At 42.6% G+C, this 116,435-nt stretch overlaps 1 protein-coding gene across 4 annotated transcripts; it reads right to left on the reverse strand.

Moving 5' to 3' along the window:
* Positions 1-16,867: 16,867 nt before the first annotated feature.
* On the reverse strand, positions 16,868-111,176 carry RAB41 (RAB41, member RAS oncogene family). 4 transcript variants are annotated; one of them, XM_030210632.1, is made up of 8 exons: positions 110,903-111,164; positions 88,146-88,204; positions 66,196-66,249; positions 45,197-45,305; positions 44,113-44,224; positions 42,050-42,143; positions 29,231-29,297; positions 16,868-18,479 (listed from the first exon to the last, which is right to left on the reverse strand). In XM_030210632.1, exons 1-8 carry the CDS (start codon positions 110,976-110,978, stop codon positions 18,415-18,417), a joined length of 636 nt encoding a protein of 211 aa, XP_030066492.1. In that variant the 5' UTR covers positions 110,979-111,164; the 3' UTR covers positions 16,868-18,414. The 4 variants fall into 4 exon arrangements, 3 of the variants coding, with proteins under 3 accessions (XP_030066492.1, XP_030066493.1, XP_030066494.1); XM_030210633.1 differs by having other exon boundaries at positions 45,197-45,302; positions 110,903-111,162; XR_003942938.1 differs by lacking the exon at positions 16,868-18,479 and adding an exon at positions 42,725-42,800 and having other exon boundaries at positions 110,903-111,176.
* Between the last annotated feature and the right edge of the window lie 5,259 nt (positions 111,177-116,435).

Below are 116,435 nucleotides of genomic sequence, written 5' to 3' on the forward strand. Positions count from 1 at the left end.
GTTCAAACCTTTCTAGGACTATCTGCTGACTGGAACTAGGGTGCATATTACTCAGTTCTGGAGACAGCCACAGTAAGTGGCTTCCAGTCAAGGATCATTACTTCAATGTTTGGGTTACAGAAGGTGATAAAGATATGGGATAATGCCTGGCTAGTTGTGATTTGAAGGTTCATGGTACCACTTCTGAATAAAGTGGAAATAAGAGCAGAAAAAATCACACTGACTAAAGATAAAATTAGAAATAAACATAGATCCTTATTGTTTCTGGGCAGGGAGTGAAGCTTCTTGAGGGGGCAGGGTAGCCCTGTTTCCTTGACTCTTTTGGCTGAAATCAGCGGCAGATTGCAGGAAAATATGGGCCTAGGGTATTTTTCTTTATACCAGCCCATGGGTTACAAACACCACTGCTGATTCTCTCTTTCTCTCGCTCTCTCCCCTTTGCAGCAGTGGTTTTCTCCGTTTGATAATATGTACTCACCCTTGACGATTCAGGCTTGTTTTCACTGCAACATAACCGGGTTTTCAAGTGCATAGCAGTAAGGAGAAATTAGATCTTACCTGCTAATTTGCTTTCCTTTAGTCCCTCCGGACCGGACCAGGATTGGACTGATGGGTTGTGCTCGCCTACCAGCAGGTGGAGACTGAGAAAAAACTCTGACTCTAGAGAGCCAATAGGAGCCCTGGCCATGTGACCTTAGTCTCAGTATTTGAATAACAAAGCAGGAAAGAAAGAAAGAAAGACCATCTGTGCCGTATGGAATCCTAGCAGCCACAAAGCACTCGGCAATGCCAAGTATCAGAGCTCACCAACAACTCTTACCAGAGAAGTGGTATGGCCCGATTTGTACTACAGCTCACCAGCAACTCTCACCAGAGAAGTGGTATGGCTCCCTTGTATTATAGCTCACCAGCAACTCTCACCAGAGAAGTGGTATGGCTCACTTGTCTTATAGCTCACCAGCAACTCTCACCAGAGAAGTGGTATGGCTCACTTGTCTTATAGCTCACCAGCAACTCTCACCAGAGAAGTGGTATGGCTTACTTAAAGTTTCACATATATATACTAGCATGGCTTACTTAAAAGTTCACATATATATATACCAGCAATTGGGTACCCCAGCAACTCTCACCAGAGAAGTGGTATGTCCCTTTTGTAGGAAAGCTCACCAGCAACTCCTACCAGAGAAGTGGTATGGCTCACTTGAATTAGAACTCACCAGCAACTCTCAGCACAGAAGTGCTAAGGACCTCAAAGTTCTATACATATATAGATATATAAATATATACATACATATATAGATAGATATATAAATACATACATACACATATATTCCAGCAACTGAACCCACCAGCAACTCCGACCAGAGACGTGGCATGGTCCACTTAAAGTCCTATATATGTACAAGCGTCTTTTTTTTTTTTTTTTTTTAATACCCCGTTGAAAAAGTGACAAAATATGGGAGGGGCCTGGTCCGGTCCGGAGGGACTAAAGGAAAGCAAATTAGCAGGTAAGATCTAATTTCTCCTTCCTTAGCGTCCCTCCGGACCGGACCAGGATTGGACTGATGGGAAGTACCAAAGCAGTAACCTTAAGGGAGGGACCCTTTCAAACCCCTAAGCATCTCCGAGTTGCATAGATCACCTCCTGGCAACAATGAACATGTAGAGTGTATATCAATCAAAAGAGAATGAAGATAAGCTCAAAATGGCACCGTACAAAATGTGCACCTAGTGCACCAAAAATCGCTGTGCGAAGGAACGAACCCCGCTTCTCAAGATGGAGCATATGTTATAACACTCTCAGGAAATGGTCCCCCAGTGAGTAGACAAATAGAAGGCATGAATTCCTTAATACGTCGAGATATAGTGAGGCCGAAACAATGGCAACCTTACCTTGACTAGAAGTACCAAAAGGAAGGACCAAATAGCTTGTAACAGTTCTCTAAATATATAAGATCTGTTTTAATATGTAAAGCATATAATTTCCTGTGATCTTGAACGCCAGTAGAAGAGTCCAGACCAGTAAGAAAAAAGTGATTGGAAAAGATGAAAAATGGGAAACTAAGGTAGAGTGAAAAAGAAATACCCAGGTGAAGAAGTACCTCTTACCTAGACGTACTAGCTGATTGGGAAAAAAAGAAAACCTGTAAGAGAGAAACTTGCAGTCCTGACCCTGCTAGCTGAAGCCATGGCTACTAACAACAGTGTCTGAAAGGAGAAAGAAACCTTAAAGGAAACAAGATGATTTTGAATCATCGTGCGAAGAAGAATAACACCCTGTCCCTCTGACAATGTCACTAAGGCACAGAGGCTAAAAGCTGAGAAGAGAATACTGCAACTACAAAAGATGCCATCCTGCTTAGCAAGGCTGAATGCCTGTCCCAGACTGAGAGCATGCACCAGCCTGAGCAAGAGAGAAACAAAGAGGCCGGACTGGGGCAGAGAGAAGGTCCTCTAGAGAAAACAGAAAACCCCCTCGGCTCCATAAAAAGTCAAGATGACAACCTAAAAGGCAGCCTGGTATATCTGCAAGGAAAAACAAAAAACATAAGGGTTACACCCCTGAGATCCAAATATCTAAGCGAAATGCCCGACCTGAAGAGAAGGCCACCATGCCAGAAGGGGATGGCATGCTACAGGGCTGGTCAGATGGTAGATCCATACAAATGACTCCCCTTGAATAAAACAGACATCAGCCATGAAATAAACCAAACGTCAGTGCGGATGTGAACCCACCTAGGAGGCAGGACGATTAGAGTCAGAGTGAGAACCGAAGCTGGGCCTCCCGATGACATCTCACTGCACTGTTCGCTAGATTACCCCTTAGGCAGCTTACAGAGAAAAGTGAAAAAATGCAAAAATAAAATGACATACATGTCAATCGTGTAAAGGAGGGCACATGCAAGCCCTGTAAAGAAACAGAATGACCAGATAGTAGAACTGTCCGAGGAAAGGATGTACCTTCAATACACAAGAAGACCAGAGACCTACCAGGGGCCTCAATACGTAGCCTAAGAAGGCAACAGACCTACCAGGAGACCGAAGACCATTCTGAAAGAACATAAGCTAGAAACAGTCCTGCCAGAGAGCAGGATTGAGTCTTTGAAGTAACCTAAGATGATAACAGTCCTATGAGAGTACAGAAAGAGCATTCCGGACTAACATAAACATGGCAACAATGCTGACCAAAGACAGAGTGCTCAGAATAAAACGCTAGCCCTCAGGGATACCTCCTTGCTCCGAGAGCGACTGACAGTCCCCTAGTTGCAATGTAAAGAGACCACATGGTAATCCTGAAAGCAAACCGAATGCCAAGAGCCAAGAAGGAAAAAATTAAGTTGCAAAGTAAAGAGACCACATGGTAGTCCTGGAAGTAAAACCAAATGCCAGGAGGAAAGTCCTACTCAACTAATGCCGAAAAGAAGAGCAGCAGTCTCGGGGAAAAAAACAAAAGGGAAGCTGCAAATGCTTCAGAACACTCAAAAAGATAAAGAGCACGGGAGTGCAGCTCATGAGACTGCAAAAGGCAATTCAGGGAAAAAACCTTGCAACTATGTCGCATGTAACCCCAAAATATTGTGGAGACTGCGAAATATTTAGACGACTCTTGACCACCAGTACTAGGCATCTTGAGAACCATAAAAATTGCACTTCTCGGTCTGCGACTTGCTGACTTGTCGACAAGAGGTTTTTTTTTTTGTTTTGTTTGTTTTTTTTTTTTGTTTTGTTTTTTAAATAGCTAGCTGACTCGCCATGAGTGAAGAAGAATCTCCCCTTTTCTGAGGGGTAGCATAACTATGATGAACTTTTAGAGACTGGAAAACAGTGTTGTGAAGGGACATTATTGCGCATTGTGAGCTGGTCACCCTTCCAGGACCCAGCCCGGGCGGACCCTGCTTAGCTTCCTTCACACCGGGCTCTATCCTTCTCAGAAACTCTCCTAAGAGAAATATGCAGAAAAGTTTGTATCAAAAAATGTGCTGCACGAAGCTTCACTATGGATCGAAGGCTTTCATGAAAAAGACTTGAGACTTTGAGAGCGCTCTTGACAGCATTTAGAATTGAAATAGGAGGAAGGAAAATTCCTTCTTAGGAACTAGGTTCTTGTGATAAAGATTTGAGACATTGAGAGTGCGCATGATGGCAGTGAGATTCCAAATAGGAGGAAGGGAGATCCATTCTTAGGAACTAGAAATTAAAATTGCATTCGGAAGAATCAAGAGAGAAAATGGTCTAAGATCCAAGAGTCTATGTAGGGAGACCCCTACTTCACATGCCTTGCCGTGAGAGCGATAGAGAAAGGAGGCGAAATGAAAAGCATAACCATCTAAAAATAAAACCGCAAGAACTCCTGGACAGAGGAAATAAGAAAATGACTGTCATGTAAGAGTAGCCTGCAACTATGATTTCATGACCCAAAGTTAAACAGGTGAGAGTGGCATGTACCTATGACAACATCCTTACTGCCCCCATGCCTGTGGAAGAACAAACGTACAGCTAACATATAGGAAATATCCTGGTATGGAAAGCAACCTAAGTGCAAAGGCATAAAGTATAAAGTACTACATGCATCAACCTTCTCCTACAAGAGAACGCAACTCTGGAACGCACTGCCACGCGGCAGTGGGATACAAATGCAATTAAATAAATAAATAAATAAACCTTTTCGAAAAATGCTATAACAAAAAAAACACAACTGTGAACTACCTTCCCACAGTCACATTGGAGCCGACTCTGTGGGTGCTGTGGGTGCTTGAGCACCCCCGATATTGAGAAAAACTCATGTATATGTCCAGGGAGGGGTCATTTTCATTGGACTTAGCACCCCCAATAATTTTGAAAAGTTGGCTCCTAGCCCACAGACAAACGCCACCCGAGATTATAAAGAAACAAACATCAAACAGGCTGGCCAAGTAATGTATATATAGTGGGACACAGACATACAGGAGTCCCAGAAAGAGAAATAAATTACTAAAACTGGACCTGCACCCAGTTCTGTAGCCCACCTTTTGATGCTGCTTTTAACTCCTAACCCTTATTCACTCTGTTCAGGACCCTTATTTTAAACCTGCTCACTTTAAATCTCCTTATCTCTTGTTTGTTCTGTCTGTCCTAATGAGATTGTAAGATCTGAGGAGCAGGGACTGTCTCTTCATATTCAAGTGTACAGCGCTGCGTTTTTCTAGTAGCGCTTTAGAAATGATAAACAGTAGTAGTAGCAGCTTCAGAGACTGTAGTGCTGACTATTAGGCTACAGCAACCAGCTACTCAACATTAAAAACATAAAAAAGCAAAGAAATGACCCCCCTAAAGAACATAGGCGACTCCTGAGAAAGATCAGCCCCAAACGGCCCGAAGACGGCGAAAAAGAAAGTCCCGACGCACCCCCCAGCGGCGCACAATATTTACAGGAGCCGGAAGAGGAGATCCCCGACGCTGGCATACAGCGCGTCTCAGCTTCTCGGACATGACGGTAACGCGCGTGCACGCGCGTACCCGATTCGCGCCAAAATCTCTTTTTTTTTTTTTTTTTTTTAAGCCCTGCTCCGCCGAACAAACCGCTAAGGGAAGAACACAAACGGCAGTGCTAAATAAAATACAGCTCAACTCAAAGAGGGCTGAAAACAAAATGCTGCCGCTTACTCTTTTTTTTTTTTTTACACAGCTGACTCACAGCATTCCCATGCAATCAAACAGAGCTGTCTGCTCATTCAGTCAGTGGGGACAAGTTGTCTTCCATTTTTTTTTTTTTTACACCTAAACTCCTCCAAATTACTGCTGCCTCTTTTTTTTTTTTTTTTTTTTTTTAACCAGCTAGATAATATAGACACCTAAAACAGCCACCAGAGCTGCCTGCTCGTTAAAGTAATGGGGAAAACTCCGCTGAATAGTAATAGAACAACACATAGCTGTCTGCTCGTTAGAAGCCGGGGGATGTAGCTTATCAGATTTAATTTTCTATAGTGGCTGCCTCTCCCAAAGACATACACCTTTCTAAACAAAGGGTAGTCCTTCCCAGCTATGTATGGGAGATGGGGAGGAAGGGGGGAGGGACCCGGAGACATCCGAGTTTGACACCCCCAGAGGCTGTAAAAGAAAGGAAAAGAAGTCCCTACCTGACCAGCGTCTAACAGAGAATTCCTAGGCACAGAAGAAGAGGTAGCAATGCTGTTCTTATTGTAAACCTCTAAAAGAGAAAGAGAGAGACTAATGGGCTCGCTTCCTACCTGCTGGGAGACTGAGAAAATACTGAGGCTAAGGTCACATGGCCAGGGCTCCTATTGGCTCTCTAGAGTCAGAGTTTTTTCTCAGTCTCCACCTGCTGGTAGGCGAGCACAACCCATCAGTCCAATCCTGGTCCGGTCCGGAGGGACGCTAAGGAAAACACTTTATTGTGCTTAGTAGTATATCAGTGTTTTTCCTTCCATGGAACTTTGCATTACGTAGCTATAATTCGAGTTCCTCTTTTCCACATGCATCACTTTGCACTTGCCCACATTAAACATCATCTGCCATTTAGACATCCATAAATACATAAGCATCGCCATGCTGGGACAGACCAAGGGTCCATCGAGCCCAGCCCAGTCTCCCACTCTCGTAAGGTCCTCTTGTAATTTTTCACAATCCTCCTGCGATTTAACAACTTTGAATAACTTTGTGTCATCAGCAAATTTAATTACCTCACTAGTTACTCCCATCTCTAGGTCATTTATAAATATATTAAAAAGCAGCAGTCCCAGCACAGACCCCTGGGGAACCCCACTAACTACCCTTCTCCATTAAGAATACTGACCATTTAACCCTACTCTCTGTTTTCTATCCTTTAACCATAGTAACATAGTAGATGACAGCAGAAAACAGACATGCACGGTCCATCCAGTCTGCCCAACAAGACAACTCATATTTGCTACTTTTTGTGTATACCCTACTTTGATTTATACCTGTGCTCTTCAGGGCACAGACCGTATAAGTCTGCCCAGCACTATCCCTGCCTCCCACCACCGGCTCTGGCATAGACCGTATAAGTCTGCCCAGCACTATCCCCGCCTCCCACCACCGGCTCTGGCACAGACCGTATAAGTCTGCCCAGCACTATCCCTGCCTCCCACCACCGGCTCTGGCACAGACCGTATAAGTCTGCCCAGCACTATCCCCGCCTCCCAACCTCCAGCCACGCCTCCCACTACCGGCTCTGCCACCCGATCTCAACTAAGCTCCTGAGGATCCATTCCTTCTGAACAGGATTCCTTTATGTTTATCCCACGCATGTTTGAATTCCGTTACAGTTTTCATCTCCACCACCTCCCGGGGGAGGGCATTCCAAGCATCCACCAGTTTTTAATCCACAATAGAACACTACCTCCTATCCCATGACTCTTCAATTTCCTCTGGAGTCTTTCATTAGGTACTTTGTCAAACGCCTTTTGAAAATTCAGATACACAATATCAACCGGCTCACCCTTATCCATACGTTTGTTCGCCCCTTCAAAGACATGTAATAGATTGGTGAGGCAAGATTTCCCTTCACTAAATCCATGTTGGCTTTGAGACATATTTTCAAAGCACTTAGCCTTCCAAAGTTCCATAGAAACCTATCCAACTTTGGAAGGCTAAGTGCTTTGAAAATATGCCTCTTTGTCTCATTAATCCATGCTTTTGAATATGCTCTGTAGTTTTGTTCTTAATAATAGTCTCTACCATTTTGCCCAACACCGACATCTGGCTCACGGATCTCCTCTGGAACCTTTTTTAAAAACTGGCATTACATTGGCCACCCTCCAATCTTCTGGTACCGTGCTTGATTTTAAAGATAAATTACATATTACTAACAATACCTCTGGCAATTCACACTGCTCTGCAATTTAAGAATCGGTCTAGATCTGTTAGTTCAGTGCTAAGTGAACTAGAAAAGTGGCAGCTGTGGACATTTGGTTCACTGCACAGCACTGGTGAGGGATGTCTGCTTAATTTGGATTCTGAATACTTGCCTTTCTTTGCGGGTTTCTATGCACTTTCCTGGGTCTCATTACTGTGCTGGTATACAAAGGCACTGAGCAGCTGATTCTGCCAGGAGCCTGGACTGCCTAAGGACTAGATATTCTCTTCCTATGCCTGATGTCACCCAAGGCTCAGCAGATGCCATTTCACTGCGTTTACAGCAGAGGCTGAACATCTCTTCATAGTGAAATAAACGGAACACAGATGCACTTTAAAGCTGTCAACATAAACATAACTCTGACCCACCACTCCTTCCCCAGTATGGAACTTTATTACATGAATACATAAGAATGCAGGCACACACCTAAGAAATACATTAGCTACCTCCTTTTAATTCTTAACAGTCAATCTAGTACAACTGAAAGTCCACAGACTAAAATCTAAGAAAATCAAATTTTTTTTAATGAGGTAATATGTCTTTATTTAACCTTTTAGTTCTGTGAGCCCAAGTCAATTAATATAGCACAGCATAACCTAGTCTCCTGATACCATCACATATCTTCCTGCTGTACTCTGGGACCCTCTTCCATCCCCCACTTGCCACCTACCTTAACCTTATGCACGGCCAGGGCTTTGCTGCTTTGAGATGGAGGCGGCTGTACCCAGATTCCAATGCCATCTTTACTATACTTGCTGAGCCAGCCTTGCTCAGACTCACACTGAGTTTTGAAGGAGAAGAAGGCTGCATCATCAGGCACCTGCAAGGGCTCCACAGCCATTGAGAAGGCAAAGGATACAGGCCTAAGGAAGAGGAGGCCAAAAAGAAAGCAATAAAGTCTGGTGATGCAAAACAAGAGCCTCAGAGAGCAGCAGAAAGGAGCTTGCCAGGTGATACTTGGTAAAGAATGCTGACAGGTGAGTCCAGGCAGCCAAACAGACAAGTTTCTGTAAAAGACCTAACAACAAGCTAGGAGTGAGCACAGAGTCTGCTCTACTCTCACAGGTGACTCAGTTTTTGAACAATGTCCCCATCTTCTCCAAGATCTCTCTTCCACTTCCTCCCCCCCCCCCCCCCCCCCCCCCCCCCCCCAGCCAATCACAACTCACTCTTTCTGTTGTCCTCTCTGGAAAATCTCTCTTCCTTTTCCCCTCTCTGCCACAGCAGATGATATCCATCCACACCACAAAGGTTCTGGATGCCATAAAATCTGTCCCACTTATCTCTCTCCTCCTTGATAGATAACCTCTTCCTCAACGTCTCCTCTCCAGGAAGATGTTCCTTTCTCCACTATCCATGTGGTGCTTCTCTTTCATAGGCAACAGCAATGGGATGGGCGATGGCTCTATCACATTTCTGTCTTACAATAGCAACTAGGGAGTGGGTGAAGGGGGGACAGGGCCAGAGGATGGTTTGCCAACTGGATCCAGATTTGCCCAAAGGCTTGATCTAGTCCTGGGTTTCCTCCATTGCAGTCTATACGGCTGCATGCACAGGAGTAAATGCAGGAGTGGATCAACCTCAGGCTAATTTGTATACAGTTGGCAACCTTACTTCCCCCCACCCAGCTTTGTTTTTGTTTGTTTTGGCAAGGTCCCTCATCTGCCTCCCCCCCCCCCCTTTTTCCTTTCAGGAATTTTTCTCCTTTTCGTCCCTTATGTCCTTGATTCTCCTGTATAGGGATTGTTTGTTTTTGCTGCCCCTTTCTTCCCCAACCTTCCTTTTTTTCCCTCAGTTGTAGCTCAAAGGTGTTACATTCACCTACAGTAGGCATTTCTCTGCTTCCAGAGGGCTCACAACCTAAGGAATCTAAATTTAAAGCTCATTAGTTGGGTAACGGCACTTGCTGAATATCACCGTCTGGGCCCAGTATTGCAGGATTAGCCAAATAATGCCACTGATAATGGGTGTCTACCCAGCACGGCAGTATTCAAATACAGCCTAGGCAATCTGGGGGCAGAATGGAGATGGTGCTACTACTGGTGATATTAAGCTCTGATACCTAAATAGCTATCCAGGTACCAGCGCTGAGTATCAGGAGTACCTAATAGCTGGTGACTGCTGCATATGGCCTAGCGTGTGGTACAGAAAAATCCACAGTGGCCAGTGTTTAATAAATAGAAAAACTAAAAAAAAAAAAGCTGACTACAGTGGGTTTAATGTTCCCCCAGAACTTTGTACCTGATGCAGCAGAGAGTTAAATGACTTGCCAAGATCACAAGGAGCAGCAGTGGGATTTGAACCCTGGATTCCCTGGTTCTCAGCCTGTGGCTTTGGGTCCTTCCCATCTTACTGTCCCTCCCCCTCCTCCAAGTTCTTGTTCATTCACTGCCCTCCCCCCCCCTCCCTCCTTACTAGCCACCTCCCACTTTTTCTGCCCACTCTTCACCTCCTCCCTCTTTCACCGGCACCGGTTTACTCCACTGCAGGCGACCGGCACCTTCCCAGCATAAGGCGGAAGTGGAACCGAGAAGAACAGGTGAGTGAGACCGACGTCCACGTAGCCTCGCTCCACCCCACGCACAGGGCGTAACCCTACGCCAGCCGCGCGCCTACCTGCCCCGACACGTTCAACTGCGCCCGTCAGGCTGATTGGACCATGATGAGGTGTCAGTTACTGTAGCGTCGCGCAGCACAGGTGCGCGTGTACAACAGCAGGCTCTCCTGATTGGCTGACGACTGGCTAGTGTGGTGTGCAATGTGTTCTGAGCGCTTGTTTACTTGCTGAGAAGCACGCGGTGGTGCTCGTGCTGCTCCCGCCAAACCTTCCAAGCGCGCGCGCGCTCAGCATGAGGTGTGAGAGCTCTCGACGCTTCCTCCGTTCTCTTACTGAAGGTTATTTTTTGCGCCGATTTAGATTCATATTACTTACGAGTTGCAACAGACAGGGTTATCAATAGAAATCAAGCAAAATAAAACATGGAAAAGAAAATAAGATGATACAGCGTTTGTGCAGCGCTATAGAAATGCTAAATAGTTGTAGTAATTTCTTGATTAGCTTTCGAAGGTTGCCCTTCTTCGTCAGATCGGAGTAAAAAGTCATGAATTTGCAATACCACCTGTCTCTAGTGGGTTCGAATCACCGGAAGATTGGAGGGTGACCAGCACCATGGACTGATACAGAGTACTGATAGAACTGAAAAATGAGCTTGGGGTTGCTATTGTTAGACATATGTAATTTATCCTTAAAATCAAGCATGGTACCAAAAGGGTGGCCAATGTAACGCCAATTTTTTAAAAAGTTTCCAGAGGAGATCCAGGAAATTATAGACCGGTGAATATGACATCGGTGCCGGGCAAATGGAAGAGACTATTATAAAGAACAAAATTACAGAGCATATTCAAAAGCATGGATTAATGAGACAAAGTCAACATGGATGTAGTGAAGGGAAATCTTCTCTCACCACTCTACTACATTTCTTTGAAGAGGTGAACAAACATGTGGATAAAGGTGAGCCAATCGATATTGTGTATCTGGATTTTCAGAAGGCGTTTGACAAAGTACCTCATGAAAGACTCCAGAGGAAATTGGAGAGTCATGGAGCTAAATCCTGGGTAGCTAATGACTTACACAAAGTGGCTAGATTTAGCTCTGGAAAAAAAAGGGGGGGCATTTCTGAGAGGGGGCAGGAAAGGGGCAATACATGGAGATTTCAGTTTTCAATGTACAGATGGACAATCTACAGGTCCCTCTGTACTTGCACAGACCCAAGGTTCTAAAAATTGCCCCTAAAGGTTAATTTGAGAAACAGAGAAAATGTAGGCAGATAAATTTATTTATTACATTTGTACCCCGCAGATGATATCCAATCTGCCCATCAATGTCATCCACGCTCCCATATATCACCTGAATTCAGATACTGTTTTTGTCTCCACCACTGCCACCAGGAGGCCGTGCCACAAATTCATCACCCTCTGTCTATCCTCTTTTACCTTCATCCTATGCCCTCTCGTTCCACAACTTCCTTTCAGTTGACAGACTCGCCTCCTGTGTGTTTATGCCGCATTTATCTCCCCTCTCCCACCTTTCTTCCAAAGTATACATATGCTTTATGACAAAGACCACTGACCATTTCAGTTGCCATCCTCTGAACTGACTCCATCCAGTTTATATCTTTTTGAAGTGCGGTCTCCAACCCTGTACACAATACTCTAAATGACGTCTCATCAGAGTCTTACACAGGGCATCATCACCTCCTTTTTCCTACTGGTCATTTCTTTTCCTGTGCACACAAGCATCCTTCTAGCTTTTGCCGTCACCTTTTCTACCTGTTTGACCACCTTAAGATCATCAGATATGATCACACTCAAGTCCCACTCCTCTTTCATGCACAAAGGTTCTTCAACCCCTAAACTGTACCAGTCCCTCGGGTTTTTGCAGCCCGAATGCATGACCCTGTATTTTTTAGCATTAAATTCTTAGCTGCCAAATTCCAGACCATTCCTCTTGCTTCGCTAAATCCTTCCTCATATCCACACGGGGTGTCTACCCTACTGCAGCTTTATTGCTTACAAAAAAATGTTAATAGGCCCAAGAACCAAACCTTGTGGCACACCACTGGTAACATCCCTTTCCTCAGAATGAGCTCCATTTTCCACTACCCTCTGTCACCTGCTACTCAAACAGTTCCTAACACCATCAGTCACTTTAGGGCCCATATCGAGGGCACTCAGTTTATTAGTCATCTATGCAGAACCATGTCAAAGGCTTTGCTAAAATCTAAACCAACCACATCTAGTGCTCTCGATCCAACTTTCTGGTCACCTAGTCAAAGAAATTAATCAGATTTGTCTGACAAAACCTGCCTCTAGTGAAACCATGTTGCCTCAGGGGTCCTGTAAACCACTGGATTTCAAAAACTTTACTTTTAAAAGCGTTTCCATTAACTTACCACATAAGTCAAGACTTAACCAGCCTGTAGTTCCCAACCTCTTCCTTACTTCCACTTTTATGGAGAAGGACCACATCTGTAGTCCTCCAGGACCACTCCCGACACTAGAGAAGCATTGAAAAAGTCAGCCAGCAAAGCTGCTACAACTGCCCTAAGTTCCTCCAGTAACTCAGATGTATACCATCTGGCCCCATCGCTTTGCCACCTTAAGTTCACCCAGCTCCTCAAAAACCAGTCCTCTGAAAATATGAAGCAGCTGCCACAAATTCAAGCTCGTGCCATTGTATACTGGAACCTGTAGATATCCAAGACCAATTCATCACTGTTCACATAGCCACTGTGAATATGCTGGACTGGGGAGCTAGGGCTGACTGAGAGCAAAGTGTTAAGTATCTGCATATATTTCCAGAATACTGCAAATACTATTCTGTTTAATATGTTGTATTGTTTTGCTGTACAGTGTTTTGATTTTTTTTTTTCTACACAATTCCCAGGAGTGTATACAGTGTGCATAATGCCAACAGAGATACTGTAGGAGGCAGCTGGTAGTGAAGGGGTCCTTCCCTGCTGTGTTCAAAAGTGCCCCTGTCCATACCTGAGTAAAATTCAGAGTAGCTATAAACATAGTTAAACTACAGGGGAACAAATAGGGAAAGGATGCAGAGAATGCATCCTCCATTTCCAACCTCCATGCAAATGTTTATATATGTGTGTTCTGAAGATCCTACACACCATTGTTAAGACTTAATCATTGGATAATACTTGTTTGAGAGGATGTTATGTTGTTCTAACTGTCCTTCATCCAATGTTTGGACATTTGTATTATCTGTGATCTCTAATTCATGCACAAGGAGCATCGAGGGCTTTCTTCAACAGTTGGCATTTGTCTTTCAGCTAAAAGTGGTCTCACTTCAAGCTCCTGTGTTGGTAGCTCAAAAGGAAGAATGAATTCTTTGCTTCAGTCTTTACAGAAGATGATGTTTGAGATCTACCTGTACCGGAAATGGTTTCAAGGGTGACAATGTAGAGGAACTGAAAGAAATCTCAGTGAAGCTGGAAGACATACTGAGCCAAACTGGCACAAGTGATAAATCATCTGGACCGGATGACATACACCCCAGGATACTGAAAAATTGCTGATGTGTTGTTAGTGATCTTTAGCTTGCTGTTAAAATCATCCATAATACCTGAAGATTGGAGGGTGGCCAATGTAACACCGATTTTTTTAAACGGTTCAGGGGTGATCCAGAAAATTACAGACTGGTAAGTGACTTCAGTACCAGAGAAAATAGTGAAAACTATTGTAAAGAATAAAATTAGGGAACACAGACAAACATTGTTTTAATAGAACAGAATCAGTATGGGTTCAGCCAAGGGAAGTCTCCCCAATCTGCTTCATTTCTTTGACATGTGGATAAAGGTGAGCTGGTTGATGTAGTGTATCTGGATTTTCAGAAACCTTTCAACAAAGTTCCTCATGAGAGACTCCTGAGAAAATTAAAAAGTTATGGGATAGGAGGCAGTGCCCTTCTGTGGCTTAGGAATTGGTTATTGGACAAAAAAACAGAGTAGGGTTAAATGGTAATTTTTATCAATGGAGGAGGGTGAATAGTGGATCTGATGTGGATCTTGATGCAGCAGGGATCTGTACTGGGACTGGTGCTATTTAACATAGTTATAAATGATCTGGAAATCGGAATAAGTGAGGTGATTAAATTTGCAGATGAGACAAAACTATTCAAAAGCTGTCAAAACACATGCGGAGTGTGAAAAATTGCAGGAAGACCTTAGGAAACTGGAAGACTGGTCATCCAAATGGCAGATGAAATTTAGTGTGGACAAATGCAAAATGATGTACATTGGGAAGAACAATCTGAATCAGTTTTCTGATGCTAGGGTTCACCTTAGGAGTCAATTTTGGTCGCCATATCTCAAAGAAGATTGAGGAATTAGAAAAGGTTCAAAGAAAAGCAACCAAAATGATAAATGGGATGGAACTCCTCCCATATGAGGAAAGGCTAAAGAGGTTAGGGCTCTTCAACTTGGAAAAGAGCCAGCTGAGGGAAATACGGTTAAGGTCTATAAAATCCTGAGTGGTGTAAACGGGTAGAAGTGAATCGATTTTTCACTTTTTCAAAAATTACAAAGACTAGGGGACATTCAATGAAATTACATGGAAATACTTCTAAAACAAATAGGAGGAAATATTTTTTCCACTCAAAGAATAGTTAAGCTCTGGAACTTGCTGCCGGAGGATGTGGTAATAGCGGTTAGTGTATCTGGGTTTAAAAAGGGTTTTGGACACGTTCCTGGAGGAAAAGTCCAGTGTGTTATTGAGATAGACATGGGGGAGCCCACTGCTTGCCCCGGGATTGGTAGCATGGGATGTTGCTACTAATTGGGTTTCTGCCAGGTACTTGTGACCCTGATTGACCACTGTTGGAAGCAGGATACTAAGCTAGATGGACCATTGGTCTGACCTAGTATGGTTATTCTTATGTTCCTACGTATCCCTGCTGTGAAGACTGAAGTGTCAAATGGCTGGGAACTGCTTTGAAGGCATCCAGCAGTGGTCAGCTTCAAGGTCAGCATCACACTGGATTTTCTGTTACAAACCAGCTAGACTCCAGCCTCTTCTGCTGGGCTTGTATTGCTCACAGGTGACATCTTTGTAAATCCATTTGTACCACTATTTGCAAGAATCCACGTGGGCATCACTTGACACCATGCTTCTTGAGCCCATTTGAAAATAACCAATGTTAAACTGAAAGATGAAAATTTTCACCAAATTAAATAGTTGCTAAGAGGAAAAAAGTGATCAGGCTAAAAGCACAGAATGCAGCTTAGGAAAACTGAAGATCAATGGCAAAAAGAAATAAATAAAAAAAAGAACACCATAAAATCAAAACTTAAAAAGGAAAGGAACCAAAATCCTAACTATAAAAAAAATGTTTGGGCTACCAATAATAAAAAGCTAATAAAATTAACAAAAGTCAATGGGTGATGGCATAGCTCAGTAGAACCTCCAATGGAAGAGAAAATTAAGCAAGAATTCTATATGTGCTCAGCAGCTTTGGAAAGAGTCCTTTCTGCTAGCACAAAACAATGTTCTGACGTATCTCTGTGGCTCACTGCATTTGTCATTTCCATTTCCTGAATATGCAGCTCTTGTAAAGGGAGCAGAGAGCTCTATCAGCTGTAGAAAAGTGGATTTGATTCTTTGCAGGCCAATACCTTTTACTGGATCAACATGCAAGAGCTTTCAGATGACAAGGTCCTTTTTAGACAAGCTCTAAACCTGTCTGTAATCTTGCACTAACAGTCCCACATTCTTCCATTTCACTATGGTAGTTTCTTTGTAGATATGGTCTCCCGAACGGAACACAATACTCAGGATGAGGTCCCACCAGAGAACTAGAGGGGGGTAATATTGCATCCCTCTTCCTGCTAAAGACACTTCTCTATGTACTCAAGTGTATTATTAGATTTTGCAATTTTGTCGCACCGACTCACTACCTTGAGATCATCAGAGATGGCAACCACCAGGTCCTTTGGGTGACAGTTCATCTCCATGAAAGGAATTTGGCCTTTAGAATTCAGCATCCCAAACACATTATTTTGCATAGTTTTGAATTAAAGTGTAGTTGCATACCTCTGACTAGGTTTTCCAAGTTTTTAAGTAATCTTGGTTTTAAAAATGTATATTCTACTATATCTGTATAATCAAAACACAAAGAGGACAAGAGGGTATCAAAATATCAGACAAAGCATTGTTTTAGACTGCTTTGTCTGATATTCTACTGTATCTTACATTGAGTGGATCACAAGGCAACATCAGAAACAACAATCAAAATGCACTAAAAGTACATATTACATAAAAATATAATGATGGGTATAACCTGTGTAAATAAGTGTGTTCACGTTCTAAATGTAAAGAAATCATTCTCATTTTATCTACCCTTCCTAATTGCTATTCTGGATGTGGATCGAATGACACACAAATGGAAATGAAACCATTGCAAAAATAACGATGTTTGGTGAAATCTGTTTATTGTTTTAGACTGCTGTGTTCATACAGTAGATATTCACAGTACTATATTCACACTTATTTCTCTATTACCTAAGGGGACAGTAGAGCCAGAGACAGACACATCCAAAGAGTAGTCAGTGGACTGGGAAGCTTCCTTTCATTATTTTAAGATAAAGCAACTTGAATGATACAATAGACAGTCCCAGAGTACAGAGAGTGGAGCCTGTTCTACTGTATTCAGAGTATGCACAAACATGTGGGACAGGAAGGAAAGACTCTTCCAGCAGAGGAAAATAGTTACAGCAAACAGGTACACAGGTTATTAAAGCAACAATCCGGTGAGCAAATTTATAAATACAAAAAAGGCATTCAGCAGCCCCATCCCCAGATAAGGATGGTAGTGTCAGACAGAATCTAAGAGTTTCTCTTTGTGGACATGAGCTTCAGCAGACGCTTTTACGGCATAACCCCTGTCACAAGGATGTGAAGAAACGAGAAAAAAGGCAGCATTGTGGTCACAGCAGTCAAACAGAATGGTGCAAAGAAAGTAGTGAATAGAGGAGGAGATATAGGAGTGTGCAACAGGGGTCATCATCCCTCCCAAACCAGATATATGACAGAAAAGAAGGATAGAGAACAAATATTTGTCTAACCAGGGCAACTTTATTACTCCTCCCTCAATATTACTAGATTTATCTGAGCATACAACAGGCCAAAGGAGACCTATTTCAGTAACTCTGGGAAAGACACAGCAATGGATCACACTTAGAACACCTCCCTCACTTTTTTACAGAAAGAAATTAGCCTTACCTGGTCCTATGTAATAAAAGGGCAAATGGAGCCAGAGCAAGCAGTGGGAAGGGCAGACCAGGTTCTAGATATCACTAACATTCACATAATGGTTTAAAGCTATGAAAAGTGAGGTCAGTGTTATTCTTTGCAGGGAATTCTTGCATGTGGAGTAATCAACGCTGACAGCAGAACATAAAAATTAATGGAACTCAAGTTGAGAGAAAGTCCATGTTCAAGTTATAAACAGCAAATCAGAAGAGCAGTGGAATGGTGAGCGGGGTTGGAAGGAGTCAGTAGGCAGGCAGACACCAACTTAGCACTGCAGAGGAATGTCACGCTCTTGTCATTAATAGAAAAACCCTACCCCTACCTCATCATGTTTCCTGACATGTGGGAGGTGAGGGTATTTTACCTTTTCTTCTGTACCTACAGGGAAGCCAAAATAAATTGCACATTTCAGCACATTATTTCCAAAGTTTGTAACAATGACAGAACAGGCAGAGTCTGTGCTCAAAGTGCAATAAATAAAAGACAAATCTCATTCGGATCGTAGACTATACCATGCAGTCTGAAGACATGAAACCAGACATGTGATCGCATTTTTCTCCCCCACAAGGAAAACCCGAGTAAACTGTATCCACACACTCTAAAGATTTTTATAATGATTTTTGATTGATTATTCAGCCTACAGAAAGTAGGTTTTTGCCTAGCCAATGAGAGTAATGTTTAGAAGAAACTGGCCAATCAGAATAGTGCTGGGCACGTTAACAGGAGCAGCCACTCTCAGTTACTGGTTGTTCTGGTGGCTTCTCTAGTTTGATGTCAATCACTGGCAAGATTTAGTTAAGGAAATGCATAGTCAACCACAGCAGTCACACCATAAGATGCATAAACTGAGCTAGAAAACTGGGTGGGCCAGATGCTCCTTATTCATTGACTTAATTTTATTGAACTTAATTGTGGCGTTTGATACCCTAAATGATCAGCTACTGCAGCAACACCTACAGACAGTGGGAATGGTGACATCACATATCAATGGTTCCCATATTTTCTTACAGGGAGGGAATTTCTTCCAGCGCCTCGCTTTTTTTCAACTATTTCTTAGGCCTTTTTATTTGGGGGGGGGGGGAGGGGAGATCCTGGCTAGAGCTCCATAAACTGAAAATCAATCCAGGAAAAACACAATTATGGTTTTTCCAAAGAGGAAGCTCAAATTCTGATCTGTCTTTTGTTCTTCTGGTCTTGACACCTACAGCAACTCAGCCAGATTTAGCAATGTATTTCTAGGTAAGATTTATGCACAAATCATTCACACCCTAGAACTTTCTCAAATGGTAGTGCACCACTTTCAAGTGCTCTAAAATACAACAATTACACTTTTAGAAGTGGTTAGACCAAGTAAACATGTTTCAATATGTGGGAAAAAACTGAGCTGGCTACCATTGCCTAACAAACCAGATCCTGTATTTTGATTTTCAGAGCATCAACAAAATGTTTGACCATTTGTCACTTCCTGTTCATTCTCATTCATTACACTCCTCTTAATAAGGTTTATTCCAAGTCCGTCACCCTTCCAAGGCCAGTACCAGGTGTCAAGCACCTTAGGCAAACCTTCAGCTCCTCCCCCCAATTAACCTTCAGGCATCTAGTCCCCCCTCTCAGATTTTGCTAACAATTAAAGAGCACTTTCCCAACACTCACTGTGTCCATCAACAGCAATTTTCAGAAAAAAATTAAGTTTCATTTACAGTATTTGGTGAATTTAAACATTTCAGAATTATCAACAGGATTAATTTTGTTTAAATCATCTTTATTAACATGCAGTTTACAGAAAAAAAAAATACTAGACCAATAAACATTCTACAACACTGCAATCATGACAAAATAGTAAATGCCAAGCATCAGATTTTCAATGCAAAACCACCCCTCCCCCCACCCAGAACTGCAAAGGGCAAACTAAACCAGTTAAATCATAGCCCTCTCCAGTATATTAAGGATCCAGCTGCTAGCTGTACGTTGAAACTTTTCACCTTTAATAGAGGAAAACTCGTGGATATCAAGAAGCTCCATAGACAGCAAACAAATCATTTGCAGTCTCCATGTCTCAAAAGTAGGTGGCCTCAGCTCACGTCAACGCAGTAAGATTGATTTTTTTCCACCCCATCAACACTGCTCTCCAAAGAAATCTTGACAATCCTGCTGGGACAGGTCGAAAAAAAACATACATATCAAATAATAACATGATACTAAAGGCACTCGTTGAGACCAATGGAGTGATGTGTGGTGAAGAATTTGTGCCCAGAATGCTTGAATGCGAAGGCACAGCCAGAACATATTTATGTGTTGCATTTGTATCCTACATTTTCCCACCCATTTGCAGGCTCAATGCGGCTTACATTGTTCCGTCATGGCTGTCGCCATTCCAGAGTAAAAGATACAATTGGTAATTACATAACGAACATGGGAGACATAGTGGAAATTAGGCAATCAGGTATAAAGAGATTACATTCGGAATAACAGATAAAGCGGTAATGCATTAAAGTTCATATTATGGATCGTTGTGGTATGCTCTGTTGAAAAGGTAGGTCTTCAGTGATTTCCGAAAGTTGATTAGGTTGCGCACTTTTTTCACGTCAAGTGGTAATGCATTCCAAAACTGCGTGCTTATGTAGGAAAAGCTGGATGCGTGTGTTAATTTGTATTTTAGTCCTTTGCAGCTGGGGAAATGGAGAGTCAGGAATGTGCGTGCTGATCTTAGTGTTCCTAGGTGGTAGGTCTATGAGGTCTAACATGTAGACCGGGGCATCTCCGTAAATGATTTTATGAACCAGGGTGCAAACCTTGAACGTAATACGTTCTTTGAGTGGGAGCCAGTGTAGTTTTTCTCTTAGGGGTTTTGCACTTTCATATTTTGTTTTACCAAATATGAGTCTGGCTGCAGTGTTTTGGGCTGTTTGAAGTTTCTTGATGATTTGTTCTTTACAACCAGCGTAGAGTGCATTGCAGTAGTCTAGGTGACTTAGCACCATTGATTGTACCAGGCTGAGAAATATATCCCTTGGGAAGAAAGGTTTTACTCTTTTGAGTTTCCACATTGAGTGGAACATTTTCTTTGTTGTATTCTTCACATGGCTTTCCAGTGTGAGATTTCGGTCAATGGTAACTCCAAGAATTTTCACGCTGTCTGAGACGGGAAGGGTAAAGTTTGGTGTGATTATAGTAGTGGATTTACTCGTGTTGTGATGTGAGGATGAGACATTGAGTTTTTTCTGCATTAAGTTTTAATTGAAATGCATCCGCCCATGCGTTCATGATTTGGAAGCTGTGGTTGATGTCATTAGTGGTTTCGTTTAGATCATGTTTGAACGGGATGTAGATCATGACATCATCTGCGTATATGTAAGGATTGAGGCCTTGGTTAGATAGCGATTTGGCCAGTGGTGTCATCATTAGGTTAAAGAGAGTTGGTGAAAGTGGTGATCCTTGGGGAACTCCGCATTCAGGTTTCCATGGAGCTGATGTATTCGAATTAGATTTCACTTGGTATGATCTTGTGGTTAGGAAGCCTCTAAACCAACTAAGAACGTTTCCTCCAACTCCGAAGTATTCTAAGATGTTTAATAATGTTTTATGGCTTACCATGTCGAATGCGCTGGACATATCAAATTGTAGGAGAAGTATACTGTTTCCAGTTGCAATTGCTTGTTTAAATTTAGTTAGAAGAGTAGTTAGTACTGTTTCAGTGCTGTGGTTGGACCGGAATCCTGATTGAGAATCATGAAGAATAGAGAATTTGTTTAAGTAGTCAGTAAGTTGTTTGGTTACCATATCTTCCATTAGTTTGGTTACCAAAGGGATAGATGCTACTGGGCTTGGACACCAGTCTCGAAGGTATGCAGCCATAATGCACATTAATAAGAGGATATAATGCGATGTGTTTACTGTATTGTTAAATTGTGATATTTGTGGGTTTGGGTATGTTTTGATTAACATTGCAGGTTTCGAGAAAAAGTTCCTCCTGATGAAGGCATACCGAAATGCGGTCTCGCATTGAGGAACGCAAACAATTAAACTCATGCTGAACAGCTGAGGTTTGACGGCTTTCACAGAGTCTTCTCTCCGGTCAGACTGAACTGCCAAGCACGTTTATAAGGTGGAGTTACAACTGGTTAAGCAGCACTTGGTTCGTATAACAGTCAACAAAAGCCTTTTTTTGAACTTGGAAAACCGTGAATGCTTGAAAGTTTATCTATTCATCTTCCTACCAACATTGAAGGAACTTAGCGGCATTGGCTTCCGCTGTTGATTTCTGACTGTTATGATCTTTATATCCTGATCAAACTTGAGCAAGACAGTTCAATTTAGTTTGATAATTATGTAAACATAGTGATTAACGGCAGTTGGGGATGAATGTCTGATTAAGGAGTATGTGTTGTGTGCTTGAGGGTAAGTAAGATGGGAAGAAGAGAACTCTGGAAATCCTGTGTCTTTGTTGATGATACATGTACATGTATGAGCAATTAAAAGTTTTGTATAATGAACATCGGAGTACATTTGTTATATATTGATTAAATTTTAACTGCCAGACCCTGGACCATTCTTCTAAGGTTCGGAGATCCCTTCTCATCGTTTCTACTCCCTCCAGGGTATCCACTCTATTGGCTATTTTCGTGTCATCCGCAAAAAAGCACACCTTTCCTTCCAACCCTTCAGCAATATCTCCCACAAATATAGGCCCCAGCACTGACACCTGAGGAACTCCATTGCTCACCTTCCTTTCCTCCGAGCAGATTCCATTTACCACCACCCTCTGCCACCTGTCGGTCAACCAGTTTCTTATCCAGTTCACCACTTTTGGTCCTAAGTTCAACCCTTTCAGCTTATTCACGAGCCTTCTGTAGTGGACCGTATCAAAGGCTTTGCTGAAGTCCAAGTAGATTACATCTAGCGCACGTCCTTCATCCAGTCCTTTGGTCACCCAGTCAAAGAAGTCAATAAGATTAGTGTGGCAGGATTTTCCTTTGGTAAAGCCATGTTGCCTCGGGTCCTGTAACCAGTCGGCTTCTAGAAAGTTAACTATCCTTTCTTTCAGCAGCGACTCCATTATTTTTCCTACCACCGACATGAGACTTACCGGTCTGTAGTTTCCCACTTCTTCCCTGTCTTCACTTTTCTGAAGAGGGACCACATCTGCTCGTCTCCAATCCCACGGAACCTCTCCCGTCTCTAAAGATCTATTAAATAAATCTTTAAGAGGTCCTGCCAGGACCTCCCTGAGCTCCCTCAGTATCCTGGGATGTATCCCATCCGGCCCCATAGCTTTGTCCACCTTCAGATTCTCAAGCTGTTTATAAACTCTTTCTTCCGTAGATAGCGCAGTATCCACTCCATTCCCAGACGTTCCCCTCGGCAGCCAACCGCGGTCCATCTGCAGGATTTTCCTCAGTGAACACCAAAGAGAAATAATTGTTTAGCACATTCGCTTTATCTTCATCACTCTCCACATAGCCATTCTCATTATCTTTCAGTCTCGCAATTCCATTCCTATCTCTTCTCCTTTCTCCAGTACATCTGAAAAACATTGTCACTTCTCTTTACATCTTTAGCCATTTTTTTCTTTTGCTCACGCTTTCGCTAGCCATACTTCCCGCTTCGCTTCTTTGAGTTTAATCCGATAATCTTTTCCGTGATCCTCTCGTTGCATTCTTTTGTATTTCTTGAACAAAGTCTCTTTTGCTCTTATTTTTTCAGCTGTTTGGAGAACCATATACAGTGGGGGAAATAAGTATTTGATCCCTTGCTGATTTTGTAAGTTTGCCCACTGACAAAGACATGAGCAGCCCATAATTGAAGGGTAGGTTATTGGTAACAGTGAGAGATAGCACATCACAAATTAAATCCGGAAAATCACATTGTGGAAAGTATATGAATTTATTTGCATTCTGCAGAGGGAAATAAGTATTTAATCCCTCTGGCAAACAAGACCTAATACTTGGTGGCAAAACCCTTGTTGGCAAGCACAGCGGTCAGACGTCTTCTGTAGTTGATGATGAGGTTTGCACACATGTCAGGAGGAATTTTGGTCCACTCCTCTTTGCAGATCATCTCTAAATCATTAAGAGTTCTGGGCTGTCGCTTGGCAACTCGCATCTTCAGCTCCCTCCATAAGTTTTCAATGGGATTAAGGTCTGGTGACTGGCTAGGCCACTCCATGACCCTAATGTGCTTCTTCCTGAGCCACTCCTTTGTTGCCTTGGCTGTATGTTTTGGGTCATTGTCGTGCTGGAAGACCCAGCCACGACCCATTTTAAGGCCCTGGCGGAGGGAAGGAGGTTGTCACTCAGAATTGTACGGTACATGGCCCCATCCATTCTCCCATTGATGCGGTGAAGTAGTCCTGTGCCCTTAGCAGAGAAACACCCCCAAAACATAACATTTCCACCTCCATGCTTGACAGTGGGGACGGTGTTCTTTGGGTCATAGGCAGCATTTCTCTTCCTCCAAACACGGCGAGTTGAGTTCATGCCAAAGAGCTCAATTTTTGTCTCATCTGACCACAGCACCTTCTCCCAATCACTCTCGGCATCATCCAGGTGTTCACTGGCAAACTTCAGACGGGCCGTCACATGTGCCTTCCGGAGCAGGGGGACCTTGCGGGCACTGCAGGATTGCAATCCGTTATGTCGTAATGTGTTACCAATGGTTTTCGTGGTGACAGTGGTCCCAGCTGCCTTGAGATCATTGACAAGTTCCCCCCTTGTAGTTGTAGGCTGATTTCTAACCTTCCTCATGATCAAGGATACCCCACGAGGTGAGATTTTGCATGGAGCCCCAGATCTTTGTCGATTGACAGTCATTTTGTACTTCTTCCATTTTCTTACTATGGCACCAACAGTTGTCTCCTTCTCGCCCAGCGTCTTACTGATGGTTTTGTAGCCCATTCCAGCCTTGTGCAGGTGTATGATCTTGTCCCTGACATCCTTAGACAGCTCCTTGCTCTTGGCCATTTTGTAGAGGTTAGAGTCTGACTGATTCACTGAGTCTGTGGACAGGTGTCTTTCATACAGGTGACCATTGCCGACAGCTGTCTGTCATGCAGGTAACGAGTTGATTTGGAGCATCTACCTGGTCTGTAGGGGCCAGATCTCTTACTGGTTGGTGGGGGATCAAATACTTATTTCCCTCTGCAGAATGCAAATAAATTCATATACTTTCCACAATGTGATTTTCCGGATTTAATTTGTGATGTGCTATCTCTCACTGTTACCAATAACCTACCCTTCAATTATGGGCTGCTCATGTCTTTGTCAGTGGGCAAACTTACAAAATCAGCAAGGGATCAAATACTTATTTCCCCCACTGTAGGCTTCCTGCTTTTCTTGTTTTTGTTTATTTTCCTCACAAAAAGATCAGTCACCATATTTAGAGCAACCTTTCGCTTGGACCACTGTTTTTCCACATCTTCTGCACCTTCCCACGCCAACAGCTCCTTCTTCAGGTATTCCCCCATTTTATCAAAATCAGTACGTCTGAAATCCAGTACTTTAGTTTTGTGCATCCGCACTCCGCCTTCGCTCTTATTTCAAACCATATGGTGTGATGATCACTATTACATAGGTGGGCACCCACCCGGATACTGAAAACACTACCCCTATTTGCGAGCACTAGATCCAGCATCGACCCTTCCCTTGTGGGTTCCGTCACCATTTGTCTGAGCAAGGCACTTTGACAGGCATCCACAATCTCCCTACTTCTTTCCAATTCCGCAGACAGAATGTTCCAATCCACATCAGACAAATTGAAATCTCCCAACAGTAGCACCTCCCCTTTCCTACCAATCTTTTGAATATCTTATATCAGATCCTTGTCTAACTTCTCCATTTGTGCAGGTCTGTAGATAACCCCCATGTGGATACAGGTTCCGTCTTCTCTTTCCAGGATGATCCATAAAGCTTCTTCCTCTCCCCAGGTTCCCCGCATTTCAGCCGCTCTGATATAGTTTCTCACATACAGAGCCACTCCTCCACCTCTTCGGCCCTTTCTATCCTTCCTAAAAAGATTATAGCCCGGTACGGTCACATCCCATTCATGAGAATCATTGAACCACGCCTCCATAATAGCAACAATATCCAAGTTTTCTTCAAACATCAGGGCTTGCAAGTCTTGAATCTTTTTACTTAGACTACGAGCATTTGTGCACATACAGTGGGGGAAATAAGTATTTGATCCCTTGCTGATTTTGTAAGTTTGCCCACTGACAAAGACATGAGCAGCCCATAATTGAAGGGTAGGTTATTGGTAACAGTGAGAGATAGCACATCACAAATTAAATCCGGGAAATCACATTGTGGAAAGTATATGAATTTATTTGCATTCTGCAGAGGGAAATAAGTATTTGATCCCCCACCAACCAGTAAGAGATCTGGCCCCTACAGACCAGGTAGATGCTCCAAATCAACTCGTTACCTGCATGACAGACAGCTGTCGGCAATGGTCACCTATATGAAAGACACCTGTCCACAGACTCAGTGAATCAGTCAGACTCTAACCTCTACAAAATGGCCAAGAGCAAGGAGCTGTCTAAGGATGTCAGGGACAAGATCATACACCTGCACAAGGCTGGAATGGGCTACAAAACCATCAGTAAGACGCTGGGCGAGAAGGAGACAACTGTTGGTGCCATAGTAAGAAAATGGAAGAAGTACAAAATGACTGTCAATCGACAAAGATCTGGGGCTCCACGCAAAATCTCACCTCGTGGGGTATCCTTGATCATGAGGAAGGTTAGAAATCAGCCTACAACTACAAGGGGGGAACTTGTCAATGATCTCAAGGCAGCTGGGACCACTGTCACCACGAAAACCATTGGTAACACATTACGACATAACGGATTGCAATCCTGCAGTGCCCGCAAGGTCCCCCTGCTCCGGAAGGCACATGTGACGGCCCGTCTGAAGTTTGCCAGTGAACACCTGGATGATGCCGAGAGTGATTGGGAGAAGGTGCTGTGGTCAGATGAGACAAAAATTGAGCTCTTTGGCATGAACTCAACTCGCCGTGTTTGGAGGAAGAGAAATGCTGCCTATGACCCAAAGAACACCGTCCCCACTGTCAAGCATGGAGGTGGAAATGTTATGTTTTGGGGGTGTTTCTCTGCTAAGGGCACAGGACTACTTCACTGCATCAATGGGAGAATGGATGGGGCCATGTACCGTACAATTCTGAGTGACAACCTCCTTCCCTCCGCCAGGGCCTTAAAAATGGGTCGTGGCTGGGTCTTCCAGCACGACAATGACCCAAAACATACAGCCAAGGCAACAAAGGAGTGGCTCAGGAAGAAGCACATTAGGGTCATGGAGTGGCCTAGCCAGTCACCAGACCTTAATCCCATTGAAAACTTATGGAGGGAGCTGAAGCTGCGAGTTGCCAAGCGACAGCCCAGAACTCTTAATGATTTAGAGATGATCTGCAAAGAGGAGTGGACCAAAATTCCTCCTGACATGTGTGCAAACCTCATCATCAACTACAGAAGATGTCTGACCGCTGTGCTTGCCAACAAGGGTTTTGCCACCAAGTATTAGGTCTTGTTTGCCAGAGGGATTAAATACTTATTTCCCTCTGCAGAATGCAAATAAATTCATATACTTTCCACAATGTGATTTTCCGGATTTAATTTGTGATGTGCTATCTCTCACTGTTACCAATAACCTACCCTTCAATTATGGGCTGCTCATGTCTTTGTCAGTGGGCAAACTTACAAAATCAGCAAGGGATCAAATACTTATTTCCCCCACTGTAGCTTTCCATGTGCTTAGTGAGTTTAGGTGGTTTACTATATTTACATGCCCTTTCCCTCTGCCATCATGTTTATTCTGGGAGTGACTTTCCGAAATCCCTTGTATCCTTGTGTCACCCCCACCCTCTAGTTTAAATGTCTAGAAATATATTGTCTGAATTTCTCCCCAAGGATCCTTTTTCCCATCACAGAAATATGTAGCCCATCATTACAGTACAGCCTGTTAATTTCCACGTATTACCCCATGCTCCTATATATCTAAAACCTTCTTCTTTACACCAAGACTCAAGCCACTTATTGAATTCCTCTGTTTTGCGTAGTCTTTCCTCTCCCCTCCCCCACATAGGAATTACTTCAGAAAAAGCCACAGTCCGAACCAAAGATTTCAGTCCCTCCCTAAGCTTCTGGAATGCTCTCTGTGCTGTAAACTTGTTATTGTTGGCCAGGTCATTTGTCCCCAGGTGAATTACAACATCAGCATTTGAAGCCTCGCTCTCTTCTCGGATCACTTTCAGTATTTGGTCTGTACATCTTGTAGCTGAAGATCCTGGAAGACATTAGGTTGGAACCCCTGAACTGTGTTCCCAAGTTAATGCCTCTGATAATGGAGTCTTCGAGCAGTAAGAATTTTCTGCTTTTCACCATTCTGTCATTATTTGGGGGTTGTTTCTTGGGTTGTGCTACTTTCATTGCCTCTGGTTCCTCCACAGTATTTCTTTTTCACCATCGTAATGATGCAACACTGCAAAAGAATTTGACAGGGGCAAAGCTTGGGAGGGCAAGTGTTTCTGTGCCACAGACCTTAGTCTACCAGAGCCTACTGTGACCCATCTATTCCTCTGATGTTTCATTCTCTGAGGCACTGGTGGTGGTAAATTAGCTGGGAAATGAGTAATCCTGGATGCTTCTTTAATTGTAGCTAATTCCTTCTTGAGTTTGTTGATCTCTTCTTTCAAGGCTGACATTTGGAGACAGATAGGACAAGCTCCAAGGTTCCAGATAGTTTGCCTTAGGATTAAAGCAGAACATGTATTGCACTGAATGAAGGTCATAATGATATGGATTCACAAGTGAGAAAAGGTGAAATATAACAGGGAGTAACAAGAATTAGGATGGACCAACTAAGTGTAATGAAGATACTTGTCCCTTGATTGCTCTATATAAAGGGAGTTTACTGAGGGGTGGGTGGAGAGGGGTGGGGGGGGGGGTGGAACTAGGACACAGGTAACCTCAGTTACCAATCAAACCAAGTCTGAAAATGCCCAGCATAGCTCACAAGGTAAACTTAAGCTCTATGTTTTTTTTCTTTTACCAAAACAGATCTATACAAACTGCCCCTCCTCCAGAGCTATGAGTCACCAGATGCTATGTAACCAAGTTGATTAAATTAAGTCTCTGGCAATGTAGATTCAACACACAATTCTAAAGAATGCACTTTTAAAACAGACACCAGAGCCACCAGATTCTACAGGTTTATTTTTTGTAATTCAACTTATGCCTTATCTTAGGACTCTGGTTCCTAAACCTGTCCTGTAGGAACCCCAGCCAGTCAGGTTTTCAGGATACCCACAATAAATATTCATGAGTTAGATATGCATGTAAATCTAGCTCATGAATATTAATTGCGGATATCCTGGAAACCTGACTGGCACGGGTTCCCCAGGAAATGTTTGGAAACCACTACCTTAGGAAAAAGGCAAAAAAAAATCAAATTAATAAAAATACACAAAAATCAGGGAGCGATCTAGAAAAGCATAAAAACTGTCACCATTTACAAAGGATACTGTCATCTTTACTCTTTTCTGGTGTGCTGTCCATCCCAGGTAAGGCAGCAGCTACACGTCTGAACAGCTGAAATAGCAAGAAAAAAAGCAGTGAGAAATTAAAAAAAAAAAAACAAAACAAAAAACAGTAAAGCAGTCGCTTACCTGTAATGGGTTCTCCACAGGCAACACACTACACAGGCACACAGATGGCGACACCAGTCAGAACATAAGACTAAAGTGCTCTCCACAGCCAAAAAAAAGTCTAGCTGGTTTTCCTGGGCACACACAGGTATTCCTCACTAGTACAGCTTCCTCCACCCCCACAGCCAAGCCTTTGATCTGTTCTCCAACAAAAATATCTTTCTGGAGCAACCCCTGACCAGCAATTGACTAAGCCAACTCAAACCATCAGGCTACCTGGCCCAACAGATTCCTCCATAACACCCAAGAGCTCAGTTGTAAGAAGAAAATTATTTACAGCAGTAATCCCACCAAATTCTGCTAAAGCACCTATGGGCTCTGCTAGGGATCAGTCTCCACCAATGATCAGGCCCTCTCCATCAAGAATGCTCACCCCCACAGCCCCCCAGAGCACCAATTGTTTATAGTTTATTTTCTTGATATATCACTTTTTTCGAACACAAGGAGAAGTGGTTTGCAAAGTACCAAGTATTTAAAAAAAGCAAATACTAGGAAAACACCATAAAACTGATAGGAAAAAACAAAGTCCATTATCAAATAGTAATAAAATCATTCACACTAAAATCATCTGGTAATCTTCAGACCAATAATCCCCAATTGCAGGGTCCAACCGTGCTAGTGGTTATCAAAAGCAATCTGAAAAAAATGGGTTTTCAAAGCAGCCCATCTAAGATGCTGTGGCAAGGAATTCCACATAAAATAAAAAGCACTTGCTCCAGTCAACCCCATCTTGCTTTAGATGGATGGGGCAATACAAGGAGTGGAGGAGTGGCCTAGTGGTTAGAGCACCGGTCTTGCAAACCAGAGGTGGCCGGTTCAAATCCCACTGCTGCTCCTTGTGATCTTGGGCAAGTCATTTAACCCTCCATTGTCTCAGGTACAAACTTAGATTGTGAGCCCTCCTGGGACAGAGAAATATCCAGAGTACCTGAATGTAACTCACCTTGAGCTACTACTGAAGAAGGTGTGAGCAAAATATAAACAAATAAGAGAACAGAGGGTACAAAAGATGGAGTATAAGGAATAATCAATGATGACAAATAATCAGGCTTATTACTATAAAATGTTTTGTATGTAATACTTAGAATTTTAAACTTAATTCTGGAATCTATTGGGAAACAATGTAACTGTTTGAGAAGAGGTGTAATGTGATTGTTATCACTTTGCCCTACAAAAGCCTAGCTGCAGTATTTTGAAGAATCTGCAAACATTTCAAATTAGTGTTGGTGATGCCTGAATAAGCAACATTACAATAATCGTAACGTGAGTTGTTGTAAGCATAAAGACTGAAGAGAATTAGCCCGTTAACTCGCGACAGGATTGTGAAAAATTACAGAAGGACCTTACGAGACTGGAAGACTGGGCGGCTAGATGGCAGATGACGTTTAATGTGAACAAGTGCAAGGTGATGCATGTGGGAAAAAAGAACCTGAATTATAGCTACGTCATGCAAGGTTCCACATTAGGAGTTACAGACCAAGAAAGGGATCTGGGTGTCGTCGTCCATAATACACTGAAACCTTCTGCTCAGTGTGCTGCTGCGGCTCGGAAAGCGAATAGAATGTTGGGTATTATTAGGAAAGGTATGGAAAACAGCTGTGAGGATGTTATAATGCCATTATATCGCTCCATGGTGCGACCGCACCTTGAGTATTGTGTTCAATTCTGGTCACCGTATCTCAAGAAAGGTATAGTGGAATTGGAAAAGGTGCAGCGAAGGGCGACTAAAATGTTAGCGGGGATGGGACGACTTCCCTATGAAGAAAGACTGAGGCGGCTAGGGCTTTTCAGCTTGGAGAAGAGACGGCTGACGGGAGACATGATAGAGGTATATAAAATAATGAGTGGAGTGGAACAGGTGGATGTGAAGCATCTGTTCACGCTTTCCAAAAATACTAGGACTAGGGGGCATGCGATGAAACTACAGTGTAGTAAATTTAAAACAAATCTGAGAGAGTTTTTCTTCACCCAACGCGTAATTAAATTCTGGAATTCGTTGCCAGAGAACGTGGTGAAGGCGGTTAGCTTAGCAGAGTTTAAAAAGGGGCACTCTAGAAATGTTAAGTAGTAGTAGTAGACGGTTTCCTAAAGGACAAGTCCATAAACTGCTACTAAATGGACTTGGGAAAAATCCACAATTCCAGGAATAACATGTATAGAATGTTTGTACGTTTGGGAAGCTTGCCAGGTGCCCTTGGCCTGGATTGGCCGCTGTCGTGGATAGGATGCGGGGCTCGATGGACCCTTGGTCTTTTCCCAGTGCGGCATTACTTATGTACTTTTGTACTATTATCCACTTAATTGCAGACTGCACTTAGTTACACAGAGGAAAAAAACCCTCTTCTAAGGACAGAAGACATTTGTGGGGGGAAAAAGTGCTGAATCCAGAATTCCCAAATATCTAATTGAGGGAACAGGAAAAATCAGCCAGGTAAAGTGAACAGGGGATGATCCAAGAGGCCACTGCTTTCTTTGGGTTAAGTACCATTCGATATTCATGTAGCCATACTGCAACATCCTGGAGATATTTTTTTTTAACTGGCTCTAGATCAATATTTAAACTGTTAGTGTAGTGTATGGGAAGGAAATCATCTGCACAGGAGTAACCACCATAAGATGGACCATGAGGTTGAATTAGCAGTGCCAGTGGGCTAACAAAAAGATTAAACAGGAGTAGGGAGAGGACAGAACCCTGAGGCACTCCACATGAAAGAGTGTGAGAAGAGGATTCAGAAGAAGTCTGCATAACCCGGAAAGTGTGCTGTTCCAAACAAACCAATTTAAAACTGCTCCTGAGATTCCAATGGAAACTAGGCACTGAAGGAGGAGATGATGATTACCTAATCAGGTCAAATGCAGCTGATAGGTCTAAGGAAACTACCAGCAGATTATGACCAACTTCGAGGGAAGTTCACTTAACAACCCTGAAATAACTGTTTCAGTAATAAAACTTGTCCTAAACCCCAACTGTAATGGGTGTAGAACGTTGACTGATTCTGCATGAGAATCTAATTGGGAAAAGCAACATATTCAAGAACCTTGGAGAGAAATGGAAGATTTGAGACTGGTCAGTAATTCTTACCTTGGAAAGGATTCAAAGTAGATTTTTTAACAATAAGTTTGACATGACTGTTTTAAAATCAAAAGGAATCATTCCTAGCAGTAAGCTCTTGGAGATTATAGAATACAGAAAGGAATGCAACTCAAGAGATGGATATTTCAGCCAGTTTGATGGATTTGGGTCATGTGAGCAAAAAGGTGGCGTGAAGCTGATTAAACATTTTAACCAATAAGCCCACAGAAGGAATATTAAAAGATGACCACAAGAACGGAGCCTGAGCCAGAGAGGCTGCGGTAGTACCTATAAGGGGTGGGTATTTAAGACTAAGGGCAAGATGCACTAAACTCAACGAACAAGTTAATGATCCTTTAACGAACAGTTTTCCTACCCTGGCATGCATTAAAGCCCAATTTCCGACGACGGTAGCAGCAAACGAAAACGGAATGCAGATGAGCAAATTGTGTAGAAACCCTATTGAAATGAGATGCACTAAAGTTTTCCGCTTGCCCTAACGCTGGAAAACTACCGGAAAGTTAACGAGAGGTCTGTACCTCTCGTTGTGGCTGCCCGGCTAAAACTTTAATGTAAAAACCAGGTCGCTGCTGCTCCCTGCTCCCCCTGCATTAATCAAAATGTAAAGAAAAAAAAAGGATCGGGAGGAGCCAAAGGCGCATGTCAGGAGCGTCTTTTATGGATGGCCTTGCCCCGCCCGAGGTCGCCGCTGCTCCCCGCTTCCCAAAAATCAAAACTTTAAGCTGCCCCGGCCCCCCCTCCCTTCCTCTCTTCTCCTCAGCTTCGCCTCCCGCCATCCTCTGCCCCCGCCACCCCCCCTGAGGTCGTCGCCGCCCCTCCCCCCTCCACCGGGAGGCGGAGCTGGGGAGAAAAGAGGAAGGGGGGGCCGGGGCAGCTTAAAGTTTTGATTTTTGGGAAGCGGGGAGCAGCGGCGACCTCGGGCGGGCGGGGGCAAGGACGTCCATAAAGGACGTGTTTGGTTTTTTTTTATTCTTACGCACATTAGTCACGCCGATAATGTGTGCTTTCTGTGCGCATGCGTTTCCTACTCCGCTATGGGGGATTGCACAAGATTAGCGAAACTTTCGTGCATCCGACTTTTGAATACCGTACCGACATTTTCTGAGATGTGTTTTTAGTGCATTCTTCGTTTTTTCAAATTCGGTAAGCACTTTACGTTTTAGATTCTTTTACGTTTGGTTGATGCATCTTGCCCTAAGTAGCCTGCTGCTATATGCAAGTATCTTTGCTTTCTCTGAGGCATGTGGAACTTCCTGGCTAAAGGCTGCCTTTAACAAAAATAGGGGATAATGCAGTTGTCACAAGGCACTTTTAAATACTCTTGGTGCTGATGCAGGGCCAAACGGCAGTACAGGATACTGGAACTAGTATATCCCTAGTATGAATTTCAGATACTTCCCTGAATTGAATTTATCTGAATGTGAGTATATGCACTCTACCAATTTCCTCTTTGTATCATGAGTATAAGGGTGCCCAAGTAAACTATCCTGAACTTTTGTTTGGCTACATATTTGTTCAGGGCCCTTAGGTCTAGAAAGAGACAAAATCCCCACCTCACCATCTTATTTTATGATAAGGAAATATTTGGAATAAAATCCATTCCCTATTTCCCATAGTACAACACAAGTCCATCTCTGGAATAGATGGCTTCAGAACATACTGTGACACCATCCACCACTGAAGAGAGTGGCGGAGCCTTGGAGTTCCTTGGATACAGGCCAAAAGGAGCTAGTGTCCATTGCAAGGAGCTAGTGTCCATTGAGGAAATTGAAAATGGAGGTCAGCCAATGGTGTCACATGAACTATTAAGGCTATGTGACATGCAAATATATAAATCGCCTGGACTACCTGAGTGGTCAGATGTATTATATTGCTCTGTTGAGGAAGGTACGCTCAACCTTGAGTTATGTCAAGTACAGCCCCTATGAATTCCAAAGTCTGCACTGGTTGAAGTTGTGATTTGGGATAGTTGAATACAATCCAAGGAGTTCTAGGAGTTGTATTGTCAACTTCATGGATATGGCAGTGGATTTCCGAGTGGCTACCTTAATTAACTAATTGTCCAGGTAAGGGAAGACATGGATGCCCCATCTCTGAAGTGCTGCTGCAGCTACTACCACCAGAACTTCATGAATACTCAAGGTCCCAAGGCCAAGCCGAATGGTAAGACCTTGTATTAATAATGTAGAGACCCACAAAGGAAACAAAGATACCTATTCTACTCACTCACAGAAAGTATGTAGATATATGCCTCCTTGAGGTCTAGCGAGCAAAGCCAATTGTTGAGCTGTATCATGGGAAGTTGTGACCCAAAAGATACCATGTGAAACTTTTCTTTGTGGATAAATTTGTTTAAGTCTCATAGATCGAGAATTGGTTGGATTCCACCTGCCTTTTTGGCAATCACAAAATATCTGGAGTAGAATCCTCAACCCCTGTCCAGCGGAGGAATTGGTTCTATTGCATTCTGCCGGAGGAGGGCCAAGAGCTGCTCTCGTAATAATTGGAGTTGGAAGGAGTTGAAATAGACTGCTCATGGAGTCTTGTTTGCCAACAAGAGTATAGCCATGTTGGACTGTGTGTAAGACCCAGCGATCAGAGGTGATGAGAGTCCATCTTTAATGGAACAAAATAAGCCTCCCTCCAACAGGAAGGTTTGTTGGTATCGACAACTGGATGGTGGCAATGCTCTCTAGTAAGGAGAGAAAAAAAGCTATGCTGTTGCTTTGAATGAGAAGGCGTTTGGAAATTTTGTCCACACTGTTTTCTAGGAAGGGATCATTGAGGTGTTGAACGCTCAGGTGGAGGAGGCATAGGGGTATAACAATGCTTTAGAAGGATAATAATTAGAACATTTATAACCAACTTGAAACCTTCTAGTAGAAGAGGAAGGTGTAGTAGTCTGTGGCCTAGATAACATTTTTATGGTATCTGTATGTTTTTTTGATTGTCAGCCACTTCCTCAACTTTGTCACCAAACAAGTTGGCTCCATGACAAGAAACATCTGGAAGGTGCTCCATAATTCAAGGCTAGAGACTCTTAGTCAAGACAACTGGCACGTTGCTATCACTAGAGCAGAGATCTGGGAAGAAATATCAAAAGCATGAAAGGCCCATCTAGAAAGATATTTACGACAGGCAAGGAGCTTTCTGTGAAGTTTTTGGTACTCTTGTTTATCAGAAGGAAGATATTCAGCAAATGATAAAGAACTCTGTAGGAAAACATTTTTAATAAATGGTGTTATAAAGCTGGTAGCCTAAAATGCGACTGGTTATCATTGTGGCTTGGAAAGTTTTTCTGCCAAACGAGTCCAAAGTTCTTGATTCTTTCTGGCACTGCGAGTGAATTTTAATGTAGCCTCGACCATTAAAAGAATGATGTGGTAGTTGTGTTCTATCAAATCTGGCATATTTTTGTATTCTATACATCAGTTTTCTTTGGGGCAATTTGGACTGACAGAGGGCTCTCCAACTTTTTGAGCAAAGTAGTTTTCATAACTGAATGGAAAGGAACTGTAATACCCTCTTCTTTGTGGGGAATCAGTCAGGAACCTCAAAAGGTTCTACCCAAGGTTCCTCCTCTGTCTCCAGTTTGAAAGCTGTAGTGCGAGCCATTTCACGAACAAAACCTGGAAAGGATACACTTTCTAGGGGAGATTTTCTCCTCTGAGGTGACAGACAAGGATCTGTCTCCCAAGAGAGGTCCGAGTTGGATTCTGCAAAAGTACTGCTCATAAGGAGTACATGGGAGAGTGTGCTGACCTGTATGTCAACTATACATTAAACTGCATCAAGGCATATGAACTTCTGACAGGAGAAAGCTCCAACAACAATACATACATCAGTCAGGTACGAGCTGCTCCCAATGGTCGACATCGAGCCGGTGTACGGGACTTCTCCCATGACCTTCTCTCTGATGTATCCATGGCTGGGCTGAGGCAGGCACAAGCATCTTATATGCCTGTAGAGATTGCGATTGAAGTAGCCCTGACAGCTCTTCCTTGTGCATAGCCCAGATTTCCTCATACAGGCTTGGCATTGGTATGGGCTAAGAAGACGGTGTGGACACAGCCCGAGATGTAGCCTGTGCAGGCGTAGGAGATCTAGAAGACATTGAAGGCTCTCGATGCACAATTAGCTGTAGAGATGGAGAGCAGTCACTACGGCATGGAAGCTTCCTGTGCATCAATGACATTGATGCAGGGGAAGTACGGAACGAGTGCCTAGAGGGTGAGCGATGGCGATGCTTCTTATGCTTTTTGCGCTGCAGGTTCCTCGATGCTCAAAGTACCAACAAGGATGTAGAGTCCTATCGTGAGCATGGCATTGGCTCCAATGGAGTACCATCTTGATGCTGCATGGGTGCACTCAATGTCAATGCCAATGTAGGTTCTGCGTCTTTGACCGAATCTCCTGCCATGCAGAACCAAAACATTTTTGACAGTGGATTCTGCGTGCTTTAATGGACCTCGTCTGCAACTATATCTGCTAAGATACAAATTTAAGAAAATGTATGTTCAATCAACATAGGTATCATCAATATTATATGCTGGTTATAAAGAGCAGGGGGTTTTAAACATGGTGAGAGTGTTAAAGGCAAAGAGCATGACCCAGTATTCAAACTATCCAGAGTGGGTCCAGAAGGCCATCTTTAACTCATCTCCTTATAACTCAGATACATTGGAGACATGCTGCAGAAAAATGTCATGAAAATGTAAGCTATTTGGACCCAACTAAAGAGTTCTGATATCAGAGAGAGACAAGTACTGAACTTGCTGAGATTCAGTCCCTGAACTAGTTAATTTTACAAGTTGCAGGGATCTGTCTTTCTTTTATAAATGGGTGGGGGTTGGGGGGGTCCATCTGAAGCCCTGAAGGTATTTTCAGAGTGGTAAATTCAACCTCCAACATTGCTTACATCTGTCCATATGGTATCTTTTTATCAGGTAAGAACTTAGTGATAAACTGAGTTCCCAAGAGATGGTAGGAAATTGGCATTTTCTTTTAGGGGGAAAAAAAAAACAGGTTCCCACAATATTTGAGGCACCAGTGATTGCAATTCTGAACACAGAATGGGCTATACCCTTCCCAATGAGCACTGGATGAGACTATTAGATTACCATTCCGCTGAACTATCTGATATTGGAATTGTGCCATGACAGCCAACTGATAGCTAGGGTAACCAGCAGGTGAGAGGATGAGTCCAAATATAATGAGCTCTTGGTGGGCCTCAATGTGTATCTACAGAGGTATAGTTGTGGGTCCCAATTTGAGTAAAATTGAAATCAATGGTTTCCACACAGTCAGGGGCAGACTTGGTCTAACAAGAAAACCACTATTACATCCAGGAAGTTGGCAATTGTGCCTAAATCAACTATAGATTTATTGCAAGAGAGATATTCACCTTTACTGTCAAGTGCATGTCCGCTTTAAAGAACATGGGGTTATTTACTCCTCAAGGACTTGGGTTGGTGTCTGCTAGTTATTTCTAGAGCATATTAAAGTGTGGTGTCTGCACTCTCCATAGTATAGACAAATGCTCAGAGATCAACACACTATCATTTTCTGGGATAAACATGCCTGACTCAGAGCAACTTGCATGGGCTCCATGACTGGGGTTTTTCACACTACCTGCTGGACTAGATTTCATTAGGTTTGCTGTTCACTGTTGCTCATTCAGGTAAATACTGAGCTTGATAGCTTCAGAGGTTCAATTCATCCTTGCTGTTTTTGCCCAGTCCCCTATGAAACAAATGCCACTGAGCAGGCTCATTTTAAGCTGTAATGGCAAACAGCCAGTAGAAGCAGGAAGCATAAATTATAACTGAGTTGAATCCATGCATGAAAGGCTGGAGACCCATCTTGGCTATACAAGCATTGGCTTGACAGAAAGAACAGAAGGCATCTTCTAACTCCCCAATAGGCTGCCCTCCTTCTGTAAAACTGGTGAGGTTCACTTTGATATTAAACCTAATTATGGCTCATCTTAACACTTAGGAATTCCTATCATGGAGATGTGGTAAAAGGAGAACCATAACTGGGATGTAGTTACACTGGGTCATTATCAATCCAGAAAGGACAGCACAGAATAAAGGAAGGCGTGGTGCTACGTAAAGATATTAGTGCTGCCGCCTAACCTTCTATGACCTGCAGTTCTGTTGCTCTGAGTTAACCTTGTGACTCTGGGCAAGTCACTTAACCCTCTATTGCCCCATGTAAGCCGCATTGAGCCTGCCATGAGTGGGAAAGCGCGGGGTACAAATGTAACAAAAAAAATCTGGAAAGAGGGAATGGAACACCTGCTTATAGACAGATCTCCATCAGAGGAAGTATGAATGCACAGACAGTAAACTGAAGACATTTACACAATTGGAATGAAAGGGTAGGTACTCTGCTAGATTATTTCAATTTGTCAGATGTTGATTGGGACAGCGTCACCTAAAAGCAGAGAAATCCTGGACTCCTGACAGCATGGAGTGAAGTGTTAGTTGACCTGGTACTTACAAATGGGAGACCATATGTCTTATCTAGGTGATCACCTGGCATAGTTCATTTTTAACACCAGGGCCACCGAGAGGGGGGGACAGGGGGGACAAAATTCCCCGGGCCCGGCGGCAATCGCTGTAATGCTTTTTTCCTCCAGCTCCCTCCCTCCATGCTCGCGCAGACAGTGACTGAAAGGGGGGCCCGGCGGCGATCGCTATAATGCTTTTTTTCTCCAGCTCGCTCACTCCCTGCTTATGCAGACAGTGCCAGTCCTCCGCAGTCGCAGGCAGCCTCGCAATTCGCTCTGCTCCTGCGTACCTGCGAGTCGTGCGTGCCGCGTGGGTGGTGTGCGGCCAGCGGCGCCAGCCTATGCTGTGCTACGGCTACGGGGCAGGCGGGGCTAGTGCCTGCTGCTCCTCTCTTCTGGCCGGGTCGCGTCGTGCGGGACTTCACTGCGGGTCATCATCACCAGGACAGGTGGCGCCTCCCAGCTGCTTGGTGAGCAGCAGTAGCACAGGCCAAGGCCTCGGTACTGATGTACCACTTTAACAAACACTGCAACTCTTGTTTTCTACCGTCTCTGCCTGGAACTTTTTATTGTTCCTTTGAAACAAAATATGCCCCATCATCAGGGCCAACTTCAGCATCAGTTAAGGTCAGCTGGTGAAAACTGCCTCTTGATCAAGGCTCTCACAGATTACTGGAACACGGCAAGCCTGGCGGGCTAAATTTGGAGTGCACTACTAGTGCTGGTGGCCTGCCCTGGTCGTTCAGTGGACGGGACGGGAATGCTGCAGTTGTGGGACTGGAGCAATAATTAGTGGGAGAGCAGCACTGGACCCCTAAGCAAGCAGTTTTGGAGGCTGCAGGTCAGGGGATTTCAGTGTGCACAGACTTATGCACTGGACTGGACTGAGGAAAGAGCAGCACCACCAGCCAGCCGAGCTGTGTTGTCTTGTCACACCTCACGTGCCGGTGCCAGAACCAGGTAATAAAATTATTGTTTATAATTCTTTATAAATGCAAGCCTGCCTGCCCTGCCTATCCTGCCCTTTCTATAAGTTTCTATATTTTGGTATGCTCATTCCTGTCTTATTTAAAGCCTCAGTGGTGCTTAATTGTCCAATACTTAGTTTTTGGCAATTGATCTGCGCAGCAAATTCCTCATTGGCTTCTACATAATTATTTGAAGAATATTTTAAAGCACTTATGTATATTTGGACAGGGGGCTCAAAACTGTCCGACATGCATGTTTCGCCTGCTAGGCTGTGTCAAGGACTCCCCCCTTATGCCATTCTAGCACTAGCTCAACTAAGTTATTCTTCAAATATTTATGTAGAAGCCGATGAGGAATTTGGTGCGTAGATCAATTGCCAAAAACTAAGTATTGGACAATTAAGCACCACTGAGGCTAAATTTGAGAAACCTATAATAGACGTATAATGGTATTGTGGCAACTTTGAAAAGTTGTAAAGTGTAGGAGAAAAAATATCGATTAATAGGTCGGGGACCATCAAATGTGAAGTTATATAAATATTATCAAAATGTTGACTTTTGCCTTATGTGTGGTGCACGAGGGGAGGGGGGGGGGGCTTAAGAAGGTTTGTCCCGGGCCCAGCATTGTCTCTTGGCGGCCCTGATTAACACACAAATGATGGTTCATTCAAAGGTGATGATCGAAGGCTTCAGGAAAACTAAGAATCAAGGAGGTGAATGGGAAAGTTTAGGGTAAGTAGTAGGGCAATAGACAAAAGTGAAAGGAGATAGAAAGAAACCTTTTTATTAAGAAAGTAAATTATGGTAGAGAGGAACATGCACAGACGACCTCTAAAGGAGAGAAAAACATTGTAGTGCTTAGTAACTGGTATGAATGGGCAGATTTGATAGGTCATACGTTTTTTTTGTTTTGTCATTATTTTTTGTTACTATGGTTTTCTAAAGTAAATGCTGAAAACATAAAAAAAAAGGTTAGCATTCATATACTAAAAGATACAGAAAGAGGAATATGTAGAGACTAATAAGGAAAAAGCTGTACTAAGTTCACTGAAGAAGGGCCAGGATTAGGACCAAAAGAAACAGGAACAAATAGAAGCGAGGTCTATTTCAAAGGATTTTCATCAAGCTGTATTTGTGAGGTGCTAGCTAAACTAAAAAGTAAATAATGCCCTTTGAACCTAGGAAAGTTCAGGCAGGTTCATGATTGCAAGAGACTGGGGACCACTACCAGTATCTTGTATGAGGGGCTCTTGGGATTCAGGGATTTAAATAGCAGATTAAACAAAAAGGACACAGGAATCGAATCGGTCTCAGTGGGTAATGTCACTAGTTATGGAGGTTTTTTTTAAACCAAAACTTCCTTCTGAGCATGTGCAGCAGTTGCCGCATCTTCACAGCTAATGAGGTCAATTCCAGAAGAGGGGCAGGTGTATGTTCATGTGCCACTGGTGATTCCCTGGTCTTCAGGGAACACCTGTTATAGGTAAGCAACTTTATTTACAGAAAAATGTACAGCCCACCCTATTTACGATTCTAGATAGAGTACATAAAAAAAAACACACATAGTAAAATAGGCAATAAAAACAAAGACCAATCAAAAATCAACTTAAAAACAGGCTGTCTTCCATCAATTGTTCTTATCCTCTACCAGCATCAAGGAAATTAAACAGATGCAAAGACACGCCGAAAATGTTTGAAAACATTTTTTAAAGCCAACAAAGCTTTTAATACTCACTTTAATTAGAGGAGGGTTCTGAACCCAGTCCTCGAGACACGGCCAGCCAGTCAGGTTTTCAGAATACCCCTAATGAATATTTATGAGAGAAATTTGCATGTCTATTACCTCCATTATATGCAAATCTTTCATGCATATTCAGTAGGGGTATCCTGGAAACCTGACTGGCTGGGTGTGTCCCAAGGACTGGGCTAAGAATCCCTTCTCTAGAGATAATGTTGATCACCAATCAGTGACAGGACTTGCTGTTGCATCGAAGGCAGAAACCCAACCAAAGGAGAAACAACCTATAAACATGTCCCAGTGACAAGAGAAGAGGTTCTACCTGTTTGACATTATATCCAGTCTTCGCACTAGTCTCAATGAACATCACACTCAGCTCTTTGGCTCTCTGCTCACCTTCTTCTGTAGTAATTTGCCTAGATGGAGCAGGTTGGAGTAGGGAGAAAAGAGACAATGCAGAAGTTATAAATCCAGGACCACTGCTCCTGACAAGAGCAGGGGATATGAGAAAAGAGTCACATTTTCTTCTGAGTTTTTCTTGGTTTTGCAGATAGGAGAGGGAATTGATTTATCACAATATATATGCTGTTAGAATAGGTACAAGCAAATAAAAATATCTTTCTGGCCCGTATTGTATTAATATGCTCTGCTTGTGAAACCGTGTGTCTTCTGCAACAACCTGTTGCATCAGAGGAGGGTTAGGGCTTTCAGTGATGATCACCACTCATCTTAAGAGATATTCTACTCTTGACAATAAGGGTTGAAAAACAGAAGAAATTAGAAGAATAAGAAGGGAGTACTTTTAAGGTTTTGTTTTTAAATGAAGACTCCCTGAGATAGAAGACCACTTTCTAAAGCACCTCCTATCTGCTAGCACACCAATTACCTATGTACAAGAGCATGGTTCTGGCATCAGTGTAAAAGAACTCCTGCCTGTACAGAATCTGGCTCATGGGGTCCACAGGAGCGCTTGGTCCAGTCTCTGCCATATACGTACCTGCTTCATATTATATCCTGCTTTATCACATTCAGCTCCTGGGGCCTCTCTCTCACCCTCCTCTATAGAAACTTGTCTACAGCAATGAGAACAAATCAAAAAGAAAAATACAAAAACGTAAAAGAAACCCAAAAAGCCAAATGAAAAACAAATTTCAATAAAAGATGACCTCAGAACTGCAACTTAACATCAGAAGTAAAATAAAAATTGATGGAAAAAATACAAAAGGTATCAAATTAAAAAAATAATTGTGTCAGAGCTAACCCACCACAGTGTGAACTCAAATGATTGAGCTGATTAAAGTAAAAGCTTCATTAGCAGGTTTGTTTTGGGGAATTGCGCTTCCAACTTGTTCTCCTTCTTCACCCCACATAGTGCACACTGTAGCACAGGGACCTTCTTGTAAACACTGTACCCCTGTTCGCCTTGTAGTTCAGAACATGCATAACCAGTGCTGTATAGAAAGTAGTCAATTTCACACACCCCTCCCCCTCCCCCCAGAACGTCAGCAATGTTTTCTTCTCTCTGAGGAAATGTCCCGAGACACAGCCAGCAGATATGTGCAAGACTTTGCAATGAGCGGCCATGGAGGTTAGGGCTGGCCAGCACAAAATAAGCTATCCAATGTCAATCTGGAGAAACCTCACAGAGGCAACCCAGTTCCAACAATGAAAGAACTTTGGTTTCTTCCCCCCCAGTGGCCCAGAACCAACTTCAGGCTCTGACCATCTCAGATGTTTTGAAAGGAGACAGAAAATCTGCAGTCTCCTTATGTACTCTACAGTTACACTGAGAACAGAGAGATCCCTGCAACCCTTACTAATATAGCCCAGTGTCACTTAAGGGTTTGTAAGGAGATTTAAGAAACCCTTTCTCCAATGTGATCCCAATTTGAGCAGTTGGAAATTCACAAAACCCCCTAAACGGTGATGAAATCAATTAGTCATTATTAGAAGGCGATGGAGGACAGCAGGCCTGGGCCAGCAGAGGTAATTGCCTGCAAGGGGAAGAGAAGGCTTGGGCTGATAGCATTGAAGGAAGGGAAAGGAGACCAAGTCTGACAGTAGCAATCAGTGATGAGGGGGAAGGAGATCAGACCTGAACTGGCAGTGATGGAGATCACCAAAGGGGGAAACTAGGTTTCAGCTCATCGCAGTGACTGCCAAGAAGTTGTTCAGACATGGTGAATGAAAGTACCTACTTCCTGCTCTTCAATTCCTCTGAACTGCAAGCAACAGACACACTGAGTGTGGGAGGAGGGAACTGAAATCAGCAACTGCTTTCCTGATGTGCATTTACACACATGGCTGATGTGTCCATCAACTAATAACCACATAGCACTGGATTTTTATTTATAACAGCAACACCATTAGCAACCCCTTCATTACCTCTTATCTGCAAGGTCAGTTTTATTGCCCACCAGCATGATGATGACATCACTTCCTCTCTCTGTTCTTACATCATCAATCCACTTGGATGTTTGCTGGAATGAATTCAAGTCTGTTCAAGAGGAAAAACTGATTAAAACAAACTAATGGCCAGAAGACCTATGTGAGATATGACCTTTGCCCTGAAAGAATGACACACTAAGTTTTGACGACTGAAAGATGGCATATTAAAGCTGTTAAATAAACAAAGACCAAAATAATTGCCTTATGAAGCCTGTTTCCAGACCTGCATGCACACAAAGTAATATTACAGGGTCAGCTGTTACACTAAAAGACAAAGTGACAGCATCGATCACTGGTTTAAAAACATTTTAAACTGCGTTAAAAGCCTACTTTTTTGAACAGGCCTTTTTATTGTTTTGGGCTATGCAGCCTCCAGCATTTGTCTTGCCCAGTCCTATAATTGTCAATTATACGTCACCTGCCTTCCTTTTCTGTTTTATTTTTACTGTTATTATACCTAATAGTCTTATTGTAATGTTCTGCAAACATTTATTGTAACCTAGGGCTCTCTCCCTCTGTTTCCACTTTCTTTGCCCCTTTCCCTATATTTTAATTGTAAAGCACTTCAATATATTCCTGGTTTAGCAGGACATGAAAACTGGAATGTGAATGAACCCGGCCAATTTTCAGACTTTCACAGCTCGCTTCCTGGACACCTAAAGCTTCCCAAACATCTCTTACTCTAAAGAATGCATATCTGTTAAACTAGCAAGTTGTTTTTGGTATTTATTTGAGCAGCGTCCCTGCGAACAGAGAGGTCAAAATGTCTTTAATGATATCAAAAAGCAGTGTGGCTCCTCAGCAACCATCCGAATGCTTTTGGGTACTCATTCACATATTTCACGTAAGTTGGCCAGATGCTTAAAGAACTTTCAAAAATACAAACTGTAGTATGAACCACTGAAACTTCACTGTCTTTCTGGAACTCCTGACTTGTGTGTAAGTAATGACAGCAAAACATTGGTAAAATAAGTGTGCTGCTTCATACAATAGTAGTTATTGCTAAAGAAATGCCACTCACTTGTAATATCATAAACTACCACGGCAATGGTGGAGTCACGGATGTAGCTGGGAATGAGGCTGCGGAATCGTTCCTGGCCTGCTGTGTCCCAAAGTTGCAGTCGAACCTGCTAGTACCAGGCCCAAAGAAAAGCAGAAAGTGTGGGGAATAGGGAGGAAGAAGAGGAAACTTAATTAGCAAAAACTCTAATGTTTGCTAGAATAAATTAAAACCTAACATTTCTGACTTCAGAATAGCAGTGTTATGGGACAAGTCTGACAGTTATGTGCCCTGTCAAGCTCTGTTCTTAGCTCCTTCCCTCAAGCTTGGAAAGTCGGTATAATGAAATCTTTAGCAGGTGTCCTCTAAGGACAGCAGGATACAAATCCTTACTCTGATGGAACTCCATGCAGGTTATTTTACTCTACAGAACTTTTGAAGTAGCTCAAACACGCGCATGCACGCCATCTCCCACATATTGCTGCTAGTCCATAATAAGCTTAAGAGAATGCAACTTCTTGTGGAAGAGGGAGTTTGTGAGCATTTCTAAACAAGTGCCCAATAAATCAAAGTTCAATAACTTATCCGAACTGTGAACTTGCCAGCATCTGCACATTCACTTGAAAGATTAATTCAAATCGCAGTAAAATGAGTCCCTGCCCCTTGGGTTTCGTCTACCAACTGCTCCCAGGGACTCTAGTGGAGACTTGGGCACTACAATAGCTGTCTGACAGAACTAAGCACTGGTGCTATTTGATTAATTTGGCCTCACAAATAAAAGGGCCCGATGAATGATAAATTTGTCATATCACACTGTTAAAAAGACCCTTGCACAGAGGGTCACTTTCTGGGTGAAAAGCATATCCGAGGGTTCCTTTTTTCACATATATTTTATCACAGAGTTGGCTTTTTGATACTGGATTCTGTGTCTTAAGTTTTGATCAAGTCCCAATATTTGGGTTATAAATTTGTTTAACAGAAAAAAGGCAAATAACCCAACAAGGTGATGCTGCAACAGGCAGACACCCAATCGGATTTTGGTGGCTACAAGCCTTACATCTGTCTTTTTTCTTAAATGCAGCCCGGCACTGAAAAAAGTGGGCCAAATAAATTCTGGGGGGACCATCTGGCTAAATCTACTGTTGCATCACAGAGTCCTTTCTAAGCAGTAGTGCGAACAGAAATCCATGCTGCAGCACTGCAACCCCCAGTACGCTGATGGCATTGCCACAGCTCTGACATTGTGAGCATGACATGACCCTCCAGGGTTAGGGCTGTCTGGACATAAAAGTAAAGGAAATGCAACCTGCTATTCAACTGGAAAGTGGGCATTTTGTCAGGGTCAAATAAAGCTAGATGGACATCCTATAGGCTTTAAGTCCACTCCAGATAGAAGACCTTCAGTGCACTTTCACTTTTGTGGGCATCAGGTCTTGGAAAAAATATAGGCAGCGCTACTAAGACAGGACTCAGACACTAAATTGGGGAAAGAACTTTGAATGGGGGCACAGAATCGCTCTACTGTTGAAAACCTTAGTGTAAGGTGGATCAGTCACAGCCTGGAGCTCACCTACGCTGTCAACTGAAGTAACTACCACCAAAAAGATCAAATATAGCCAAAAGGGCAGAACCCTGCAGAATACCAAGGACACCGGTGAAAGGTCATTCTCACATTTCAACTGAAACTGCTGACTGGTTAGAAAAGAATCAAACCAGGATACTGCTCATTCAGCTATTCCCAAAGATCCCCAATGTTCAATTAAATAACACGATTGATGGTATCAAAGGCAGATGCTACATCAATAGAACCATGATATATTGTTTACCTTGACCAAATACAGTACAGATACACTCAATTTTTTTTTGTGGAGCTTGCTTCTGTTGAAAATGCCTGTTAAGCCACCCTCAGTGTCATGGGACCTCACCTCCATTCGAGCCACTTAATACCTGTCATCTGAAATAACTAACATGAAAAGTATATATATATATATATTACCAATCTGTAAACTTTTGGCCTTTTTAGGTATTCAGTACAGATTATGCATAGATGACCAATAGTAACATAACATAGTAGATGACGGCAGAAAAAGACCTGCATGGTCCATCCAGTCTGCCCAACAAGATAAACTCACATGTGCCATTTTTTGTGTATACCTTACCTTGATTTGTACCTGTCTTTTTCAGGGCACAGACCGTATAAGTCTGCCCAGCACTATCTCCACCTCCCAACCACCAGCCCCGCCTCCCACCACCAGCTCTGGCACAGACTGTATCAGGGCACAGACCGTATAAGTCTGCCCAGCACTATCCCCGCCTCCCAACCACCCGCCCCGCCTCCCACCACCGGCTCTGGCACAGACCGTATAAGTCTGCCCAGTGCTAGCCTCTCAACATCCAAACTGTGAGGGCTAAGGACTTGATGCTGGGATGCAGCAACGTTCCACGATTCTGCAAGATCAGTGTTAGGAATCATACGTCTCATGGGACTCCTGAAGGAGAGTTCCAATAGAAGCAGGCACCAACTTACTTAAGCCAATAAGAGGCTATGAGAATCCTTGTTCTCTGGTCATTTGACATCTGCTATGAGAGGAATCAGAGGATACACACAATAAAAGTGGAAGGCATCCGAGGATAGTTTGCCAAGTGTCCCTATCTTGGACTAGAACCAAAGAACATTCTAGCTGAAAGGAGTGTCAAAAAGATCCATTGAGGGGGTACCTCACTCTAGAAAAATCTTATAGGTGACTTTCTTGTCCAAAGACTACTCATGGGGAAGCAAGACGACTCAGTTTGTCCACACCTCCAGATACGTGACCCTAAGGGACATGGAGAAATTGCCTAGTGCCACATTCTTTATTTTCCTCTTTAAATTTACTTTTATCAGCTTCTGACAGGCTGTCAACACAGGGGGCATAATCCTGTTTCTCTCTGCTTGTTCATGTAGTAGCTGCATATAGTATAAGTAAACTGCTTTGGTTGTACCCACAAAACAAAATGCAGTATATCAAATCCATGACCTCCTTTACCCCTATATGGCTACTTGATTGTGTGCCTGAATTAAGATGACTATTAACTGATCTCTGAAATCCTTTAGAACATTCCAGATTACCTTATTTATTTATTACATTTGTATCCCACCTTTTCCCACTTATTAGTAGGCTCAAAGTGGCTTACATAGTTCCGGAGAGGTGGATACAGACTCCGGTGTGAACAAATACAGAGTTAGGGTACTGTTACAGTGACAAATACAGTAAAGAAATATCAGTAAATAGGTTGAGGTGGTTCATCTCAATCAAAATGCTAGGGAGTGATCATGTGTTGGGGTTCAGTACTGTCCATTTCCTGATTTAATTGCCATATTATTCAGTATTTATGCCACCTTGAGCTCTAGGGTGGTTTATCTGATGAAGCTTTTGCTGACTGGAACATAATCCCTGAGTAATAAATGAGTTTTATAAATAAGACCTCCCCAACCCAGTCTGGATTCATCTGGCATGAATGGCACCTGGGTTTGTGGAATTTGGAAGGGGATTCCTTTGGCCAGATTAGAATGAATTGCAAGGAGGATGTCAGAGATAGTGTTTCCTTCCTGACGCAGCAGTGAGAGCAGCGAAATGAGACGTTCTTGTTGAAGGGACAGAAGGAATTAGAGAACATCATAATGGGAAAGAGGAAATAAGCAGTGATACGTGCAGCTTGTAGCTGGCAGCTCACGGACAACCCTGACCTGAAGCTAAGTACAGACTATTTTTGTTTGGGGTGGATAGAGATCCACAAACGAAATGCCAAGAGAAAAGCTGGGTTGGATAATGTGAAGATTGAGCACTGCATTGTTGAAGACCTACTTCTTTGCCAAGACCTACTCCTCACTTTATACCGCTGCTTGATGCACCCTCCCTGGCTCCTACCCTGCTAGTTCGCCCTGTTAGATGCTTCTCCCCCTGCATACTCCTTGTATATTCTTCTAAGTTTTCCTATTCTGTATTTTATTTAATGTTTGTAAGCCACATTGTGCCTGCATGAGTGGGAAAATGTGGGATATAAGTGAACAATAAATAAACCCTATTCAAATGTAAACGAATAACAGAATCAGTTGCAGAAAATATTCTGCTTGGTACAAGGGGAAGCTGTTTTTCAGAGGGCAGAAGTCACTGGTTTTTCTCTGATTGGGAGTTTTTTTCAGTGACGTAAGAAACCTGACCTCTGAAAGATTTTGATAGCAAATACAGGACCAGTGATAATAAATACTTTCAGAAAACAGCTTGAGCGCATGTAAGAAAATATCATGCAAATGAGTTCTGAATAGAACAGCCAAGCTGGGAAGATTTGAGGTCCTCTTAATAAAAGTAAGAATAAATAAGTGTGATTTACAACCAGCTGCAGTTGTTTGAAGCAGAATATTTTGAACACCACCTGGTAATACAACATTAGAATTAGAATAGTTCACCAGTGGTCCCTATTTAGGTATTTAAGTAGTATACCATGCCATACTTTGTATTGTTCGAATATTTTTACTGCTCTAATTGCCTATTGCTCATGTTTGATCTATTCTTACTGTACACTGCCTTGAGTAAATTCCTTCAAAAAGGCAGTAAATAAATCCTAATAAATTAATAAAATAAATAAACATTGTTTTGTCTAAGCAGTGCTGTAGCTTGTCAATTATTGAAAACTGTGCTCATCACTTAATATATAAAAGTTTAAAGAGGACAATGTAGGCGAGTAATTCATGAATATTTATAGAGCTTAGATCTGGAACAGCTTTGCACTATAGGAGATCTAATAGCTCCTGTTATTCCCATCTGATGCCTCCTTGCCCAAAACAATAGCAGTATACTGTTTTGTATGGTTCAGGATATTGCCACTTATGCTATTATCTATTTTGGAATTGTTTTCTCCTCTTTATTTTTGTATAGAAACCCAAACAGTTGCAACATTCCATGCTACCAAACTATCTCAAGAGCAGACTATGGAGTTTTCCTCCAGGAACTTGTCCAAACCTTTTTTTAAACTCAGATACGCTTATATCTCTTGTGAACTAGGGAGGGCCTGAAGGTAGACCAGGGGATCTCTTCCAAGAAGCTCTCTAATTCTTTCTCAGACTCCCAAAAGTGCTCTGATTCAGACTCAAATACTGCAATGGAGAAGTTTCTGCTGTCTCAACCTACTGAACTCAGGGTCAGACCTTGGCCAAGGATATCAAGACACTAAGGATTCTTAATGTGTTGGTAAAGTTCCTGCCACAATGAACTGATGTCAACATCACTGTGGTCAACACACTGCAAGCCCCTTTGAGGTCTCCGTGTCTAAGTATCTCCTGCAAGAATTTCATGGATCTGAAGGATCTGTTAAATTAACAGCATTACACTGAGCAAAGACGTCTTCATCCTTCCCTGAAACCTTCTTTTTGCGTTGCTCCTCAAAAGCTGCCACTGATAAAGAAATGGCTTAACAGTCAGTGGCCATGTCCTCCTTGGTTAATTGAGAGGAATCGGAAATTGGGTCTCAGGCCCGTGGAAGCTTATACACCCTCTCCAATGCCACAGCACTACTCATGTTGCGGGTGCTTTGAGGACGAAAGTGACCTCAATATCTCACTTTGAAAAGACATGTTGAGGAGTCCCATCCTCCACCTAACAGCCAGCATTACAATCTCTAGGATGAATCGTTCCTCTTCTTTGGGCAGGAATTGGATGATGACCTCTAGCGACACTCAATATCGATATGTCCCCTGCAGATTTGGAACCCATGCTGATGGACTCTTACGTGTGTCAAAAAAATACATATATATTTTTGTACCCTCTCACAGCCATGCATCTCTGGGTGCTCAAGACCTAGAGAGACATAAACCAAGCCAATGTCAAAAATAAAAGAAAACTGAAATGACTAGGAAACCTAACTGGGGATGCTACTGCCACACAACAGCAACTTATATACTTTTAGCAAAATTTAAAAATGAAATTCTCTGAACAGACATCTGCTCAGTTCCATGGAAAATGTAAAACTTGCAAGGTTCCACATGACAGCTGTAGGCGGCAGATGGCACATGAGCAATTTTATATCACATGACATTTGCATCCCACACATACCACTAAAGTTCAGTGTGGCTTACAAAAGAATAAACTGGGCCAATTCCAGAAACAAGTACAGATCATTAAAAACAAACAACCAATAAAAGCTAATTAAAACAAATATTTTCTAAATAAAGTTTTCAACAACTTTCAAAACACTGCATAGTTAGATTGCATTCAAATTTCTATAGATAGATCATTCCAATTACTGGCCGCCAAATATGCAAATGAACCAGCAAAAACCTGGCCATGATGAAATGTTATCAGAAATTAGGAAGGCTAACAACCTGGGGAACACAATAATAATGGATGATCTCAATTAACCCCAATATTGACTGGGTAAATATAAGATCAGGGAATGGGGAGGTAAAATTCCTTGACGAAATCAAGGACTGCTTTATGAAGCAGCTAGTCCTTAGTGGAGCATATGATCTGGTGAAAGAGGTAATGGTGCTGGGGCCGCTTGATAACAGTGATCATAATATGATCAGATTTGATATCAGCTCTGGAGTAAATATACACAGGAAATTCAATATGCTAGCATTTAACTTTCAAAAAGGAGACTATAATAAAATGAGAAGAACGATGAAAAAAGAAAACTTAGAGGAGCAGTTGCAAAGGTCAAAAATTTACAGCAGGTGTGGATGCTGTTCAAAAAATACCATCCTGGAAGCACAGGCCAAATATATTCTGTGTATTAAAACAGGAGGAAGGAAGACCAAACAACAGCCGTGCGGCACGGTTAAAAAATGAGGTGAAAGAAGCTATTTGAGCTAAAAGAAAATCCTTCAGAAAATGGAAGAAGGATCCAACTGAAAATTATAAGAAACAGTATAAGGAATGACGAGTCAAATGCAAAGTGCCAATAGGGAAAGCAAAGAGGGACCTTGAAAAAAAAATTTGCATTGGAGGCAAAAACACATAGTAAAAACTTTTTTAGGCATATTAAAAGTAAGAAGCTGGCAAAAGAATCAGTTGGACCACTAGATGACCAAGGGGTAAAAGGGGTACTCAGGGAAGACAAAGCCATAGCGGAGAGATTAAATGAATTCTTTGCTTCGGTCTTCACCTAGGAAGATTTGGGAGAGATAACGGTGCCAGAAAACGTATTCAAAACTGACGAGTCGGAGAAACTGAATGAAATCTCTATAAACCTGGAAGATGTAATGGTGCAATTTGACAAACTGAGGAGTATAAAATCACCTGGACTGGATGGTATTCTTCCCAGAGTACTGATAGAATTGAAAAATGAATTTACAGAACCATTGTTAGTAATAAGTACTCTATCTTTAAAATCAAGCATGGTACCAGAAGACTGGAAGGTTGCCAATGTAACACCAATTTTTTTAAAAAGGTTCCAGAGGTGATCCAGGAAATTACAGACCGGTGAGCCCGATGTCGATGCCGGGCAAAGTGGAAGAGACTATTATAAAGAACAAAATTACAGAGCATATTCAAAAGAATGGATTAATGAGGCAAAGCCAACATGGATTTAGTGAAGGGAAATCTTGCCTCACCAATCTACTACATTTCTTTGAAGGGGTGAACAAACATGTGGATAAAGGTGAGCCAGTCGATATTGTGTATCTGGATTTTCAAAAGGCATTTGACAAAGTACCAGAGGAAACTGGAAAGTCATGGGATAGGAGGTAGTGTTCTATTGTGGATTACAAACTGGTTAAAAGGTAGAAAACAGAGAACAGGGTTAAATGGTCAGTATTCTCAATGGAGAAGGGTAGACAGTAGGGTTCTCCAGGGGTCTGTGCTGAGACTGCTGCTTTTTAACATACTTATAAATGATCTAAAGTTAAATTGCTGACGACACAAAGTTATTCAAAGTTGTTAAATCGCAAGAGGATTGTGAAAAATTACAAGAGGACATTACGAGACTGGGAGACTGGGCATCTAAATGGCAGATGACGTTTAACGTGAGCAAGTGCATTCTAGCACAATGCTATATATATATATACTTGTACGGCAGTTCGATGCACTTTCAATAAGAGGCTATATAGCACTGAGCAGCATGTCTTCCAGTGATAAATATCCTATGCCTGGTCTTCTATATTTCCTTTGTTAAACGTTTCTTGTCCGTAGCGGTTATAGCCACAGTATTCAGTTTCAAGCTTTTTGGCTGGATTCGTTCACTCGTCTTTTCAGTGATGTCAACATCACGTAACCTTGACATTGGTGGTTTGCTTTCATATGCACGTTTTTATCTTCCAGATGCATGCTATGTCTCTTTTTACTCATATAAACTTTTATACGGTTGGTTATTTATTCTAGCGATGTTTTAGATCTATTTTTTTATGCATATGTTATCAAAAGTAAACGATATGCCTCTTGACTGTCCCCAGCTTTTCCCTTTTAAAATTTTTATTTTTCATCTCTTCTTAGATACATTTTTACCCATAAACTAAGGTTCGAAACGGGCTAAAGTGTTTACCAGCAAAGTATTGCTTTTCATATGTTATGTATTTCTTTGCCTTTTTAGATTTTATATTTTGCGGAGTTTTCTATATGTCTCACAGAGTGCACCCTAGGTAACCATCTCATTTAGTCAGTGCACTCTGCGGTTAAGTCTTCATGCTTTTTAAATTTTATGACATCTCCTTTTATATTAGTCCACTGGCACTTTTTTTTTTGTGCTCTTATGTATACTAATTCAGTATCACTTTTTTTGCAAATATGTCTGCTTTTAAACACAACACACACATTTTATCTAGAAGATTTTTAAATTTATTTTAAATTTAAGTACTTATGGTTTGCCTTAATTTTAAGTAAAGGTGTATACCCGTTTATTATTTTGCACACTTTTATTCTTTAATTGTTTAAACATGTTTTTATACTCATGTTTATATATACATTATACATTTATATGTTTTTTAAAATATCATTTGTGACCACTGAGGCAGGCGCTTGTGGCACCAAAACACGGGCCGTGTCGGGTCCTTTACCCAACCAATAAAATACTCTTCAGCATCATCTCCCGAGTTCGTTTGGTCTGTGGTCAGCCTTTATTCCTCTTGTGCTGTGTGGATGCGTGGTAGAGGCTTTTCCTGCTTACGGTGTTCTTGTTGCATGTGGGAAAGAAGAACCCGAATTATAGTTATGTAATGCAAGGGTTACACATTTTTTTTTATGTTACATTTGTACCCCGCGCTTTCCCACTCATGGCAGGCTCAATGCGGCTTACATAGGGCAATGGAGGGTTAAGTGACTTGCCCAGAGTCACAAGGAGCTGTGCCTGAAGTGGGAATTGAACTCAGTTCCTCAGTTCCCCAGGACCAAAGTCCACCACCCTAACCACTAGGCCACTCCTCCACTCCAGGAAAGGGATCTAGGCATCATCGTTGATGATACACTGAAACCCTCCCATCTGAAGCGGTGGCTAAGAAAGCAAATATAATGTTAGGTATTAGGAAAGGAATGGAAAACAAAAATGACCACATTATAATGCCTTTGTATCACTCCATGGTGCGACCACACTTTGAATATTGTGTTCAGTTCTGCTCACCATATCTCAAAAAAGATATAGTGGAATTAGAAAAGGTACAGAGAAGGGTGGCAAAAATGATAAAGGGGATGGGACGACTTCCCTATGAGGTAAGGCTGAAGCGGCTAGGGCTCTTCAGCATGGAGAAAAGATGGCTGAGGGGAGATATGATAGAGATCTATTAATGAGTGGAGTAGAATGGGTAGATGTGAATCGCTTGTTTACTCTTTCAAAAATACTAGGACTACGGGGCATGCAATGAAGTTACAAAGTAATAAATTTAAAATGAATCTGAGAATTTTTTTTTTCACCCAACGTGTAATTAAACTCTGGAATTTGTTGACAGAGAATGTAGTAAAAGCAGTTAGCTTAGCAGGAGTTCTTAAAAAGTTTGGATAGCTTCCTAAAAGAAAAGTCCATGTTATTAAAATAGACATGGGGAAAATCCACTGCTTATTTCTAGGTTAAGAACATAAAATGTACTGTTTTGGGATCTTGCCAGGTACTTGTGACTTGGATTGGCCACTGTTGGAAACAGGATGGTGGGCTTGATGGACCTTCGGTCTGTCCCAGTATGTACCTAAAAAATCTCTTATAACCACCTTTTTTGGATCTGGGTTCTCAAGAATTTAAAAAAAAAAAAAAAAAAATCCATCATCTGGATCCAGGACTAACATTTCTAACTGATAACCAAATTAGACTTGACATATCAGCAGGTGTTTCACCGTACATATTTAGAAAAACCAAGCAACAAAGCTTAAAAATGATTTGTGTCTGTACTGGTAACCAGTACAATTGCAACAACAATGGTGTGACTATCATACTTGTCTACCTTAAATATTAATCAGGCAGTTCTTTAGTTCAGTGCTGGATATAAGTTATCACATGGAGTTCCATCACATGACATCATCCATGTGTGAGGATTTCTGCATCCTGCTTGTCCTCTGAGAAAAGAACTACCCATCAAAAAAAGAAGGAAGAAGTTTGCATACAACACATAAAACTGATCCCCAAGCTACTTTTCCTGAAATAAAAGCAAACAGCAAAGTGCATTTAGGTCTGCATTGTAAAACACTTAAGCATTTTTTCTTTAAAACATTTAACTTGCTCAAGTAGTAATCTAAGATTAAGTGACGTGGAGGAGCATAATCGAACAGGGCGCCCAAGTTTTCCAGGGGTCGACTTCGCAGGACGGCTCCGTAAAGGGGCAGGGAAAGCCGTATTATCGAAACAAGATGGGTGTCCATCTTTCGTTTCGATAATACGGTCAGGGACGGCCAAATCTCAACATTTAGATCGACCTTAGAGATGGTCGTCCCCGGTTTTCGGCAATAATGGAAACCGAGGACGCCCATCTCAAAAACGACCAAAAACGACTCATTTGGTCGTGGGAGGAGCCAGCATTCGTAGTGCACTGGTCCCCCTGACATGCCAGGACACCAACCGGGCACCCTATGGGGCACTGCAGTGGACTAACTGAACAGAAAAAGCCCTTCCCTTACCGATCCCTTAGCGATTCAGAAAGGAACGGGCATGCATGAAGGAAATCACATGCAAATGAGCAGCTCGCTGTTAGCTCATTTGCACACGATTTCCTTCCTAAAGAGGGGAAGCCAGTGCACAGCAGCCATGCATTATGCGTGGCTGCTCTGCGCATGCCAAAGACGACACGCAAACAAGCTGTGTATATACTAGCCATCTACAACCTTAAATAAATTTCCATCTACAACCTTAAAAAAACACAAGTCCAGGTGAAAACTTCCAAGTGCTCGTCAGGGATGTTTTGGGTTTTTTTTTTTTGAGTATGGGTGAAGGACATCCAAGCGTTAGGCGCCTTCACTATGCATCTGTCCCTGCAACGGGCAGTTGAGGACATCCAAAATGTGGATGTTTCTGTGAGAAGGACGTCCATGCCTTTGTTATGCCTCCGACACCCCCTTTATTTATTTGGATTTTGGATCACAAGTAGCATCAGTGGGATTTGAACCGGCCACCTCTGGATTACAAGACCAGTGCTCTAACCACTAGGTCACTCCTCCACTCTACTCCCTTGAAATTTGGCCGTCCCTGTGGGGGGGGGGGGGGGGGGGCAGTTCAGGACATCCAAAATGTTTGAAAGAAGAACGTCCACGCCTTCGCTATGCCTCCGCTGACACTCACACACCTCTCCCCCCCCCCCCCCCCGCATACTGCTGCGATGGACCCAAGCATGATATTTGAGGATGGCAAAAAAAAGTTTTTAAAGTTGCTTTTTTCAGGGTGGGTGGGGGTTAGTCACCACTAGGGAAGTCAGGGGAGGTCATCCCCGATTCCCTCCGGTGGTCATCTGGTCAGTTCAGGCACCTTTTTGAGGCTTGGTTGTAAGAAAAAATGGACCAAGTAAAGTCGGCCAAGTGCTCGTCAGGGACGCCCTTCTTTTTTCCATTATTGCTCAAGGAAGCCCATCTGTTAGGTATGCCCCAGTCCCGCCTCCGCTACGCCTCCGACACGCCCCCTGGGAACTTTAGTCGTCCCCACGACGGGAAGCAGTTGGGGCGCCCAAAATCGGCTTTCGATTACACCGATTTAGGCGACCCTGAGAGAAGGACGCCCATCTCCCAATTTGTGTCGACAGATGGGCGCCCTTCTCTTTCGAAAATAAGCCCGATACTGTACTATACATCAAATACAGAGGGTACACGCATTTCAAAATGTTCCCATTTTACCAAACCGAAAATATTCAGAATATCTATATTTCTATACAAGTCTGAACACCAGGTTACATTAATGATGAGAAGGCAAGAGACTTGAAGGACCTGATCCAGTGAGCCACTCACATATTAACCATTACTAAATAACTTACTCTTATGATTGGTATTCCCCAAGCTATTTTGTTTAATCTTCACTGTGTCCAGAAAAAATAGGACCCCCAACATTTTTCCAAATAACCCAATAATGTCCTACTGCAGCAGAACCTTCTGTCTGAAACTCAAGGCAATTCTCAGTACTTTATTTTTCTATCGGATGGAGCTCCAGCACATCGAGCTCTCAAAACAACAGAGCTCTTAATTAATACAACCTCAGAATTCATTGAGCCAGCAGTTCAGTCACAAAGACTTTGTGAATGTGTCAAGGTTGAAGGAGGACACACTGAGCACAAATTATTATGAATAAACGTAGGAAAAAACCCATGTATTTTCAAAGGTCATACTAAGTGTTTAAACAATTGCAAAGTATTTTAAAACTATGTAAGGGGTGCCACTTTTTCCCCCAACACTGTGTACATCTTCCCCTATCTTAAGTTACTAAGTGAATAGGCAGTGCATTATCATATTTATACCCATGATCTCAATTTTTTGCAGCTGCAGAATCCTCATTTTCTGACACTTTGTTCAAATGTTTAGTAGCTATTAAGGAGTGGATGGACTCCAACTGACAGATTTATGTAGAGCAAGTAATATGCAAAACACAACCCAAGTAAAACTGATTCACAAAAAAAAAAAAAAAATGTTGAACTATGGTGGAGGAAAAGACCTCAGAAGTCAGTGGCTAAGCAGTCTAAAATAACCTAAAATGAACACAGACTAACCAGCAGAACCGGTGGTGGGAGGCGGGGCTAGTGCTAGGCAGACTTCTACGGTCTGTGCCCTAAAAATGGCAGATACAAATCAAGGTGAGGTATACATACAAAAAGTAGCACACAGGAGTTTATATTGTTGGGCAGACTGGATGGACCGTGCAGGTCTTTCTCTGCCGTCATCTACTATGGTGGCTGCCACCTGGACAAAAATCAATCACTGGCCAAAAACCCACACAATTCATTTAATGTGACTATCATAAAATCATCTTCATCATCATTTCTTATGTGAATAGTACATTGTGAGTAACGGGGGGCAATTATCTTTCAGAAAACAATCCCAATGGTGCAAGATAATCAAAGTCCCAACCTTGAAACAGCAGTGTGAAACACTGACCAACTTCGGACTGAGGACCACTTTATTCTGCTGGAGAAGGCTAGATAAGTGCATTTCACTTTGTTAAAAAAGTATCATAAGAAACGAAAGGGTGGTACTTTTGCACTTATGTTAACTGTGCTGTGTTGGTTTTTTTTTTGCCAATGATGAAGAGTTATTAGCTCCGAAGGTGTCTACCTGGAGCTGTTTGAGGTTTTTTCCACCCACTTTTCACTTTGTTCAGATCTACAGATTTCACAGATTTGAATATTTATTGAGGATTGTACTGAATATTTGCAGTTGGTTGGATCAGTTCATTTGTAATATAAAAGATATTATGTAAACATATCACGTGATATATGATTGATCTCTAATGTGTTTGTCGCCTATCCTAAATTTTTTTTTGGCGTTCCTTTCCCTATTTTTGTTTTACCTATTGGATTTTATTGTAAATCACTTTGACTGCATTAAATTTGTCCCATATAAAATGCATTAAGCCCAGATTTCACTACGCTTTAGTAAAAGGGTCCCTAAATTAAGTCTCCGTACACTCAGCATCAGCTATCCAGGTTTGGCTCTTGGAGATTCAGAAGTGTATTTCATTTTCTTTGGTCAAATTATAAAATCCTGTTTTTCAAATTTATTGATGGTGATATCTAATGGTTTTATTTTATAACTCCCCACACCCCCCAAGAGAATGTTTGAGAACTGCTCTGTTCAAACATTCATTCCCCTCAAGATCAGAGACACATCAATATGTGCACCGAGACGGGTTGAAAACAATTTCATGAACTATGCTCTGCATGCTTTTTCCACTACACTGGCTCCCACTCAAAGAACGCATCACGTTCAAAGTATGTACCCTAGTTCATAAAATCATCCATGGCGATGCCCCAACCTACATGTCAGACCTGATAGACCTACCATTCAGGAATGCTAAAAAATCTTCTCGCACATTCCTTAATCTTCATTTCCCCAACTGTAAAGGTCTAACGTACAAATTAACGCATGCATCAACTTTTTCCTACATGAGCACGCAATTTTGGAATGCACTGCCACGTAACCTAAAAGCGACCTATGAACTGACTAACTTCCGTAAACTACTAAAGACTCATCTCTTCGACAAGATATACCACAAAGACCAAAACATGTGAAACTCCCACATATATCTAGAAATGTTATTATGCCTTCTGTCTTAGCATTCTCATCTATTCCTCTACCAGTTAACCCTAAATCTCTCTGTTATACTAAATGTTCACCCTCTTCTCATTTCCACTATCCTTGACATATTGTAAGCCACATTGAACCTGTAAAGAGGTGGGATAATGTGGGATACAAATGCAATAAATAAATAAATAAATTATTACTCAATGCATAAAAGCATTTCTAGCTCTTATTTTCCTCACTGATTTCTTAAGAAAATAAAACTTACAATCCCCTGCAAGCAATAGAGCAAAACCAGGGTTAGCTGGCAACCCTAAATACAGGTCACAAATCTTCACTTACTGGTTTTAAAAGCAAATGTATGCAGTAGAAGTAAAACAGGCTACTCTTGCATTTTTGTGTTTCTAAAGCCATATTTTGAAAATAAGTACATAAGTAATGCCACACTGGGAAGAGACCAAGGGTCCATCGAGCCCAGCATCCTATCCATGACAGCGGCCAATCCAGGCCAAGGGCACCTGGCAAGCTTCCCAAACGCACAAACATTCTATACATGTTATTCCTGGAATTGTGGATTTCTCCCAAGTCCATTTAGTAGCAGTTTATGGACTTGTCCTTTAGAAAACCGTCTAACCCCTTTTTAAACTCTACCAAGCTAACCGCCTTCACCACGTTCTCTGGCAACGAATTCCAGAGTTTAATTACGCATTGGGTGAAGAAAAATTTTCTCAGATTTGTTTTAAATTTACTACACTGTAGTTTCATCACATGCCCCCTAGTCCTAGTATTTTTGGAAAGCGTGAACAGACGCTTCACATCCACCTGTTCCACTCCACTCATTATTTTATATACCTCTATCATGTCTCCCCTCAGCCGTCTCTTCTCCAAGCTGAAAAGCCCTAGCCTCCTTAGTCTTTCTTCATAGGGAAGTCGTCCCATCCCCGCTATCATTTTAGTCGCCCTTCGCTGCACCTTTTCCAATTCCACTATATCTTTCTTGAGATGCGGTGATGATATAGTGGTACCTTTTTATTGGACTAAATACATTTGACCAGCTTTCAGAAGCTAGAATTCCCTTCCAAGGGAATGCTACCTCTGAAAAGCTAGTCAAAATATGTACAAAGTTAGCCCACAGAAAAAGGTACTAACTTATCAAATCAGGTCTTATATACCACTAATATCTCCTTTCTAAGGTTCAGTGTGGTTTACATCAATTAGCTACACGAAGATATACAGCGTGGGATGAAGTGAGTACTTAGGTGATAAGAAGTAGGTTAACATAGGAAGGTAGGGCTTTGGGGATTATAGGCCAGTAAGTCTGACTTCTCTGGTAAGTAAATTACTGGAAATGCTTTTAAAAGACAATAATAAAGTTTTTGGAATCCAACAGATTACAGGACCCAATGGTTTCACTAGCGGCAGATCTCGTCAGACAAATCCGATTAATTTCTTTGACTGGGTGATCAGAGAGTTGGATTGAGGGAGAGCACTAGATGTGGTGTATTTAAATTGTAGCAAAGCGTTTAACACGGTTCCCCTCAGTATTGGCCCTAAAGCGACTGACTGGGTTAGAAACTGGTTAAGTTGAAAATGAGAGGGTAGTGGTAAATGGAGCTCATTATGAGGAAAAGGATACTACCAGTGGTGTGCTGCAAAGTTCGCTACTTGAACCTGTTCTTTTTAACATTTTTTGTAAGCGATATTGCTGAAGGTTTGCCACTTTGTGGACAATACCAAAATCTGATCATATGGATAATATGAGGAACGACTTAGTAAGAGGAATGGTCTGAAATTTGGAAGCTTAGATTTAATGCTAAAAAAATGCAGGTCACGTATTTGGGTTGCAAAAACCAGAAGGAATGTTAGTTTAGGCAGTAAAGAACTTTTATGCACAAAAGAGGAGTGGGACTTGGGTGTAATCATATGTGATTAACTTAAAGTGGCAAAACAGAAAAGTAAAGTGTGAAAGCTAGAAGGATGCTTGGGTAGATAAGAGAGAGGAATGGCCAGTAGGAGAAAGGAAGCGATGATGCCCCCGTATAAGCCTCTGGTAAGACCTTATTTAGAATATTGTGTACAATTCTGGGGACTGTACCTTCAAAAGGATATAAAGAGGATGGAGATGAACCAGAAGGTAGCTACTGAAATGGTCCGTGGTCCTTGTCATAGAGCATAGGGGGACAAAAATCTCAATATGTATACTTGAAAGAAAGATGGGAGATATGAGAGGGACAATTAAATACCTATGCGGCATAAATGCACAGGAGGAGAGTCTCTTTCGATTAAAAGGAATCACTGGAACGGGGGGCATAGGATGACGGTGAAAGGGGATAGACTCAGAAGTAACCCGAGGAAAAGCGAATACCTATAGCAGTTATTCTGAGGACAGCAAGACTTATATTCTCACAAATGGTTAACGCCAAAATGCTTGCCCAGTCTGGGACTTATGATTAGCATAAGTAGAGCTTTGTGGAACATGAGACATGCTCTCTCTCACACACGCGAGTGCATTCCCACCTGCCGCGACAGCACCGTCTCCTCAGTTTTATACTACAGCAAAAAAGTAAAAATAAGAAAGGAGACAACTCCAAGGGGAGGGTGGGAGGGATTGTGAGAATATAAGCCCTGCTGACCTTGGAGAATACCTTATCTGGAGCAAGCAGGGCATTAATTCTCACAAGTGGGGAATCCCTAGCATCCAGGATCACCAAAAACAACAAACACTGGTCAACTGGGCCTCACAGCAGCCAGGACATAACACAGATTAACCTGAAACTATATACAATCTGAATGAGAGTGCAGCCTGGAACAGAAGAAAACAACAGAAGAAAACAGGCTTAGGAGGGTGGAGTTGGATTCTAGACCTCAAACAGATTCTGCAACGACTGCCCAAACCGACTGTCGAGTCGAGTATCCTGTTCAAGGCAGTAGCGTGATGTGAATGTGTGCACTGAAGACCACGTCGCAGCCTTGCAAATATCTTCAATGGAGGCTACCGACGCAGCCATGGATCTGACATTGTGAGCCGTGACATGACCCTCTAGGACTGGCCCAGTCTGGGCAGAAGTGAAGGAATTGCAATTAGAAATGGTGCATTTACAGATGGTGACACACCCTATTGGGATCAAAAGAAATAAAAAGTTGGGCGGACTGTCTGTGGGGCCTGGTCTGCTCCATGTAGTAGGCCAATGCTCTCTTGCAATCCAAGGTGTGCAAGGTCTTTTCACCAGGATGCGATAAGGTCGGAGAAAGAATGATTGCAAGACAATCAACTGCTTCAGATGGAACTCTGACACCACTTTCGGCAGGAATTTTGGGTGCGTGTGGAGGACTACTCTGTTGTGATGAAACTTAGTATAAGGTGCATCCACCACTAAGGACTGAAACTCACTGATCCTACAGACTGAAGTAACAGCCACCAAAAAAATGACCTTCCAGATCAAGTACTTCAGATGACAGGAATTCACCTGGGTGAGAACAACGTTCAGATGGAGATTCGACAAGGGGCTTTGACAAAAGCAAACCTCTCATGAAGAGAACAACTAGAGGCTGTCCAGAGCTTGGTTTACCCTCTACACGTTGATAAGCACTAATTGCAATAAGGTGAACCCTTACGGAGTTGGTCTCAAGACCAGACTGATAGGTGTAGAAGATATTCAAGCAGAGTCTGTGTAGGGCAAGCAAAGGTATCTAGGGCCTTGCTCTCACACCAGACGGGAAACCTCCTCCATTTGAAAGAACAGCACCTCTTAGTGGAGTCTTTCCTGGAAGACAGCAAGACCCGGGAGACACCCTCCGAACGACCCAAGGAAGCGAACTCTAGGCTCTCAACATCCAAGCTGAGAGAGGCAGAGACTGGAAGTTGGGATGTAGAAGAGACCCCTTGTTCCATGTGATGAGGGTCGGAAAACACTCCAATCTCCACAGTTCTTAGGAGGATAACTCCAGAAGTAGAGGGAACCATATCTGTTGCGGCCAGTATGGCACGATCAGAATCATGGTTGCGCAGTCTTGCTTGAGTTTCAACAAAGTTTTCCCTACTAGATGTATGGGAGGATAAGCATACAGAAGACCTGTCCTCCAATTGAGAAGGAAGGCATCTGACTGTCATGTACAGTGCCGGCATGGGTGGCAGTCGACACCGGAGCAGCATGCAGCATTGGTGTCCAAGGCCAAACCACAGGCTGAGGGCCAAGTGGGACCATAACAGTAGGCAAGACAGGCACAAACATCCCCCGATGCAACCTGTTGCATGATGCCATCCAGGAGCAAGGCCTGGATGCACTCATCAAGGGCCGATACTGGGAAAGGCTGGAGTGTCGGTTCAGGTGCAGGTTGCAGAACCACTGGTGAAGATGCCGGAGCTAGGTCTTGACTGCTAGGAGACCAGTTAATCGACACCTCCTGTATGGAAGGGGAGCAGTCCTTCCGGAGCAGGCGCTTCTTGGGTGCCAAATCCTTTGATGCATCGAAGACAACCGATGACTATGCTCCTTAGCCTTCGCCCAAAGCATGTCACTGAGGTTCTCAGTGCCAATGAGGACAACATCAAATCCACACGTTGCCTCGGGGTTGGGTCCAATAATGGGCAGTTCCAGGGGCCCTGCACAGCAGGAGGCCTCGAGGCTGGCAATCAGATAATGTCCAGCAAAGACCATGAAGATCTAGGGTGCTAGATGTTCCTTACTGCCTCTCTATTTGTAAAGTAGTTCAGACAACAAAGCTTGGCGCTAAAATTTGAGGGGCGGAGGGGGAGTCTGGATGGCAGTTGTATACCCATCTATATAGGATGGAAGAATACCAAATCAGGGTGACAATAAAAGTCACCTAGGATAGGATAGAGCATGATGATATGCAGGATATCAGCTGGAAAACCTTTATCTGTTGCCATCTACAACATTACTAGTATAGGGAACTTTTTTTCTGGAAGAATGAAAAGATAAAAATAAGAAAAAAAAAATCAAAGAAACAAAACACACACATAAAAACAAGAACTAGAAGCTTCTACATATCTGATGCTTTAAGCTTTTGGCCCGGAATTAAGAAAGCATCTGAAAACCAGACCCAGACATATTCAGATGATGTGCCAGAAAGTCAAGCACTTCTCTAACTTGGAAGCTATGGACAAAAGTATAACTTTCTCATAAAGAGAGAAATGAGATCAAATGATTTTTTTATTAGGGCTGCAGACAGATTAAAAATTGTAATCGTGATCAATCCCATGATCAAATTTTTTAATTGCAATTAATCGCACGACTAGCGTTTATTTCCCATTGCAGCTCCTTGTGACTCTGGGCAAATCACTTAAATCTTCATTGCCCCAGATACAAAATAATTTCAAACTAAAACTTTATACGGATAAAACTAAGTTTCTAATTATAACTAACCCTCACCATCCTATGAATCTTGGTAACATTACTATTAAGAACAAAATCTATTCCTTTGAGACTTCAATGAAATTTTTGGGAGTCACAAAAGATCGTTTCCTCAGCCAAGTTGACCTCGAGTGTCTTTCACTCACTTTGGAAGCTAAAAGAGATTGAGGCCATTTTTCTCTAAATCTGTCTTTCATACTTTGGGTTCAATCCCTTGTCCTCACCAAATCTGACTACTGCAATTCCATCTATGCTGGACTTAAAGGTGGTCTTCTCAAAAAATTACAAACAGCTCAAAATACTGTTGCTCTTCTTATATGTGGATCACCTCACTTCGTCAAAGACACTCCGCTTTTATATGAGCTACATTGGTTACCAATAAGAGATAGAGTATCTTTCAAATTACGCGTTTTCATTCACCAAATTCTGTTTGGTCAAGCCCCATCATATATGAATATCTTGTCTTCCATTTCCCTATCTGTAAGAAAGTGATATATAAAACAATTCACTCCGCTAATTTCTCCTATCAAGGCACCAAAATTTGGAATTCTCTTCCTACATCAAGTTTACAGATCATTACCTAACTTTTAGAAGTCTTCTAAAAACACATTTCTTCAGTCTGACCTTTCTGAATACAAAGAATTCTATTTGAATTTTACCCACACTTTTTTTGTTTTTAATCTTGAATCCTGGTTGGAGGGAAAGATGCTGGATCATGCTGAGGACAGGGGTCAGGAGTAGAAGAGACGTTTGTAAGAGACAGGAGATGCAGATGTGCGATTAATTTCTTTAATCACAATTTGCTTGCCTTTTTTTTTTTTCCCCCTTTACCTCCATCGCCCCTACTGATTAATGTGTTAATCGCACAGTTAACTGTCACTAACTTGCAACCTTAACTGTTATTATCCCCAGAGTAGAAAAATTCCAAACAAGCTTTAAGATCCGGGATGCTTTCTGCTGCTAAACATGCACAATCCTCACTCACCGTGCGATCTTCTAGATACATTGTTTTTGAGAGAAAATCAATTCCAATGGTTGCCTAAAAGCACAAAGAACAAAAGTGTTAGTGTTAATGTGTGAATTGAAAGCATAACACCACCAGTAATTAAACCAATTTCAAAATCACATTTCATTCCTTTAACAAAAGAAGGTAAACTTCACTGTCAGTATTCAACAACTTACAGGTCCAAGAACTATATGAATAAGATGACCATTTACCATTTTAAAATCAAACCAGATGCCTGGAGTGTGGAAAACGTAGCAAAAAAAAGTTGCATCTAGCAATCAGACTCCTGCTATGCAGCCACACACTAAAACCCCAGAGTCTACACTTTAAGATATTATGAGAGCAATATTGACTAAATTTGCATCTGCCACTGTAAGGAGAAATTAGTTCTTCCCTGCTAATGTTCTTTCCTTTAGTCTCAAAGGATCAGCCCATACTTGTGGGTAGAACTTTGCCTTATAGGGCTGTTGTGCATTAGGTTCCCTTTAGTATTTGACTAGCCAAGCACTAAGAACTTGACAGAAAGAAGTAGAACTCATGCAAACTTCGTAAAACAAATGTCACAAACCTTGTGCCTAAGAAACAAAATCCTAAACAAAGCAGAGTATAATAGAGAAGGGTGGGACCTGGACTGATCCTTTGGGACTAAAGGAAAGAAAATTAGCTTTTACCTGCTACTTTATCCTTTCTTATCTTTAGAGATCAGTCCATACTTTTGGGCATAGGCGCCCGGTATAAGAGGCTTGGGGAGGAGCCGCAAGCCCCAAGTGTCTCTCTCTCTCTCTTATCCCTCCCCCCCCCCCCCACCCACCCCCGATGCAGCATCTATCCCTCTCACTCCCTCCCTGCAGTCCCTCTAATTTAATCAGATCGCCGCTACTGACAGGCTCTCCCTCATCCCCCCCCCCCCCCCCCGATGCAGTGTCTATCCCCCTGGCCGTGGTCCCTCTAATTTGATTTAGATCGCCCATCGCTGCTGGTAGCAGCATGCCAACATCATACTACAGCTTGCTTCAGGGCTTTGGCCTGACGTGTCCCACATCCTCTGACCAAACTTCCTGCTTCCGCGAGGGCTGGACGCATCATAAGGAAGGCTGGTCAGAGGAGGCGGGGCACATCATGCTGTCAGGCCGAAGCCCCGAAGCAAGCTGTAGTACGATGTTGGCGTGCTAGCAGCATTTTCATACGCCTCAAATAAAAAAAGGTCTCTTAGACATTTCTTGAAGGTAAGCATGCAAGTTTCATGTTTGAGCCGTGATGGCAATCTATTTCATTCAATGGGTCCATAGATTGAAAAAGTACCAGTTGCATGACTTCCAAGCGCATGTGCTGAAGTGCAGGAATCACAAACTCATTTTTATGTTGAGATCTCAAAGCACAAGTTAGCAGGTATTGTTTCACGGGATTTCTTAAATAATAAGCACAATCATCCTATATAATAATTCTCACCTCCAACGTTCTGTGCTTGGGACAGTGGCTCCCTGGAGGTGGTGGTCTGCTAGGCAGACACGCACTGACGTCAGGACAGCTGATTCCAAGGCAAGGGGAGTAGTAGGGAAACACTCGCAGCGTGTTTCCCTACTCCTCCCCCTGCCTCGGAATCATCTGTCAACCCCCGCGCTACGGCCCCCTCGACCCCCCCTGGCCCGCCGCCGTTGTGGACTACCTGTGCTGACGGGGGACCCAAACCCCCGACAGCCAAAGTGCTGTTGTGCCCTTCGCGTTGTTCATCTTCTCTGCAAGTTTCTCTGCGTGTGTCTGACGTCAGACGCACGCAGAGGAACTTGCAGAGAAGATGAACAACACGAAGGGCACAACAGCACTTTGGCTGTCGGGGGTTTGGGTCCCCCGTCAGCACAGGTAGTCCACAACGGCGGCGCCGCGGGGGGGGGGGGGGAATTGCCTGCCTAGGGCCCGTTTCCTTGCCTTCAGAAACGGGCCTTTTTTTTACTAGTGATACATAAGGCTGATGGACTATCACCATCAATATAATATCCTCCAGCGCACTGGCAACCATTTCAATTGCTTCATATGGGAGGGGGTGCATTTCAGTAGGCACAGAGGAGCTTTTAAGAGTGATCCCCATGTCTCATAATACTACTGCTCTTGTTGATTTCCCCCTACTTAACTGGATAAAAGCAATTAAAACAGATGCCATAGATAGCATGCTTCAGATAATTACAGTAGGCTCCTATTGTCAACGGAGATGGTGACATCTAACTTAAAGAAGCCAAGCTTAGATGCCCTGTGGCTAAGTATTTATTGCATTTGTATCCCACATTTTCCCAACTCTTTGCAGGCTCAATGTGGCTTACAATGCATCATGAATAGTGGAATTACATTAGAAAATAGACATTAAGTGTTACAGAAATATCATTGGGCAACATGATGATGAAGAAACATAATAGTAGTATAACAATCAGGTATTATAAGACAATGCTAAATATATGTGGAGGAGTTGTGTATGTTCACATTGGTTGATCTTTGTGGCTATGTTAATCAACTGCAGAATTTTGTTGATGTAAATCATCCTTTAGACATACAACATTATAGGCTTAGAAAAAAAATAATGTTCTCAAGGCACTAATGGCATCCATGGGTTTTTTTTTAATGGTTTATCTTTTTTATTAAAGACAAAATATCCTGTACAAGAAATACTAAATGATATTGTACACACACATTTTTAAATCTGTATCTCAACAGGAGTAAAGAACATCAACCATGTCTACAACATAATACATTTTTTAAAATAAATTCCCCTACCTCCCCAAACAACCCCCTGCTACCTCTCCCTTCCCCCCTCCCCCCCCCCCCCCCCCCCCCCCCCCGTTTTACCCAAAGTCCCTCCCCCTCTCCCCAACCCTTCTTTGTACATTGCCTGGGAAACTGTTAAAAGTTCAGCAACCTACTCCTGGCAGCCGGGGTCATTGTATCTAACAATGGGTGCCAAGTATCTAGAAACCGCAGACCAGGTCCAGAGTTAAGGTCATGCACCCCCATCCTTTCGACTCACAACAGCAGGATCATACGAGTCCGCCACTGGGAATAGGATGGATAACTATAGGATACCCACTCAGACAGGATCACTTGCATGGCAACTACTATGGTCTTGTGCACAAAAGCTGTAAAACCTTTCGGTATTCGTCGGACAAGTACAGGGTGACCCAGCAACAAACCTGGGTCATATTTCCACCTGGTCTGCCAAATGCGAGATACATAGTGTATTAACTGCTTCCAATAGCTGACAATGCCTCTGCACCTCCAGAGCATATGCCCCAGAGAAGCTCCAGGTTCCTTACATTTGGGGCACTCCCCCCACGGAGAGATCCCCATATGGAAAGCTCTCATAGGAGGAATGTAAAGTCTAAGTGCCACTTTGTACTGGGTTTCCCAGTGCGAAACCATAGAAGTATGTTTCCTTAAAGTCAAAACATGGGTTTTCAACTGAGATATTGTAAAATCCATCGGGATGTCCTGCTTCCACTGGGATAACAACTTGACATAATCAGGTTCTTGCACTATGTCTCTAATGTGCCTGTGGTAAAACTTAAGCGGCACTTGCTGTTGCACTGCTAAGGAAAATGCTGAGGCCAGTTCTTCCTAAATATCTTCCGCTAAATCTATTAGATTGTAAGCTCTTTGAGCAGGGACTGTCTTTCTTCTATGTTTGTGCAGCGCTGCGTACACCTTGTAGCGCTATAGAAATGCTAAATAGTAGTAGTAGTAAATCCTCCCAGGGAAGGACTGTAGTGAAATTCATCCGAAGGAGGCAGGCCAAATTCCGCCTGGAGCTCCTGGAATGATTTAACCCGTCCTTCCAGGGAGACTACATGCAATAAGTATATCATCCCTTTCCGCTTCCATCTTTGGAAAGCTGGATATAAAATGCCTGGTGGAAAGGCAGGGTTTTCACAAATCGATAGAAACGGGGTAGTTTTTGCAGAGAATTGATGCAACTTACAGACCCATTGCCATACAGCTTTCGCCGGCCTCAAAATTCCTGTCTTTTGCAGTATATATGGCAAGGGAGGCCCTGCTGTATGCAGGTAGTTACTAAAATGCGTTTCGGGATACAAATGCATTTCTATGGACGTGACTGTATAATCCTGGGTTCCACGGAACCAGTCATTGATATGCCGCATTCCGCTTGCCACTGTCATATACTTGATATTTAATAGTCCCAGGCCTCCATACTCGACTGGGACACTTAATGCGGAATATGACAGACGTGGCCTTTCTTCTTCCATAAAAAATTTTGCACCATTTTTATCAGCTTCCGCTCATCAGATTTTTTTTAGAAACAATGGGAGTGACTGAAATGTGTAGAGCCACCTGGGGGCCACAACTATGTTGAACAGCGCAATCCTTCCCATCAGAGAAAGTGGCAAGGGCCCCCAGGCCTCCAACTGTCTATTAGTGTCTCGCAATAGTCGCTGTACATTTGCACATATAATTGTGATAAATCCCTAGTGATGGTGATTCCCAAGTATTTCAATGAGGTCTGTGTCCATTGGATGGGGAAGCTCCCCAGCCAGATTGCTGGTTCTCCTGACAACACTGGTAGGGCTATAGATTTATGTAAATGTAAACAAAACCCAGAGTATCTCCCTTACTGCTCAATTAACTGCAGCAAATTTGTTAAAGTCTTAGAGGGCTCTCTCAGAATTACTAATAAATCATCTGCATAAGCTAGAATCCGAATATCCTGTCCTGCCAGATTAACCCCCTGGAGGTCTGGGGCTAAGGAGACTTTCCGCAGCAACAGTTCCAAGGACAATATAAATAATAAGGGGGACAAGGGACAACCCTGCCGTGTACCCCGGTATATCTGGAACTCTGGCTCTCTGACTCCATTTACAAACACTCCAGCTTTAGGCTGACAATAAAGTGCTTGAACTGCATGTGTGAACCACCCCTCTATACCCATGGCAGCCAGAGTCTGGTACATGAACTCCCACCCCACCTGGTCGAAAGCCTTTTCGGCATCTAGACTCAAGAGCAGGGTGGAGGCCCCAAGCTGCTGGCTGGCCGCCATAACCATCAGGATCTTCCTGATATTGTGAACCGACTGGCGGCCCCTAACAAACCCAACTTGCTCTTGACTTATCAGAAATGGTAGGTATTCTGCCAAACGCTCAGCCATCAGCTTTGCCAATATTTTAGTGTCAACGTTTAGCAATGAAATTGGTCGGTAAGATTCAACATTATCCAAAGGCTTCCCTGGCTTAGGTATTAAGGTTATGAGCGCTGAGTTGGAATACCTCGGAAACTCTTTTTTCCCCACCACCTCCTGATAATATTCCAGCAAAGATGCTAGGGCCTCCCCTGGCAGTATTTTATAGTACTCCCCTGAAAATCCATCTGGGCCCGGGGCAGACCAGAGCTTTAACTTTTTAATCACACCCTGCAGTTCTAACATTATCATCGGTTTGTTCAGGTTCTCCAATTGCTCCCCTGTTAGTCTTGGGAGCCCAATCTGGGTCAGATGTTCCTGCATCTCTTGTGCCGAGGGAGACACTCTGGATTTATATAATGTTTTAAAGTACTCTGTAAAGGCCTGCCCGATCTTTCAACTATCTGTTATTAAGTTCCCTTTTTCATCTCTCAATGCGGTCACTGTTCTTGGGGCTCCCGAATTTCTAATCAGCCTACCTAACATTCTGCCTGCCCGGTTACCAAACCTCTGCAACTTATATTTGTAAAACAGGGCGGACTTCATTTCCTTTTCATGTAATAGGCTATTTAACACCGCCTGAGTGGTTTTTAAATTCTCTAAGGTAACTGGTGTGGGGTGGTGAAGATGTATTCTCTTTGCCTTTTGCAACTGGCGCTCCAAATTCAGGATGCCTGCCGCCTTCTTCTTATTTTTCATGCTACAGTAGGCTATAATGGCACCCCGAAGGACTGCCTTCGAGGCCATCCAGAACAACTCAGGCTGATGAACAGCATGCCAGTGATTATGTTCTATATAGTGTTCCCAACTTTGTTGTACGTGCGCCCGCAGTTGTAAATCTTGATGAAGGCCCGCTGGGTATCTCCACCCCCTACCTCCCCCAGCCTCCGCAGAGTTAACAAGGTCTAACCACACCATAGCATGATCTGCTACTTCCTCTGGGCCTATAGACGCTGCAGCTACTAGGTGAAATAGGGAGCGAGCAATCAGAATATAGTCAATCCGGGCAAATGTGCCATGGGCCCTTGAGCTGTGTGTGTAATCTTTCTCTCCAGGGTGGAGTATCCTCCACGGGTCTACCAGGTCAAGGGTCCTATTAAATGTCTGAAATTCTTTGGCCCGCGTTCCTCTGTACTGAGAATCTTTTGCACTGGAGCAATCCTGCCTCGGGTCCAAGACCGCATTAAAGTCTCCCACTACAATCAAATCCCCACTATTACTCTGTAAGCATTTCCCAGCTAAGTTGGTAAGGAAGGCCGGATTATGGTTGTTAGGCCCATAGAGGACCAATAGCAAAATGACTCTACCAGACAGCCATATTTTTAGCAATATGTGATCCCCCTGGGCCCCTTTATCAATTACAGCTGCTTTATATGGGAGCCCCTTTCGAAACAGCACCGCTACCCCTCCTTTACGACTCTGGGATGACGCCGCAAATACCTCCCCCACCCAATATTTTGTAACTTAGAGTGTTCTAAATCTGTGAGGCGTGTTTCCTGCAAACATGCAATATCAGCTCTGTGTCTCTTAAGTGCTGAAAGAATCTTAGATCGTTTGATTGGAGAGCTGATACCACCTACGTTCCAAGATACAATTCTAGTGGTCATCCCTGGAACCTCCTGCTCCCAATGGCCATACACTCCCGGGATGCTGCGAGTCCCCCCAGCCCCCGATCCACCCTCTGCAGACAAGACTCCAGCAGATCAATTTTTAAGCCTACGAGATACTGCCCCCTACACTGCCGAAACATAACCCTAATCCCATAGCAACCCAATGTTCCCACATAAACCATAAACCCTTTACTCCAATCCCCCTTATTCCCCCCCCCCTCAAAACTAACCCATTTGCCATATTCCCAGACCTAAACCGGGAATTAGCAAAAGAGCACCTAACGTGTCAAGAGCCCTCTACTCCTGCATGCTGAAAACATTTTTATAGCTATTACTGCTACCGAAAGAAAATGAAAACATTTTGAAACCTGTTCTCCAATAGGGTTTACCATTGTTCTCATTCTCCTTCCAGGATACCTTGTTCCTGGAGCTTAGTTTTTGCATCATCCAGTGACTTAAACACTTTCCATTGCCCATGCATCTGCACTTTCAGTGCCGCTGGGTATTGTAGAACAAAACAAATTTGTTTTTGGACCAATGCATAGCACAATGGATGAAATTTACGTTGCCGCTCCTGGACACCTGATGAGTAGTCCTGAAAAATCAGGACTTGGCGGCCTTCATGTTTCAAATCTCCTCTGCGGATCTTAAACCCCTGCAGCACTTCCAACTTATGCCGGTAGTTGAGGAGCCGCGCCACCACCACTCTAGGTCTTTCCTAGTTTTCCCTGTTACGGCCCACGCGGTACGCTCGTTCAATTACCAGGGGCCCGAAGCTATCCGACAAGGCCAGCTCCTTTGATAACCACTCCGTGAGCCAATCAACCAAGTTTTTTTCAGGTACTTTTTCTGAAAGGCCCACGGATACGCACGTTGTTCCTGCGGGAGCGATTTTCAAGATCTTCTAATTTGTCCATGTGTTCCTGGAGTTGCCTTTTAATCTCCCGCAGGTCTGTACTATAGCCCTGGGAATCATCTTCCAGGGCGGATACCCTGGTCTCCAAATCCTCCGTTCGGGTCCCTATACCTTTCAGCTTCGTTTGATAAGAGTCCAGCTTTTGGTCCAGAGCGTCCCACTTGGGCTGCCAAGCATTTGCAACCGCAAGCGTTAGCTGCTCGAGCTGTGCCGCTGTGAATATTTGGTTCGCCAAAAGCAGGTCGTCCGCCATCTTGGATTCCATTGCGGGAGTTTTACTCTTTCCTTTTCTTTTTTCCCGGTACGCAACGCCATTCCGGTTGGGGATTGTTTAAGGTATTTGTCCATCAAACATATAAATTGCGAGTGACCGTACTCACCGCAAATGCGCAGTAGAGACCGAACATTCAAGGAGCAACACTCCAAACCCCGCCTCCACCAGCAGCTCCTGTACCGAACGTAATGCAGCCAATAGGGAGGGAAGGAGGGGGCGTGGAAATTGGAGGAGGACGTAATGCAGCCAATAGGGAGGGGAGGGGCGTGGAAAACGGAAGAGGACGTAATGCAGCCAATAGGGAGGGAAGGAGGGGGCGTGGAAATCGGAGGAGGACATAATGCAGCCAATAGGGAGGGGAGGGGGCGTGGAAAATGGAGGATGTAATGCAGCCAATAGGGAGGGAAGGAGGGGGCGTGGAAATCGGAGGAGGACATAATGCAGCCAATAGGGAGGGGAGGGGGCGTGGAAAACGAAGGAGGACGTAATGCAGCCAATAAGGAGGGAAGGAGGGGGCGTGGAAATTGGAGGAGGACGTAATGCAGCCAATAGGGAGGGGAGGGGGCGTGGAAAACGGAGGAAGATGTAATGCAGCCAATAGGGAGGGGGCGTGGAAATCGGAGGAGGATGTAATGCAGCCAATAGGGAGGGGAGGGGGCGTGGAAATCGGAGGAGGACGTAATGCAGCCAATAGGGAGGGGAGGGGGCGTGGAAATTGAAGGAGGACGTAATGCAGCCAATAGGGAGGGAAGGAGGGGGCGTGGACATCAATGGGGGAGGGAGGGAGGATGGAGAAGAGAACCACCATGTACAAGGGCACAGCAGGAACGACGAAATGGCCAAGGCAACTAAAAAAACCCACAGCAGAAACCAAGCAGGGATCAAAAAACGTTCTGGGGCCAACAGAAAAAGGTAAACAGGTGTATTCACTCACAGCGCACACACACACAAAGTCCTGCTTTGCAGCATGAAGCAAAGACATAGCTGTCCCGCCCCTTTGGCTCACTGAACAGCAGGAGTCAGCAGAAGGGGCGGAACAACAACATGTATGCGGGGAGGGGGGAAGGGGGGAGGGAGACCGGCACACGACTGAAAAATGAGCCTGCGTTTCAAACTGCTCTAACAACTGCCTAAAAGGAGACACTGAACCTCCACTGCCACACAGCTCCAACAACTGAGTACAAGGAGACACTGAACCTCCACTGCCACACAGCTCCAACAACTGAGTACAAGGAGACACTGAACCTCCACTGCCACACAGCTCCAACAACTGAGTACAAGGAGACACTGAACCTCCACTGCCACACAGCTCCAACAACTGAGTACAAGGAGACACTGAACCTCCACTGCCACACAGCTCCAACAACTGAGTACAAGGAGACACTGAACCTCCACTGCCACACAGCTCCAACAACTGAGTACAAGGAGACACTGAACCTCCACTGCCACACAGCTCCAACAACTGAGTACAAGGAGACACTGAACCTCCACTGCCACACAGCTCCAACAACTGACTACAAGGAGACGCTGAACCTCCACTGCCACAAAGCTCCAACAACTGACTACAAGGAGACGCTGAACCTCCACTGCCACAAAGCTCCAACAACTGACTACAAGGAGACGCTGAACCTCCACTGCCACACAGCTCCAACAACTGACCACAAGGAGACGCTGAACCTCCACTGCCACACAGCTCCAACAACTGACCACAAGGAGACGCTGAACCTCCACTGCCACACAGCTCCAACAACTGACCACAAGGAGACGCTGAACCTCCACTGCCACACAGCTCCAACAACTGACCACAAGGAGACGCTGAACCTCCACTGCCACACAGCTCCAACAACTGACTACAAGGAGACACTGAACCTCCACTGCCACAAAGCTCCAACAACTGACTACAAGGAGATACTGAACCTCCACTGCCACACAGCTCCAACAACTGAGTACAAGGAGACACTGAACCTCCACTGCCACACAGGTCCAACAACTGACTACAAGGAGACACTGAACCTCCACTGCCACACAGCTCCAACAACTGACTACAAGGAGACACTGAACCTCCACTGCCACAAAGCTCCAACAACTGACTACAAGGAGACACTGAACCTCCACTGCCACACAGTTCCAACAACTGACTACAAGGAGACACTGAACCTCCACTGCCACACAGCTCTAACAACTGACTACAAGGAGACACTGAACCTCCACTGCCACACAGCTCTAACAACTGACTACAAGGAGACACTGAACCTCCACTGCCACACAGTTCCAACAACTGACTACAAGGAGACACTGAACCTCCACTGCCACACAGCTCTAACAACTGACTACAAGGAGACACTGAACCTCCACTGCCACACAGCTCCAACAACTGACTACAAGGAGACACTGAACCTCCACTGCCACACAGCTCCAACAACTGACTACAAGGAGACACTGAACCTCCACTGCCACACAGCTCCAACAACTGACTACAAGGAGACACTGAACCTCCACTGCCACACAGCTCCAACAACTGACTACAAGGAGACACTGAACCTCCACTGCCACACAGCTCCAACAACTGCCTACAAGGAGACACTGAACCTCCACTTTCACACAGCTGCAACAACTGACTACAAGGAGACACTGAACCTCCACTGACACACAGCTCCAACAACTGACTACAGGGAGACACTGAACCTCCACTGACACACAGCTCCAACAACTGACTACAGGGAGACACTGAACCTCCACTGCCACACAGCTCCAACAACTGACTACAAGGAGACACTGAACCTCCACTGCCACACAGCTCCAACAACTGACTACAAGGAGACACTGAACCTCCACTGCCACACAGCTCCAACAGCTGACTACAAGGAGACACTGAACCTCCACTGAGACAGGGAGTACTAACAGCTCACAAGCACTCTCTCTCACTCACACACTCTCTCTCATTCACTCACTCACACACACACACACACAGAGACACCCAAGCACACACACACTAGCTGCTCACTCTCACACTCACTGTCTCTTTGGGAGGGCAGGGAACAGAGGACTGTGGCTTGACATGGGGTGAGGGAAGAGGACAGAGGAGGGTTGCTGGACATGGGGGGAGGACAGGGGACAGAGCAGACTTGCTACACATGGAGGTGAAATTAAAAAAACTCGCCCGTTTTAACGGGCTTAACGGCTAGTAAGATGTATAGAACTCAGGTTTCCTCTTTCTACTCGCGATTTGCAGTATTTTGAAGGTTTATGGAGTGAGGGCTCAGGAGCTGAGGCAAAGCACGTCTGCTCTGCTCAGCTCATCACGTCACGTGCTCTCTCGGGTTTTTTTGTTTTAACTTTATTTCTTTTTGAATATAATCAAATTACAAGCATAAAGTGAAACTCCATAACAACTGAAAATACGTGTAGATTCCACCCCCCCCCCCCAAACAAAACTATAACTTAAGAAAATTCCCAAACAACCAATATTCGTAGCCATACAAAATCAAAGCATTATCAAGAACAAAGTTACCATCAGACGATACATAGCAGGCCTTCATATCTGTTGTGTCCTATGTTTTTCATGTGTGATCAAGATGCAATATTCTGCTAGCATGTAGTATTTGCAGCCCTAACCACTACTACTAAACATTTCTAAAGCGCTACTAGGGTTACGCAGCGCTGTACAATTTCACAAAGAGAGACAGTCCCTGCAATCTAATAGACACGTGAACGGTGGGACCCAAACAGTTGGGCCACCGACCGCCTATGCTTTTGGATGTATAAAAGAAGCCTTGATGGTATTGAAAACAACCTAAACATAAATGGTCCCCCCCCCCCCCCCCAATGAGGAGGGGAATATTAGAAGTTAAATGTTAGTATGGCAAATAAGATGAAAATAAGTAAATGCTTGTCTGTTGAAATGTTGAATTCACAGCTTCAGGCCTGCTTAGTAATTACCAGATGCTGCAAATTATCACTAGACATAGATGTTCTGCCCACATATTCATGGGAGGCAGGATGTATTGTTATGTACATTTAATATGAGTATTAGCTATATTCAATTGCATTGCCTGTGTAATAGAAAGCACTGCATATTAGGACTGCTTTTCCTATAGTTTGCAGTATCCTGTGATTGACTCTACTACTACTACTTATCACTTCTATAGCGCTACAAGGCATACGCAGCGCTGTACACCATACATGAAAAGACAGTCCCTGCTCAAAGAGCTCACAATCTAAATAGGACAGACAAAGTTATTCAAAGTTGTTAAATTGCAAGGATTGTGAAAAATTACAAGAGGACCTTATGAGACTGGGCATCCAAATGGCAGATGTTTAATGTGAGCAAGTGCAAAGTGATGCATGTGGGAAAGAGGAACCCAAACTATAGTGTCATCATTGACAATACTTTGAAACCCTTTGCTCAGTATACTGCGGTGGCAAATAAAGCAAATAGAATGTCAGGTATTATTAGGAAAGGAATGGAAAACAAAAATGAGGCTGTTATAATGCCTTTGTATCGCTCCATGGTGCGAAAGACCTCAAATATTGTGTTCAATTCTGGTCACCGCATCTCAAAGAAGATATATTGGAATTAGAAAAGGTACAGAGAAGGGCAAAGAAAATGATAAAATGGATGGGATGACTTCCCTATGAAGAAAGGCTAAATCGGCTGGGGCTTTTCAGCTTGGAGAAAAGAATGCTGAGGGGAGATATGATAGAGGTCTATATTAAGTAGAATGGAACGGGTAGACGTGAATTGTTTACTCTTTCCAAAAATACTAAGACTAGGGAGCACGCAATGAAGCTACAAAGTAGTAATTTAAAATGAATCAGAGAAACTATTTTTTCACTCAACATGTAATTAAACTCTGGAATTTGTTGCCAGAGAATGTAGTAAAAGCAGTTGGCTTAGCGGGGTTTAAAAAAAAGATTTGGATATCTTCCTAAAAGAAAAGTCCATAAGCCATTATTTAAGTTGGCTTACAGAAAATGCACTGCTTATTTCTAGGATAAGCAGCGTAAAATTGTATTGTACTGTTTTGGGACTTTGCCAGGTACTTGTAACCTGGATTGGCAACTGTTGGAAACAGGATGGTGGGCTTGATGGACCTTGGGTTGCACCATGGAGTATAGCAATACTTATGTAGATGGGCTGAGGTTCTGACCATCTCCTTGCCTCTGGGGAGGCTCGATAGAGACTATGTGCAGAAGGCAACAATTCTCTTCTAAGCAACTGAACTGCAAGTTGTATTTTCTTTGTGTATTCTGAGTACTACAATTAAGATAATGTGCTTAAGAATTGAGAGTCTACTGGTAATGTTTGTACTTGGGGATTGTTTAAGCTGGCTGCTTAAACTACTCTGTACTAGAACAGTACAATAGACATGTCTGAAAGAGTGAAAGTGATGTATGCCCTTAGCCTGCATGTCTGAGCACACGGGTGCAGTATGAAATAATGTACGTTAGTTGCAAAAGAGTTCTTTCTTATTATAGTCAGATTCTTTTTTTTTTTAATTGAACTTTCAAAAAACTAATCAAGAACATTCTTGATAATGAAAAGATACAGAGAGAATTAGTAATATTAAACATCATATTACTCAAATATACTACAGGCAATATATAATCTATCCAATCTATAGTCCACAATAATGAGAGCAAGGTACAATTCTAGGAAATATAGATTTTTTAAGTAAGTTAAGCAAATAGAAGAAAAACTCGGACTATTAAATTATGAAGTGGACGAAGATATTACAATAGGATGCATAGTTGGAGTTACAACAGTCTTGGAATCTAAGAAGGAAATTAAACGTGTAGGATGATAAAAAACATATTTAACCAAATTTACTTTCAATACACATTTACAAGGAAAATTCACCAAAACAGACCACCCATTTGCGTGACCCGAGGGCAAAGTTTAAGAAAAAGTTGTCGTCGCTTTTGAGTTACTCTAGCAATGTCTGGAAACATTTTTTTTATTTTATTTTTATTAATTTACAATATGCTAATAATTACAAGTGTTATACTTGGTAGGAAAAACAGACAAATTAATATTATCAAAAGGCAAAAATTAAATAATAGGAATTATAGATTCATGTCCTCTTTAGACCACAATATGGTGGGGAGGATTTACAAATTGTTCAGGAGATAACATTAAAGCATATTTTAAATGAAGACTATTGCTTTGCACGTCTTAATTCAGACCTATTTCAATTCTATAACTCAATCTTAGATACCAAGCTGATACTAATTTTTTTAATTTAACAAAATCTCTTAATTGTTCCGGCGAGAAGAAGATATATTTGAGCCCTAAATATTTTATTACACACTTACAGGGATAGTTAAGATAAAAAGAGGCACCAACTGCTAGGGCCTCTTTTCCAATGGCCAAAAAAGCTCTTCTTCTTTCCTGAGTTTGTTTGGTAACGTCTAAGTACATCCAAACCTTTTGTCCATAAAATAATGAATGTGAGTTCTTAAAGAATAAGCGCTTTACACCTTCTAAATCCTGCTCAAATATAAAAGAAACAGTGTCATCCTTTCAGAGTCCTCAGTAATAGAAGCTTCTAGAATCTCTGTCAAATTCAAATTTTCTTCATCACATTTTTGTAGTTGTTTGCTTTGTTCCAAATACAAATCTTTTTTCTTATTTGGAATATAAAATATGCGGTTAGTTGGAGGAATAAGATCTGGAGAGTATTTCAATACATCAACAAGATATGTTTTAAAGGCTTCTAAAGGAGTAATCCCAAGAGCTTTTGGAAAGTTCAAGAATCGTAAATTCAGTCTCCGATTATAATTTTCAATTTCCCTATGTATCACAATATTGTCTTTTATAATCGCAGTTCAAGTATCTTGCAATTTATTCATCTCTAGTTTTAACTCAGAAATTTGAGTTTCGGAATCGTTCTTAATAGTATCTAAAGATTTGGTTAAAATTTCAACAGTACTCACTAATGTAATGATTTCTTCTGATGAATTAATTAGCTTGATATCGAGTTGTTGGAGAGCTATCCATATGCTCTCTAGTGTAACTGTCTCCGGTTTCTGAAGAGAAGTTCTACTTCGAGTTTGCTGGTCCGAAGGCCGCAAGCCTCTGTCGGCTTCTCTGTGCACAGAGCCTCATTCCTGGGAGTGTCCGCTATCGACTTCCGATTCAGATAACCCCTTCTTAGACGGAGAGCTTTCAGGTGGAGGCGGCAGATTGAGTTCCAGGGGCGACAAGGTAACATCTAACCCCAAGTCTCTTAGTTCTCCTTCCAAAGAGACAGCAGGGTGCGCCCCGGTTATTGGGTCCAGTGTTTTCACGGTGAACCTCTCGATGGTTTGCTGGGAAGGGGAGGAGGTTCGGGCCGATGAGGCTCCAGCCTTTACCATTCCTTTTCTTTTTGTATGCGGCATTCTTTTTAAAAGGAAAAGGCAAAAATTCTCTGCACTCCGAGAGGTCTCACCGGTACCCGCAGCATGCCGCCATCTTGAGACTCCTTCCTTTTGCTAGTGTTGTCCGTCTGGAAACATTCTGATCTTATAATTCATAAAAAGTTCTTCTCTATGCCGGAAAAATTGTTTTAATATCCAGTCTCGATCTGACAAATAGTATATCTTGGAGACTGGAGGAAAAGCTTGTTCTGGGACCTTCAATATAGTTATTTTTTAAAGGTAATAAGAGGAGCAATAGAAAACACTCTAGGAAAGTTTATCAAACGCAAAGTTTTAGCTCTTTGCTGATTTTCCAGGTTTTCCACCTTATATTGTAACTGCAAATTTTCTTTAATCAAGTTCACTTGAACTTGTTGAAATTTACCTATATTACTAGTATTAATTTCAATCTCTTTTCCATCTGTATTGTTTTTGTTTCCAGCCTAGAGATTTTTTCTAAGGGAATCTTTGTTTGTTGAGTCACAGACATTAATTTTTGAGAAAATAAGGTTTCAAACCCCACAAGTGCATCCCAAATAGAGTCTAAAGTAATGGTTGATGGTTTTAAAGGCAAAAGTGACTTACTAAGAAAGACAGATTCAGTCAGTATTTCATCCGACGGTTGTTTCTCCACTGCAGCCTTAGAGTCTTGCAGAACGCTGACTCTATCCTGTCGCTCTGCTTCCTGATTGTAGTTAGCCGGCGAACCTGTACCATGACCTGACCCCTCCACAGAAAGCACTTCCTGGTCAATGAGAGGGGCCTGAGCACTTCTTAGTTCCGTCGCTGGCATGAGTGGAGGTGTCCATTCATCAGGGCTCAGAGAGATTTCAGCCTCCCAGCGCTCCCCCTAGCAGCGAGGAATCCGAGCCCAAAGAGCGTCCGAGTGCAGCAAAGCAGTCCATGGGTCCCACCACAGGTATCACTAGTGTTGCAGGGCCAACAAGCTGCCAACCCCTCCTCTTAGGCATGGAAACAGGGAATGAAAGCAAGAAAACGAGCGAAGGTGGGAAAAAGAGCCGCTTAGCTGTTTTTCTTCAGGGCGCCATCTTGCTTACTCCCTTCATCTATTATAGTCAGATTCTTTTTACTGGAATGGTTTATGGCTGTTGAACTTTGTCCTGAACCATCTTTAACTTGCTGATGGTATGCAGAATACAATACAATGTAAGCAGAATATAATCTTGCCAATGATTTTACATAGTTTGTATCCTGTGATTTACTATGTAAACCCGTTGAACTGTAATCTACGACTTAATACTTTTTGCCAATAAAACAGAGCAGAGGCCTCGCTACTTGGGAGCCATATATACAGTCTCTGTCCCCTAGAGCTCAAAGTTTTGTTTTGAATTCTCTTCCAGATCATTGAACTACTTTTTTTTTTTTTTTTGGAGGGGGGGAGGTTTAAGGAATACTCTTCTACACCACTCATGGGGGTGGTCTGTTTGTAGGTTGTATGTCTTATATGGGGCATATTCAGATAATCCTTCACAGGAATGTTGGTATATAGCTCACTTGGAGGGGTTTTATTAGTATATTTAATGTTCCAGCTATAATAGGATGCAGGGCATACATAGTTACACTGCACATTGACCTTCGTGGTTGTTGTGACCATGTTGTAAACAGGGTTCATATGTTTATGCACTTCCATGAAGAACTGAGATAATAATAACAAAGTGCGAGGGAGGGATGGGGTTTGAGGCTGAGTTGGGGAGGGAGGAAATGTTAAAAAACATTTTTTTTTATGAAGCCACCATTATCTCTTTTGCATGCAGAAGGGTATGTCAAAAATTGTTTTTGTTACATTTGTACCCCGCGCTTTCCCACTCATGGCAGGCTCAATGCGGCTTACATGGGCCAATGGAGAGTTAAGTGACTTGCCCAGAGTCACAAGGAGCTGCCTGTGCCTGAAGTGGGAATCGAACTCAGTTCCTCAGGACCAAAGTCCATCACCCTAACCACTAGGCCACTCTGCCACTTCTTTTTTTGGTTGTATATTGAACGTGTTGATTGTTTACACTGATGAATCATCAATAAAAATTGTTGAAACTAAAAAACAGAGCAGAGGACCAAAAGGATCTGAGACAGTCCCTTGTGAATTCACTGACTAAATGAGACACAGGGCTCTCTCCACAAAGGTGCCTCTCCTACAGATGGGTGTAAAGAGCTGAGTATAAAACCTACCTAGGTGGGGGTCTCAAGCTGGGAGGAACACATTATTCTTCTGTAATAATAGAAGCTCCAAAGGAAGCCTCTGCTCTAGTTGCCACATTCAGATGATAATGATGTGAAAATGAATGAGATGGCACTACAAGTGGTCCCGTTAGATCAAGAAGGAGGAAAAGGAGCACTCAGGAAGAACAAGGCCATAGTGGAGAGACTGAGTTCTTTGCTTTATGGAAGATGCAAGAGATCTACCTGTACTGGAAATGGTTTTCAAGGGTGACAATGCAAAGGAACTGGAAGAAATCTTGGTGAACCTGGAAGATGTACTGAGCCAAACTGACAAGGTAAATGTGATAAATCACCTGGACTGGATGGCATACACACCAGGGTATTGAAAGAACTCAAACATGAAATTGGTGATCTGTTGTTAGTGATCTGTAACCTGTCATTAAAATCATCTGTACTGCCTGAAGACTGGCCAATGTAATACCGATTTTTAAAAAGGGTTCCAGGGTGATCTGGGAAATTACAGACCGGTAAGCCTGACTTCAGTGGCGGGCAAAACAGTGGAAACCATTATAAAGAATATGGAACAGACAAACATGGTTTAATGGGACAGAGTCAGCATGAGTTCAGCTAAGGAAAGGAAGGTCTTGCCTCATCAAACTGCATCATTTCTTTAAAGGCATAAATAAACATATCAATAAAGGTGTGCCAGTTTGACAAAAGTTCCTCATGAGAGACTCCTGAGAAAATTAAAAGTCATAGGACAGAGGGCAATGCCCTTCTGTGGATTAGGAACTAGTTATTAAACAGAGGGTAAGGTTAAATGGAAATTTTTCTCAATGGAGGAGGGTCAATAGTGGAGTGCTACAGAGATCTGTACTAGGACTGGTGATATTTAACATATTTATAAACTCTTTCCATAGTGGCTATATGTATTACAGTCGCTTCCGATTCGTTTACTATGGAGAGATATGACAACACTTCAAAGGATAGTAGTAAAGTTTTGTTGGGCAGGTAGAAAGCCCAAGGTAAAATGGCAACATATGATTGGAGCTCAGACTCAAGAGGGCTTGGGACTGCCTGATATGCGTATATATAATCAGGCTTGTTTATTGCGAAACTTACGGGACTGGATCTTGGGCACTACTACTTACACGGACTTGGTCATGGCACGGGCCTATTTCAGCCCTTGGCATCTGAATTATTTACTGCATGCTCCCTTGAAACGTCTTCCTGAGAGAGTGTGGGGTAGTGTTCTGCTTCGACCTCTATGGTACTTGTGGCGGGAATTGGTTCAGTTGTGGGGACAGATCCCGATTAGCTATGTACTTTTACCCCCCAGGGAAATACAGATTTCACGCCAGGCAGAGAGAATTCAATTTTTCGTAGTCTGAAGGACCGGGGTTGATACTATTGGAAAGTTTTATTCAAGCTGAGGGGTCTGTTGTCTCAGCACAAGATTTTATGTGCCAGTGTGCACAGGGTCCAGCAGCAATTTTCACTTATCGTCAGCTATCGCATTATTTGACTACCCTCCCGAAGGATAGTTTATCATTGGGTTTTGGACAAAAATTGCGGGAGTTTTTAGAAGGGGATGCTATAGAGCAAGTTTCGGTGTCCTGGTTCTACAAGGAGCTGGGGAAGCACAAGCTGACTAGAAATGTGCAGGACGTGTCGGTTCGTTGGAGTCAGGATGTACGGAGACCGATTCCCGAGCATATTATCGTGGCAACACTTGGGGGAAGCTCCCGGTTTGTACATAGTGCAGAGCTTCAGAAATGTCATTTCAGAACAGTACACAGAGCCTATTTTTCCCAGAAACAAGCATACCACGCGGGAGTAATGGACACAGATAAGTGTCAAAAATGTGCACTGGCGGGCGCCTCTTTCTTGTATGGTATGTGGCATTGTAGACATATCAAGGTATTCTGTTCAGCTCTCTCCCATTTTTTTCAATTGGTGCTAGGGTGCCAAGTTGTCCTTTCTTTTGAAAGAGTGATGCTCAGCTCCATTAGTTTGTGGAGATCTGGCACACAGGGAGAAAACGTTTTCCTAAGTCATGTATTTTGGGGAAGAACTGCATTCTTAATCACTGGGTATTGGATAGACCTCCCTCCTTCTGGTACTGGAGGAATAATTTACAGGAGCTCATGTTATGGGAATCCTGTGGGGCACATCAATCTCCTAAGAGGCAACAGAAGTTACTTGCGATATGGGGGGCATATTTCAAAAGGATTTCTCCATTGGCAGTAAGCTAAGTTCTGAACAGTTTTCGTTGGGGCGTTAAACATGGTAAAGATGGATGGTGATTGGATGGTACACACAGGAACCAGGGGGAGAGGGTAGGGGAGAGGGGAGTTTCAGAATGCAGGTAGGGAAGAAGGTAGGTGGTGGGGAAGGGGGTGGGCGGTTTGGGTGGAGGGAGGAGTAGTATGAGGAGCTATAACCTTGATGATGAGAATATGACTTTGCTGATAATAGGTTGTTTTTGCTTTCAAATTACTGACTATTGAACATGTTAATGATCAGTTCTGTTGATTCATCAATGCTGTAACAAAATAAATAAAATAAATACGGGTAAGAAAGCGCTTCAGAATTACAGCTTATTCAGTAAGTTAAATGCAGTTGGTCTGTTGTTATTGGTAAAATGTTTAAATGTTTCATATGAACAGAAGGGGGGGATAGAGATATAATATTTAAAACTTGAAAACACCTATTGCATCTGATCTTTAATGAGTACAGGCTTATAATTGCCTTTTGTGTGTCTGGAAAACGGAACCATAAGTGTGGTAATTAATTGCAGATGACAAAACTATTCAAGTTGTGAAAACACATGCGGATTATGAAAAATAACAGGAAGACCTTAGGAAACTGGAAGACTGAGCATCCAAATGGCAGATGAAATTGCTCCATGGTGCGATCTCACCTTGAGTACTGTGTTCTACTCTGGTCACTGTATCTCAGAAAAAATTTAGCAGAATTAGAAAAGGTTCAATAAAAAGCCACCAAAATAATAAAGGAGATGGAACGCCTCTCATATAAGGAAAGGCTAAAAAGAGGTTAGGGCTCTTCAGCTTGGAAAAGAGACAGCTGAGGGGGGATATGATTGAGTTCTATAAAATCCTGAGTGGTGTAGAACGGGTAAAAGTGAATCGATTTTTTCACTCATTCGAAGACTAGGTGACAGTCAATGAAACTGCATGCAAATATTTTTAAATAGGAGGAAATATTTTTTCACTCAAAGGATGGTTAAGCTCTGGAACTTGTTGAAGGAGGATGTGGTAACAGCAGTTAGCATATCTGGGTTTAAAGAAAGGTTTGGACAAGTTCTTGGAGGAAAAGTCTATAATCTGTTATTAAGATGGACATGGGGAAGCCACTGCTTGCCCTGAAATTGGTAGCATAGAATGTTGCTACTGTTTGGGTTTCTGCCAGGTACTTGTGACCTGGATTGGCCACTGTTGGAAGCAGGATACTGGGCTAGATGGACCATTGGTCTGACCCAGTATGGCTATTCTTACATTCTTAACTTGTCCAAACCTTTTTTAAACCTAAATACGCTAACATAGTCCATGCAGCTGTCAGCAGCCATTTAAATTATTATAATTTGCTGCATCAACTAGTCTCAAAAGGTTACAACTTATCCAAAATACAGAACTTACCTTAAATATAGGAAAAAATAAATTTTGACCATTACACCTATAAAGTATTTTACATCACATTCATTGTTGATTTAATCATGAACTGATAATGAGTGTGACAGTTGGTTCATGTCTTTACCTGCAGTCACTTACTATGTTACCTCTGATCCCTGCACAAATTTGTTTAAATATTTTGGCACGGTATGCAGGTACTCAATATGCCCATTCTAGGCAGCTCTGTTGTTCTCAGTGACATATGCTCCAGGTTCATCGTTACCAGATAGAAGCAGGGTGTTTTGTTATATGGGTCCATCTTTATGGAATGCTTTGCCCTATGACTTGCTTAGTAATTATTTTTCATTTAAGACAGAACTAAAAACTTGGCCCTTTTTCAATAATTGATACAGTGCATTTTCAAAGCACTTAGACTTACAAAGTAACCTATGCAACTTTGTAAGTCTAAGTGCTTTGAAAATGAGCCCCACAGTGAATCAGATAAACTTAGTTCAATGCTGAATTTTGGGTCAGGATTGTATTATTTGATAATATGGCTTTTTAATAAGGTGAGATTGTCTCATTAATTATTTGTTTTGTATAATGATGTATTATAAATTGATTTAATGCACTAGCTGTGGAAAGCAGTATATAAAGTCAATATATCAAATCATACTTATGAATTATTTTGATTTTTATCTTAACTGCCTAGACAATATTTGGTATATCAAATAAAACTGAAACTTACCTGGTAAGTGTTGTCAAAACTGTCATACATAAACCTGGTGATTAGGGAAGTCTTGCCAACTGTAAAACAAGAGAAAGAAAAATTACTATCCTTTTCAAAGTTTTGCACTAGAAAACAATACGATTCCTAAATATTCTTATGGCAGCTGATATCCAGAGGTATTGTCTCAGAATCATCCCTTATTATCTTGTGCTGTGAATGAACTCTTGCCACCCATGTCAGTGAGAGCCCCACAAATGCTATCAATATTACAGTCACAACCTCGCCAGACATTCTAAATGCAATTTCATACCCTTGCTCTCCAAAAAGAATCTGAAAAAAAAAAATCCCATAGGTTCCTTATTTCCCAAGAAACCCAGTAATTTTGACTAATGAAGATCCAACCCCATGTAATATGGTTAAGTTGATGTTAAATAAACAGAATTTAAAAAATTCCCAGGACTTAACGGGGCCAAAGTGAGTGTGCCATGTATTCTGCCATTGCACCCTTCTCTCCCCCTCCCCAATCCACCCCCTGGACGCTTTCTCCCCCCCCCCCTGCTCTGACATTCCCCCCACCACCACCACATATACACCTGCTACAGCCCTATTTCCTCTCTCTGTGCCCTGATCAACACTGAAAACTCTGCCTTCTGCCAGGGCCTCTACCAGGAATGGAGAAGCAACCTCCTTTTGTCAGGGTTTCAAGTGGGTTGACCACCTCCTTACCACTGAAAATTCCACTTATCCTGGGCAAGCAAATAAGTGGATTATTTTTTTCAAACCCTGGTTATTTCCTTAAAAGCCCAAGGAATTCCATTTATAAATATTCTGCAACATCTACCCACTGGTAAATCCAGATATATGCAGTCAATGTACATTACGGAGGCTCAAGTCATGTTTTCAAGAGAAAGGAAAGCTGCTAAAATTGTTGGAATCTATGACTGACTGGGCTCTTGAATCCAAAATTAACAAAATTTCCTCATGTTACCTATCTTCCATTCAAAGCTCCCACAGACAAAGATTAAACTGACAATGCACATATGAAAATCAAGAAAAATAATGAACATAAATAAGAGGGAAAAAAACCTAATTCACCAGACCTATGATTTGAAAGAAAAAAAAAATCTCCCTCCACATTGCAAGGAGGTAGAGGGTTTATTGTGAAGGAGTTCGGCTACTACACGTTACACCAAACCTGTGTTTACCAAGTAATGTATAAAAGCTGATCTGAGCAAAGAACATGGCATACCCACTATCTTTTTGGTAGCCACCTGCATCACAGTGTGGTAAAACATCTACTCCAGGAGACCAACATATTACTATTTATTAGGATTTATTTACTACTACTACTAAACATTTCTAAAGCGCTACTAGGGTTACGCAGCGCTGTACAATTTAACATAGGACAGTCCCTGCTCAAAGAGCTTACAATCTAAAGGACACGTGAGCAGTCAGTCTGATAGGGGCAGTCAAATTGGGGCAGTCTGGATTTCCTGAAAGAGTTAGGTGCCGAACGCAGCATTGAAGAGGTGGGCTTTAAGCAGAGACTTGAAGATGGGCAGGGAGGGGGCTTGGCGTAAGGGCTCGGGAAGGTTGTTCCAAGCATAGGGTGAGGCGAGGCAGAATGAGCGGAGCCTGGAGTTGGCGGTGGTGGAAAAGGGTAATGAGAGGAGGGATTTGTCCTGTGAACGGAGGTTTCCAGCGGGAACGTAAGGGGAGATGAGGGTAGAAAGGTAGTGAGGGGCAGCAGACTGAGTGCATTTGTAGGTAAGAAGGAGAAGCTTGAACTGAATGCGGTATCTGATTGGAAGCCAGTGAAGTGACCTGAGGAGAGGGGTGATATGAGTATATCAGTTCTGGCGGAATATAAGACGTGCAGCAGAGTTCTGAACAGATTGAAGGGGGGATAGGTGGCTAAGTGGGAGGCCAGTGAGGAGTTGCCACCTTTTTGAAGGTGTACAGCAACAATAAATCAAACATAAGCAATAGACAATTATAGCACTAAAAAATATTCAAACAATACAAAATACACCACATTATACTACTTACAATGTCAACACAATACGTAATAAAACATTTTAACAGACAGTATAGGGTACAGAGAATGCACTTGTATCCCACATTTTCCCACCTATTTGCAGGCTCAACAGAGACCTGTTAACTATACCAGGTTAAAGAAAACAATTGGTATTACATAGAGGTAGTGGCAGGAGCATTCCTAGGGGCGCTGACACCCGGGGCGGATCGCTGATGCGCCCCGCCCCCCAGGTGCAGCGCACCCCCCCCCCAGAACATGCGACCCCCCCCCCCCCAGGGTTCTGTCTCCGTCCCCACCCCATCCCCCTCAGGTTCTGGTCCTCATCCCATTGGCAGGAAGTAACCTGTTCCAGGGCAGAGAGAGCATGAAAGCAAAGAGCCGACAGGCGCGCGGCACCCCCCCAGTGGCGTGCACCCGGGACGGACTGCCCCCACCACCCCCCCCCCTTTGGTACGTCACTGGGTAGTGGAATACAGGTAGGTTTGAAGTCATTATTGGAAAATACATTCTGTGCCATTTTGGTTAGGTATTGTGTTGTCGTTAGTTAAGGGGTTTCCTGGTAGGCTTTGCTAAGAGGTATGTCTTTCAGGGATTTGCGGAAATCGGTCAGTTTCTTTGAATGTTCTGTAGTTTATTGGAAGAGAGTTCCACACCTGCGTGCTTATATAAGAGAAGCAAATCTAGACTGCCATTCTTTAGATTGTAAGCTCCTTTGAGCAGGGACCGTCCTTCTTGGTTTATTTGTACAGCGCTGCGTAACCCTAGTAGCGCTCTAGAAATGTTAAGTAGTAGTAGAAGCTAGACGCTTGTGTTAGTTTGTATTTTATTCCTTTGCAGTTGGGGAAGTGTAGGTTAAGAAAGGTGCGGGTGGATCTCTTAGCATTTCTGGGTGGCAGGTCTACGAGGCCTAGCATATAGGTTGGGGCATCTCCGTAAATGATTTTATGAACTGTGCAGATTTTGAATGTGGTTCGTTCTTTCAATGGTAGCCAGTGTAGTTTCTTTCTTAGGGGTTTAGCGCTTTCATATTTTGTTTTCCCAGTCTGGCTGCGGTGTTTTGGGCTGTTTGAAGTTTTTTTTGATGGTCTGTTCTTTGCAGCCAGCGAAGAGTGCATTGCAATAATCTAGGTGACTTAGCACCAATGACTGCACCAGTTTCATGAAAACGGCCCTTGGGAAGAAAGGTTTTACTCGTTTGAGTTTCCACATGGCATGGAACACTTTCTTAGTTGTATTCTTCACATGGTTTTCAAGTGTGAGATTTCGATCAATGATGACTCCCAGGATTTTCAAGTTGTCTGATACTGGGAGGGTAACGTTTGGGGTGGTTATGGTGTCGAATTTGCGTGTATTGTGTTGTGAGGTGATGTTTTTTCTGCATTGAGTTTCAGTTGAAATGCATCCACCCAGGAGTGCATGATTTGGAAGCTTTTGTTGATTTCGTTAGTAATTTCTTTTAGGTCTTGCTTAAATGGGATGTAGATCGTGACATCGTCTGCATATATATATGGGTTGAGCTGTTGGTTATCTAATAGCTTGGCTAGGGGTGTCATCACTAGGTTGAAGAGGGTTGGTGAAAGGGGGGATCCTTGTGGTATACCGCATTCAGGTATCCATGGGGATGATGTCTCTGCGTTAGATGTTACTTGGTATGATCATGATGTCAGGAATCCTTTAAACCAATTGAGAACGTTTCCTCCAATTCCGAAGTATTCCAGGATGTGTAGTAAAATTCCATGGTTGACCATATCGAAGGCACTGGACATATCAAATTGCAAGAGAAGTATATTATTGCCTTTAGCGATTGTTTGTTTAAACTTATTCATTAGAGTCACTAGTACTGTTTCTGTGCTGTAGTTGGATCGAAATCCTGATTGAGATTCGTGTAAAATTGAGTGTTTGTTTAGGTGGTTAGTGAGCTGTTCCATCACTACTCCTTCCATAAGTTTGGTTATTAGTGGGATGGATGCTACTGGGTGGTATTATGTCACTTGTGCTTTTCTTTGCGTCTTTAGGTAACGGTGTGAGTAGTATATTTCCTCTGTCTTTTGGGAAGAGACCCTTTTGTAGCATGTAATTTAGGTATTCTGTGAGATCTGTTAAGAATTGTTGAGGAGCGGATCTTATGAGGTTGCTAGGACATGTGTCTAGTTTACAATGTGATTTGGCGTATTTTTTGAGTGATTGGGAGATCTTTTCTGTCGATAGTAAATTAAATTCGGTCCATGATCTATCTGCCGGATATTCCCCATGTCTTGGGTCTAGACACTCAAGGAGGGTTGCATAGTCAGTTGTGTTGTTATGTTTGAGTGATGCAGATGATGATATTTTGATTTTTTGGAAAAACAAGAAAACATGCTGGCCAAAGCTAACAAAATTTGCATGGCGGATCCTGTACAACCTACTACCAGCACATCTTCTAAAAAGACATCTTCTATTGCAGGAAGGACTGTGGAAGACAGGAGAGCTAGACAGAATCCTGAGATTGTTGACAACTTATTCATCCACAGATTTAAAAAAAATCATAACAGTGCTTTATAGGGCATATTTCTCCTCCGCTAGGGCATACAGAGCGGGTTATATTTTGTATCCCTGGACATTTTAACAGGGTGAATAAAGATTCATTGGAGTAGTAGAATGGACATTTTAACAGGGTGAATGACGATTCATTGGGGTAGTAGAAGTCAGCTATTGTTGGGGTTGGAAGAGTACAGGGTGGTAGTGGGAGGGTTATTACAGATGCTTGTTGTTATTACTGTTTTCTATTTGTGATTTATAAACCACAGTTGCACAACATATTGTTCCTTTTTATACTTTAATGAAAAGATTTAAATATAAAATGATAAGTACTCGAGGCTTCTGCAGATGAGAACAGAGCCAATGGGGATGAGGACAGAACCTGCGGGGATGGGGTGGGGACGGAGACAGAACCCACAGGGAAGGGGTGGGGATAAACTTTGTCCCCGAGTCATTCTCTAATAGGGTATAAGCCAAGATGGAACATATAGATAGGTAAGAGTTGGAAAATAAGGAGACTAATTTAAAGAAAGTTGCACATTAAGTCATAGAGGTGTTTAAATATCTCAGCTAAGCCTGTGCAGCCGGACGAGCTAGTTAAAGGCCTGGTTGAACAGCCAAGCTTTCATCTGCTTCCTGAAGTAGAGATAGTCTTGTATTCAGCAAAGCCTTTGATACAGTCTCCCACAGAAGACTCGTGAATAAGCTGAAAGGGTTGAACTTAGGACCGAAAGTGGTGAACTGGATAAGAATCTGGTTGACCGACACGTGGCAAAAAGTCGTGGCAAATGGAATCCACTTGGAGGAAAGGAAGGTGAGCAGTGAAGTGCCTCAGGGGTCGGTGCTGGGGCTTATTCTGTTTAATATATTTGTGGGAGATATTGCTGAAGGGTTGGAAGAAAAGGTGTGCCTTTTTGCGGATGACACGAAAATAGCCAATAGAGTGGATACCCTGGAGGGTGTAGAAACGATGAGCAGGGATCTCCGAACGTTAGAAGAATGGTCGAGGATCTGGCAGTTAAAATTTAATATTGTTAGTCACAAAGTACTCCACTGAAAAATTCAAACATGAATACATTTATTGTTACCCATATATATGCATACATTGTTTACAATAACCCTCGGTTCCCATGTAACTCACTTCCACATGCCTTTCGCAGCATCATCCACACAGTCAAACCAATCTCATATATTGTTCACCACATGCTACAATCCACTGAAATTGCATTACAATACTTGCACTTAGAGTTCAACTCTGATGTATTCCCTTGGCTTTTGAAGATATTAAAAAATGTTCCCTGCATTCATTTAAATCCAAAGTTCCAAAATGGCTGACACAGGCTGCTCTTGCTTCTTAGCCCTCGTTTTTGTAAGCCCAAATTCAAAGTCAAAGTGATGGTTGTTTCTTAGCGCTCAGATTCCAAATGCATAGCATGATGATGAGTCTTAATGTGTACTCAAACCACAATTATACCACCCACAACTGGGTATCACGTTTGGCTATCTTGGTGGCTCCACTGCGCGGCATCTAGAAGGCTTCCATGAAGAACCACTGATAAGATCACCTAAATGACCAAGCTTCAATTCTTCTTTAGTTTCTCAATGCAAGACTGCATTTCGTGGTTTACTTCATCAGGAGGAACCACTCCCCGTAACCATCTAGGCTACTCTACAAGCGGGGGATCCAAAGGTCCGCCCCCAAAGTTTAGGGACGCACCTTTGGATCCCCCGCTTGTAGAGAAGGAAAACCGGTACATCATGGAAATTTGATTCTGGCCTTAGATCAATTGGTGCGGAACCATGACATGGCCATCTATTGGAAGAAGGTCAAGGGTCATGCAAAAGTTGATAGTCCTGACAAGATAGAGAACGACCTGGCAGATCAACTCGCCAAGGAAGATGCACTCACAGGAGAATTATGGCAGTTCTCAGAGTCAGAGACATTGGCAGTTCATGCTGTCACTCGACAACAAACGAAAACAGCCTAGTGAGACACCAGTGTTCCAGTGACATCCCATCATTTGATCTTGTTATGGTTCAGAAAGCAGATCCAGTTGTTGGACGATTTTATGAGTACATCCAGAATCTGCAAGAACATCCATTGTCAGAAGAGGAGTGTCAAGCTGAAGAACTGAGGATACTATGCCTCCTGAGAGAAGTTTAAGCTCTATCAGGACCTGCTTATTCGGACAAGTAAGCATGGCATTGAGCAATGGGTTGTGCCTCAGGCATATCGGGGCATTATGTTGCAACATGCTCACGATAAACCATGTGAAGGCATCAAGGTGAAGACATCACCTATGAGACTTTGAAGCAAGTGGCCTATTGGCCCCATATGTGTCAGGATGTGCAGCTGTATACTCAAGGTTGTTTGACCTGTTGTCATGTCCAGCCATCTTCACCATCCCATCGAGCACCACTCAGGAAGAGGGGTATTGCTATGCCCTGGTCAGATATCCAGATTGATTGGATTGGCCCTGTGGTTCGACCCACCCGTGGCAATAAGTATATGCTTACGGTCACCTGCCTGCTCACCAAGTGGTTGGAGTGCATACCTGCACCCAATTGCACCGCAGAAACCACGGCTACCTTACTACTGAATCATGTGTTCAGCAGGTGGGGTCTACCCATGCAAGTGGATTCAGACCAAGGATCCCAGTTTACTGCAGAATTAATCCAATTCATGTGGAAAATGCTCGGAGTGAAGATTAAATTGCACATTGCCTACCAGCCTCAGTCCTCTGGACAAGTGGAAAGAGCTAATCACACCATCATCACCATTCTGAAGAAATATGTCATCTTCAGGTAAGGACTGGGACATGAAATTGCCACTGGTCCTCATGGCTATTCGTGCCACACCCCACCTTTCTACAGGAGTGTCACCTTTTGAGATGATGACAGGTAGGGAAATGATGTTACCAATTCATTTGCTGTACAGGACTAATGATGTGTCCAGTGCTACCACCTCTCATGAGTATGTCACCCATCTGCGCCATGCCTTTACCCAAAAGAACTTGGAAAGTAGCGCTAGAGGTAGAAAAGCCTATTATTATCAAGGGACTACCTCCAAAGAATACCAAATTGGCAACAAGGTATTCTATTTCAATTTTGCCAGAAACAAGGTTAAAGAAAAGAAATTTCTGCCCAGTTGGCATGGTCTATTCTCTATAGTGGAAAAAGTTTCACCTGTGGCTTATCAAATTCACCTAAAGAAAAATTCTCAAGGTGAAGATGTCCTTAAATGGGTCCACATCAATCAGTTGAGACCATGTCATCCCAGTCATTTTGCCCCAGATGCGTGCATTGTTGATATGAACCAAACTAACCATGAAGCAGAATAGCTTCTTCTTTTGTTTTTCAGCTACAGAAACTTTGAAGATTCGGAGCTGTTGCCAACCTGATTGATCCTGTTCCCATTCGTGATGTTGTTCTTCAAGATGTTCCTGACTCCCTGCTCCCTAATCCATTTGTGGTTTTGAACATTCCTTCCCTTTGTTCCTCAAGCTGAAAACTGCTATAAATATGGCAACTGATCTTTATGCAAGGAAAGTAAACAAAAACAAGAGAAACAAGAAGCCTATATGGTTCTCCAAACAAGTGGCTGAAAAAATAAGGGCAAAAGAGGCTCTCTCAAGAAATACAGAAGAACTCAATGAAAGGATCATGGAAAAGATTACCGGATTAAGCTCAAAGAAGCGAAGAGGGAAATACGGCTAGCAAAAGCACGGGCAGAAGAAAAAAATGGCTAAAGATGTAAAGAGAGGTGACAAGACCTTTTTTAGATATATTGGGGGAAGGAGAAAAAATAGGAATGGAATTGCAAGATGGAAAGATATTTAGAATAGCTATGTGGAAAGTAATGAGGATAAAACGAAAGTGCTAAACAAATACTTCTCTTCAGTGTTCACAGAAGAATATCCTGGAGAAGGACCGCAGTCGGTTGCCTAGGGAATATCTGGGAATGGAGTGGGTATTGCGCCGTTCATGGAAGAAAGCATTTAAAAATAGCTTGAAAATCTGAAAGTGGACAAAGCTATGGGGCAGGATGGGATACATCCCAGGATACTGAGGGAGCTCAGAGAAGTCCTGGCAGGACCTCTTAAGGATTTAATAGTTCTTTAGAGACAGGAGAGGTTCCAAGGGATTGGAGACAATCTGATGTGGTCCCTCTTCACAAAAGCGGAGAAAGGAAGAAGTGGGCAGTTACAAGCAGGTAAGCCTCACATCAGTGGTAGGAAAAATAATGGAATCATTGCTGAAAATGGTTGACCGACAGGCAGCAGAGGGTGGTGGTAAATGGAAGCAGCTCCGAGGAAAGGAAGGCAAGTAGTTGAGTGCCTCAGGGGTCAGTGCTGGGGCTGATTCTGTTTAATATATTTGTGTAAGACATTGCTGAAGGGTTAGAAGAAAAAGTTTGCCTTTTTGCGAATGACATGAAGATAGCCAATAGAATGGATACTCTAGAGGAAGTAGAAACCATGGGAAGGGATCTCAAGTTCCTGGAGGAAAGTCCAAACTTTTAAACCCAGCTATTGCTTTCACCTCATTCTCTTGCAACAAACTGCACGTTAGTTATGCATTGAGTGAAATTATTTCTTTGAGACCTGATGGCATGTCCTCTAGTCTTCATACATAAATTGTCCACAGACCAGAAACTGATAACAACAGACATTAAATGGACAGAAGCACCTTGGACTGATCACTACAAACTAAACCTATCCCTAAACTGGCGGAAGAAGGGCTCATACCGCACACAAGAACATACAACCTACAGCACAAGAGGCCAAATAGATCTGAAAACATTCTACCAGCATGTATACAATAACGAATGGACAGCACATATGGACTCCGTACACTACCTCTCCGAATGGGACAAAAGATGCAGAAGCATACTAGACGAAATAGCACCCTTACAAACAAGATCATCATGAAGACATAACTCAATACCATGGTTCAACTAAAAACACAAACCAGGAAGCTTAAACGAGCATGGACAAAAAACAAAAATGATCACACACTCAACGCTTGGAAACAAATACAATGAAAATACAAATACGCAATAAGACAGTCCAAAAGGTCATACTATAAAACTAAAATAAGACCAGATTACAAAGACACAAAGAAACTATACCAACTCGTACACAAACTCCTAGACACTACCTTGGTCACCACAACCAACACAGACACCCCAACGGCAGACCAACTTGCCAAATACTTCAATGACAAAATTGTAAAACTACGTAGCACACTTCCTCAGAACACTACCAATATTTATTTATTTTATTTATTGTGAACATTTATATCCCACATAATCCCACCAAGGCAGGCTCTATGTGGCTTACAACATTTGATGAAAAGAACTACATAATAACTAGCACAAAACAGAGAATAAGGCAGATGAGGGGGAGGGAGGGAAACAGCAGGAGAAGGAATGCGGGATTGCAAGAGATCAAACAGCAGAGGAGTATGAACGATCACAGAGGTAGGTCTTTAGGGACTTCTTGAACAGACTGTGATCGGCTGTCTCTCTTAATGTTGATGGTACAGCATTCCAGTTAACGGGGACATATAAAGCAAAAGGAGGAGGCAAAGAGTAGCTTGTATCTTAAGTTCCTGTAGTTAGGAAAGTGGAGATAGAGGTAGGTACGGGACAACTTCTCGGAATTTCTGGGAGGGAGGTCAACCAGGCTGTACATATAAGCTTCCCCGTATACAATCTTGTGGGTAAGGGCACAGATTTTGAATTCGATATGTTCTTTAATCGGGAGCCAGTGGAGCTTCTCACGAAGGTGTTTTGCTGCCTCAAACCGAGATTTGACAAATAGTAGCCTCGCCGCCGTGTTCTGCGCTGTCTAGAGTTTCTTAAGGGTATGTTCTTTGCAGCCGGTGTAAATTCCAAAAGTTTCATCAATTGTATGGACCCAACCTCAGGAGAATACCCAGCAGACCGAACCTGGTCAAACTTCGCTCTCCTCTCAACCAAAACAATTAACCATGCGATCCATAGGTTCTCCAACACTCACTGCAAATTGGACACCAACCCCAGCTACCTGATAAAATCCGCCCCCGACCGCTTCATAACAGACCTTGCATCCCACCTAAACTTCATGCTCCAACAAGGTCTCTTCCCGAAGGAAAACGGTAACATCCTACTCACCCCTATTCCAAAAGATACCAAGAAAAATACAAATGAACTTACCAACTACCGTCCAGTAGCATCCATCCCACTAGCCGTTGAACTGATGGAAAGTAACCAAACAACTTACTAATTACATAAACAAATTCTCAATACTACATGAATTGCCCCCTCCACAGTACCGAAACAGTACTAACTACCCTCCTGGCCAAATTCAAGCAGGAAATAGCAATAGGCAAAAGCATACTTCTCCTCCAATTCGACATGTCTAGTGCATTCGACATGGTAAACCATAATATACTACTAAGACTCCTAAACTACTTCGGGATTAGCGGAAACATGCTCAGTTGGATGAAGGGTTTCCTATCCACCAGAACATACCAAGTGAAATCTAACTCAAACATATCACCACCGTGGAAAGCAGATTGCGGAGTACCTCAACGATCAACACTATCACCAATCCTCTTCAACTTAATGATGACCCCACTAGCAAAGTCCCTATCCACCCAAGGTTTCAACCCATTCATCTATGCAGACGATGTTACAATATACATTCCTTTCAAACATGGCCTGACAGGAATCACCAACGAAATCAATCTCAGCATGAATACCAAGACCTCATGGGCAAATGCTTTCCAACTAAAACTCAACACAGAAAAAACACACTGTCTCATCCTCTCATCCCAACACAACACACACAAACACACTAATTTAAATACCCCAGATCACACCCACCCTATCTCAGATAGCCTGAAAATCCTCGGGGTCACAATCGACGGTAACCTTACACTCAAGAGCCAATTGAACTCTACAACCAAGAAAATGTTCCACTCAATGTGGAAACTCAAACGCATGAAACCATTCTTCCCGAGGGAAACATTCTGCAACCTGATACAATCAATGGTACTAAGCCATACTGACTACTGCAATGGAATCTATGCGGGATGCAAAAAGCAGCTCATAAAAAAACTTCAGACCGCTCAAAACACAGCAGCCACTCATATTTGGAAAAACGCGATTCGAAAGCACCAAACCCCTCTGAGAAAAATTGCACTGGCTCCCAATCAAAGAACGTATTGCTTTCAAAATCTGTACCCTGGTCCATAAAATTATTTATGGCGAAGCCCCAGGACACATGACTGGCCTCATAGACCTACCAACCAGAAACACAGTCGTATCAACACGTACATACTTAAATCTCCACTACCCAAGCTGTAAAGGACTCAAATACAAATCAACTTATGCATCTAGCTTCTCCGACATTTGAACACAACTGTGGAATGCATTACCAAAATGAAAACAACGTATGACCACTTGAACTTCCAGAAATCACTAAAGACCAACCTGTTCAATAAGGCATACCCTTCCGGACCCAACTTAAGTGTCTGAACCCTGCAACACAATGCAACTAAAGCTTGTAATGAACACTATATAACTCTCCTTCTCTATGATTCCCAATGTATCTAACATATGAACCTTATTTGACTATAACTTCACTTTGTATTTGTTTCTCTACTGGAGTTGGCAAAGGCCTTCACGGTACAATGTAAGCCACATTGAGCCTGCAAATAGGTGGGAAAATGTGGGATACAAATGTAACAAATAAATAAGAGTAAAGCAACCAATTTCCCACAGGACAATTCAGGTCAAAGAAGATGAGGATCTAAATTGACTTTCCTGAAGATTCTATTCTTTTGGATTGTAAGCAAGAGACCATATGCAGTTCACAATGTAGAGGGACTCTTCAGTGGCAACAGCCAGGTTTCAATTTACTAAACTATATATTGGAAAGTGTGGTGCTAATGAATCTAAGTTTATTCTACCTGATTTATATTTTGAGAAGGCTTTTGTTGTATTCAAAGATACAGTTTATGACTAAGGATTTGAAGGACAATATAGAGAAATGTTTTTCCTTTGCATACATTTTAATTTTCCTCTAAAACTACAGTAATTGTCTTGTCCTTTTGCTGTATCAAGAATTTTTATCTTGGGATAAAATTAAAATAAAGTATACAGTTTATGTTCTAATACCAATACACACATTCTGTAATAACCTTTAAGTTACATGATGAAAACTTTGTAAGTATGCATATATGTAAATATTCAGCTATTTATGAACTGGGATTACCCTATTCCAGTACCAAGACACTTCATACTGTACTGTGATCACTGGATCCTTACGGCCTCTTATCAAGTCACGCTAGTGGTTTCCAGAGCGGTAATGCCGCCCGTTCACTTTGAATGCGCTCAGTTTGCATTGCTGACCGGTTTGATAAGAGGCCCTTAATTTTCTCCTACCCTGAAATCTTCTATATTGTAATACAACCCATATGTGACATTTTAAGACCTGTTCTGTTTCCTACCTTCTCTGTTTATTTATGGTTCATTTGTATCCCACATTTTCCCACTCATGCAGGCACAATGTGGCTTACAGTAAATTAAGAAAATTTACAATAAAGGAAATATTGCAAAGAGGACAGAGAATAGCCAGAAGGAGCAGCAGCTAACAATGGGAAACCAAGCAGGGTGGGGTTCAAGAAGGGTGCATCGATCAGAAGAGAAACTAGGGGAGTAAGCTTTGACAAAGAAGTGAGACTTCAGCAACTTTTTGAAGAGGATGTGGTCCACTTGCGTTTTGAGGTGCTGCGGGAGAGCATTCCAGTATTTAGGGCACCATTAGCGGAAAGAAGAAGTGAAAATCTTCTTACACTTGACACCCTTACAGTTTGGGAAGTGTAGATGGAGATATGACCATGCTGCAGGTGTGGCATTCCTGGGTGGAAGGTCAATCAAGGGGAGCATATATACCGGAGCAAGCCCATAGATGATTTTCTGGGTTAAGGAGCAGAGCTTAAAAATAATATGCTCCTTTACAGGTAGCCAATGGAGTCTGAAGCGCAGAAGCTCGGCATGTGCAAAATGATGTTCTCCCAGAATCAGTCTCGCGGCAGTGTTCAGGACTGTTTGGAACTTTTTCAGTAAAGTGGCCTTGCAGCCCGCATAAATTCCGCTACAATAATCTAGGTGGGAGAGGACTAGCCAATGCACAAGTGTACGGAACAGATCTTTGGTAAGGAAATATCAAATGCGCCGGAGCCTCCACATAGCATTAAACATTCTTTTGGAGACCAAATGCACATGATTATCCGACTGGAGGTGCATGTCTAGGTGAACTCCTAAAAGTCGCAGACTGTTGGCAACTGGAAGAACGTAGCCCTTTACTGGAAGTGTTGTGTCAGTTATTTGGGTATGGGTGGACGAGAGTACGAGACATTGAGTTTTATCCTTGTTTAGTTTAAAGCGAAACATCTGAGCCCAGTGCTCAATAGTGGAGAAGCAAGATTCGATGAGATTAGCGATTTCTGATACGGTGGTATGAAAGAGGATGTAGGTGGTAATATCGTCAGCATAGATGAAAGGATTTAGGTCTAATTTTGCTAGAGCTGAGGCTAAAGGCATCAACATAATATTGAATAAGGCTGGTGAAAGGGGAGAGCCCTGTGGTACCCCGCAAGAGGCATTCCACGGAGCAGAAGTAGCAGAATTCACTGTGACCTGGTAAGTTCCAGTGGTCAAGAAGCCCTCAAACCAGTGTAAAACAGACCCGCCTATGCCGAATGAGTCTAACAGATGTAATAACAGGTCATGGTCCACCATATCAAAGGCGCTTGACATGTCAAATTGGAGCAATAGTACCTTCCATCCGATGGATAGCTCTCATTTAAAGTTTGATAAGAGGGTGACTAGAACAGTCTCTGTACTATATTGAGCACGGAAACCTGACTGCAAGTGGTGAAGGATATCATAGTCAGCCAGGAATTCACTGAGCTGGGCGTTAACCATACTCTCCATTAACTTGGTAACCAATGGTATCGAAGCCACTGGGCGGTAATTAGAGATAACATCTGGTTTTATCTTAAGGTTCTTCGGAATAGGGGTGAGAAGAATGTTACCATGGTCTGGCGGGAAAGAACCAGAGCTTAACATGAAGTTTAGGTAGCAAGTCAGATCTTCAACAAAACACCTTGGGGCGACTTTTAGAAGATGGGTAGGACAGACATCCAATCTACAATACTTGTTGGAGAACTTTAGTAAGGCAGTGGATATGTTATCAAGCAATAGACGATTGAAGTTGGTCCAAATGCGATCGGCCGGACAGAAATCCATAGGTATAGCCAACGATTCCAAGAAATCATCCACGTCAGAAAAACAACTAACAGTAGAAGACCGCAAGGTTAAGAGTTTCTCTTTAAAGTAAGTGGCAACACTGGAGACTTCAAGCTTTCGGGTGTCAAGGAAGGAGTTTAGTAGCTGATACAGTCTGCTGGCCGGGACATAAAAAGGGTGTAACTTAGATGAAAAGTAAGAACGCTTTGCTTGCCGGATGGCATACTTATATTTACGGTGACAGTGTTTCCAAGCCCCAGGGCAAGATCAGTTTTCCATTTACGCCAAGCTCTTTCAAGTCTTCTTGTCTCTGTTTTTAAGGCTCTAAGATCAGCGGAGAACCAGGGTGCTGAGCTGCGGATATAGGAAGTTTTAAGATGTAGAGGCGCAATAGAATCTAGCACAGCCTTGCATTTATTTTCCCAGGCAGAGAGGTAGTTAGGCAAGTTTGGTTGCAACTCCCTGCCATTGCTATAGAAATACTTCCAGAATAGACAGGGGTCAGTGACGCCTCAAGTGTAGTACTGATCAATCTTGTGAATCTGGGGGAGACCTGAGGTTTGCCAACGCAAGGTGAACTGTATTTTGCATAAGACATGTAATAAGTTCTTATACAAATTATTAGGATTTCAGAATTGTACTTGGTTGTGTAGTCACTCCTTTAGTTAGTCCGTTAGGGTAATCATATTATATTATCTATTCTGGTGATAATCTATTTTTATAGCAAGTTATTTTTGTATTTTGCTTGGCATTTTGCTTCAGTACTGTTTATATACATATTTTTTCTTTACATAATAAACAATAATATATTCCATCTGTGCCATGGTTTCTTTTACAACAGCTAGCTTGTCATTCGGGCTATAGAGGTACACCTCCCTAGACAATGCAGACAATGTTATGGTTTGTGTTCCATTTAAACAAACAAAAAAAAAAGTATCCTTATTAAACTTTTTTCAATTCCAATAGATCAATGCACGATAAAGCCAATTACCCTAATGCAATGGTTCCCAAACCTGGTCCTGGAGGCACCCCAGCCAGTCAGGTTTTCAGGATATCCATAATGAATATTAATGAGAGAGATCTGCATACCAAAGAGGCAGTACAGACTCAGAAGTAACCCAGGGAAATACTTCTTCATGGAAAGGGTTGTGAATTTGTGGAACGGCCTTCCGGTAGAAGTGATGGAGACGAGAACAGTCTCTAAATTCAAGAGAACTTGGGACAAGTACATAAGGAGAGTAAATGGCATGGATGGGCAGACTGAATAGACCATATGGTCTTTATCTGCCTATATGTTTCTCTGTTTCTGTGAAAATATTTAACAAATATGTAACTTCAGTAAAGTTACTCCAGAATTAGTTCTACCTTTGGTAAGTGCCTTCTACCTGCCTCATGATGCGGAGAGAAGAAAAGGACCCTTCTCAGGGTGGTGGTCAGCTTATCCGTGGACAGTTTGGAACTTACTGATGTCCTGGAAGCTTCCAATTCCACTCAGGTGGACTCTGCCACTTTGCTGGTTACATGTGCCTTCAATCACAATCAGGACTGGCTTCTAGAATTATTTTTGTTTTAAGAACTTCCAGTTTATAGGTCACTATGTTTGACTTTTCTCTGATGTTGCTGAAGTACACAGAAGTGAAGGAAGCAATTTCTGATGCTGAAATCAGATGTTAGGTTGTTTTTTTGTGTGTGGGGTTTTTTTTTTTTAAAGATTTCCTTGTAAACAGTGCTGTAGGGGTATTTACCTGAGATCTCACCTTTGCTGGTCTTGGCCTATACAAGCCTGAACCATTCTTATAACAATATGGATTCTAGAGCCTGTGGCCTGAATACATCTGTAACTATCAGAAACCAGCTTGGTTACAGAAAGGAATTACTGCTGAGCCTTGCAAGATTACTTCATCCAAGGACATATTCTTTGTTGCAAACTAGCCCCGTTATCTCCTGGGAACATTGGAGGAGACAGAGACACGGCTCCAGGAGTATGCGATCAGAGAGGGAGTTTGCATGCCATCTATAACAAAGGCTCTCTTCATGACCATGAAACTGGCTGGACATTGTGTCATCGTATGTGATTGGTCCACAGGTTTCATCTGACCCTTGGATACCAAAAGGGTGGACTGAAGAGAGTTGAGGAACACGAGAAGAAGAGAGAAACACCGGAGGATTTGCAGGTGGATAGAACGCTCGGAAGTGCCAGAGACTGATTTTCCTAACATAAGTGAACTGCGTGCCTTGTAACCAACTGACGAGGCCTGCTCAGCTACAACATCAGGCCTTATCTAAGACTGTACCATTTGCATCCAGAATTCAACTCTCGGACCTTATTCGTGGACTGGGAGGCTCGCTGAGGTTTTCATTTCGAGACTCTGAGGAACTCCTCTTCTCTACCATTGGGAATCTGTGACAGACAGCAAGGTAAGATAACAGGATATATTTACCTACAGTCACGGGGATAATTAGTCCTCAGTTTGTCTGAGACAGATAGGTTTACGTCAGGACTTCTGGTTTGTGTATTCAGCAGATCACTGTATTTTGCATAAGACGTGTAATAAGTTCTTATACAAATTATTAGGATTTCAGAATTGTACTTGGTTGTGTAGTCACTCCTTTAGTTAGTCCGTTAGGGTAATCATATTATATTATCTATTCTGGTGATAATCTATTTTTATAGCAAGTTATTTTTGTATTTTGCTTGGCATTTTGCTTCAGTACTGTTTATATACATATTTTTTCTTTACATAATTAACAATAATATATTCCATCTGTGCCATGGTTTCTTTTACAACAGCTAGCTTGTCATTCGGGCTATAGAGGTACACCTCCCTAGACACGAGTCCATAGTATTGCTATCTGGTAATGTTCTCTGATATATAAGTACCTCTAGCATGCCTACAGTGCCCAATCTAATGCCCACAGGTTTGATTAAACAATTGTTAACCTGTCTTAAAGACAAATTAGCTGAACCTGTAGAGATATGGTGCAAGTTTAAAAACCTAGAGCCTAGATTTGAGGCCTAAGGGTTTGCTTGCTGGATGACTTAGGTCAAGGAAAATGGCCGGTTGCTTAAAAGAAGTTTCTAATACAGAACAGTTGGCACCACCTGCTGTCGTGGCTCCCATGGTAGAAGCTAGTTCTCCATTACCATCACAGAAGATGCAAAACAATGCTAAATGATATCACTGTTTCTGCCATATTGCTTTCAGAATTTTCTTGTTGATTGTGTACAGATTCTCCTCCCTCCATTTGAGGATTAGTGAAGATCTTAGAGGGTTTTTGTGTTACTGCTTCTCTCATTTCTTTTAACCTTTTCTATAAGATTTATGACTTGTGATATTATATTGTAAAATTTAAAAACATACAAAAATAATAATGATCAAAGGAAGGTCCAAAGTACTGAGCATTTACTGAGGCAGTTTGATTATTTTAAGTGTATTTAAAGATGTAATTTTATATATGTGGCCATATCCACAGTTTTGTCTAATTGTTTTGTGATGTCTGGTGTTTCCTATACTCCACATATAAATTCCCCCATCTTACATTCTGCTTTTTTTAAATACAATGGGCGCAGTGCATGCAAATTATATGTATATTCATTGTGAATATCCTGCTGTGTCCCCAGGCTAGGATAACACTTCCCAATCCCAGTTTCCTAACACCAACATTGCTGGTTACAACTATTTTCAAAGATGCCTTTGTCATAAAGGTCTGAGGGTCTGTAATTCTGTTAAGACATCTTTAAGCACATACATGACTCTTCGAAGTGAAGAGCCACATCCCTCATATCCTTCTCGTCCAATTTTTTTTCCATTAACTACATAAGTGGCTATGACCCCTCTGCATTAGCTGTCTCCTGTATAGTCTCAACAGAAAGGAGGCTTAGTACATAAGAACAGTCATACTGGGTCAGACCGATGGTCCATGAAGACCAGTTTCCTGCTTCCAGAATCTCAAATAGTAGCAAGATTCCATGCTACCGATCCCAGGTCAACCAGTGGCTTTGGAACAATGGATCACTAGAGGCCTGTAATGGATAGACTTAACAGTAATCTGTGGAAATACTTCTTTATAGAATATGATGGATGTATGGAACAGCCTTTCAGAGGCAGAGTGGAGGCGAGGATTGTACAGTCCAATGCCGATTATCCGGATGTCCATTAACCAGAGTGGGAACATGTCCACACAGATCACCTCCATCTCATTTCCCTCGCCTGTGGCCCATTGTTCCCCCCCTTTTAAATCAACCAGGTAGAACAGTAACTTCCCAGCAAATCACCCTCATGGTCCGCAGAGTCTGTTGCAGGAAATGACGTAAACGGAAGCGGAGATGCGGTAGAGAAAAACCCTGCCCTTTCCTTTACTGCCTGACTGACACGCAGCAGAGAAAAGCCTTGCCAGCAATGACTTCCTTGTTCAATTTAATGACCTTATGAAGAACTATGACCCCTATTGTGTTTATAATGCAGACAAAACAGGTCTGACTTTGAAATTGCTCCCCAGTAAATCATTGGTTAGTCGCAAGGCGCAATCTGCTCCTGGATTCAAGTCATCTAAAGAACGTGTCACACTGTTGGTTGGGGGAAATGCAACCGGTAATCATAAGTTAGAGCTATTGCTGATTGGTAAATCTAAAACTCCCTAATGCATTCAAAAACATACATAACCTTCCACTATTGTACAGAAGCCAAAAAAATGCCTGGATGAGCTGCAAGGTTTTCCTTGACTGGAACGACACTTGAGGTGAAAAGATTTCAGCTTTGTACAGGAAAAGATGGAAACATCATTTTACTGTTGGACAATTTACCTTCACATTCTACAGCAGAAAATCTACAGCGAGAGGAAGGTAAATTCAAAGTGCTTTTTTACCACCACATGTAACATCTGCAATGCAGCCATGGCATGATCCAATTCATAAGAGAACTGAACATAAAAGATTGTTCCTACATAGTTGCTGATGCTTGGAATCAGGTTAAAAACCAAACCCTGAAAAATGCGTGGAATATAATTCTAAACAAATCAGAAAGACATGGAGAAGATGATGATGATGTCCTTAAAAACATTGCCAAAGATCTTCTTACAGGTTCCTGGTTGCTCTGATTGTGATGTTAAGAATGTCAGTGAATGAATATATGCAGCAATGCAATGATCCAGGGAATCAGATCATAACAGATGGAATCGGTACAGGACAAGGAACATGAAGAATCAGAAACCAATGATCACCAGGTTAATGCTGATGTGGGACCGACACCACGCAGAAAATACAGCAATGGCTTAACTGGAAAAGCAGGAAGAAAGCAGTGGGACCCAGCTCCTCTGTCTGAAAAGACTATATGATCTTGCAGGAGAGAAATGAAAACCGGCCTTGAAGAAATTAAGAATTATTTCCTTTTTAAAACAGAAATACAGTAGTGTATGTACAACTGTACTTTACTTTTAAATACTGTATTACAATACATTTCCCTTTTTAAATAGAAATACAGTAATGTATGAACTACAAATACAGTACTTTGTAATCTTTTCACACTTATTGTTGAAAATAAAACTAATGTTCAACATACAATGCACTGATTGTATGCTCATTTTAAGAAGTAGGTATGTCTAATCATCCAGAATTATGATTATCAGGACCACCCCCTGCAGAGGATAGTCTAGATAATTGAAGTCATACTATATTTGAATTCAAGGAAGCAAGGGACAAGCACATACTATCTCGGAGGGAGAGGAAGGGATTATGGAGTTCAGTTTAGTAGCTGATACAGATGGGCAAACAGGACAGGCCACAGGTCTTTATCTACTATCAATCTTTTTTAAACTGGATTCTTGATATACTACCTTTCTGTGGTATAACAAAAGCGGTTTACATATTACATACATTGGAGTGGAGGAGTGGCCTAGTGGTTAGAGCACCGGTCTTGCAATCCAGAGGTGCCCGGTTCAAATCCCACTGATGTTCCTTGTGATCTTGGGCACGTCACTTAACCCTCCATTGCCTCAGATATAAACTTAAGATTATGAGCCCTCCTGAGACAGAGAAATATCCAGAGTACCTAAATGTAACTCACCTTGAGCTACTACTGAAAAAGGTGTGAGCAAAATCTAAATAAATAAAATAAATACAGGTAATTTCTCTGGCCCTAGAGAGCTCACAATCTCCATTTTTTTTATGTGTTTTCTATTTCTATGCTAACTTGTAGAGTACAAGCCAAAGCAGGTAAAGTCAACACCTTCCCCTTTCCTTAGATTAAATGGTTTAAACAGGAAGTGAAATGATAGATAAGGGCAATATTGCAGTTTTCTGGAATAAAGATAACCCATTTGATTAGTACAGATTCTGATTTGAATTTAGTTTATGGTGTGGCACATTCAAGTAGAGTAGGTTATTTCCTTGATTCCTAAGGCAAGTTAATTAACCATCAGTTGCCACAGGTACAAACTTACATGGTAAACAAAAAACATTCTCCATGAGGACAGACCTTCTGAGATTGACAGGCTGCCAAATCCATGCCTAGCAAACTTCATAAACATTTTAAAACTTCATGTTTCTTTCCCATTCCTTTAGATAGAGAACAGAGAAAAAAATGCAGAAAATTTAAGGCAGATGAGGACCATATGGCCTATCTGCCCATCCATGCCAAGCGATCCTATGTACTTGTCCCAAGCTTTCATCTCCATCACCTCCACCATGCGGCCGTTCCACCAATTCACCACCTTTTTACCTTCTTTTGCCCCCTCATTCCAGACTTCCTTTCAACCGAATGAGACTTGCTTCTTATGACTTTTAAATACCTACTTATGTATATATTTTTTTTGTTACATTTGTACCCCACACTTTCCCACTCATGGCAGGCTCAATGTGGCTTACATGGGGCAATGGAGGATTAAGTGACTTGCCCAGAGTCACAAGGAGCTACCTGTGCTTGAAGTGGGAATTGAACTCAGTTCTCCAGTTCACCAGGACCAGAGACCACCACCATAACCACTAGGCCACTCCTCCACTATATCATTTATAATTCGCCTATTAACCACATGACAAACGCACATCTCTCTCCCATCTTTCTTCTAAAGTATACGTATTGAGATCTCTAAGTCTGTCCCCATACGCTTTATGATGATGAGCACTGCCTTTCAGTAGCCACCCTCTGGATCAACTTCTCCATCCTGTTTCTTTTTCTCCAGAATTGTACACAGTATTCTAAATGAGGTTCCTCCAGAGTCTTACACAAGGGCATCATCACCTCCTTTTTCCTACTGGCCATTCCTCTCTGTAAGCGCCCAAGAGTCCGCCTTTACTACCTGCTGATCACTGCAAGCTGAGATACCTGCAAGTTAACGGGACTCATTTTCAAAGCACACAGACTTACATAGTTACACAGTAACTTTGTAAGTCTACTGTTTTGAAAAGGAGCCTCTAAGTGACCTCTGTTGTCACATTTATCTTCCAAGTCTATACCCCTCACTATAGCTCCCTCTATTAGATTAGATGATATGTTGTACTATATTTGCTATCTCTATTACTGAGGCAGAGCATAAGAAAAAGCTCTGAATCACGCCTAGACTACCAGAGCAGACGTTTCACTATTATATATATATATATATATATATATATATATATATATATATTTTCGTTGGCATTAAACAGTGCACCAATTGCAAAACATGGCCTTTTTTTTCCTGCTATAACTACATTTCTCTTGTAAATTAAAAATAAACTGGAACCCCTACTCCTTCTCAGCTGGAGCACAATGATAACAAGATGTCTAGCCATTTTCTCAATATCCATTCATTTAAAGGACACCATATTTTCACCCTTTAGGACTAGTGTAACTGGGCAATGACGATCCAAGTCAAAGGAGCCGCCCCCGCCCCACCCCACCCGTGAAGGCTGTCAGCCCGGGGCCCCTCCCCCGCCCAACTCACCGCTCTGCTCGCCCAGGAACACCAGCTTGAACTTCCGCAGCGGGTTTCCGAACTCTCCGCCGCCGGTCGACGACATAGTGGCACCGAGCGCGCAGCCGACGAGAAGAGAAGCGGGACGAAAGAGAGAGAGAGAGCGCGCGCCACCCCTGTCTAACGGCAGCGAGCGAGCCGAAGCAGCACCCACGGTCTTCCTCCTCCTCCTCCTCCTGCTCCGTCAGCTGGCTGAAGAAGACGTCACTTCCGGGATATCGCGACCTCGGTGACCGCGCTACGGCAGCTTACGTCGCCGGAAAACGCTGTGACATCAGGCGCTGGCTGGAGCGGGGCGGGAGGGTCTTGTGCTGATTGGTCGTCTGAAGCGTGACGTCACCACTGTTGGAACTTGCGTTGCGTCACTCACTAATTTGGTTGATGATCGACAGGTCGATGTTATGGTGTTTATAAAATAATGTTTTCTCGTGTATTCTGTCATTGCACTGTTTTATTTTTAAAAATGAATAAATCATAGCGCAAGTGGACGCATAGAACGGTGTAATGGTCATCGGTATATATATATATAAAACAACAAGTAGGGGGCGCTCGCGATGCGAGGTTGTTGAGTAAGATGGACGCGTACAACTCCTCAAGGAATGAACGTCCCTCAACATCCGGATCTGCAGCTTTGTAAATTCTCATTCCTTCTTCCTATTTATACCTGCAATGGCTTTTAACAAGAATCATAAACCTGGCAACTGTCCACATCAACGTGTAATTTATTTATTTGCTGCACTTGTATCCCACATTTTCCCACCTATTTGCAGGCTCAATGTGGCTTACAAAAATGTTATAGCAACATGTACACAATATAGGATAAGAATTTCAAAATATAGATACAGACGGGTACATAGAATATCAAAGCAATCATATTAACGGAATAATAATTTTACAGTTATTACAAATAAGAGCGCATAAGTAAATCATATTGGATTGGAAGTGGGTTGAAAGATCAACATAACATAATGATATCAGGACAAGATATAATATTCAGTTGTGAGGATGTAATTAGGATGAACAGATAGGAGGGTGCCTTAATAGATGTGATTGGAATAATTAGGAAGTCAGATCGTTAAGGGGAATCTTTATTGTACGCCTTCATTAATAAAATAGTGCCCCCCCTCCGACCTTGTTAGAGTTACTATATTTGCCCTAACAAAAAAGAAGACATAAAATATCATCCACTGTCCTTTTGACCTACCCCCCCCCCAAGAAAACCAGATTCCCCCTACCCCCCCCCCCCCCATGTATACCCCCTTCCCAATTTTCCACCCAGATGACTCCATTCACTACCGCTCTCCACCACTCCTGTACCTTATTATCGTGCCCTGGTGGTCTAGTGGCCTCTTCAGCAGTTATGGAACTGCATGATCTGGTGCAGATTTCATATTGACTTTAGAGTAAATACAGGAAATCCAATACATTAGCAAATCCAATATGTTACCATTTAACTTTCAAAAATCAGAACAGTGAAAAAAAATGAGAGGAGCAGCTACAAAAGTCAAAAATTTACATCAGGCATGGATACTGTTCACAAATACCATCCTGGAAGCCCAGGCCTAATATATTCCGTCTATTAAAAAAGGAGGAAGGAAGACCAAACAACAGCCGGCATGGTTAAAAAATGAGGTGAAGGAAACTTAGAGCTAAAAGAAAATCCTCAAGAACATAAGAGTAGCCATACTCAGTCAGACCAATGGTCCATCTAGCCCTGTATTCTGTTTTCCAAACAGTGGGCAAGCCAGGTCACAAGTACCTGGCAGAAACCCAAATCGTGGCAACACTCCATACTACAAATCCCAGGGCAAGCAGTTGCTTCCCATGTCTGTCTCTATAGTAGACTATGGACTTTTCCTCCAGGAATTTTACCAAACCTTTTTTAAACCCAGATACACTAACTGCTGTTACCACATCCTCTGGCAAAGGTGAAGGAAGCTATTAGAGCTAAAAGAAAATCCTTCAGAAAATGGAAGGAACTGACTGAAAATAATAAGAAACAGCATAAGGAATGTCAAGTCAAATGCAAAGCGCTGATAAGGAAAGCTAAGAGGGACTTCAAAAAAAAGATTGCGTTGGAAGCAAAAAACATATAGTAAAACTTTTTTTAGGTATGTTAAAAGCAGGAAGCCGGCAAAAGAATCGGTTGGACTGCTAGATGACCGAGGAGTAAAAAGGGCGATCAGGGAAGACAAAGCCATAGTGGAGAGATTAAATTAATTCTTTGCTTCGGTCTTCACCGAGGAAGATTTGGGTGGGATATCGGCGCTGGAAATGGTATTCGAAGCTGACGAGTCGGAGAAACTTAATGAATTCTCTGTAAACCTGGAGGATGTAATGGGGCAGTTCTACAAACTGAGGAGTAGCAAATCTCCTGAACCGGATGGTATTCATCCCAGAGAACTGATAGAACTGAAAAATGAGCTTGCGGAGCTATTGGTAGAAATATGTAATTTATCCTTAAAATCGAGTGTGGTACTGGAAGATTGGAGGGTGACCAATGTAACGCCGATTTTTTAAAAAGGTTCCAGAGGTGATCCAGGAAATTATAGATCGGAGAGCCTGATGTCAGTACCGGGCAAAATGGTAGAGACTATTATAAAGAACAAAATTAATGAGCATATTCAAAAGCATGGATTAATGAGACAAAGCCAACATGGATTTAGTGAAGGGAAATCTTGCCTCACCAACCTATTACATTTCTTTGAAGGGGTGAACAAACATGTGGATAAAGGTGAGCCGGTCGATATTGTGTATCTGGATTTTCAGAAGGCGTTTGGCAAAGTACCTCATGAAAGATTCCAGAGGAAATTGGAGAGTCATGGGATAGGAGGTAGTGTTCTTTTGTGGATTAAAAACTGGTTAAAAGCCAGAAAACAGAGAGTAGGGTTAAATGGTCAGTATTCTCAATGGAGATGGGTAGTTAGTGGGGTTCCCCAGGGGTCTGTGCTGGGACCGCTGCTTTTTAACATATTTATAAATGATCTAGAGATGGGAGTAACTAGTGAGGTAATTAAATTTGCTGATGACACAAAGTTATTCAAAGTTGTTAAATCGCATGAGAATTACAAGAGGACCCTACGAGACTTTGAATCTAGGCATCCAAATGGCAGATGACATTTAATGTAGCAAGTGATGTTTGTGGGAAAGAGGAACCCAAACTATAGCTACGTGATGCAAGGTTCCACATTAGGAGTCACCGACTAGGAAAGTGATCTAGGCATCATCGTTGATGATACATTAAAACCTTCTGCTCAGTGTGTGGCAGCGGCTAAGAAAGCAAATGTTAGGTATTTTTAGGAAAGGAATGGAAAACAAAAATGAGGACGTTCTAATGCCTTTGTATTGCTCCATGGCGTGACCGCACCTCAAATACTGTGTGCAGTTCTGGTCACCGCATCTCAAAAAAGATATAGTGGAATTAGAAAAGGTACAGAGAAGGGCGATGAAAATGATAAAGGGGATGGGACAACTTCCCTATGAGGAAAGGCTGAAGCGGCTAGGGCTCTTCAACTTGGAGAAAAGACGGCTGAGGGGAGATATGATAGAGGTCTATAAAATAATGGATTGGAACGCGTAGACGTGAATCTCTTGTTTACTCTTTCCAAAAATACTAGGACTAGGGGGCACACAATGAAGCTACAAAGTAGCTCCTCTTCTTCCCTTCCTCCCCTTTTGGATATCCCTTCTTCTACTTTTGTTTGCCCATGGGTTTCATATGCAGTATATCAAAACTTCTAGGCATTTTTATTATAATACCACCTGCAAAACCTAAAGGCAATCAAAACAGTGTACAATCAGGTACAGTAAATATTTTTCTGGCTAAGGAGCTTTTTACTAAAATACATTAAGATTTTGAGTTAATGCAACTTAACTTTGTGCTAACTCCAAATCTAATCTGATAGCTTTTAGGGCAGGGTTGCTCAATGTCAGTCCTTGACGTCCACAACCCAGTTGGGTTTTCAGGATTTACTACTACTACTACTTAACATTTCTAGAGCGCTACTAGGGTTACGCAGCGCTGTACAAGTTAACAAAGAAGGACGGTCCCTGCTCAAAGAAGCTTACAATCTAAAGAACGAAATGTCAAGTTGGGGCAGTCTAGATTTCCTGAGTAGAGGTGTAGTGGTTAGGTGCCGAAGGCGACATTGAAGGGGTGGGCTTTGAGCAATGATTTGAAGATGGGCAGGGAGGGGGCCTGGCGTATGGGCTCAGGGAGTCCGTTCCACGCATGGGGTGAGGCGAGGCAGAAAGGGCGGAGCCTGGAGTTGGCGGTGGTGGAGAAGGGTACTGAAAGGAGGGATTTCCCCAATGGAGTGGAGGAGTGGCCTAGTGGTTAAGGTGGTGGATTTTGGTCCTGGGGAACTGAGGAACTGAGTTTGATTCCCGGCACAGGCAGCTCCTTGTGACTCTGGGCAAATCACTTAACCCTCCATTGCCCCATGTAAGCTGCATTGAGCCTGCCATGAGTGGGAAAGCGCGGGGTACAAATGTAACAAACAAAAAAAATATTCATGAGATCTACATAAGAACATAATAATAGCCATACTGGGTCAAACCAATAGTCCATCTAGCCCAGTATCCTGCTTCCAACAGTGGCTAATTCACAAGTCACAAGTTCCTGACAGAAACCCAATTAGTAGCAACATTCCATGCTGCCAATCCCAGAGCAAGCAGTGGCTTCCTCCATGTCTATCTGAACAGTCGACTATGGACATTTCCTCCAGGAACTTATCCAAATCTTTTTTTAAACCCAGGTATGCTAAGCACTGTTACCACATCCTTCAGCAATGAGTTCTAGAGCTTAACTATTAGTTGGATCCTCAGAAGCTTAGGCAAAATTGGGTGGCGGAGCAGGTGGGGGAAGAGAGGTTGGTAGTTGGGAGGCGAGGATAGTGGAGGGCAGACTTATACGGTCTGTGCCAGAGCCGGAGATGGGAGGTGGGACTGGTGGTTGGGAGGCGGGAAATACTGCTGGGCAGACTTGTACGGTCTGTGCCCTGAAAAAGGCAGGTACAAATCAAGGTAAGGTATACACATATGAGTTTATCTTGTTGGGCAGACTGGATGGACCATGCAGGTCTTTTTCTGCCGTCATCTACTATGTTACTATGAGTGAAAAAATATTTCCTCCTATTTGTTTTAAAAGTATTTCTATGTGACTTCCTCAAATGTCCCCTAGTCTTTGTACTTTTGGAACGAGTAAAAAATCGATTTACTTCTACTCATTCGACACCTCATCCCCCATTCCAAGCTGAAGAGCCCTAACCTCTTTAGCCTTTCCACATACGAGAGGAGCTCCATCCCCTTTATCATTTTGGTCACTCATCTTTGTATCTTTTCTAATTCTGCTATATCTTTTTTTTTTTACTTTATTTTTATACCCTGTTTCCCCGAAAGTAAGACATCCCCCGAAAATAAGACCTAGTAGAGGTTTTCCTGAATTGGAAGATATAAGACCTCCCCCGAAAGTAAGACCTAGCAAATTTTTGTTTGAAAGCAG

Source organism: Microcaecilia unicolor, chromosome 7, assembly GCF_901765095.1.
Source record: "Microcaecilia unicolor chromosome 7, aMicUni1.1, whole genome shotgun sequence".
NCBI lineage: Eukaryota > Metazoa > Chordata > Amphibia > Gymnophiona > Siphonopidae > Microcaecilia > Microcaecilia unicolor.

Excerpts from the sequence above, each read along its gene's own strand:
- RAB41 (XM_030210632.1), bottom strand. The coding sequence starts at position 110,978 with ATGTCGTCGACCGGCGGCGGAGAGTTCGGAAACCCGCTGCGGAAGTTC. Across the intron at positions 42,144-44,112 it reads ACTGACCTTGCAGATAAGAG|GCAAATTACTACAGAAGAAG; the intron begins GTAATGAAGGGG and ends TGCTCCATCTAG. Across the intron at positions 29,298-42,049 it reads CTGGATATAATGTCAAACAG|CTGTTCAGACGTGTAGCTGC; the intron begins GTAGAACCTCTT and ends TTGCTATTTCAG.